This window comes from Sphaerodactylus townsendi, linkage group LG09, assembly GCF_021028975.2.
Source record: "Sphaerodactylus townsendi isolate TG3544 linkage group LG09, MPM_Stown_v2.3, whole genome shotgun sequence".
In the NCBI taxonomy this organism is placed as follows: domain Eukaryota; kingdom Metazoa; phylum Chordata; class Lepidosauria; order Squamata; family Sphaerodactylidae; genus Sphaerodactylus; species Sphaerodactylus townsendi.
The window spans coordinates 24,755,037-24,899,215 of NC_059433.1; the positions used below are offsets into that span (position 1 = coordinate 24,755,037).

The window sequence follows — 144,179 nt, forward strand, 5'->3', positions numbered from 1 at the left end:
TTAGAATAGAAGTAACTAAGGCTCATTCCGCACACGCAGAATAATGCACTTTCAAGCTGCTTTCAGGGCTCTTTGAAGCTGTGCGGAACGGTCCATTGGTACTCACCCTGAAGGGGCCTTCTCCTGGACGGCGATGAGGGCATCCTGGATGGGTGTTTTCCAACCTATACTCAGGGAGGCAGGTCTTAATTGATGTCAGTTCCTGCGTTGGGTTGGATCCTTCCCTCGATCCCCAGTCTCCGATTGACGTAGCAGTAAGCAGAATTTAGGATCTCAGAGAGGTTTAACAGGAAGAATGACAACACGGTAAGGTAACACATAGAATATAACACGTGTATATATATATATGAATATGTAATTAAGGAACTCCAGGGTAACCCCAAGACTTAACTGATATGTAACTGAACAACTATGTGACTAAGTGAACTGTAGCTTAATATATATATATGAACTAGAACATCAGGGAGGGCCAGGATGCCCTCATCGCCGTCCAGGAGAAGGCCCCTTCAGGGTGAGTACCAATGGACCGTTCTCCTGGAGGCGATCTCGGGCATCCTGGATGGGACCTCCCCGAGCAGTGTCCCGTTACCGGGTGGGCCTTTAATCTCCAAATATATGTTCTAGCACCCGAGTGCCGAAGGCAGTCTCATTGGCTGAGATGGTATGCAATTTATAGTGTCTAATGAAGGAAGTAACTGAAGACCACGTGGCCGCTCTGCAGATATCCTCTAGTGGGATGAGGCGTCTAAACGCTGCGTTAGCTGCGGCGGACCTCGTGGAATGAGCTGTGATACCAGGAGGGATCGGGATGTTGGAGGCTTTATATGCCTCCACAATGCAGGTCTTCAGCGTGTAACTGAGGGAGGCTTTGGACATTTGGGCACCTAAGTTAGGGGCTGTGACATTAATGAAGAGGGACTCTGTGTTCCTAATAGTTTCAGTACGGATAATGAAGGCTTTGAGAGCTCTTCTAACGTCCAGATGATACCAAAGCCTCTCTTTTGGGTGAGACGGTGAGGGGCAGAACGCCGGAATGATGACTTCTTGTTTGAGGTGGAACGTAGTAGCTACCTTCGGCTTAAAGGTAGGATCAGGGCGCATAACTACTCTGTCCCTATGAAAGACGCACAGTTGTGAGTTGACTGAGAGAGCTTGCAGCTCTGATATCCTCCTGGCAGTGGTGATGGCAATGAGGAATAAAAGCTTCATCCGGAGCCACTTGAGGCTTATTTCCTGGATTGGCTCAAAAGGAGGTTTGGTAAGCGCCGACAAAACTGTGTTGAGCCTCCAGGCGGGAAATCTATGAGTTACAGGGGGCTGCTTTTGGGAGACTCCTTTGAGGAATCTGAGAATGTCGGGATGTCTTGTGACTGGTAGTCCTTGTATTTTGTGCCATACGGTGGAGAGGCCGGCAAGCCTTCTCCGCAGGGTTGAGCTCCTGAGACCTTCGTCAAATCCGTTCTGTAGGTATTGCAGGACCTGCGGGATGGAGGGCCGTAGTGGATCTGTTTGGTTTTTCTCTGCCCAGGAGACAAAGTTCTTCCATGACGAATTGTATATGTGCACAGTGGAGGCCCTTCTGGAGGCAATGATGGTGGTGATGACTTGGCTAGAGTAGCCCTTCTTTGCTAGGGCCTGGCGTTCAAGCGCCAGGCGGTCAGACAGAACCACCCGGGATTGGGGTGGTGTACAGGCCCTTGTGACAACATGTCGCTGGGTGTGGGCAAGCGAAGAGGCGGAGAAATTGCCAGTTGTAGAATTGATGAAAACCATGGACGTCTGGGCCACCACGGTGCCACTAGGATGACCTCTGCTTCCTCCATCCAGATTTTCCTGAGGAGCTTTGGTAACACGGGGGTTGGGGGAAATGCGTAAAGTAGTTCCTTGGGCCATGGGCTGGTTAACGCATCTGTTCCCTGTGCTTGCGAGTGGAAGTACCTTGTGAAGAAGAGAGGTAGTTGCATATTGTGAGCTGAGGCAAACAGGTCCGTGGTGGGTTGGCCCAATGTCTGGGTTATCTGTAGAAAGATTCGTGGGTGGAGCCTCCATTCCGCCTCGATTACCACCTGTCGACTCAGCCAGTCTGCTTGGATGTTGAGATTTCCTTGTATGTGTTCTGCCATGAGGGACTGCAGATGTACCTCTGCCCAAGAGAGGATGGCTGTGGCTTCCTGATGAAGGCGCCGGGATCGGGAGCCTCCCTGATTGTTGATGGCAGAAATGTTGTCCATCCTGACTAGTAGATGGCAGTTCTGGAGGCGTGGCTGAAAGTGCTGAAGCGCTAGGAGAATGGCCCTCATTTTTAAGACATTGATCGGGAGGTGGATTTGGGAGGAAGGCCAAACCCCTTGTGCGATCTCTCCCAGCAGGGAGGCTCCCCATCCGCGGAGGCTGGCATCTGTGAACAGCTGTGGTCTGTGCGGGTAGAGGTAGATCTTGCCTCGCGAGAGGTTGGTGTGTTTGGACCACCAGCGCAGGCTGTCGCGTAGTTGTTTGGTGATCTGTAGAGATCTGTCTCTTTTTTGCATTATCTGAAACTGGTAAGGACGTAGAAACAGCTGCAGGGTTCAAGCGTGGAATCTGCCCCACTGCAACATATCTATGACTGAAATGAATAGTCCCATCAGCTTGGCCAGTTGAAGAAGAGAGGCTCTGTTGGCCGGTAGGAAGGTGTTTACCAGTTTCTGGATTTTGGTTATCTTGGCAGGGGGAATGAAGAGACGGTTGTGGAGAGTATCCACGATCGCCCCCAGATGCTCCATTCGGGTTGAAGGGTTCAAAGAGCTCTTCTGCAGATTGACCAGGAACCCGTGTTGGCGAAGAGTGTGCATGACTATCTGTAAGTCCTGGAGGGCCTGTTGTCTGGACCGAGACCTGATAAGGATGTCGTCTAAGTACGGGTGTATATGGATGCCCCGTTCCCGAAGGGCCATGATGGGGGCTAGGAGAACCTTCGAGAAAACTCGGGGGGCAGTGGCGAGCCCGAATGGGAGAGATTTGTACTGGAAGTGGTCTGGTCCCACTGCAAAGCAAAGAAACCGTCTGTGTAGAGGATTGATGGGAACGTGTAGATAGGCCTCCGTGAGGTCCAGGGAGGTCAGGTATTCCCCTGGACGGAGTGCCTCTACGATGGACCTGAGGGTTTCCATTTTGAACCTGCGCAACCGGATGAACCTGTTCACATAGCGAAAGTTTAGAATGGCACGCCAGTCGCCGTTCCTCTTGGGCACGGTGAAAAAATGAGAGTAGACACCACATGAGCGCTCTGAGATGGGCACAGGTTCGATCGCTTGAATTAGGAGCAGGTGACGGATTGCCTCTTGGGTTCTTTTTAGTTTGTCCGGATTGCTTTGGGGGGGGGGGTAGGTTTGAAATCTGGACCTGGGGAAGGTGGTGAATTCTAGGAGGTAACCGGAGGAGACGACCTCCTTGGTCCACTGGTCTACGTGGTCGCCTGTCCACCGGTGGTGAAAATGTTGCAGGCGGCCCCCCGACCGGGAGGTAGTCAGGATCTGGAGGTTGGGTCATTCTGGAATTGTCTGGCCCCTCTGCCCTGTTGACGGTTGTAGGGACGAAAGGAATTATTGAAGGTGTTACGTTTGCGAAATGGCTGTTGTTGTTGATGAGATTGTTGTTGTGGGAACCAACGTTTGCCATCTCTGGGTGCCCTTGTGAGGGTGCGTTGTGTTCGGAAGGTGGAGTATGATCTGAGGGACGAAGCCGTTTGATCGGATCTGACTAATCTAGGCATGGATTTTTTGTTGCCCTTGGTTTCTACTAGAACGGCATCTAGCTCTTTTCCAAAAAGGCGTGAGCCGAAGTAGTCATATGTTGAGACCACCTGTTTGGAGTGGAAGTCGGCAGACCATGCTTTTAACCAGGCTTGTCTTCTGACCACCGTGCCAAGTGCTAGGGCTCGTGAGGTTAGCATTAGGGCGTCGAAGGTGGAGTCTGCCCAGTAGGAGACAGCCTTCAGGACTCTTTCCACACCCTCTCTTAGGCCTTGGGCTTCTGGGGGAAGCATGAGAAGAAGGCGACGTAACCACACGATGGTGGCCCTGGCCATGGTGGAAGATGGGGCGAGAGCTCTGATGGATAGGGCTAGCCTATCATGGATCCGTTTGAGGAAGACGTCAGCTCTGCGGTCTGTGGCGTCCTTCAGGTTGCCTTCCCCATCCTTAGTGACGAGACCGCCAGACTGGAGAGCCACGACTGGGGCGTCGACAAGGGGAGTTTTGATGATATTGTGAATATGCTCGGGGAGCACGTAAAGGCTTTTGAGAAATGAAGGGCAACTCTTACTAGCCTCTAAGTTAAGCCACTCTCTCTTAATTCTTCTTTCGAAGAATTCTGGCAGGGGGAATGCAGGAGGAGCCTCCTCGGACTGAGGGAGGATTCCCTTCTTCCCCTTGGGGATGCTCTTAACTGTCTTTTTAGAGGTGGAGGGGCCCTCGGGGTCCTCTGCGTCTGCGGGGTCCTGTAACTCCAAGGCCGAGATAGCCTTGGCCATAAGGGGGGCAAGATCCTCTTTTTTGAAGAGCCTAACGCACTGTTCACTGGGTTCCTCACGTGTCTCTTCGGGTTCAGAAAAATGTTCTGATGAGTCTCCTATTTCCCCATCACTGGTACCCTCCTCCTCGGGTAGATTGAGGGGATCCCTGTAGGCTGGGGTAGTGAGGGGGGTGGGGTGAGAGAGGGAGGAAGAGCTAGAGTGGTGCCTAGGTCTGTGAGCCTTCTTGGGGTGAGAGTGCTTTTTACCCTTCCGTTTGGCTTTTTTGTTCTTATCATGCTGTCTGATCTCCTCTCTCATGGCTGTTCTAAATAATCCCATTAGTGCCTCTGGGGAGGTATTGGCCCAGGAGGAAGGATCAGCGAGATTGGGAACTACTGCAGAGCAGGAGGGCCCTCCCCTCCCCATTTCCCCTCGATCTTGCCTGGGAGGAGAAGAGGCGGGAGAATCCTCGGAGAAGCGGGTATCCGCGCCTTGCTCGTTGGCGTGCGATTCGGCCACGCCCCCCCTTCCGTTTCGCGGCGTTCCAAAGCGTCCGAGCTTGGAGGACAAAACGGCTCCGTTGACTCTCCTGGGGTGCCGGACCGAGCTTCGCCATCCACGTCCCTGAGTGGGACGCTGGTGCTCTGGTGTCTCGTCTGGGCTGCGGGAGGCTCCCGGCGCGCTTTCTTGTCGGCCGGGGCTTTCGCGCCCTTTTTCCCTCCCTTAGTAGTCGCGGCCGCGGACTTGGAGGGAGCTGCACGCACCTCTTCCGAGGCTTCTGGCTGGCTGGGCTCTTGCAATCCCCGACGGGTTGCTGCCCTTGTACTCTCGGCTGCTGACTTGCCGAATGAGTCTGGGGGGGGGGAGAAGGAGCGCGCGTAAGTGCGCTGCTCGGCCATTGCGCCCTAGCCGCCTGCTGGCAATTAAGAGCTATGCGGCTGAGAGGGAGAGGAATGGAGACAAAACAGGGGTAGACAAACTTACAGCAGACAAGGAAACACGTAGGTAAGAGAAAGAGGTAGCTTGGGCTGGAGCTCCAAACAAGCGCTGCACTCCCTGCTGTAGGCAGGAAGAAGACTGGGGATCGAGGGGAGGATCCAACCCAACGCAGGAAGTGACATCAATTAAGTCCTGCCTCCCTGAGTATAGGTTGGAAAACACCCATCCAGGATGCCCGAGATCGCCTCCAGGAGAATGGCAAAAACAGTTGTGAAAGCAGCTTGAAAGTGCATTATTTTGCATGTGCGGAATGAGCCTAAGAAACCCCTAGGTACTTGAACCTGATGCTTGGTGCAGTGGTTAAGAGAAGAAACACCTAGGTACTTGAACCTGATGCTCGGTGTAGTGGTTAAGGACTCTAATCATGAGAACCAGGTTGATTCCCCACTCTCCACATGAGCAGCAGACTCTTCTGGTGAAGTGGATTTGTTTTCCCCACTCTTCCACAAGAAGCCTGCTGGGGTACCTTGGGCTAGTCACAGCTCTCTCAGAATTTTCTCAGCCCCAACTACCTCACAAGGTGTCTTGTAAGGTGATTGTAAGCTGCTTTGAGACTCCTTACAGGAGAGAAAAGTGGCATATAAAGACCAACTCTTCTTCTTCTTCTTCTTCTTCTTCTTCTTCTTCTTCTTCTTCTTCTTCTTCTTCTTCTTCTTCTTCTTCTTCTTCTTCTTCTTCTTCTTCTTCTTCTTCTTCTTCTTCTTCTTCTTCTTCTTCTTCTTCTTCTGACAAGAACACACCATGGCAGTCCAAAGTGAAACATGCAGTAAGATATATTTGCTTTAAAGAAAGGTATTTAATTTGCAAACACCATCCCTTCTGTTTTTCCATATTTACGAGGTTTATTATTAACTTTGTGGAACTTCCTCCAGTATAACACAAAGTACATGTCATTTGCCTCTATTCTGCTCATGGACTGGAATTTTTAATACTGAAACAGCACACTCTGAGGTTAGGGTTGCCAGTTTGCAGGTAGGACCTGGAGATCTCCCAGATCAGTTCTTCTGGCAGATTTGGAGGGTGGACTCTGTGGCATTAATAGGTTGTTTTATAATTCAAAATGTATTTTTAATAGTTCAGATGTTTTAGTCATTTTTTGTTTACCGCCCTGGAGCTGATCATGTGGAAAGGTGGAATAAAAATGTTTAAAATGAGTATACAAATAATACACCCCTGAGGTGCCCCCCCCCAAAAAAAATCCTGCTTTCCCTAAGATCCATATGTAACCTCAGCTTGTGGGTTCTGTGGGGCAGAACTTAGAATAGTTTGCAACAACAATTTTTAAAAACAAAATGGTTTACTTTCTTAACACATAACATTAAACATCAACATTTAACATCACACTTCAAGGTCCTGTTCAGGTTGCATTTTCAAGTCCTTAATTTACAGTCTACTGACACTGCCATGTCCAATTCTTCTTTGCAAGTGGGTTGGCTCCTGAAGACTCCAAGGGCTTGATGAACAGGATTCAACATGATGAAGGTTTCCAGGAGAACTCTCACCCATTACAACCACAAAAAGAAGCCCTGAAACAATAAACTCCAACATTTACAACATAGCAAAAATAAACTACCACCTTCCCAGTAGTTCCCAACAACATTGCAGTTACCTTAACAAGGTGTTAAGGGCTTATAGAAATCAAGGTCCAAGTCTGGTAGCCTTGTCTCCTCCAAAGAGCTCTGCAGCCTTCTGCTGCTTTGAGTCTCCACCCCTTTCTGGGTCAACCCATTCTGAGCATGGGGGTTACACATACCCCAATCCCCAGCCCAGGGTTGACAACCTTCATTGAGGCAGAGTCTTATATTTGAACTGTCTCTGTTTCCAGAAGTCCATAAGAGCCTGGCACCCTACCACATGAGGAAATGACATGTGCCCCCCATGAATACCCCATGTCCCCATGGGCAGTACGCCCCTGTTCAGGCTGGTTAGGTCACACCTCCAACTGTTCAGGCAGGGCTACTCTCATGGATTATAAGAGCGCTGATTCTATCCAATCAGAGAAAAGCTCTGCTCCACATTCTTATTTCTACTTCCACACTACAACACTTTTCTGGGAAGTGGTATGTGGGAAGTGGATGACTTCATCCTACTGATGAGAAGACGCCTTCTCCGTGAGTCCAATGTGTCATTCTCCAACAGTGGGGCTTAGTCATCCAGGCTGATTATAAATCAGAGCAGTGACAGTAGGGTGGGATACAGCAAGAAACCTTTAACTACATTTACACTTTTCATACCTTATGAGTCCTGTTGTATGACTTGCTGCAGGACTTTCTGACTGAAGGGAGATTCAATCGATTCTTGTTGGTCAAATTGATAGTGCCTCACAAATAGCCACTCAACAGAGCTCCCTGATAGGGACCCTGGTGGCAAATGTGGCAGATGTAGCCACAAAGAGCCTTTGTCCTGTTGATGTAAATACAAAATGCCCTTCTCATGTCAAGCTTGTGCCATTCCTCTTCTTTTGGGTGTTTTGGTTCCAGGCAGAAGGACATTAATGTAATGACATACTCAGGTAGAATTGGGTCCTCACTTAAGACATGAAAAAGGGATCTAACCTGAGGGTCACTGAATCATCATGGAAGGTGCAGAGCTCCTGCTTAACTGACAAAGCAGCTATCTCTGATACCCTTCAGGTCGACATTATGGTAACCAGAAAGGTCACCTTCCATGTGAGGTATTTAAGGTCAACCATTTTCAAGGGCTCAAATGATGTCCCAGTAAGTGTCTTTAACACCTTATCCAGACTCGCCGTGGGATACCTGTACTGGGGGCACAAGTTGGGCAGCTCCTTTGAGAAACTTTCTAAAAAGTTCAGTAGGCACTAATGTCCGTATCCTCTTTGCCCCAGAATTGCTGCTATTGTAGCAACCTGACTCCTTAGTGAGCTTGGTTTGAACCCCACCACCCTTCAAACAGGAGTATGACTACATTCCCATGTGAAGGTTTCAGGGGATTGACTTTTCTTTGAGATTATTGCTTAAATGTTTCCCAGGTGTAATTATAGATGCACCTGATAGACTCCCTACAATTTTGAACCATGACATCAATAACCTCATTAGGAAGCCCAATTTCCCAAGTTTAATCTTTCAAGGGTCACATCTTTTAACAGAAACCCATTTGGATCTGGGTGGAACATCATGCCCTGACTCAAAAGATCTCAAAAATTAGTACTTCTTGGTTGGGCTGGGAGGGTATTACTTGGAGCAGTTTTTAAACTTATATGTTTATTGCTTTAATGTTTTTTTGCAGAATATTGTGTGTGTGTGTTTATTTTTTTTTAAAAGCTTTCCTTTTCCACGGGTTGGCCTTACTGGTAAATAGAAACAAGATTCAGAAGAAACAAGATTCAGAAGAAATCCATCTTATGACCTTCATTTAAACCAGAACTCAATGTGATGACCAGTACTATTTCTGACATTCTGAACTTTCCTCTCTTGCATTCAATTTCCTGGAACAAGTGATGATTTCCCTAGCATATCATGCAATTTCCTCCTTTTCTTCAGTTTGTTCATTCCTTTCTTGCGCTTAATGACAGTATAGCTAGAAGGGAGAGATACATATGGACGAATCTTGGATCTGCCTGCCTTTAGCACCCTGACACTCACTGATTTCTCATCACTTTCTTCTATGCCCAAGAGCCACACTTGATGGGCTCATAAGTTCTATGGAATTAATTAGCTAGTTTTGCTTCCTTGTTGAATACTCAATGAGAAATTATTGCAGTGTTATTCATCTCCTTTGACCTTCATTTAAACACAATCAAATTCAAAGGGCTGAGACTGTTATAATAAGATGAATGAGAAAAATTAGTTAATTAGCTACTTAAAATTTTTGCTTAGAATTTTTATTTGCCACTTTTCTCCCTGAAGGGATTGAAAGTTACTTACAACAATAAAAAAGCAATAAAAACACTACACAAAAATACAAAACATTCAAAGAAACAGAATATGCAACTCGAGTGTGAAGGAGATCTAGCAATGAAGCATCTTGACTCAGTGACAAAGTGTTGAGGACAACAGTAATGGAGCACCCCACAAACAACAACCCCACCTCTGGACTTACCACAAGGAGCAGGAACCTCCAGCAGCAAGAAGGATCAGCAGAAAAGTGGCAGGAGAGTCTGAGCAACAAGAGCGAGCTTCAGCAGTTCCATGGAACAGCATGGAAGCAGCACAGCCCTAACCAGACTGCAATCAAGGAGGAAAGCCAGCAAGGCTAAAGAGCCAATTTCAGGCTGGCAGGGCAAGACAGACAGCTCACCAGCCACCAGGAGGCCATAGCGTGTCCGATTTTTTCCAAAAGGGTAGCTGAGCTCCTGTGAGGCCAAGGTAGCCTAGGCTGGAAAAGGGGGCACTCAGTTGTTTTTCACCCTCCTTACTTAAACTAACCTATTCCCTTTTCCATTTTGCATAAAGGGTTTTTTAAAAAAATAAATAATAATTTTATACAGCTTATAAAAATTAAGATTTAGTGGATTTAAACTGTTCAATACAATCTTGACTTTTTGATCAGCCTTGAATAATTGGTAAGACTAAGAGATATAGATGATATTTAATTGAGAAGACCAAGAAATTTAATTAATAATTATGTGGTGGCTTATTTAAACTTATTAGAAATTATATGCTGCATACAGTTATTAATGGGCTACAATGTTTGAGTTCATTAACTGAAATCATTCAGTCAAGATGAAAAGTTATTTTTGTAGGTTGCTACAATACTACCGGTATTTAAAAATATGAGACTTTCCAGATATTCATAAAATATTCTCAATAAATTCAAGTTTTGCATTTAAGAATAAGCTTCCATGGTATATTCTGGTCAGATTTATGCACATGAGAATCCCTGCTTAAAGTGATAGGGAAAGAAGTGCAGATCTTCTAAGACTACCAAGCTGTTGGGAATCAGGAGGGATTTTTATTTCTTTAGATAAATTTTACAAAGGAGAGAAATAAGATACTTTTGGAGAATTCAATTGACGTTGGAAGTTGCATTACCTTAAAGAGCAATAGAGCAAATTAAATAGCTTGCAGACAATTACTAGCTGAGGACACACCTAAAAATCTGGGACAGAATTTGACAGAAAATCTCCACCTAATTCCAAAGAGAATTCACCAAAATCAAAAAGAAGAAAATTGAAGACCATCAAATAAAGAAGAAAAGTTAGACCAAGTTGCAGCACTCAAGTAAAATGGACAACATGAAAATTGTTTAGATTAACCCTAGCAAATTTCCCCCTCCAAGTGAACAAAAATATTTAATCCATTTAAAAAGCAAAGTACCAATATATTTTGTATCCAAGAAACTCATATGAAGGAAAAGTTGAATATATTTTAAATAATAGGAAAATGGGCAACAAATGTGTGGCGTCAGCAAATGAATAAAAAAAAGAGTTGAAGTTTATATAAATAGTTCACATATAAATGTTGCAGAAGAACAAACAAACAGTTCATCTGAGGTTTTGCAGTTGTTTTGGAAATATGCCTAATTACATACTTGTGTCATCCATAGAATAAGTGAATACCTGCGTAGTCAAATTGATGCAAAACTTTGAGAAAGAAATATCTTTCCAACAATGGAAAACTCTGTGAACAAAAATTCACAGCCAGCCAAACATTAAGAGAAAATTGGTACAAGATGTACAAGATGGTTTATCAGTGGTACATTACCCCAAAGGATATCAAGAAGATGGACAAGCATGTTAATGGGAAATGTTGGAAATGTAAAGAAATGGATGACTCCTTTTACCATATGTGATTGGCATGTAGAAAAGTTTTTTTAAAAAATTGAGAAGATATTCATGCAGAAATACAGAAAATTAAAAAAAACAAATTAATTGACATTATCATGGAGCTGATCTAGTTTGGATCATTCCCAATGATAGGCTTTCCCGGAGAGAAGAGGTTTTTCTCCTCCCCTGGTGGCCTCGCCACCAATTGACTCTTTGGGGGCAGCCCCAAACAATATTCTCGGCCACCACTCTACTACCCCCCCCCCCTCACTTTGGACTGGGCTGTTAGTCTTTAGAATTAACTGTAACTATGATTTGATTCTATTTTCTTTTTTTCTGTTCTGTTAATTTCTATCTATTAAAAACATTAACCAAAAAACAGGGGGGGGGGGGATGATGTGCCTTCTGTAAACTAGATGGGTTAACATCAATAGCATTATTTTGCTATCATTTTAAAATATGGATGTTTGTTGGGCATTATACATCACATCCTTGAGCTTATTATGCAGAACTTGCATCTAGCTGAAATCAGGCATCTGCTGTTGCTATATTAGCCAATAGCCAATTAAAATAAAATTGTACAAGTATGAAAAACTTGCATAAATCCCTGTGTATTTTGATTCACTGCTTGGCCTAACATGCTACTACGAGTTGCTGTTTGTGTTGGCCCTTCACTACTGCAGTAAAATTTGAGTATTTAAATATAGTAAAGATAGTATCCCACGTTACAGAATGATTGCAAGGATTATCAAAGCAATATATGTGACATACGTAGAGCTTAACAAAAATGTATGGGTGGAGCTTCATCTGTGACCTGAGCTGCAGAGAATAAATAGGAACCTCCATTTTATCTCTTTGCTAGAGTAAATGCAAACATACAAGATGAAGCACCTGGAAAATGAAATTAAGGCACAATGCCACAACAGATCACTAAACAAGGTAAGTGTGATTCAGAAAGATTAGCGCTTGAAAAAATCTTCTAATGAACAGCATTGTTAAAAAGAATCCCTCTATTTCTGAAATATTATCTCCTCAGAGGGAAGTGAAATTGGGGGGTGAGTTACTGAGTTCAGTTTACTTCGTCGTTGAAAGTTATTTGCACAGAAAGTAGATATTTTTCCCTATAGCTAAGAGTTTGGTGACTTGTGCTCTCTTTATGCATTTATGTACAAATGTACAATAAATGGTGAATGCACCCCCGCAGCACATGAATCAAAACTAAGGGGAAAAGTAAAGACCATGCAAGTATCCAGGTACTCATTGAAGAAATTAATACTTTTAATTATGTATGATAGATACCAAATTCACTCTAAAGAAACCCAGAGGGGCTGAGTAGAGTATTGAACAAACTGTCTGTTTTTAATGAAAATGAACATCTATTAATTAAACATCAAAAACCCAACGTGATGACTTTTGAGAATCATCCCAAGACTGGGATTTGGATACTGAAAAAGAATAAAACAAGTAAATAACTAAGTATCTAGGGGTTGTTTTGCAGGCTTCAGGATTAAAGTAGCTCATAGAAATTACCTGGCCTAGAGCGGTGAGTGGTCAGCACATACCATAATAAAGTTTCTTTGTTCATAGGGGAGAGCTTTACATACAAACCTCCCTTAAGAGCTACCAGGCTATAACCCTGGCATAACTTTTGTATGGTACTCACCAGGGTCCAACCTAAATTTGAAAGAGCTGCGCTTCAAGTATTGCCATGTATGTCCAACTACATAATTTACCTTGAAACAAGTATGTTGAGAGTAGAAGAAAGGGTCTATTTAACAACTCTCTATCAATGGCTTAAGATACATTTAAACGGATAAGGACTTCTTGCTTTGATTCTACAAGATAGCTTCCAATGAATCAAGTTGGCTCATTCCGCACATGCAGAATAATGCACTTTCAAACTGCTTTCAGTGCTCTTTGAAGCTGTGCGGAATGGCAAAAACCACTTGCAAACAGTGGTGAAAGTGGTTTGAAAACGCATTATTTTGCGTGTGCGGAAGGGGCCAAGGTGTCTTTAGAGGTGGGAAACTATCTGGAGAGAATAGGTTTCTTTCCCCAGACCTTCTTGGAGCTGGGTAGAACACAAGCAAAATAGATTACTAAATGGAGGGTGGTAGACATCAAGCATCAGACCAACTTTTCAAAGGTACTAACTTTAGTCCCCAACAATCACCAGATGTATTTTTGCCCCAGCTGCCTAACTCTCGAAATTAATAACCATGGAAGAGCATTTACTTTAGCCAGATGCTCTGCTCTGCTGTCAGCAGTTCTAGATGGCAGATATAAAAAGATTCCCCTGTCAGAGAGGAACTGTCCATGCATACTAGGGGAAGTGGAATCCCAGGAGCGTGTTTTCGTCCACTGCCCTTTCTAAAATGGGATGTGAGCTAAGATTATATATCCTTTGGCTTTGTGATGAAAATCCACAGATTTCAAGGCATGTTTCCAACTATTGGGCTTTTGTATATAAAGTTGTCAAATGGATAATGATAAAGACATTAATTGTACCTAAATTTTAATTTTAGACTGAAATGGTTATTTTAGCTTAAGAGTAATTTTAGTCAAATAAGGAAATTTTAAGAGTTTAATAGTTTTGTTTTAAAACCCTTTTAAAATTAAATTTGAAACTGGTTTGCTGAAATTTTGAGGATTTGAATGTATGTGTGTTTAAAAGAATCTGGTCAATGATTGCAATAAATTGATTGGTTGATTCACCAAGTGCAAGGTTTTCAAATTAAATATTAGGATTCCCTAAATTACTTACAGCCCTATCCAAAGGGAGGGGCTAATCCACTGCTGGAGGAGGCGTGGGGCCGTGCCAGCAAATTTGCCCTTCCTGGGTCCTTGCCCCAGGGGAAAGATGGATCTGTCAATAGGTGGCCGCAGAGGCCCTCTACGGTGGTTGAATGTGGCACTGATCACCACGTCAGCATTCTTGCACTCCTTCAGCTGATCCTGGCATAGCGGAGACAGTCCAGAGGCGTGGCTGGGGTAGGAGCCAACACTAGTCGGTTTACCTGGCCATTTCCGCAACAGTGCCAGCACCTGGGCCCTTGGACTTACACTTTTTTGTGTTTGGATGGGGCTACCCATGTTTTTCAAGGTGTTCACAATGCAGTTAGTCTATTTGTCAGAAATGTGGATTTTTATGCAAAAGTTGTAAATGGCCCCTTCCGCACACGCAAAATAATGCATTTTTTATTTTTTATTTATTTATTTATACTTTGGGCTTCTAGACCGCCCCATCCCCGAGGGGCTCTGGGCGGTGTACAGCAGATAATAAATACAATTTTAAAACATCATAAATAGGCTAAAACTTATAAAAGTAGCGAAAACTAGCTAAACATTAGCATTTAAATGTAAAATAAATATAGGCATAGGTGTAGGTGGCGCCCGGTGCCTAATATTAAATTCTTCCACCCCCAGGGAGAACGGTAGGTCTAGATAGATGTTATAGGCCCAGATTTTCAAACCAGTTTCATAATTGTTTGCAAGTGGATTTTGCTATTCCGCACAGCTTCAAAGAGCACTGAAAGCAGTTTGAAAGTGCATTATTCTTTTGGAAGGGGGAAAAGTGGGACATAATTACAGTGCAAAAATAAATAATGCTGTAAGGGCACTTTTAGCAATGCAGAATAATGCACTTTCAATCCACTTTCAATACACTTTGCAGCTGGATTTTACTGTGCAAAATAGCAAAATCCACTTGCAAACAATTGTTAAAGTGCATTGAAAGTGGACTGAAATTGCATTATTCTGCATGTGCAAAAGTGCCCTAAGACTTTGCGCTCTTGGCCTTTTCAGTAACTTTGTATTTTGCTGAATACAGAATGCAATCGGCCCTGCATCGGCAGACACCCACCCCACCCTGGCTTCTGTTGATTCTCCCATCAATGAAGTGGTCGGCAAATATAAGACCATTCTTGTTACCACAGAAGATAAGATCACAAAGATAATGCTGAATCGTTTGGACAAGAAAAATGCTATCAATCTTGTGGTGAGTAAAGCAAGCAAAAGCTGCTGGTTACAGAACCCAGCATCATTGCATTATGCTTCAAGTACCAACACAGCACAGCTAGACTTGAAATTAATAGCAGGCATGTGGCTCCAGTTAAATCAGCTAGAGCAGTGGTGGCGAACCTTTGGCACTCCAGATGTTACGGACTACAATTCCCATCAGCCCCTACAATTGGCCATGCTGGCAGGGGCTGATGGGAATTGTAGTCCTGCTTATCTGGAATTATGCTCAAGGTACCTCACCATGAAAACTAGAAGGGCCTGCCACACAGACATCCATTTTCTAGCAAAAAATGTTCTCCAAGATGCTACTGATTTCATTTAGTTTTCTCAGTAATTGCCTCTCACATTTTTTTAAAGTAAGAACCTTGTAATGATTTTGATCCCTGATTTAGGCATATTTTGAAAGACCCAGTTGCCCCCTTATGCTGGTGGAGCCGCCAGCGGAGATGCACCACGATTTTCGTGGAGGATCTCTACTCCTCACTATGGAGGATTTTCGCCTTAAAAAAACTTTTTAGGGCTGCACCACCACCACCACCCCCCCCCCCCCGATAGCTCTTGATTGGGCTGTTAATGTGTTTTAGCCAAATACATTTGATCACTGATAGGTTGATTGGCTTGAATTTTGAACTTTGCACCTATAAAAAGATTTTATCACAGATTTCGAGAAGAAGGTGTGTTTTTTTCCCACAAGCATTGGCATGCTTTCTCAAACTTTTGTACACAAAGGTGTCACTTGAACTCATAAAAACCCACCTCTCTCTTTTGGTTTAATCATTGACAGAGTTGTTACATTGATAATGTGGGTGGCCGGAATTGCATGGTGTTTTGGTTAAGAGCAGGTGGATTCTAATCTGGAGAATCGGGTTTGATTCTCCATTCCTCCACCTGAGTAGCAGAGGCTTATCTGGTGAACCAGATGTGTTTCCACACTCCTACATTCCTCCTGGGTGACCTTGGGCTAGTCACAGTTCTTCAGAACTCTCTCAGCCCCACCTACCTCACAGGGTGTCTGTTGTGGGGAGAAGAAGAGAAAAGGAGCTTGTAAGCCACCTTGAGTCTCCTTAAAAGAAAGAAAGGTGGGATATAAATCCAAACTCTTCTTCTTCTAAATGATTGTCGGCATGCCAGTGGATAGAGATTTGAGTGACCCATCTTCTTGACGTCAGTGTTGCATGGTGGCTTGATACCATGGGAATTATGTTTTTGGTGGCTATGAAGCTGCAGAAGTAAAATATAAATTAGGTCTATTTATACACAGAGAAGTAGACTCAAGTATCTTGGTAGAACCAAGGCATGTGAAAAAATACATGGGGATTTTGCTGCCTTTACAGGCAAGGATACGTTGATTCAGCTAACAGCCTCAGAATCAATGACATTTGAAACAAACTGGCCAGCAATTTGGATTCTGCCACTCCCTTGCTCTGAAGCCATAACATCTTGGAAAATCAATAGGCCCTTAATTAGAATATTTTAGCAGGTTTTTAAATAATCTGTCAACTGTACCTTTTTATTGAAACAATTGCAGCTCTTTCCTAGACAAGACTAGAAGTGAAAATAAAAAGATGCTTTTAAAATTTGGGTCACAATTTAGTATTTTTACATATATCAGTATGCATATATGTGCATATATACATTGTGAAACTGTCTACCACAATGAGAATCCCTCTGTAACCTCTTTTATTTCATTTCCAGTTCACGTACTGTAACCTCCCAAGAACAGACCAAATGGTCATTATTGATGTAATAGAATTAGCATTTCTGTAGTTAATTTGTTTAATGCTTTTTCATAAATGCCCCCAATAATGCAAAATGGAAAGCTACTATCATCAGAGGACAGTATAATGAGAGTTAGACAAGATGGGAGACAAAATTTATTCTAAATTGCTGTTTTTATCCCAATGGCCATGCTTTCCATCCGATTTCTCTTGGTTTTAGAGCACAGTTCTAATGTCCCCAAATCATGGCTGCTTTCACCTTCAGAAGTGCCTCAGAGACTGTAAGAAGATTTTATATCTTCCCTTTATGAGCATTACATACGCTGGCGGCCATCCATTTCTGACTGTATTTATAAACACATTAATTTCAGAGCTGATTGAATAGGGCTCGGACTAAGGGAAGTAAATGATCACCAGATAATTATAATCTAGGCAATCATTTTAGAGATTTCAGGGAGCCAAATTCTGCCATTAGTCTCCAATATGATGTCAAAGATGTGGTGTCACTTGTTATTTGTGTTGAGATCGAGGGCCGTTGTGATTTGTTGGAGAGTAAAATAGTTCAAACTAAATTCCATTGATCACTTTTGGTCCCTGGGAAGACACGATGCTCTTGCTAGTCTGCTGCTTCTATTAGAAAGTGATCTGTGTTCTGCTCCTTGCTAAAATAAATCTTATTATGTTAAAATACTGGTTGAAGTTACAATTCATGGACTATTCCAGGCTTCACAATTGGCTCATTCCGCACATGCAGAATAATGCACTTTCAAACTGCTTTCAGTGCTCTTTGAAGCTGTGTGGAATAGCAAAATCCACTTGCAAACAGTTGTGAAAGTGGTTTGAAAACACATTATTTTGCGTGTGCGGAAGGGGCCAATGTGTGTTTAAAGGAATGAGTCTTTTTACTACATAATAATTTTTGGCTGTCTCAGATCCACAAACTATGAAGGAGATGCAAATCAAGTATCCAGGATGCAAAACAAGGATCTTGTATTTTTTCTTTTGAAGCAGTTCCTAAAGTCCCCAAATTTGCTTATTAGAAAGGAAACTTCACAGTTAAAGCAAACATTTAATGTCAATGGAATGTAGGAATGTGTCAGAATAATTCAGTGAAAAGTCTTGCCCGGGTGGTCTCGAGGCAGTAGAAAACCTATGTGTAAAGTAAAGTGCTGTCAAGTTGCAGCTGACTGATGACAACTCCAGCAAGGGGCTTTCAAGGCAAGTGAGAAGCAGAGGTGGTTTACCATTGCATAAGCATAAGCATAAGCATTTTATTGTCATTGTGCACGCACAACGAAATTTACAGCAGCATTCCTCGATGCACACAATTTCAGACTCATACCCCATCCTCACTTTCCCCTTCCTCCACCCATCCCTACACAGCCCCAAACACATCAACACAAAGCCGCGGAGTTTAGCATAGCCACAGCTCTAGAGTAGAAGCTGTCTCTAAGCCTCTTTGTCCTAGTTTTGATAGACCTGTATCGTCTGCCGGATGGTAACAGTTCAAAAAGAGAGTGTTCTGGATGAGACGGGTCTCTCAGAATATTTTGGGCTTTTTTTAGGATTCGGGAAATATAGAGTTCTTCCAAGGAGGGGAGAGGGCAGCCGATAATCCTCTGTGCAGTAGTGATCACCCTTTGGAGCGCCTTCCTATCTGCCACTGTGCAACTGGAGAACCATACACAGATGCAGTAGGCTAAGACACTCTCTCTTCCTCTTTGATGGTCTCCCTTTTAAATATTGACCCTGCTTAGCATCTAAGATCTGATGAGGTTGGGCATGCCAGCTTACTCCGAGTTGAGAAGCTTCGACAAGCATAAACCTCTTGGAAGGTTTCTTCCTTGATGTGAGGCCGGGTTGGCAATTTCCCCAAATGTTGGGTGCATTTTTTTCTTGAATGACAGTTGTCGACATGGACTGCACAATATTCAGAACAAACTGCAAACACTATGAGAGACTCTGTTCAGTTCACTCTGTTAAGCTGTGACAAATTGGTTTGTCTTGACAAGGGCCAAACTACTGTTCTTCTGATATATGATTATGTTTGTAATGCTGTGACAGCTTTGGTTGTGTAATAAAATTTGACTGACTGACTGAAAGAGATCGCATGTGTCAGTTCTGAAAAGAAATGCCCCAGAGTGAAAGGATAACTTGAGTATTTGAAAGATATAAATGCTAAATATTATTACAATCACATCTCAATATTCTAGATATCAATGTTCCATAATATATTATGTGGGTGCTCAAATCCTTGCTGTTGCCTATTCACTAGCCTGATCATTCCTAAACTGCATTTGCTGTGGCACAGCGAAGCCCAATTCATACTTACCATCAGTGCCTCTTTCCACACAACACAAATGTTTTTAGTAGGAAAATAAAATGTTTCCTGCAGCAGTACTGCATGGTTTTTACCCCAAAAACGTTTTGGAAATGTTTTATTTCAGCCTCAAACTGTTTTATTTGGATATGGTAAACTAGCGATCTTTTTCCACAAAATGTTTTCAATATGTTTCCTGCTTGCCTGTGCAGAGAAACAGGAAACGTTTTATTTCTCCCGCCTGAATTTGAAGCTCCACTTTTGTTTCTCTGCCGCCCACCATTTTCTGCCGCTTCATAGATTCTCTGGCTGTCTGCCATTTGCTGACGTTTCCCATGGATGTTTTCTCCTCTGGCATCATGGCTGCCTGCCATTTCTGTTGCTGTACCCAAATAAATGCAGTCTTGGCTGCAGATTGTGCAAATAACAGAGGAATAAAGAAATTTCATTAGTGATTCCTCAGAATGTTTTTGTTCATGTTCTATGACATTTAGATAGTAATATATAACGGTTCTCTCCTCCCACCACTCTCCCATTTCTCCTTTTGTCTAGATGTATGAAGAAATTATGCAAGCTCTTGATAAGGCCTCCAAGGATGATTGTACTCTAACTGTTATAACAGGTATTTGGACTCTTGAGAGTTCTGTGCGGAGGTTTGTTTTCAGAGGCCAAAAGTGTATCGTGAATAGAAAGGCTGAGCATTTGCCCAGTATAATGGAATAGAATCTTTCACAGCCAAAAATCTGCCTAGATTTCCTGGAGAATTCAGACTTCTGTCATTAAAATAGGGCATGTGCTTCTAGCTTTTATGGTTGGGGAGAAATGCTTGAAACTGTAAATGCTAAAACCCCATGAACTAAATTGGCTTCTTGGTCGAACAAGGCAGGGCCTTCTAAGGCCTTTTCAAGGGTGCGTAATAGCAGCACACATTCTATGTTCTCCAATTTGTGCAAATGGGGCAATCTTCTATGAGCTTTGGTATGTGAGAACAGAACCCTGGATTTTTGAGGGAACATATTTGCACAAATCATAGCCAAATCTGTGTGGAAAATGCACACACTGCTCCATTTACACAAAATCACTCCCACAAATAACAAGAGGTTCATGTGTAAAATGCAGTCTTATTGGATGTGGAGGGAGTCCCAAAATCAAATGTCTAAAAAAGGGTGCTAGCCTTTCCTTGTAGCTCCTGCATCTAAGGAATCAGGAATGAGACATGGCAAACTCTTTTCATTGGTTCTTAAATAAAAAAGGACTGTGATCTACTCATGGTGAAGTATGAGGAGATATGAGTTTCACCTATTGGCTACAGATTGTCAGTTCTTTATTAAGATTATCATTATCTATAACAATGACTATAAAAATTATTAAGATTATCATTATCTATAAAAATGACTATAGAAATAAAAGAGAGATTATAAGTGGTGTAGTGGTTAAAAGCAGGTGGATTCTAATCTGGAGAACCAGGTTTGATTCCCCACTCCTCCACCTGAGTAGCAGAGGCTTATCTGGTGAACCAGATGTGTTTCTGCATGCCTATATTCCTGCTGAGTGACCCTGGGCTAGTCAAAGTTCTTTGGAACTCTCTCAGCCCCACCTACCTCACAAGGCATCTGTTGTGAAAAGAGGAAGGGAAGGAGTTTCTAAGCCACCTTGAGTCTCCTTACAGGAGAGAAAGGTGGAGTATAAATCCAAACTCATCCTCTTCTTCTTCGTTGTCTTAAGTCAAATTGTAACACTGGAATTAGCTCAATGAGTTTGCGTTAGCAAATTGATCTTTTGAAAAAAAAAACCTGTCTTTTTGTTGGGAATTATGGAAGATGACTTTCCTAAGCAATATAGAATTCTGTGTGTAGATATGATGACTGCAACAAGGACTTTATATGCACAAAAATGGAGAGACAATACGATACCAGAAAAAGAGTACTAGATGCTGAAAGCTACAGAATATTCCGAAATGGCAAAGCTGAATAGGCATAGCTGCCACGGGAACATCTGGGGACAAGCCACGGGAAGGAGGAGGGGCGTAGCTGGGCCTGGACGCAACGTGCGGCCCTGCCCCCAAAAGTTCCCCAGCCAGTCCCAGGGAGTCGGCCAGGGGCTTTCCCCCAGTTTGGAGCCGGCTGGGCTGCGGCCCCACCTCCAAAAGCTCCTTAGCCAGTCCCAGTTATTCAAATAGAGGAGTGACAGGATTTGAAATCTAAAGAAAACAATAGATGTAAACACTAGAATATTTTAAAATAACTATTGAACTAATGTTTTAACTATATGCACAACCTAGGCCCATGGTGGCGAACCTATGGCACTTCAGATGTCCAATTGGCCATGCTAGCAGGGGCTGATGGAAATTGTAGTCCATGAACATCTGGAGTGCCATAGGTTCGCCACCATGGACCTAGGCCCTTTCTGCACAGCAAATGTATAGCAGGTTGCAATTGGGATAAAGTAACCTTTTTCCTGTTTTCCCGTTCACGTGCATTCATGCAGGCTGCGATCGGAGCCCACAGAAACAATGCGGATTGTGGTCCTGCCATATCTATCTATCCAGAGATATTTGTACTATAATTCTCACTGTGAAAAATCAGTATGCTGAAATTAAATATTATTTTTGGATTCTTGTTAAGGTGGGATTGTGGTTGTTGTTGTAGGACGTGGTGATTACTTCAGTAGTGGGAATGATTTCAACAGTTTTGCTGAAAATGTAGATGAGATAATGAAAGATGGTGGAAAGTTGCTGGCGTAAGTAGGAATTTCTAATTATTTTCTCTTTATTAAATGCTTGATTTACAGAAAGACACAATCCAGATTGTAACTGAGCTCATATGTAAACAATCTACGGTTCCTTTAAGAATCACACGTTGGTGGTACAAAGTGATGTCAAGTTGTAGCAAACTTATGGCAACCCCATCAGATTCTCAAGGCAAGAGATGGAGAGAGGTGGTTTGCTATTGCTTAGCAGGCCTGGACTTTCTTGGTGGTCTCCAATTCAAGTACTAACCACAGCAGCCCATGCTTAGCTTTCAAGATCTGATGAGCTCAGGCTAGCTGGGGCCATTCAGGTCAGGGAACACACAATACCACACACTATTTTTTAAACTGAGTGACAGAACTTTCTGTTTCCTTTGCAGAACATTTATGGAGAAAGTGAGGTTGTATATGTAGTTTCAGGTGTCGATAACTGGAAGAAAGGCTCCAGTCCCACACTTCTTTAATTCTGCAAATGTAAAATAGTTGTTGGGAGGGCATTTTTATAACACTAATAGCGAACAGGACTGCAGTCTATGCCACAATACATGCTATTCCATCACGATCTTACAGCCGTGTTTTCATTTTTTCTGTGATTCCATGTTCTGCATTCCTTGACATAGCAGGTCTGATACTTTTTTTTGCACTTTTTGAGTTTTTGTAACTCTAGTCCTGATGCATTGCTTTAGAGATCACTCATGCTATTTGATTACATTGCTTTATACCATGTAATCCACCTTGAGTTTCGAGTAGAAAATAGGGCCATAAAATTAGTAAATAGTGATGGGTTGTCAAGAAGATTGTCTTCTGTTTCTTGATTTGAAATGTCATTGCTTCAGGCATGAGTGTGGGAAGGAAAGGAGAGCCAGCTGGAGACAGTTTCAGCTGGTAAAATGAGTTAATTGCTTGTAAAAGAATAGTCTTGTCATTCCATGGGGCAGGTGTAAAATCTGTCAGCCTGAAATCAGAGTTTACACTCTGTTCCACAGAAAGATAATAGCAGAGTTGTTTATTCTTCCACCATGGAACAAAGCATGTCAGACCTTCTTTGTTGTAGTATGCTCTGCCTGGATCCTATTGCCTACCTAGCCCTGCTCCCTACATTCACTATAAATGCCCTTGTATCAAAGTATCATGTTCAATAATGCACAAAATAATGGGTTTTGACAAAAATCTAATTCTCATATCCATTCAAGACTATATTCTAAGGCAGAAGCATACAATTTTCTCAACCATTGCATCTCAACTGACTACACTATTATCTTTCTGTGGAACAGAGTATAGTTGTTCACCTACCCCAGTGGGAGGGGGGAAGAGCGATCAACGTGGGCACCTCTTACGAGTTGCTGAGCCATGTGTAATAAAATCGGGTCATTAGTCATCGCACCTGGAAAAGAAGGTTGTGATTGGCCCTAGGTTCTCCTTTCTTTCACTAATGCATGCTTGGACTGTGACTCCATCTCCCGCTGGCTTCTCCCCCTGCCCCATATCTGGCTCCACTTTCTTCTCCCTTCCCCTAGTGCACAGCTGTCAAACTTGTGCTCCTCCAGATGTTATGGACTACAGTTCCCATCGTCCCCTGCCAGCATCATGCTGGCAGGGGATGATGGGAACTGTAGTCCATAACATCTGGAGGGCTGTGAGTTTTACACCTATGCCCTAGTGCCAGGGGATGATGGGAACTGTAGTCCATAACATCTGGAGGGCCGTGAGTTTGACACCTATGCCCTAGTGCTTCTCCTCTGGTTATGGTGGCTTCCACGACCATTTTGAGCACCATTTTGGATTAGTATGACAACCTAACATGTTGCCCAAATAACAGGTACCAGTTGTTCCCCAGTATCTGTGCTGTTATCATTTTAAAGTTTGTTACCAAGTCAGTTTTCCTCTTTTTAAAACAATTTCAGTTTTTGTAAAACGCAACCATGGCTGGACTTCTTTTGAGAAGTTTTGATCCAGACAGGGACCCAGCCCTGAGCTCTTAGATGTGAGAATATAAAAACACATTAAACAAGTCTGAACCTCAGACTTCGACAAACTTTGAGGGAAAGTCCCTGATATTTGCTATTATAGCACTAGGCTTTCCTCCTGAAAAGTGCCTCATGATAAGTCCAACCCACGGCATATAAAGCAAATGACCCCATGTCAGAAAGAGGAAAGTATATGCTACATTGGAAGGACACACATGGGAACATTCAAACTGGCAGAATGATACAACTGCTGTACTAATCAACGGGGCTGGCAACATTCCCCTCAGCATCTTTACCCTTGTACCTTCCTTATATAAGGAAGAATAGGCTTTAGAGTTGTACTGTGACATAATAATAAATGGATCTCTCCTTTTTCCTTCCATTTTTAGGAAATTTGTCCATTGTTTTGTAGACTTTCCTAAACCACTGGTAGCCCTGGTAAATGGTCCTGCTATTGGTATTGCAGCTACTCTTCTTGGACTATGTGATCTTGTGTATGCTACCAATAAGGTGAGTCTTAGTTTTTTAAATCAGTGGATCAGCTGTTGCAGGAGTTTAATGAACACAGAATTCAGAGTAGTTCCTTCAGCAATAAGTTACAGTACTGCCATGATCCTTTCTATAAGAGGTGTAATTCTGTTCTCATTAGTGAAATGTTGGAAGGAATTGCCAAAATATAATTCCTTTTGGTAGTTGCCAAAATGGAATTCCTTTTGATAGCTGAGTAATTGAATTCATACATGAGAAATATTTGCTAATATACTTCAGTTTCAACTTGCATGTGAGATATCCTGTTAGCAAAATAAATTCAGAAGTTTTTGCCAGTTGTATACATTTTACTTTTCTATACAATGAAGTACCTTTACCTGAGGGGTTTTTTTTTAAACTATGCTCAAATAATTGTAAAAATATTTTCTTATATACAGTGGTGAGTATAAGCAACAAAATTAAAAGTACTGCTTGCTGGGAGATGTACAGTGCCATTCTAAACAGAATAATGCCCTCTGGGTCGTTTTGTGCTAGTCAAATATTGCTGGCTCATCAGGACTGGCTCAAGGATTCAGGGTGCCCCAGGCTGGGGTTTATACCCCCAACTGTAGATGCTGAAGATGAAGAAATTGATTTCTTTTGTAAGCAACCTGGTAGAAGTAGAGATTCCAGGCCGTGTCTTTGGGCCTTTCCCCACTTACCTTAAGCCCCACGCTACTCTCCTCAAGTAGTGCGGGGTCCCCCTGCACTCCCCACAACAGGGGTGGCGACAGCGCAACCGCCCCAACGCTGCCGCTGTCGTGCCCCCTCAGCACACGGCATCCCTTGCGCTGGAGAAAACGGCGCCTTTTGATGTCCCCCGCAGAACGCGGGGTCGTGGGGATGCCCGGGCGCGCGGCATAGGGGGGATCCTTGTGAGTGGGGAAACGCCCTTTGTTAATTGATGCAGCAGTTGTTATACCTGTTATACAATAAACCTAGTTTTGAACTTGAACTGAGTTCTTAGTACAGTTATCCATTCCACATCGTGACTTTCCACATGGCGGTTTTGATATATTGCAGGTGGGCATAAGAAATTAAATGGGATTTTTGGGGGGAGTTTTGTGGAAGCCGCAGATAATACATGAAGGCCAGCAGACAACCCAGAAAAAGTTTAGAAACTCATAAATGCATAAAATATATGTACTGTATTGTATAATATCTGCATATTTTATCATTGAATATCATAAATACCCTCTGGTACGAAAGGGAGTGCCAAAACTTTTTATGGAGAGTTCCAGGTCTCGGGAGGCACCATACCCCCTAATGCTAGCAATGTGGACAGGGTAACTATATATGAACAGTGCAGTCTTAACCAGAATTACACTCTTCTATTGAAGTCAGTGGGCTTTGAACTGCACTGGAAAACAGTCAAAAGCAAGTCTCAGTTTAAACCAGCTAATGTTCATAATCTCCCCTATTATACATTATGAATGAATAAAGCAGTATCACAAGGGAAGGGGGAGAAATCTTTAAAAATCCATTTTAAAGACATTTACTTGAATTTGTGGATAGTGTGGAAGTCTCATTTCATACTGCACTGTTTTGTTCTTTTAAAAAAGCAGTCAATAATTATAGGCCTTGAAGGACCTATTCCTGAGTTGCACAAGCATGAATACTGAGTGATTACATTTTGGGGTCAGACAGTAGCGTAGTGTTTCTCTTCAGTCATGTGCACAGATTATTCTCCTTCAGAACTATGAGACTGTTATTTCCTTGGGGGAAAATATATTTTAAAAATGCAAAACTGGTGTGTGAGGTGGGGGAGCAGACAATTGGACAAATTGTCAAGCTGGTCTGGATTATTTGTAATCATTCTTAAATGATGCCTTTGCAGACTCCCTTCCCTCCCAGACTTGGACTTTATAGTTCCTTCTGGGGGAATCAGAGGGTGGAATAAAAAAGTAAGGATTTCTCTCTCTCTCTCTCTCTCTCTCTCTCTCTCTCTCTCTCTCTCTCTCTCTCTCTCACACACACACACACACACACACACACACACACACACACACATGAAATGGTTGAAAGCCGAGTCATCCTCAGCTCTCAATCTTTTTCTGACTGAAAGAACCTAGCAGACTTCTTCACAATGTTGGGATTTTTTAAAACCAGTCATTGGACAACATTATCGAACAGAATGATGCTTAAAAGAAGAGGCCGAAGGTGTTATTAATGGATCTGGCATTATGTGACATAAGGATCAAAGGAGGACCATTAGGAAACTCACTCAATAAAGACTGTATAGAAAGTGAGGAACTGGTAGGCCATTGTGTGAGATAATATGCTGGACTGGATGGATGGTTGGGTCCGATTCAGCCAGGCTCTTCTTATGTTCACATGCCCTTTTTCCTATTTTATTTATATCAACAAATTTTACAACTTTAACAAAAAAAAGGAAATATGTATTCATTCTTCAAGTTTAAACTGAATACAATTATTTATACTACCCAACTCAGACTGAATATCAACAATAATTTCATGTCTTTTAAGTGTTGTAAGCTTTATCATGAAATAAACCCCTTTTACTTCAGCATTCTATTCATTAATTTCCTCAGGCTCTTTTGATTTCCAATACTGTGCAAAAGTTAAACATGCAGCAATAAATTCAAGACAATTAGTTGTACTTTCTTTGGAGTTCCAGCAGTGGCGTCTGGCATTAGGGACATGGGGTACCCCATGTCCCCAGGCGCACACCTTTTGGTCATGTGGGGGGTGTTGGATGGCCCCCCACATGACCAAACGGGCAGCCCCTCTTCCCTGCCTACAAGCCAGGTGCGAGTTTCCCTTGTGCCCAGCTTGTAGGCAGTGCAGGGGAGCTGGGCAGTCTGTCCCTCTTCCCTGCCTACAAGCCGGGTGCAAGTTTCCCTCACGCCCAGCTATTAGGCAGAGCAGGGGAACTGTTCCAGGGACGTAATTTAATAACATTCATTCTGAAGTATTTTCTACTATTCTAAACCAGCATTGATCAAGACTTCTATGCTCTTCCAAAACCTAATTGCCCCTTCACCAAACCACTATATATGAACAAAATCAGAAAATGTATAGCAATAGGAATCAAAACATGTTATAGACTTTAGTTTTTGAGTTAAAGATGATTACCATCTTACATAAATTCTCTCTGAAATTTGAACAACCATGAGCCTTAGTTGGCTATACATCTAGAAAATAAACGCTTTGGAGGTTGTATCATATGTTTTTCAGGATCAGTTATTTGTCTTATATTAGTTCCATTATGAATTAAACTTGTTAAATAACTCGGCATTTGATGGTTGTCATACCATAGTACCTGACTGTTATTTTTCTTATAAAGTGTTTCATAGGAAATGAAACTAATTGAGTGCCCAATCCAAAGTGGGGGGCAAAGGGGCTTCTGGGAGCAAGGCACCCTTGTGCCAGCCCAGTTGCCCTCCCTGGTGCTCTTACCCCAGTGGAGTGAGAGATATGCTGGCGGCTGTCTGTCCTACAGCTTCACTGCTGCAGAACCCGGAAGTCTGGACTGTTTGGGGGCTGTGCTGGCATCCTGCTCAGATGCCAGTATGGGAGGGGGCGGGGAGGGGCCTTCCCAGGGGTGGAGCTCACTAAGATCAGCTCTCTTAGTGGTGTAGGAGGTTAAGAGCTCATGTATCTAATCTGGAGGAACCAGGTTTGATTCTCAGCTCTGCCACCTGAGCTGTAGAGGCTTAGCTGGGGAATTCAGATTAGCCTGTACACTCCCACACATGCCAGCTGGGTGACCTTGGGCTAGTCGCAGCTTCTCGGTGTTGTAGTCGGTGTTGTAGTCGGTGTTGTAGTCGGTGTTGTAGTCGGTGGCAGAGACTCCCCTCCATTTTCTAACTTGGACCCTGCCGAGCCAAGAACTTCACGATCAAAGGGAGCTGAGCGCAATACTCGCAGGCAGAGCAGCTCGGGGGCAACAGTATCGGGGGTCGGTGGTAGAGACCCCATCTTGCCTCCAAGTGAAGACCTCGTCAAATGGGCCAGCCGACTTAGCAGCCAATAGAGGCGGGGCATAACAACTGCGCAGAAGCCTGTTGGAAGGGGCCGCCTAGTGTCGTGGGTCTCTGGGATGACTTGATTGCTTTGGAGGTTATATTAATATATGCTTCGGCCTCTTGCTGTGGGCTCCGCCTGGTGCCGTCTCTGAGGTCGGCCTGGCGTGCTGCATCTGCCTGCGCATCCGCTGCAGGCTGTGAAGGGGATGTTGTAGGGGTGTGTGTTCAGACAGTGGGGGAGGTAAGTGGCAGACCCCCCCCGTGCCCCTGCGTTTTCCTGAGACCTCCCCCTTCTGGCCCGTCCAGGGGCCGATGGGCGGCTTACTACCTGACCACTGTGGCGTCACTGGAGGAGACTGGTGATAAGGGAGCTGCGATATTGGTGGCGAGGAGGACTTGCGATACTTTCAGAAGAGGTCGGTGGCAGGGACCTCCTGTAGTGTTAATGAAGTGTGGAGTGTGGTGTGAGATCACTATTGCTTGATCTATCAGAGAGGGAGACTGGTGGCACCAGCCTCCTGGCCTCCACTTGCCTGCGAATCACAGGGAGAGGCCGGGGACAGGGGATTAACTTTTTTGCCCTGTGGCCCACCATCTAACCACCCTGTGTCCAGTGATCCATCCACCTAGCCATTTTGTAGCCAACTGTGCATTGAGTGCAGATCTTGGGAACATCAAGAACCACCATACCTACCAGGATTTTTATGGACCTGGAAATGGACCTGGATATCTTTGTCCATTAAACCCTGTGGCCCTGGAGACATTTTGACAACTTTTGGACTTGAAGGTCATGCGCCAATCCTTAAGTGATCCGGCCTTCATCCATCTCTTCATTTTATTACCTGAAGCACCAGCACTTTCCTAGCTTTTTAGCTTTTAGTCACAGTTTTTAGTCCATTTTATTAGTTAACTTAGCTATAGTTGCTTAAACTGGTGGTTTGCCTAGAAGCAGAAACAAAGGTGTTGAATGCTGCAGGCAACCAATATATATCTGTGTATAGGCTAGACTATTAGAGTAGGTGTTATTGCAAGGCTATTGTCAGTATATACTAGGCTTAACTATGGGAGGTGGCAGCGAGGGGGCAGAATATGGGTACCAGGGGATCCCAGTCTGTGAGGGGCCGGGGAGTAGATATGTCAGTAGGAGGGGACCATATATATGAGAAGGGGGGGAAGATGTATTTATGCTCGACCCCCTTCTGGCCCCTCCGGCCTATCCCGAGGCATGTGGGCAGTGGGAGCTCCAGTATACCCTACGCCCGGGCACGGTGTTGATTAATGCCAGGTCCATTAATAATAAAACAAGCGACACTCCGGGATTTCCTCGGGGTGCAGTCAGCCAGTCAGCCTGAGCCTGCATCACTGGGGTCCTGGGTCGCGAGAAAGTGGCTTGTCGCCTTGAGCGGGGAGTCTCGCCCCCAGGTTTGGCTTGTAATCCCACCAGCCTCGAACACAGGGCGGGGGGGGAGAGGGTGTGGCGATGTTCATCCGAGAGTCTATGGCCTTCCAGGGCAGTCCCTGCCCCTCAAATTTCTGGATTTGAGTGTGCCGGACTGGAGTGGCTGTCAAAGGGAGAGGGTTGGCCGTTCTCCTGGTGTACTGCGGTCGCCCTAAGCACCCGGTGACGGCCTGCCACAGCTGCTGGAGGCTGATGGCTGAGTGGGCGTTGCGATTCCCCCGACTTATTGTCTTGGGGAGTTTCAAGCGTCCATGTGGACACTACCTCATGCTCAACGACAGCGGACCTGGTGTCATCCATAGCGACGCTGGGACTCTCCCTATTACACACTGGCGCTTCACTCGCGAGGCTTCGGTCACACTTTGGGCCTGAACAGGGCGAAATTGAATAGCGTCCATATCCTCTGTTAGCAGAGTGCCGTGGTCCGACCATTTTGCCCTGAGGGTCCGGGTGGGTTTGCAGCGCCAATCCCGTCTAGGCGTGGACTTATTTATGTCCCATACATGAGACTGCTATGGAACCAGATAGGTTCCTGAATTAACTCTCTTGGGACCCTGAGCCCCCTGGCGCCCTCGATGAGACAGGTGACAGACTGGAATTCCAGGCTCTCTGATGCCATCGAGGAGATTGCTCCAAAGCGCCCTCTGCGTCCCCGCTTACGGCAGGCCCCTTGAGTATACCGAGGAGCTGCGCCAAATGAAGCTGAAACTCAGGCGTCTAGAAGCGAGTGTGGAGGAAGCTCCGTGGCGAAGGGCCTTGGCCGAACAACTTATGGGGCGTTTATGAAGGCCACAGAGTTGGCGACACGCGGGCGAAGAATGCCCATTTCTCGTCCTCCCACGCATCTGCGAAACTCCCGTAGCACAACTTTTAGGATCGTTCGATCCCTCTCACCTCTTTAGTGGAGGGGTCTACAAATTCTCAATTGGCGAATTGGCTGTGAGGCATTTCAGAGCTTTTTTGTAGATAAAGTCGCATCCCTCCGCCGGGACCTTCCGGCCCGCGCTTGATACAGTAACAGAGCTTCAGGGCTCCCTCGCATGACTGGAGGTCCTAGTCTGGACCGGTTTTCCCTACTCTGTGAGTCCGATGTTATTGAGGCCCTGGCTGCATTAGACCTACCACCCTGTCCTCTCATCCGTTACCCCTCCTGGCTGATTAAAATTGCCGGTGAATTCTGACCCCACCTGTTGAATATAGTTAACTGCTCCCTTGAGCAAAAGGAGTATTTCCGGGTGGGTTGAAGGAGGCCAGTGGTCCGCCCACTCTTAAAAAGACCATCCGCTTAGATCCTGGAGATCTGGCCAATTACCGTCCCGTTTCGAACTTATGCGTTCCTCGGGAAGGTAATTGAGAAGAATGAATGTTAAGGAGCAGCTTCCAGGGCTTTCTGGAGGACCACATCGGCACTTTCGATCCCCCCCTTCCAGTCCGGCTTCTGTGCTGGGCATGGGGCCGAGACCGTTCTCATCATGGCTGCCTCTCTGGAGTGCGAGGACACAGTCCTTCAATGGATTACCTCTCTCGTTTCTCCAGGGAATTAGGGGCCAGCAGGTATGAATGGCGAGGGATGAGGCCTCCCACAGAGCCCCACTTAATTGTGGGGGGTTCCTCAAGAGGCCTTGCTTTCCCCGCTCTTATTTAACATCTACATGCGGCCCCTCGCTCAGCTTCAGATGCGGAGTTTTGGGCTGGTCTGTCACCAATATCGCGGATGACGCCCAGCTCATTCTGTTGTTGGATGGAGGAGCGACCTCTCCAGCCTGCAGCTCTACAGCACTGTCTGGAATTAGGTTGCTGGTCGAAGTTGAGACAGAGTAAGGTCAAAGCTTAACCCAACCTTGAAGGCGGAGGTCCTTTAGCTGGGCCGGGGGGAGACCCGAGGGAATTTCAGCCCGCCAAATCTGGAGGGGGTCATGTTGGCCCCAACATCTCTGGCTTCGCAGCCCGGGGGTCCGCCTGGATATACTTCATTATCTATAAGAACCAGGTGGCCCATGATACACCAGGTCGCGTTCTTCCACCGCCGCCGAGGCACGGCGGCTGGCTCCCTATCTCTCCCAGTCCGACCTGGCCACCAGCAGCGATCCATCGCGACCGGTCACCTCGAGGCTTGATTGGCCGCCAGCTTCGCTCTCTACGCGGCCCTTCCCTTGCGACTGATCCGGAAGCTGAAGCTGGTCCAGAATGCAGCGGCACGGCTTCTAACAGGTGGTAGTTATTCAGATCATATCACCCCTGTGCTGTGCCGTCTGCACTGGCTTCCGGTGGAGTTCCGGATCGTTTTCAAAGGTGCTGGTTTTAACAGCTGGAAGGCCTTACGCAGCATGACGCCAGGGCCCACATACCTCTTGGACCGCATCGCATATGTCCCACATGGAGTCGCATTTCTTTCGACAGCGGCAGATCTACTGTTGACCCCTGGTCCTGCAATGTCACGGCTGGCCTCAACCCGGGGCCAGGAGGCAGCTGCGGCTCTGGCCCCACGCTCAGTGGAATGCCTTGCACCTCCGGCTGTCGCGAGGCCCTGTGGGACCTTAATGGGTTCACTGAAGCCTGCAAGACCGGGCTTTTCCACCCGGGCTTTTCGGGAGAGCCCGACCGTGGATCTACTTCCCCCTATCGACACTGGAATTGAAATCAAAGCCAGACTGCAGTTCCATTCTATTAAAGCTGGAGCTGTCTTACTTATAAATTCCATCCCAGGCCCTACTTACTCCCTCCCCTTTTTCTTCTTTTAATGGCCTTCGGTGACCTGTCTTAATTGAATTTATGAACTGGGTTGCTTAACCTATAGTTCTGTAGTAGAAAACTGCTGCTTAGGTTTTTTTTTTTAATGATTTTAGTATTTTATGTTGTTGATTGCTGTCTATGTAACAGCCATGTTGGAAGCCGCCTTGAGCCCTTCGGGGATAGGCGGCCTATAAGTTTAATAAAATAAAATAAATAAAAAATAAATTCTCGGAGCTCTCTCAGCCCCACCTACCTCACAGGGTGTTTGTTGTAGGAGGGAAGGGCAAGGAGATTGTAAGCCCCTGCAGGAGAGAAAGGGGGGATATAAATACAAACTCTTCTTCTTCTCCTCCTCCTCCTCCTCCTCCTCCTCCTCCTCCCCTGGGATTGAGGGCCAGTATTATGCTACCTCGAATTTATGCTACCCTTTTAATGGTGTGTGTTCTTTTAGCCCTATAGAGCTTTTTGATGGCACGGAAGTTTTAGGGCTTTTCCCTGCTCCCCACACTGCCAGAAAGACCTTTTCGGAGGTGGCGGGGCAGTGCCACATCGGCACAGCAGCCCACTGCCTCCAGGTTTGGATGGGGCTGTGAGACTATTCAAGAATGATAAGAATCTAATTTACATATTTCCCATTTAGACAAATCTAATTTACATATTTCCCATTTAGACAATGATGATAATTTAGTTTTTTGAAGCAGAGCTAAGTCTCTTGATGCTGATGCTAACAATGAAAATGCCAGAGATAATCTCTTCTTATGTCTGTCCCAAATCACCAAAAGGTTATCAATTACTGGATTCTCTTTAATATATACCTTTTCCCCTCCTCATTTTCAGAGTAACCCATTAAACAGTTCTTAATGGCATTTTTACTTCAGTTTGTTCAACAGATAACATATTTAAACTTCTCTCAGAGTTTACCCATGTCAATAGTCTGGTTAAATTGCAGCATCATGATATGCCTTTATATTTAGAATAATGACCCTCCCTCATACCAGTTGAATTGGACTAGATGCCATTTAATCTTAAAGTGGTTAGCCCTCCAAACAAAATAATTAATTATCTGTTGCCAGCCTTGGAATTTCTTGCCCTCTATCACTACTGTTGGCATATTCAACAAAAGATATGTCAATTTGGGAATTATCATTTTAATAGCAATTATCCAGCCTAACACAGAAAAAGTATACATTTTCTAAATGGAAAGTTTAATGTCAGCAATCATGGAGTTAAAATTATCATTAATCATTTTTTGAGGTATCTTGTCCGAGCTTTACCAGCTAAACCTTTTTTAATCGGTTTGAAGAATCTATTTCTGATCATTCATCCTTATATAGCATTATCACAGTTTAATCAGCATTAATTTTATAATCTGAGATTTTAAAAAATAAATTAAATATCATACTTAAGTGATTACTAGATTCCTGTATTTCTGCTAAGAAAATTATAGTATCTTCTACAAATAACTTCATCTTATACTGAGAAGTTTCTGTTTTTAGACCAAGTACTAAATGCAAACCTTGATATACAAATTAAACAATAAGGCCGAAAGTGATCACCCCTGCTTTATCCCTCTATTTAATGAGAAAAGTCTTACAACTGCATCATGTGTGGACAAACATGCTGAGGAAGCTGCATATGTTATTTTGGTCAACTTAACAAACTGAACCCAGCGTCCACTAGCTTGAAGAAAGTTATATTCAACTTAATCTATTTGAAAATAAGAATGGAGCTTGGAGATTCTCTTGTTGCTAAATGTCCAGAGTTCAAATCTTCATTGATACATTCTGATTGCTCTTCAGTGAAATATATTTTGGCACCACACCCTTTAATCTATTTGCTAATATTAAAGGGATCATTTTATAATCACAGTTTAATAGGCTAATGGGCCTGTATGAGCCTACTAATGTTGGATCCTTCCCTGGTTTTAACATTTTTATCGTTTTAGATTTAGTCAATGATATCGGCAACAATTGTCTTGCAAAAATAAGCGGTTTGCTACCATTTCTATAAAACATTGTTGGAACCTGAGCACGAATCCATCAAACCCAAGGTTTTTATTCTTTGAGGTTTTGTTTACAACATCCTTAAGCTCACTTATGTTTATGAGCTGGTTTACTTATTTAACAATATTTATACCCCGTCTTTTAGGCACTTACACAGCTTAAAACAATAAAACATCACAATAAAACATCATAAATAAACTGTGAAAACTAAAACAGAACAATAAAAACTGCATAAAATTTACCCCAACCCCACTCCCCCCCAGACCAGCAGCTGCAGAGAGGATTTCCAGGGAGATTAGTCAAATGCCTCGGCAAAGAGAAAGGATTCACCATGTGGCGAAGCTCATAAAGGTTTAAGATAGTTTTATCTTCCTCTGACATTTTAGGCACCTTTATCTTTGATGAACAGTTCAATCCAGATGGGGGAGCAGTGCAAGGGGCATCCCCATTGTCGGGGAGGGCCAAAGGCGCCAACATCTGGCCATCCCTCAGCTCCACGGCAGTGAAACCCAGAAGTCCGAGCTGCCGAGGAGCAGCACTGGCATCCTCTTGGATGCCGATGTGGTGGTGGGGGGACTGGGTTGTTCCCGGGGGTGGAGCTGACATTAATCAGCTTCCACAAGTGTTCCAGCTGGAACACTGCCCCTATCCCCAAGACTTGCAGACTGACGCTGCACAAAAGTGTGGCATAAGCCTGTTCGACCTATGATACAATTTGGGCAGCAGGAGGGGGGTTTGTTTTCCTGTGCCACCCAATGATCCTCTGGATGCAACATGGCATTGCCTTCACCACGCCCCTCCGGCTGCACACCACCACCCCATCTATATTGCTGTCTTATGTTCTTATCTGAGCACTACCATATCTCCCTGTCTGTCTCCAGCTGCTAGAGCTCCTCCGACATAGTACATTTCATACTTAAACACAATGTTCCATTAGGCAAAACCTTTACACATTCTAAAAAGATCTAACAAACTAGCAACATAACCCCACAACCCAAAACAGCAGCAAAAACATAGTGTATCATGATATCCTGACCTCCCACATCAACAAATCTGCCACCACCTACTATTTAGACATCCCGTCTGTCATGCTGAAGTTCCACACTAAAGGCACACGCTTGAGGGACTATTTCCCTTGATACTGCCCTCCTGAGCTGCCCTGGTGATGACACCAAGTAAGAACAGCAAAGCCTTCCCAGAAAACACCAACTCCCAGCCAGTCAGGAGAACAGCAGATGCTGCTATTTCTGCGGGTGGGGCAAGGGCCTATATCCTTCTCTTTGACACTCATGAAGGAATCACAGTGTCAAAACTCTCTGACTGTAGCAGCACTCAGGAAAGAATCACAACTCTCTGACTATAGTAGAAAAGGCGGGAAAAGCTTTGACAGGGCTTGCTATTTGCTTAGAAAGTTTAGGAATGAATGGTTCAATATGTAATCAGGTGACTACCCATTCCTTTAAATCAGTGGTGGTGAACCTTTGGCACTCCAGATGTTGTGGGCTACAATTCCCATCAGCCCCTGCCAGCATGGCCAATTGGGAATAGTAGTTCAAAACAGCCAATTGGGCTGATGGGAATTGTAGTCCACAACATCTGGAGTGCCAAAGGTTCGCCACCACTTCCTTAGATGGCTGTATGCATAGACTAAACAAATTAATGAAGAATTTCAACACCAGTCAGCAGTGGTAATAAAATGGTATCTCTGTGTTCAGAGGTAGTATATCGCTGAAAACTCAGCTGCTCTCTGAAACTCTGGCCCCTTCTGCACGGACGAATGAACACAGGGGTAGGATGCTAAAAAAACCCATTTGGATGGGGACTTCAGATCCCACCTCCAAAATAAGTCTGCCCTGTGTTATTTCCCCCAAACTGGTTTTTTAATCACTAAACAAGCTTGCAAGTGAACGGCCTGGCAAAAGGCGCTTTATTCATCTCCATTTTCCTTTTTTTAAAAAAATCATTGCTTGCATCTACGTAGCTAGGCAGGTGCAGATGATCGTATCGTAGGACATCAGCATGGCTCTGGGGATTCATTTGTGCATGCCTGCATAGCTATCCATGTATGGGAAGGAATGTAAAAAAAAACAGACACATCTTCATGCAAAGTCGTGACAGCACCCCGGATTGCTTCCTTGGGCTCCAATCACTGCCTGCATGGATGCATGTGAATGCAAAAACAGAAAAACAGGTGACTTTATTCCAACTGCAACCTAGTTATACATTTGCTGTGCGGAAGGGACCTCTGAGAACCAAATTCTGAATTAGCTAGTTTGGGAAGCCTATCCATGGGCGTTTCCCCACTCAGCATGATCCCCCCATGCCACGCGCTGCTCTCAGCGCAAGGCATCCCTGGCACGCACCCGGGCATCCCCACGACCCCGCGCTCTCAGAGGTCCCTTCCGCACAGCAAATGTATAACTAGGTTGCAGTTGGAATAAAGTCATCAAAAGGCTCCCTTTGCAAGAGCGCCAGGGATGCCGCGTGCTGAGGGGGCGCGACAGCGGCAGCGTCGGGGCAGCTGCGCTATCGCCACCCCTCTCGTGGGGAGTACTGGGGGACCCCGCGCAAGTAGCTTAAGGTAAGTGGGGAAAGGCCCCATGTTTTACTTATGACCTTTCATAGATGACTGTCAGGTCACTTTTGGAAAAAGCACTCTACTAGATGAACCATGTTCTTCAAAAGAGTTCTAAAATCCAATCTGGAACGGTGTTTTAAAATTTAATTTTCGTCTCTTTACTTGTTACTGCGTGCAGCCTAATAAAGTGCAGCATCTTGCAGCTAGTCTCCAAATCATGGAGGAGTTTAACTTAACTTGGATAAAGTGGTTTATGTGATATGCTTGCAAGAAACCTAACAGATTGCCAATCAGGGAAAAGTCTTTTCTGCTTGGCACACAGAAGTTTCAGTAATGATCTGAAATCGCCTGAAGGAAATTTGTTTCCAGCCAAGCAGTGTTTGTTGGATGCATCACAGTCCCAGGGTCCCCTATAAAAACAGCCTCACAGGACATGAGAGAAGTCACCGAGGCAAAACACTTCAACTGTGTTTGCTGGAAATGTGCCGGCTTGAATGCTACAGTAGCCCCGTGCAAGGACCAGATGACCTACTTGCTCTTTTCGGCTTGTATTAATAACTGAAGGGTAATTTTTAGAAAATGAATATGGTGGGAGGAGACGGGCAATAACATGCAGTGCTTACTGATTATAGTGCTGGCATTCATTTTTATAGCATGATATATAATCACCGACATGAGATTTGCTCACAGATACTGCAGGGAAACTTGTTCTTGGAACTACAGGCCTGTCATCCATAATGGTTGCCATATCATAAATCAGACTTACGATTCTGTACATCTAAAGCTGCTTTTACACATCGCTGGCTATTGCATTATTGTTGTGCTACAGCAATCATTTATAAGTGAATTTACAGGTATGGACAAGACAATCCGGTTGTGAATTGCTGCTATTGTGAAACAATAATGCAATATCCAGTGATGGGTGGAGTGTATTGTTCTACATCATGGAGCTAACCAAACACCTTGGTTTCTTAGCTAACCTTGGGAAAAGAAAAAAAACCCAGTTGTGCAGGATATGGAGTGTATATGGATATAATAATTACTGAATGGTCCCAGATATTCCATTCTGGAGTAAGGTGACTGAGCGGGAGGTGGATGGACAGCTCCAAGCTTTCCTCAATGAGACAACTTGTTCAGATCCCTTGAAGCCTAGGTTTAAGCTTGGTTATGGGACTGGAACAACCTTGGTTGCCCCAGTGGATGACTTGTGCCAGGAGATGGACAGAGGGAATGCAACTCTGTTGCTTCTCCTGGATTTTTCAATGGCTTTCTCCTGAACCTTCCAGCTTAGGTCATCCAGAGGTTTGGGCTGGGCTGTTATCAATTTGCGGATAACACTCAACTCTATTTGATGCTGCTAGCTGATCCCAGAGAGGCTGTAGAAACCCTGGAGGCAGTTTTGGAGTGGATGTGGGCTGATAAACTGAATCTTAATCCTGATAAGATGGAAGTGCTATTTGTGGGTGGGAGGTCTAACCTGGGATTTAATGTATCACCTGTTCTGGATAGTTTTGCACTCGCCTTGAAGGAAGAGGTCTGCATTTTGAGGGTGCTCTTGGAAACAGGCCCACTGCTGGTTAAGCAGATGACAGCTGTAGTCAGAATGCCTTTTACCAGCTTCAGCTGGTTAGCCACCTGGCCTTTCCTGGGCAGAAAAGATCTGGCTACTGCAATGCACACCCTGGTTATATCTAGGATCGGTTGCTACACTGTGCTCCTTGTGGGGCTTCCCTTGAGAAATGTTTGGAAACTTCAATTGGTGCAAAATGCTGCAGCCAGCATGTTGACTGGAGTGGGTTGTGGAGACCATATCACTTCAGTCTGGACCTGTTTACACTGTACCATTGAATGGAGGAAGTATGGGGACCCTTTGGGACTCCATTGAGTTGACTGTCATTTGGCATCATTCCAAGGCACATAACAGAAATAAAACAGAGAATCTTTGCAGATATTTGCTGGATCACAGCCTAATCACTATGCTTATTTATTAGAAATAAATTCATGGGTTCAATAGTATTTGCAAGTAGCAAGTGTACACATGATTTTAGTCTTATTTTTTAAAAAATCTAATGATAATGTCTCTGTTTTCAGTCCCATCTGTATGTAAATTTCATTGCAGGCCACAATTCAAACTCCTTTTAGCCAGCTGGGAGTGAGTCCAGAAGGTTGCTCATCTTATACCTTCCCTAAGTTAATGGGACCTGCAAAGGTAAGTTGGTTAAAACAAAAGTTGCAAACCACATAGAGCTCTGCCCAAATTATGTGCCTTTGTTGTCACAGGAAGGGAGAGGCCCCTTCTGCTCGACACAGGGAGAGCAGGTTGCAGGCAGGATACAGTAATATGCTGTCCTGTTTTCCCGTTTGTACACCTCCGTGCAGGCAGCGACTGGAGCCCGCAGAAACTGTGTGGGTTGCTGTCACGCCTTCACACAGAGGTGTGGGGTGTTTTTCCCCCCTTACCTCCCTTGCTGCATAGCTATGTGGGCAGACTGGCATGGACCCTTACAGCTATACTACTGCCTGTGATCCCCACATGGCTATGCAGCCATGAACTGGGGACTGCTAAAAACTGGGAAGCATTGCTGAGAAAAGCGTTTTCCAGGGCAGCCATTCACTCGGCCACAGCTACAGTCCAGATTACAACTAAAGAATTGCTGATAGTGTGATTCTTGAAAAAACCGGGTTGGGGGGGAACACGGAGTGGACTCACGTTAGGAGCAGAATCCGTGTGAAGTTCCCCCCAACACAGGATTTACCCCATGGTTAGCCCGGGTTTATTGGCCCATGCGGAAAGGGCCAGAGAGCGCCAGTACAGCATAGTGGTCAGAATATTGGATTAGAATCTGGAAGACCCAAATTCAAATCCCTGCTGTGCCATAAACCTTGGGTCACTCTTTCGGCCTAATCCACCTCACAGGAATGTTGTGGGGATAAAATAGAATAGATGAGAACAAAGTAAGCTGCTTTGGGTTCCCACTGGGATAAAAAAGGGACATGAATATCTAAATAAATAAATATTGCCAACTTGACTGGGCATTGTATATCTTCCCCACTCCCTGCCCCTCGGCCCCAGTAACTGAAATGCAAGCCATCGTTAATCAGGAACACGTTTCGCAACTGTTTCCAAACAAAGGCGTTTATATTGTATGTGTTTTTTATAACGTTGTCCCTTAATAAAATGTAGTTACAACAGGAATTTGGTCTACACATGAGCCTGGTTCATGCATGCTTGTACCTCACTTGATTTTTGCTATTTTGCTATTTTGTCTATACTGAATGTTTAACGACTTGCAGTTGAATGTTTGAACATATTCAACTGAAAAGTGTTGCATTAGAAATTATATATATCTACCTGTCATTTTATATCTGTGAGGGCTCATTTACACCAACAAGCCATTGTTTGATACTGCAGTCATAGTACAATGAACAAGCATGAATGAAGAAGCCCTTAAAAGAGTTTTTAATTGGGAAAGATAGAAGAGGAAGTGGAGGAGGAGGAGTTTCAATGTATACCCTGCTTTTCTCAACCTTAAGGAATCTCAAAGCAGCTTATAAACACTTTCCCTTCCTCTCTCCATAACAAACACCTTGTGACGTAGGTGGGGCTGAGAGAGATCCGAGAGAGAACTGTGATTAGCCCAAGGTCACCCAGCAGGCTTCATGTGCAGGAGTGGGGAAAATTCAGTTTAGCAGATAGGAATCTGTCATGCACACGGAGGAGTGGGGAAGAGTAGCTTTGTAGAGTAGAGTAGGGGCTTTGTAGAGTAGCTGAACATGACCTGAGATTTATGTAAACTGAGGTTGATCAGAAACAGCACAATGCTTGCTTAACAGGAATAGATTACAGGATGTTGTTTGGGCTGTGTGATTTTCTCATACTCCTCAGCTGCAAAATATCACCACATACATCCCACAGACTAAAGTGGGTCAGTCATCCTTAGTCTATTTTCATGCACAGCCCATACCCTGTCCTCTCTCATCACTTCTTGACAGCTGAGCTCCAACACAGAAGTGAACGTGGCCAGAAGAAAAACACTTCATTAGAGAATTATGGAATGGGAAATGGTAGAAGAGAGTTTACACACACACACACACCCCCTCACCTGTACATCCCTTTTAAAATTAGACCCTTGCCACCAGTTTGTGTCTGTTTAGGGCTGCCCTATGTTGTAAAGGATATGTCAGCCACCATCTGATGTCTCTTGGACTGTAGTTTCTTCTTATCACAATGGAAACTATGAAATCTTAGGCATTAGTTTTTTTCTATACTTGTACAGACAGAACTCTAAATTGCAGTCTTCTCACTTTCCTGTAATTTCAATATTTGTCCGTAAATTGTACAAAGAACTGCTCTATTTTTTTTATCACAGATTTTAAGTATTTTTAAATGTCCTGTGCAATTTGCGGTAACAGCATGGACGAGGGAATTCTGTGTTAAAGATATCTAATTAGATGTGTGAGAAGTAATTGAAAGACTTGTCTCGGCTTGGCAATGCAAACTATTTGAACCCTAAAAATGAGTTTTCCCTTTGATCATCTTGATTATTCTCTTTCAAGCTTGCCAGATTGAATGTTCTGAGGCTCATATCACAATCCCCGCAGTTTTTGGTTTGGAAAGATCAAATTCATGAACTGATACTCATAAGCTTTCTTATATCTGCATGTTCTGACAAGAGGAGGAAAATTGATACATGGCCCAGACTTATTGTAGAAAGTTTTCTACAAAAAGCAATACAATAAGCAACAGGAATTGTTGGAAGCAAAAGAAGCCTACTAGATCAACCAAGACCAGCATCTAGCTTTTCTGACTCCAACTGTAACTACTCAAATGTCCCAGGATCCTCACAAAACAACCAGTAATCAATAGCGGTCAGACTAGGTGATGGATCTACCCCACCTTTCTGCTGGCTAACAAGGAAAGACAGGTTCCCTTGAATCACCAAAACAAGCTACACTGAGGATCATGGGACTTGCATGTATAAAAGCCATGTGGGCCAGCGGCTGGGGGGGGCGGGGGGGCAGGGCAGTTAGAAATTGGGTGAGATTGACCTGGATCCAGCCATAGGTTTGAGGACACCCAGATTTATGTAATCACTGGGTGGTTCTCGGCTAATCAAATGTTCTCAGTCTAACCTATTTCATAGAGTTGTTGTGCGGATAAAATAGAAAAGAGCTACGTAGTATGTTCTTGAGCTCTTTGAAGGAAGAACAGGATGGAAATGTAACAAATAGAAGTGGGATCACAAGGGAGATATTCTATGTCCAGTACTTTCTAGAAATCAGCTCCTAACTCTGGGGATTGGTATTTTAGTATTCCCATGGCTGTCCTCCATTCACTTGTCTAAACCTTTTAAAAAGCCATCAAACTTAATGCTGAGCATCACATTGTGGCTGTGAATTTTATATGTCAATTATGCCTTATGTGAAGAAGGGCTTCCTTGTATTTATCATGAAATTAATGGCTGTCCATTTCATTGCACGGCTTCCAGAATGCTGAGAGAATAACTTCTCGCTCGTCCCCATCGATGAACCTCATAAAATCTTACGACTTCCACTCCATACACAAAAGAACTCAAGTGCACTAAAGCACTTGTTCAAAGATACGATACTCCACCCTTCCCTCAGTCGCTTGAGTTGCTCTTTTGGATATCATTTTCCTCTCTATGCTTTTTAAAAATTGGTTGAATCAGAAAAATGTACAATCAGTTAGGAATCTTTCTCAAAATAAGAATGAATATATGTCAGCCCTGTCAGATTTTTTTAAAAATCAGCTAACAATTTCTAGCAAACAAGCCTCCTCATATTCCTATTAATAAGTCTCCTCAAAAAGAAGAACAACCAATTGATTTAGAAAGTCTGGATTCTTTAGGCCTTTTGTTTCTGTCCAGTTTTCCTTTAGTGGACCTTTCAACTCAAAACAACCCTATGAAATCTACTAAATACATACACCTTTTGTTCCATCAAATTCCTTTCAAGTCAAGATTTCCCTAATTGGTGCACCCAGTCGAGCTGCTAATTTTTAGTATCTCAGGTTTAAGACACAACCTTTGTCTACTTTCTTGGAACATAGCTGGATGAACTGGGAGACAATCTGATGCTTCTATGTACTCTTTCCCAGGGACGGAGGGAGAGGGAACTGTGCCCAAAGCACTACCTGCCCGTGTGTGCCCCATGCCTCCCACCCAGCCTGCCCATGCCCCACCCCACCCCAATCCACCCACCCCACGCCCCGCCCCATTGCAGCTTTGCCACTGCTCCTTCCTGAACAATTTTGATATTATTTTGGCTCAAGAAACCTGAGCGCTTAAACATTTCATTGAAAGGATATCCTTCTTATTCAATAAGTGCCAAAAAAAATAGATATTAAAGGCTGGCCCAGCAGAAACCTGATTAGTTTGTTAAAAATATGTAGTTGGAAGTTAGTCTGCTGATTTTGGAGGATGTGGTAGATCAAGCAAGTTTACTTTCGATATATTTGTTAAAATTGTTATAAATGTTTATGTCCTCAGCCCTATCATTTAGAAACAATTGCCCAATGGCAGAAATTGACTGAATTGTGTTTATGAATACAGTTGATCTGCCATTATATTTTCTGATTGTCTGTGGAGATATGAATGCCTGTATAGGCAACTCCACTGAATTTATTAAAATCTTCTTTTTGGCGATGATATCCCGCAATTCAAGAATCAAGATCATGTTTATTGCATTGGCCACTGGCTTACACAATCATTACACAAGACATTAGAACTATAACTCAATCGTTACCTATATAATAATAATAATAATAATAATAATAATAATAATAATAATAATAATAATAATAATAATAATAATAATAATAATAATAATAATAATAATAATAATAATAATAATAATAATAATTCAATTTATTAGACCGCCCTACCCCTGAAGGGCTCAGAGGGATAAAGTAAAATTAGAGGGATAAATCAGAGGGATAAAAAGAGGGATAAAGTAAAATTGGACCCTTACTGTGTTGTTTGGTCTCTGATCTTTCCAGTTGCCAAATAGTGCTAACTTTCAGAAACACAGTGATCAGTATCAGGCAAAAACAAAAAATCAACAACCTATTGATGTATTTACTCCTTGGACTCCTGTAAAGCAGGCAAACAAGCATATTGTGCAATAAATCTTCAACCATGCCAGCTCTGCAAACACAAAGGTGTTGCGAGGAAGGGATGTCCCTCAACTACTAAAGTGATTCTTGGTCAATGGAAAACTAAAGATGAACAAGCTCATTCATTATTGTCATTATCAACAACCACATTTATTTTGATACAAAATCAGCTCCAGAAAATTGACAAATTGATACAAGAAAAATATATGCATCTGATGTAACATACATGAGAGGGGAACAAGAATAAAAACCCTCCTCCCTCAAACAGGCAAAGTTATTAAGATTTAGCTAGCCTCTTTTGCATCCCACTTGCCTGCAGGCAAAATTTAGCAATTTTGTAAATTATCTCCTGCGATGAATCAGATCTTCCCAGTATGATAGATAAAATTGGAACAATATATTAATGTCAGATGTCATTAGGCCCTTTGTGAACTTACAGTTTGCAGTGCAACTGTGTGCTTCATAGTGGGGATTTTCCTGTTTACTTGTAGGAAGTACTCCACTGTTTCCCCTGAGCCTAGCCACAATTTTGCCTGCCCCCTGCTTCTGTGTAGGGAAGTTGTCTGCCACCTGTTTTTGTTTTTGTACAGGTATTTTAATGACCTATCACAGGAGCAATAGATCAAAAGTATCCATTTCTTTAAAAAAAAGATGCCCTGGAGAGGGTGGAACTCTTTTTGTGTGGATGGGGGAAGGGAAAGAGGAGCAGAAAACCCAAGCAAAGCAAAATGCAGATTGGTGTACTTCACTTTCCCTGCAGAGACAGGGAAAAATCCCACTTTTCCATTCTTAGAAACTGCAGGGATTCTCTCGTTTGCTTTTCATGAGTTTGGGAGCAAGGTAACAAAGCAGCTAGTAGTAGAGACCAAACATGCACAAAAGGCCATCATAGAACTGCAAAACATTTTCAGTGGTCTATACTTTCCCTGTATTACATGGGCAAAGTCATTGAGCAAGTGGTACACGAGTGTATCCTCCTACCAGAGGGCTGAGGGTAAAACATTAAAGCATGCCAGTATAAAAATTATCTAGTACAGTGGTGGCGAACCTTTGGCACTCCAGATGTTATGGACTACAATTCCCATCTGGATGCCCACTGTAGCATGGACAATTGGCCCATGCTAGCAGAACTATATGTAATCCATAACATCTAGATATAGTGCTCGCCAACACGATCTAGTACTTGGGGATATAAAATGATCTGCAGTAGCACTCTTATGAGGCCCACTATGAGTAGGATAGAATAACTGTGTAATCTGAATATAACAAGATAGGAATCATTTTATTGATAAGTTTTGGAGAATGGAAACTGAAGCTAATTTTGGTGGTCACTGTTTGATAAATTTTGCTGTTCAGTTGACCTTACAGTTATTAACAGGAACCAAAATTTTGATAGGAAAGGAGATTTTACTTACATCTCAGATATCTCAGATAGAGGAAGCAGTATCATTGATCATGTTTCAGTATCCTCTAATAGACCTCATTTCTACATTTTCTTTCTCTTGATTTTAGAATTAAGGTTAGGGAATGTCAATTCAGCCTCTGTAATCTGAGAACTCTGTGATCTGTGATCTGAGAACTCAAATTGGGAGATGTTGCAGCTTCCACAGAGCCAGGAAATGGTTCTTAGTTATGGTCCAGAAGATTGATTTCGTTTTCAAATGTCCAATTTTTAGAGACTTAGAAGAAACTATTATAAAGGATCATATTGAGAAGGGTTCCTTTGTGCACAATCATGCAATCAAAGAAAAATATCTAAATGTAGCCCTCCATGGTTTAATGCCATTTGCCACAGCCTAAAGCATGCCAAAGTATCATATTTAAGTTCCAAAGATCTAATGTTCAGCAATTTCTACTGCAATATTTAGCCTATTTAAAAAGTCGATATGTTCATAAAAGGAAAAAAAAATATTCCATTCTAACCTGGCAAGAACAGCTGAATGCTTCATGATATCATGATATTAGAACCCTTTGGCAAGTGGTAAATACAAGTAACAAACTTCCTACTAATGAAAAAAAATCTGCAAATTCCAATGGAACTCTGGGAAAACCATTTCACCACCCATTTAAATGAGGAAGAATCCATTACATTTTCATCTTTTACTTAATCTTTCCAAGTGGTCATCAATTAAGCATTATATAGAGCCACTATTTAATGATTTATTTAAATCTTGATATTATTGATTTTATTTGTGCTCTATCTATTTGTTTTGTTCACTGCCCTGAGCCCTCCGGGGGAGGGCGGTTTATAAATATAATCATAATCATAATCATAATAGTAGTAGTAGTAGTAATAATAGTAATAGTAGTAATAGTAATAGTAATAGTAATAGTAGTAATAGTAGTAGTAGTAGTAGTAGTAGTAGTAGTAATAATAATAATAATAATAATAATAATAATAATAATAATAATAATAATGATAATAATGATAATAATGATAATAATAATAAATTGAACTGGAGGTTTTTTTCCTTTATAAAATGATTAAAATCCAGTAAAGCCCATATTAGTTGCCTCTAGAACTTTGTAAAACATATCAAATGGTGCGCTTCAATTTTACTACATTAATTTACTGTGGTGGATTCAACTGGCAAAATTCCTGAAACATGTTGAGAAGCATTGTTGTTCTGACAGGTGAATGACAAGCCCCTGAGGTGTACCTCTGAAGTGCCTCCCGGATGGCTGGCAGTAAAGCTTTCCATCGCATGCCCTGCTGGCCAAGCCATACAACATCCACAGGAATGAACAATTCTTACTCTATTCACAGTAGCAGAGAGCTGAGTGACTTGTTTTGTTGTGATATTTGTTTTGGATCAGAGTCATGGGAGGGGGGCACAGCACAGAAAAGGAATTGCTAAACCTTTTGTCAAAGATTCATGGGAGGGGGGCACAGCACAGAAAAGGAATTGCTAAACCTTTTGTCAAAGATTCTTTCTTGTCTGGTTAGACATCACAGTTCAGTGTGTGCAAGACACCTCAAGCAGCTGCAATATTACTCCATGACATTCTACATCATTTTTAATAGAACAGCAGACAGCGGTTGCATCTTAGGATGTCCATGAATTTTGCCCCAGTTATGTGCACTGCAGCTTCTATGTTTTGGAAAAATTGCACTCACCTGTAACAAAAAGGAACATAAACCTGCATAAACTAGAATGCACTCCATCAAATTGCTGAAATGAGTGCTCAGTCACTACATAATCAGACCGAGATCTACTGACTGAGGATTCGCTTCAGGCCCTCGAAAGCCTTTTCCCACAATAAGCATCGAGATGCCATAAACTCTGCCTGCCTTCCTTTTCTTTTTCCAGCTGCAATAGTCCAATTTGGTAATGTTCTACTGGAATATGCATATCTATGGCTGTTTCCCCACTTCAGAAGTGAAAGTGGAGGCAGACCAGGCTCATAAGAACCAGGAGTAGTTGAGTGTGGGTTAATGCTCCCCACTGCAGTTTGCCCATTTGGGGAACTTACCTTTCTGCTGTGTTTTTTTAGACACAGCACTCCCCACAGCTCCACTTTCTGCAGTGATCGGCAGGGTGGGTCTCTGTTACGATTGGTTGGAGTCCCGTTTTGGAGGCTGGACCTTTTTTATTTTTTTTATTTTTCCTTCCTGGGATCAACGTTGAAACGTCCCCACATGCACATGTCATCACAAAGCTGCCCAATGCGATTTCCCTGCTTTTGGTGCTGGCTTTTGATTGGCCAGCACAATGCGGCGTGAAAATTTGCTGAACTTCCTGGTTGTTCGCTTGTGGCTTCATGATAACGCTGGGGACAGAAACTGTGGGGATTCATTGTGGTGTGTTTTGAGTAAACCTAAATAACAGTAAACCTAAATAAGTAAACCTAAATAAACCTAAATAATAGAAATAATAGAAGTAAACCTAAATAATAGAATCACACTGCTTTTTGCCCAAACACAAAAAACTTGTCCGGTCAAAAATCAGCCCCAATTCCTTCATAGATTATTTTTTTCTTTTTTAAAAAATTAGTCGTCCCTAGCGGGATTAGAACTGGTGACCTTTCACATTGCAGCACAAGCAGACAGAAGTCTGCATTACCTAGTCAAGCCACAGAAACTCTAATAGCAGATAGTGAGTGCTTCCTTGCATTTCAGTGAGTGCTCCCTTGCATTGCTATATAAATGACCCTACTTTGCAATGTAGGGTCAAATACACGTCAATCTCTGTTCCCCCACCCCAAAAAAGGCTGTGCGCACTGCTCCCCACTGCTTCCTTATTTGGAAAAAGGCTCCACATTGCTACCAGGGGCAGGAAACGCAAACCCGGAGTTACCCCCCCCTCCCGGACTTTCCCACTGCCCCGCACTCTGCGCGGGGTTTTCCAAAAGGTGCTGTTCCGAACAGGAACTGAAATGACGTGCGCTGAGGCGTCGCGAGAGAGGTGGAATCGGGGCAGCTGCGTTGTTGCCGCTCATGTAGTAGGGAGTGCCGCTGGACCCCATGTTACTTGGAGCAAGTAGCGCGCAACAAAAGGTGAGTGGGGAAACGGCCTATATGATAGAGGGGTGCGAGTGTATATATAATTGAAGCAAACCACACCTTTTTTGCTTCTGAATCTTGGTTCATTTAGGCAAATGAGATGCTTCTTTTCAACAAGAAAATTACTGCAGAGGAAGCGTGTACCAAGGGACTTGTGACTGAAGTTTTTGCTGACAGCACTTTTCAGAGCGACGTTTGGACAAGGCTGAAAGCATACGCAAATCTTCCTAAAAATGTATGTAATGACAATCCATGGTGGAATACTGCACACTCATCATTAATAATTAGGCATATATTAACAGAGCCATGTGCACTTCTTCAGCCACCCGTGCCTACTGAAAATACCCATTGCCATATATCTGCATACGAAAAGCCCTTACATACTTTCACAACTGAACAGCAGCAGTGCAAGAGCAAACCCAGAGTGCAGTGGTGGGATTCAGCAGGTTTGCACCACTTCGGCAGAACCGGCTGTTAAAATGTTGCTTATAAACAACCAGTTGTTAAATTATTTGAATCCTACCACTGGAACCGGTTGTTAAAATATTTGAATCGCACCACTGCCTAAGTCAGGGGTAGGGAACCTTTAACATTCAAAGAGCCATTTGGACCCGTTTTCCACGGGAAAAGAAAACACGGGAAAAGATTTGGAGCAGGGCGGGCATGGATGAAGCCGGGGGCTCGGCCTTGCTGGCCGCCGGGAAAGTGCCCGCCCTGCTCCAATGGGGCGGGCGAGAGGGGAAGCCCACAGTGCGGCCCAGCCGGCTGCGGGCAATTGGTGCGCCCGCCCTGCTGCCTGCAGGGCGGGCAAGGATGAAGCCAGCGGCTTGGCTCATGGAGCCGCAGTGCAAGGGCAGAATGTGGCTCTCGAGCCACAGGTTCCCTACCCCTGGCCTAAGTGAATCAATGCTTCACAGCCTTGTGCTGCATTCTGTACTCCTGGTATACTCGATGCTTCGAAGACTGGCCCTCCAAAATAAAAGAACCACAGAGAAATGCTGCAAGTTAATAGGCGAGGGGGAACTCAGTGAGCTCAGAAAATGGCACCAAGGAAGATGTTCTGGGAAGCAGAGAAATGTGGGAATCATAGCTGATAGATCGCACAAGCAACTGAAGACATTTTAAAAACATTTCAGCGAGAGAACAGTTTTAAAATGGGATTAATTTAAAATGTTTTGAGGCTGGAAATAAAATGTTGGGGAGGAAGGTGGGTGGTAAAACAGTGTGGAATTCCATGGAGGAAACATTTTATTTCCTGCCTCAAAACTTTTTTAAAGATTTGTGCGGAAAGGCCCCATGAAAAGTTTGAGCTGCCACTTCCTATCTTTAATCCTCTATTTAAAGGGGCGGGATTTTTTTTTTCTCTGACCAGTTGGCAACCCCAGCCCAAACAAAGGAAGGCCCAGGGTTCTGGAGCAAAACACAAGAAACAAGCTTGTGTGACCACCAGGAAACAAAGGTCACTGGTGATCCACAGTTTATAGAAGCATTTAGATCAGGGGTCAGCAACCTTTACCACCCAAAGAGCCATTTGGACCGGCCCCGAAGATCTACTGAGCCGGAGAGGTGGCTCTACACAGAGCCACCTCCAGTTTCGCCCCTCCACTCACCTTTCCTGGAGGGACACGCCCATGATACCCTCCAACCTCCAGGCCATGCGGAGCCGCAGTATAAGGCTGAAAGAGCCGCATGCGGCTCCAGAGCCACGGGTTGTAGACCCCTGATTTAGATTTATCAGATCTAACAGATCTTGGATCTGTTTGGGGAGAGCACATTTTAACTTTAGTTACATACAGTTGTATGTAACTAGTGCAGTTGTAAACATATTTGCTCAGCAGCTAATCCCACTGCGCTCCTACTTGTGAATAAGTGTGTTTAGGATTGCAGCCTCAGATGCATGTCGTCTATACCTGAACAATGCACTCTTGCTTGCAGATCACAATGAAACATAAGATGTATCAGACAATAAAGGTTGGGTCTAGCATTATGCCTTCTTCCGCTCAGGCAGCTGAGAGTTGATAGTCTATTGTTTTCTGTCAGATTACCCTTAAAAGGCAAACTGATATATTCTGCAGTCTTTAAAAGCAGTTTCACGGACACCTTAGGGCAGTATCTATTTCTTGAGGTTACCCAAGCATAAATTATGGTTGCCTATTGGTCACTTGCCTTAATAAGCAGCCTTCTGATTTTTAAGAGCTCTTTACAGCTCTGTAAAATTCACTTTGCTTATGCAGCAAATGGTATCTTAAACCTCTTTAAAAGCCTCGTCACTCACTCTGCTTTGCTCAAAAATCAAGGAGTATCACAGTCATCATTCCTGAAACATATTATAGCTGCTATCCAATGTTCTGATTTGGTATTTGTTATCTTTAAATTTTATAGCAAGAATCTGCACAGAGGATAGCATTGCAGTCACCCATGTAAAACATAATAACAAATCATCTGTATTACTCTCCACCAAATGTGTAACAACGACTTTTGCCAGGGGTGCTGAGCTACTGCAGACATCTGGAAAAATATTATTTTGCCTCCATCTACATGTTGAAGAAAAAGAAAGGGCGGTGGAATAATTTACCAGTGCTTAAAGGAATAGAAAGCTTCTCTAGGAATCTGTAATCATGTACTTTAACCCTTCACTTAACTGGATAATCTCGTAAGTGCACTCTTGATGCACAAGAGCACTTGATTTAATTTCACATTAAGCAAAACTTTCAAATTAGAGATGCCTAGAGAGGCTTCCTGCTCTTGCTGAAGGCCTGGGATTGCAGACATTGCACAGCTGAGAGAAAAATACAGATGGGTCTTCACAGCTCTCCCCTTCCAGCTCAAGCTTGGGGAATTTTGTACCGCTATTTTTTCTTCCCTTTGCGCTTAGCAGCCCTTCATGTTGCTCTATAGAGATGGTTGCCATCTGGAGAAACTCCTGGATAATTTGATCAGTCCTGAATGAATGGATCAATTCTTTTTTTTAAAGCGTATTAACTGCCATATAACTCCCATCCACCAACTGGGCTTCTACAGGCGACCTGCTGGTGACATTTGTTGTGGATCGTGGCCTTTTGAATTCAGAGATTAAAAATGTGTGGGTTTCTCTTCATTACTGGATAATTTCTCCATTTTCTTTTTAATCCAGTCTCTAGCCATCTCCAAACAGTTAATAAGAAGTATGGAAAAAGAACTCCTGCGTGCAGTCAGTTTGCAGGAGAGTAAGCTGCTTGTGGAAAGATGCATTTCAGATGAGGGGCTGAATGGCGTCCAAAGCTTTTTCCAGAAGAAGTCAAAGCTGTGATACTGACCAGAAATACATTCCTATTTTCATCACTGAATATACATTCGTATTTACACTCTGCATCCATTTTGAGCCCTTCTTACATGTGTCATGTATGTGACAGAATATCCTGATTACTAGAGGATACTTTTTTTGTTAAGGCATGTTTTGTATGAATTGGCTCAGAAATGCCAGTCAAGACCCTTCTGCCGCACTGAGCCCTTGCAACAGATGAGAGAATTTGGTTTATAAATCCAGCAGCTCATGCATAATAATAATGAGCGGCTTTCAGATTACCATTCTGTCTAAATACCAAGTGTGTGCTTGAGAGGATAGGGTAAGAATTTTTGTATACTTGAAGACTCTCCATGTACGCAGAAAAATATTACTTTGTAAATGTTTTAATAAAGAAAAAATTAAAAATGACTTGAGCACGCTCAGGCAAGCACAGGACCTTGAAGGCAGCTGAACATTAATGAAGGGTGAAAAAAAATAAAATATAGGGAGGGTAAAGAAATGGACCTGCTTAAAGTTTTTGTTTTGTAATTTTCTAATTGTTTTCTAATTGTTTCTCTTCCCTCCTGCCCTCTCTTCAATTTCTTGCTCCTCAATTCCCTCTACTAGCAGCAAACCTGAACTATAGCATAGCAGTGAAATAAGACTGCCCTAGCATTGTCAGAGTTCTGCCTCTTTAATGGAAGCTTAATAGGATATTATTTACCTCTATGCCACAGAAGCTTCAACTGCCCATTAAGGCTCCATTAAAGGTATAAGAGATTTGAAATAGTAATTTCAATGCTGGGGATCATTAGGCCTGGATGTACCAAAGCCGTGTGCAATGGGCACTATAGAAAGGAAGGGAATTGGGTGAGATTGAATGAAAAAGCTGGCGGGATCCAACCCATTACTTCTGCCTCGTGAGCTGTTTTAGCCAGTATAGGGATACAGAAATATGTCGCTTCTCATTTCTTTTTATTTTCTTACATTGTCATCAGGAACTTTATTTTGTCTGTTTCCAGTGATGGTGTTTCCAATGTGTTTCTTTCTTTTGACTCCATTTCAGTGACGTTTTTATGCTGTACACTTTTTCTGTTTAACATACAGAAATAACATCAAAGATTTGTTAACCTTAGCAAAAAAAATGCAGTTTGACAAAAATGGACAAGAGAGGAGTGAAATTCAAATAGTAATTTTCAAGTCAAGTTGAACGATAAACCTGAGAGCATCTCTAAGCTTGACCACAGTTTTTTTCCCCCAACTGTGGTGGAGGAAAACATTCAGAGGTCATGGATATTAGTGAGCCCTATGCCCCAGGGATACTCTGAATGCGGAGGCTGGAGGATGCTCAGAAGACTTACTTTGGGGCAAGAGCTCCCTCACAGTGAGTCTTTCCCTTGCAAACTCTGTCTATACATTCCTGAGGTGAACAGTCCTGTCCTTGGGGCCCCAGTTGCAGAAGTGGTGTTGAAGTTCCTGGTGGGTGTTTATTCAATGGATTTACATCATTTATAAACTGATATATATAATTTATTATATACATTTTATTATATGCCTTTATTGTATGTTTATCATATACATAAGAACCTAAAAGTGGCTTACATTTTAAGAATGTAATACAATTTATTCCCCTCCACTATATGACCAACAAATTAGCCTATTGCTGCTCTGGCTCACGTTGCCCCATTAGAGGCTTTGGAATGGCTGTCGGCAAGTGGTATGCTCTCTAGTCTCTGCTTCCCAGAACTAAAGATCTCAAGTAATAGCCAAGGTCTGCTATGTCTCACATGTTATTTGGGTGGTTGACTTCAGAATGGCTGGTGCTGGGTGGTACACTCAGGGGTCTGCAACCTGTGGCTCTCCAAATGTTCATGGACTACAATTGGCCATGCTGGCAGGGGCTGATGGGAATTGTAGTCCATGAACATTTGGAGAGCCACAGATTGCAGAGCCCTGCTAGCCCAATGGTTCCCAAACTGTTACTATTCTGTTCCACAAGTAAAACTGTTTCCGGTGCCCTGTGCTTGACCAGAACAGAGTGGGAGAGTCACAAGCAAGGTTTAACAGTTCAAACAAAAGGTTTGTTGCTTAGAAGAATTATGGAGACCCTAACTCCTCCCAGGGTCTGTCTAAAATAAAGTACTTGCTTGACTGGAACAAACTTGAAACTGTAGACTTTGTTCTATTTTGGCTCCTTTCAAGAAAATCCACTTTGTCTTTGCTTTCTTTAGGTTCCTTGAGTCTTTTATCTGGATACTAATCTGTGTTAACAACTTTATGTTCTCTATACACCTTGGACATGACAAATACTACTGCCTTCCTACTCCCTAGGCACCTTGAACTGACTGCCTGACTGAACAGGGGGATTACTGGGTAATAAAGGAAGACTGCCTCTTGGGAAACATCTTAAAGGGACAGGAGCTAACTAAAATTCCCTCCCTTTGAAGATTATACAAAGAACTAAAACAATGCTAGCTATAGGGGTGACTGATACTTAATAGGGAAAATAATAAAAGCTTCTGTGGGGGCATGACAGTTACAACCCAAAGACTTTCATTTTTCAGGAACCCCCAAGACTTTCTTCTTTTCCGCCCATGCACCTGTGTCAAAGATGCGGATTTCCAACCATGGATGATTTGATTCCCCTGTCTCCAAACACAAGACCCTGGAATAAATTGTTTTCTGACAGTTTGACCGAAACAGGGTTTGAACTTTCACCCATGCAGTAGAACATGTCACCAAAAAGTGAAAGATTTACATAATTTATACTTTCAACTAGTTTTAAAATTTAAAAAGGACATTCTTACAGCAAGAGGTGCAATAAGGGGTTGACAGAATTCAAAAATGCTATAACGCAGCTAAAAGAACATTTATTAGGATGGATTTATGAGCTATTGCTCTAATTTGACCCAGAAACAGAACAAGTAAAACATATATAATTAGATGGATGCAAAGTTTTGGGGAAGAGATATCTCTCCAACAATAGGAAAGATTAAAGATATAAAGTTCACAGCAAGTCAAATACTAAGGGAAAATTAGTACAATTGAGAATATTGAGGATATTGAGAAAATGGATAAGAATTATAAAGGGAAATATTAGGAGTGCAGAGAGGTGGATGGCACCTTTTCCCATATGTGGTAAACTTGCAAAAAGAGAAAAACCTATTGGATAGAAATACATAATAAATTCCAGAAAATTTTAAAAATTAAATTTACAGTGGATGCTAAGAGTATGCTACTGAGCATCTTGCCCCAAAATATTCCAAAAATTCTAGAAGAATTATTTAGATATATGATAACAGTGGCCAGAATTATATTTGCAACGAAATGGAAAGCAGAAGATTGTCCACGGTGGAAAGACTGGGAAAGAAAGCTAGCAGAGTATGCAGTGATGATGGAACTGACAAGTTATGTAAATAACAGGCCAGCCACAGAATTTCTAGATAAATGGAAAAAATGTTATTCATACTATTCTTATAAAATGGGGAGCACAGGAGGGAGAAATTGAATTGCTAATATATGTCATGTGCTGTTCTTAGTTTCTTTTTTTGTTTTGCATTAAGTGAAAAAATGAATGAATAATAGGTTGATCTTACTGGTCCTGTTGGTGTTATTGGCCATTCTTGGAAAAACTTGTCCTTGATAGCTACAAGCTAACTTTACAGGAAACTGTACAACTGACCCCCTGACCAGTATAAGTCAATCAAGAACGTGATCCAAAGGATGATTCTTGAAGAGGAGCAAGATTCCCCTTTCCCATCTGACATGACTACTAGCAATTAACTCAGATCACTTTGATATGCAAAAGTTCAATTTCAAGCTTCGCATCTTATTTTGGGAACAGTGGAAGTGTTTGTAAGCATTTGGTATGGAACTCTCCCCACACGATCCTTCACTTGAATAACACATTGGCAGGGCCATCCAAAGGCGGAGGCAGCAGGACACAGTGCCAATGTGGCAGTGCCATACCACCTCCAAGAGGCTTTCTGGTAGCACAGGGCACAAGAAAAAGCTCTGCAACTCCCCCTCTACCAGAAATCCCCTTAAGGCTTACAAGACCTATGCCATCCAAAGGGTGGTGTGAGTCCAAGGATGGGGGACCAGTGATCCTGGCTCCCAGCCCCCCTACACACACACTTTTTATCAGCCCTTCCACATCCCAGACTTCCAGGTGTCGTGGTCTGGGGCTGGCTGAGTCATGGCATGGGACTGAGGGCCATTGGAACATCTGCCACACTTCCACCGGGGTAAGTGCCACAGGGACGGTAAACGTACCGGCGAACAGTCATGCCGCTCCCTAAAGCACTTTAGTCCCCCTCCCTTTGGATGGGGCTGTGGGAAACAGACTATCACTTTAAATTTATGACATGGCCAAACACTGATGTTTAAATTGTCATGCTGATCAACACAAATGTGACCATCCCTCTTGACAACCTGGCAGTTTTCTATCAAAAGTGCTCAGCGCACTTTGAGGTCTGGCCTCAAAACAATATAGTGAAAAGCACATCAAGGCTGATTACCCACTGCCGGCATCCCCCAGCCTCACACCACTCTGGCGCAAAAAAGTTGTGCCAGAAGCGCTCTCACTTTCCTTGGGGAAAGTGAGACACATACTTGAGGCAAGAAAAAGCGCATCAGGACAAGAAATCTTTTTTTAAATTTTTTTATTGTATCATTTGAATATTCCATTTTATATTAATACTTTTCTTCATTCGTTTTCAAACAATACATTTCCCTCTTTCCCCCCTCCCCCCTGTATTTTCTTCATAGTTTTATCAAACAAACAGCAGTAAGTTCATTCTTTGTAATCTCTTCTCCCATATCTCCTCATTGACTCCAGCTTCTTTCATCCAGTCCACATATATTGTCCATATCTTCAGAATTTCACTCTGTTTATCTTGCCACAGTTTATTTTTTGTTATTATATCGAAAATGTCCAGTGTCACTTGTTCCCAGATGTATTCCAACCATTTCTGGATTGTCCTTTTTTCTTTCTTTCCAGCCTAAAGCTATTGTTACATGTGCTGCTTTGATCATTATTTTATACATATAGCTATATTTTTTATCTACCCTTCTATCCTCCATTACACCCATGAACATTAAATCATTATTTATCCCAATATTAATCTTCACCAGTTTCTCGATATATAACAATACGGTTGTCCAAAATCTTTTCACTTCTATACATTCCGTCCACATGTGGCTATAATATGCCTCCTGTTCTCCGCAGTGCCAGCATTTAGGACTAAGTCCTTTAATCATGTATGCTAGTTGTTTTGGTGTTCTATACCATTTCAATATCACTTTTCTTTCCAACTCCATATATTTCTCAATCTTTATGTTTTTCCAACTGTCTATTAAATTTTCAGTTTTCCCAGTGTCTAGAAAACCTTCCTTCTCCCATTTTTGATTCAATGTTCTTATCATAAAGTCTTTGTCATCAACCATTTACTTAAGGACAAGAAATCTTGCCCCGACATGCCTCCCATCCTTCCCTGAAGACAGGACACAACCAAATAAGCAGGTCTTCATACCTACCAAGTCCCCATCTCCACCCGTTTATCTCCTTTTCACTATCATAGGTGTGACCAGGTAAAGCATATGCAAAAGTGAACTTCTGATAGTCCTGTGTTGCTATGCTGGTGCAACTTTACTATATCGGGGTGGCAGTAGCATAGGCCGTTTCTGCTTGGCCAGAGGCAGCAGCTTCCCACCGGCTTAAATGACCATTCGTCGGGACCATTCGCACAGTCTCATGCGGGCAGTCCCAACTGTGGTCCAAAGGGTGTGAGGAAGAATTGTACAAAACAAATCATTAGCAAATATGTGTTAATGAAAAATTAAATAAATATATGGAAAATTAAATATATAGAGACATACTTAGAGTTACATTGGAAACATTTTTAGAGGAAATTGAATATATGTTTAAGATTTATAATTTGTTTGACATATAATTGTGGATTTTTTCTTTAATTCTTCAGATACAGTCAACCCTAAGGGGAAGTTTGTATTCGATTATGTTACCGGTATACTATTTGGAAAGGGAAAGATAAGTAGAAGAACTAAGTATACCAAATGTCAGCATGACTAATTAGATTAGTTTATTTTATAATGTTAGTGAATTTGTGTGCATTATGTATTGATAACTTACTTCACTGACACTTCTTACTATTTCTAACTATGTAAATATACAATGTATTAAAATTAATAAAATTAATTTTTAAAAAGAGAATATAAAGTAAAAGTATCTTTGTCCAATGAGTGCTGTTTGAGAATATGTTGCATGACTGTCTGGTTAAAGAATTATTGGCACAGTATATAAATACAGTGCCAAAAATGCCCTATATTGTTAATGATGTACCTAAATCTGCAAGTGCCATAGTTAAGTAAGTGTTAGCATTCAGGGAGTGACATAATCTCATAGCCTCAGCTGTCACCTTACTTTTTCTAGTCCTATTCTATACCCCAAAATGCCCTGAATGGCCTTTGAAAATTAGAGTCTAAGAAACAGCAAAGCAATGTTTAATTCTCTTCATGATTAAATTATACCACTGTAAGCACAAATATATTTTTCTATTTTAGAAATGTGAAAACCTGCCACAAAGGGTATGGGCCTGCATGTCATCAACGTTGTGGTACAGGCTGAAACTTGGATTGTAGTTAAACCATTTTCAGCATAATTATCAAACAGTATACCATTTCTTTATAAATGCACCATTAAAGATTGAAATTCTGGAGAAAATGTCAGTATTTTTTATTTATTGATCATATGCAGTTTCCAGATGTAAAGACATTTCAAACAGTGTTAATTTTTTAATCTGTGTGGAGTGCTGTTCTTCCTTCAGTCATATAGCTGTAAGGGTTTGTTTGGGAGTGGGGTTGTTTTCATTGTTAACAAGACAAGAGAGTAAATTCACTGTTGGAACTCTTCCATTTGGAGGTGAACCTGCTATTACATTTTTGAACAGCACAAAAGCACCTGTACTGTTTACTCAGCTCGATCAAATATTTGTCATTATTCTGCAGAGAGGAATTCAGATATGAATAAGGCAATACTCTTTTTATAAACCTATTGGCTATCTGGGAAGAGAAATGGGGCACATAACCCCAAAATAACACTGAGCACAGTAAATTATGACAGGAGCTCAAATGAGGAAAAAGAATAACTGCAGACAGGGGATGAGTTGTAAACCAGACCAAGGAAAACAATGTGATAATTACCCAACTAGTTATGGTGTAGAAAAGTCGTGAAATGACCATCAGGTGTGTGTGGATTAGGGATCCGGTTAACTAGCTTGTTTAGTATGCAAGTAAGTGGCAAGATCTCTGCCACATAATGGTGTTTGTCTTGCTCCATTCATAAATCGCAAATTGCAGGTTCAGATAGGGAAGAAACAGAAGGGTTAACCCAGGAGTGTCCAATGTGGCATCCTGACAAAAAAAAGCAGTGGTGCCTTCAGTCCACTTCCGGGGGGCTGGGGGTTGGCCAGTAAGAAAAACAATTCTATCACAACTCGCAGACCCTTCCATTACCTATAACCACAATTAGAACTTAAAAATGAAGTAGGGTTTAATTCAAAAAAGAGAGATGGGGAATCAAAGCAGGAAACACGGATACTAAACTCAGGCTTAGACAAGATGACTAAGTTGGAACTAAAGAAGCGGTTAGAGCACAAGTGTCAAACTTGCGCCTGTCCAGATATTATGGACTACAGTTCCCATCATCCCCTGCTGAGTTTGACACCTATGGGTTAAGAGTTTTCTAGGTTTCCCAGGGGCCTTCTGCAAGCCTCTCATATTCCGCTGCAACTTGGACAGCTCTCCATGGTGCTGTTTTAGATCTCTGAAAGTAGATCTCATATAACTTTGTTCTCTGTAGATCTCTTTGATCTCAGATAACTTTGTTCTCTGGCTTCTGACCAGATGGTTTCCGTCTCCCTTTCTCTCCTTAGAACTCTCCTAGGGCCAGAGCCACATTTAGATGAAGAGAGGCCCTACGTTACTCTACTTGTGAGGCCTCTCCCAATTCCCCACCCTCACACCAAGAGGAAGATGGGGGCCACAAAATGGCATCAAAAAATGGGGTCTATGTCCACCTCAACAAAGTCCTGGAAGGACAAAAACAATACAGAAACCAATGCTAGTGTCGAGTTCTCAGCTCAATACAACATTATTTTGAAATGGAGTGCAAGGAAAATTGCTGTTTAGAGACTAGTGCGTTATGACAGCACATGTAAGAAAGGCCTGTGACAGTGTCAAAAATGTATTGTCAAAGGCTTTCACAGCCGGAATCACCAGGGTATTGTGGGTTTTCTGGGTTATATGGCCGTGTTTCAGTAGTATTTTCTCCTGACACAGTTGAAACGTCAGGAGAAAATCCTACTGGAACATGTCCATACAATCTGGAAAACCCAAAACACCCTAGTGTCAAAAATATTATGCACCCTGGCCGCAGGGCTCCTAAAGACCTTAGGCTTCAGCCAGCGAAGCCTACAGGCAGCGGTGGGATTCAGCAGGTTTGCACCACTTCGACAGAACCGGCTGTTAAAATGGTGCTTGTAAACAACCAGTTAATGTGTATTATTATTATTATTATTATTATTATTATTATTATTATTATTATTATTATTATTATTATTATTATTATTATTATTATTATTTAATTAATTTTGTAGACTGCCTCATCTCCAAAGGGCTCTAGGCAGTGCACAATATAATAAAAACCAATAAGTTACTCAAAACATCTAAAAACATTTAAATTCAATATGCAGCATTTTAAATTATTTGAATCACACCACCGGAACCGGTTGTTAAAGTATTTGAATCCCAACACTGCCCAGGTAACCTGGCACTGCCTAGGCTCCCTCTCAGTGAAAAAATACTTCTTCGCCGACGCCGCAACTGCCATAGAGAGTTAATCCCACAGATGTGACATGTGCATGGCGTTTACAACATGCGTGCACGTCATTCATACTTCACAGGCTTCCTGTGCAAAACACCCATTCAATTCTTGCAAGCGCGCGGCAATCGCAGCCGGGAGCTTGCAGGGCCACGCTCGCAGGTTCCCCAAACTTGCAGGGTTCCAAAACGTGAGAACTCGCCAGACGTGGTTCCGAGTCGACGAAATGTTGGCAGTTCAGACCAACTTTCTTCCCCAGCCGCGCTTCCTCTCCCAGCCTCATCATGACCGTCTCATCTCCCGGCAGCAACTCATTTCTCCCGATTCTGGTTTCTTCGGCACGGCTCGCTTTTTGCACAGCCTCCCGCCACGGCACTCAGCCACAAACGCCGCCGCCTCCACTTTTCCCAGGCGCGGGGGCCCGCCTTTGCCTCCTCCTCCTCTGCCAGGGTGGCTCCTCCCTCGGGCCTGTCGTCGCGGTGGAGCCAGGCTTCCGCGGAAGGGCTCCTTCTCGTCCTCTCATTGGCCAGGTAGGGGCCGACAGATCCCCCTTTTGCCGGCTGCTCCACAGCCATGTCCTCTGCAGCAGCCGCCGACGCCGTCCAGTTCCTGGCCCGGAGCCTTTGGCGCCCTCGCCGCCCGCTCTGCGGGGTTAGGTGAGAGCGCCTGGTTGGGGGGCGAAGCGCCTTCAGTGGGGAGAAAAGGGGCAAGGGGGCGTGCTGGTGGCCAAGAAGCAACTATGATCGATGATAATCTGCTTCATCCCACACTGGGAAACTGTGTGGGGTTTAACTGGGGGGGATTCGGAGGAAGGCAGAGGGGGGCTGTCCGGCTCTTCGCTTTCTCCCGCCTCCCTCCCGTTAAACCCCACACAGTTTCCCAGTTTGGGATGAAGCAGATGATTATCGATAATATGTGTAATACTGTTTAAGATGATTTACCGGGGATGAAGCTGCCTTGTAGGGAGACACAGCACAATATTGTCTTCTCACATAATTTCTGGATCAAAACTGCTTCCTTCCGCTGTTTAATGTGTAGACCAGTGGGTCCCAACCTTTATTTCGCTTGCATACCCCTTGGCAACCCATTTTCCTAAAATTGTACCCCCATATAAGCAAACCCATTACATGTTTTTTTTCAAACAGTTTGGCGAGTACCCCAGGAGGAATTGGCACCCCAGAGTGGGAGCAACTGTTGTAGATGATCCCTTGGAAGTGGAAAGTTAGATGTTCAGGAGGCAGTTTGTAGCCTAGCAATGCCTGACATGCTAGTTTTCGATGTCTAGGGATTATGGACATGATGTTTAAAGATTTATATCATCCATACTTTATAGCCTTGTTGTGGGAAACCCAGATGAAACACTTGTGTACCTTGCAGCAAGCAAAAGGGGGTGCAGCTACCCACATTTGATTTCATTTATTTTGCTTTAAAACATAAGTTGTCAAACATGGATCTGGGAAACCCCAGCTCTGAAAACAGTTTTATATAAATGAAACTATTAATAATATTAATATCTGGCTAAACAAACACATAACTTCCAATATCATAAAAGTCATGAAATGTCCAAAGCTAAACATAATATGAGTCTACCCACCCCTGCCTCTTGTGGTCTGAGCATGCCAGAGAGAGACCTGGACCCATTAAGCACTGTCATGTTGCTTTGGGCTGTAGAACCAGAGCTGTTTAATAACTCAGCACTACATGAAGATCTCCCCAGCCCTCCTTCAAGTTGCAGCAACAGAAGAATGGAGACAGGGGCCTTCGCTTCGCATAAAATATTTTCAAACCACTACAGCTTTGTTTACCAGTGGATTTTGCTGATACCACCTTCAGAGCACTGAAAGCAGTTTGAAAGTGCATTATTCTGCATGTGCGGAATGAGCCAGAGGTGGGAGGGATGTCTCAGAGTATCCAAGCTCAATATAACATGAGAGACCTCACCTGAGTTCCCTGCAATTTATGGAAAACACTGGAGGGGATCTTCATGCTACTGCATCAGGCCAGGGTGGGTTGGAGTGGTGGTCACTAGAACCAAAAGGGCACTTGTCACTGGCAATCAGTTGAATTGATTTTTGAAAGGATGCAGCTCAGTGGTTGAGCATCTGCTTTGCATTCAGAAGGTCCCGGGTTCAATCCCTGGCATCTCTAGGTAAAAGGTCAGGTGGTGGGTAATGTGAAAGAGCACTACCTGGAACCCTGAAGAGCCACTGTTGATCATGGTACAATGTGTTGTATCAGTGCAATGCATTGATCTGCTAGTAGCCTGACATGGTATAAGGTACCTTTGTATGTTCATGTGGCAATAATTTGGTAAATCACTTAGCAGTTTAACACTGGCATCCTCATCAGAAGAGTACCCTTCAGTGGACTTAGAAAGGTGTAACTCTGCTTAGAGTGCCACCAAAACAGCATTATTAATGCCTGCTAGCTTGCCCAATGAGAGGCATCAGCAAGTGCAGCTTATCCTCTCAAAATCATATAACAGTTTGTAGTATCTGAGTAAGAATGTTATAAAGCTTGAACATTTTTCTGAATGGTGTATTCAGTGTTATGTGTCCCAGATACCTATTGAATTATTATTTGCAATGTAATTCATCACAAACAATACAATTCCCTGTCCCCCATGTCTCTGCCATTCTGTGCATGTTTTGATTTATTTTTCTGAGTTTTGGAGTATTCTTTGGAGAACATATATTGCTGCCTCTGCTGGAGTGTGCTCATTTAGCCGGATAGGATTGAATAGCTGATCGCTATCTCCCTATTGAACCCAGTTCATTTATTATGTGTGGCTGGGACTTTCACTGTCACAAATACTTGCTAGAGCATCCCAAAATCCTTGAGAAGTCATGCATCATTGATGTGTATACAGGAGCTCAAGTGTGTGGAAGACTGCCTTCAAGGAGAGGCAGGGAAGAACCTAGCATTTCCTACAGTTGCTGGAGGGAAGAAGGGGCGGGGGGATCAAATATTAATTCCTCCAGAAAATCTGCATGCTGAAGAACATAAAAAGGAATGGGGGACAGAGGATAGTGTTTTGTGAAATATTGGTGGGGGGGGTGTTAGACAGAGGAATCTTCATAATGTGCAGCGTGTCACTAAAATTGCCCTCTCAGCTAAAGGAGGAAAAAGAAGCAAATTTAATGCTGATTTTTAGAATGAGATTGGGAGGAGGTGTTCAGGAAATTACAGATCAGTTAGCTTAGTCCAGGGGTCCTGAATGTTTTTGAGCTTGTGGACACATTTGGAATTCTGACATATGGTGGGTGCAAACACAAAATGGCTGCCACAAACTGCCTGCTGGTGGAGGTGGCCAGCACAAAATGGCTGCCCTAGCTTACCTTTAGTCACACAGTAAAGATCCTTGTACTTTAGTGGCAACTGCTGCCAAAGCTTCATTTTTAGAAATCTCCACAGCTGATCAAATCTCCAATGGAATCAGAACCCTTGCTGGGCAAAAGCCCCACTGGGGACCGTTTTCTAAAAAGTGGGTGCCAGGAAAAGTGTCAGTGGGTGCTGTGGCACCCATGAGTTCTGCAATGGCCGAATGCCTCTTCTGGGTAAATAGTTTAAAGCTTATTGACCCTTTCCGCACAAACCTCCTAAAACATTCGGAAAATGTTTTCACTACAATAAGACCCTTGGTCAGGCATGTCAATGTAGAGACATTACATTTCAAATACTGGAATATTAGAATATCCAATAAAACTAAATATATATTTATTTCGACTTACAGTCAGAGACCAGCATAAATAAAACTAAGCAGAATTTTTTAAAATACAGAGCTTATAAAAATATACTACTACATTCTTTAAATAATTAAATCAAACTAGTTAAAATCAGATCAATTAGAAAGCTGTCCTCTTTCATTTACCACTTCAGCTAAAAAAGTGGCAACTTTGTTAGTTACCTCAGGAGAATGATCATTCAGTAGATAGCACGCCACATGGAGGAAAATGTTTTCAATTCCCCCCCACCCTTTACCATGTTATATGTCCTCACTAACCCCCTTGGTTTTTCCCCTTTGTTTAAAGCTAGTTGATGAATTGATGCTCCTGTGCTCCACAGCTTTGTCTGCAATTCCCCAAACTTTGTATAATTGATGTCTTGAAGATTGCCCCCCTCCCAATAAAGAAACTCACAGATATGTTCAAAAAACAGGCGAGGGGGAATGGAGAGTGAGCTCAGAAAATGGCGCTGAGGAGGAAGTTCAGGGCGGGCAGAGAGGAAAATGACTTAAAGTGACTGCACAGCCGTGAAGCCGTTTTAAAAACGTTTCAGCCTAAAGAATCATTTTTAAAAGGGATTCACTGAAGACATTTTGAGGCTGGAAAGAAAACGTTTTCAGAACCAAAAACGTTTTAAAATGTTTGTGCAGAAAGGGCCATTGAATACACAATGATTAAGTGTATATAGGACTTCTCTCTCTTTTTGGTCACATTAATCACCAGCACTGAGTATCAGCATCTTTTCAGCCAGATCTCCCAAATCCTGAAGGAGAAATTGGTAGAAATGTTCACAACCATATATATCAATACTGATACCTTTCTTCATATCAAAGTTTCATAAAAAGAAGTTTTCATAATGGAAGAAAGTAAATGCTGGGTTCAATCAGAGTTCTATAGAAGGAGCATTTCCATTTAAATTACGTGAGCAGTGAAATGGCAAAATTTGTGGATGAAATCAAATTATCCAGGATGGTGAACACCTAAGCAGGTTGTAAGGAATTCAAAGAGGATCTCTGCTAGTTCCATGAATGGGCAACAATATGGAAAATATTACGTGTAAAGAGATACAGAGTGGGGGAGAACATTCACTTGACATATTGCTGGTCTATGACCATAATTAAACAAGGAAGGTTCAGTATGTTGAGTTCTGTGACGGAGGAATATACAATCTACTAGCATCTTTTAATGAGACAGAATATAGATGGCTTTAAAAGGGAATTAGGCAAACTTATGGAGGGTAGACCTATCAATGGTTATTACCCATGGTGATTCAGTGAGGCTTCCATGTTCAAAGACAGTGACATCCCTCTGGAAGAGAGTTGCTAGGGGTCAACATCGGGGGGAATCTTCGGCCTCTGTGTCCCTGTTGTAGACCTGCAAGGAGGGCATTTGGTTGGCTGTTATTCCTTTGATCCAACAGGACTCTTCTTATGTTTTTAATCCAGTGGAGTTGAATTAGGCGTCACCAATGTTATTTTCTGACATATCTGGCTCAACAATTTGTTGGGTTAAAATCAGTGGTGGGATTCAGCAGGTTTGCACCACTTCGGCAGAACCGGTTGTTAAAATGGTGCTTGTAAACAATCAGTTGTTAAATTATTTGAATCCCACCACTGGAATCGGTTGTTAAATTATTTGAATCCCACCACTGGTTAAAATCCCAAACTTGTTTATAATCCCAGTCTACAAATTTAAGTACTGGGGTATTTTAACCACATCCTCATGTTGATTGTCTTGAATCTTTCACTATGTTGCTTTGTGAAATTGTGAACTTTGTCTGTTGCAGAGAACCCTGCTATTGATTACATGGTTAGTTACTCTGACATGAAAGTCAGAGGAGTCATATGACCATGATCTTGCCAGAGTTTTCTTATAATTTTTCTAATTTTTTCATTTCCCCAAATTTCTAAATCGCCCTTTTATCAAGTGAGTAAATTAGCCATTCAAGTAACTTCAGGAGTTATCCCAGGTTAACATGACAATGGCCGAATCCCCACTGAAAATTAAATACAGATGCAACCAGGTTTCAAAATAAACTGCACCTTTTTATTGAGTTTTCAACCTCCCCGCTGCAGCATGTTTCTAGTGAAGGCATCTATGCCTACCTCAGTTTCAAAGAACTGTCCTGATTGGCTGTCGTCCCTTGTAGGGGCGGGAACTTTTTTTGTCACGATAGTATGTGGTAACGTGAGCACGTAAACGCGTACATGCGATATGCAGCTTTTTTCCTGATTGACCCCTTGTGCCCATGTTTGACCAGTTCCCGTTCTCTTGTGCCCACATTAGAGTGGTTCTCGTTCCCTTGTGCACACATTTGATCAGCCGAGCAAAACAAAAAAATCCAAGCAAAACAAAATAAAAGTTGTGCGCACATTGCACACAGTCCGCCGCACTCTAATTGGCTGGAAGGCATTTGCGTCACTCTTTACGGCGGGAAATTTGAAACATTAGACCCCTGAACCTCCCCACTGATCTGGATTGGAGACGTGTTTTTTTTTAAAGGTTCACATTCATGCAGGTTCGGGAAAAACACGGAATAAGGGGGGGGGAGCACCAGAACCGTTGATATGAATCACTGTGTTTGTGGTGGTTCCACCGGCTGTAGGGGAGTTCTTAAGTGAAACTTCCCTGGATATTTGAATTGTGAAATTATCCCGGGATTAATCGGCAGTCGAGAGATCACCAGTGGAGTAGAGATCTAATGGGGGGGGGGGGGGTTGCCAGTCCTCTGGTATAGAGGAGGTCTCCCATTTCCTGTTTTCCATTGCTGCTCAGAGTGGCAGCAGGATAAAAATAATTAAAAAAAACCTGGCCAAATGAGTTACATGATTTCTGAGGGGGGACGCAGAAGTGAACTCAGTCCTGTCTAGGAAGTGCCAGAGTCTCTATAATAATCTCTATAACCCTGAGAAGTGTGACATCAATTCTGGGCAAGAGTCACTGACAGGCACCCGCTATGTTCTAGCTAGCCACACACACACCCTGCCGCCGCCGATCTCCCTCTGGTAACCCTAAGCCGAAACAATGGTGCAAGAATATATTTAGCACAAGTTACATGTGCATTGAACATAGTACATCCACTGGAATATATTTAACAGTACTTGAAAGACTACTTCGAAAGCCGCCAAACCCTCTGACCTACGGTCCTCTGGTTCTTCATTATCTTCTAAAACTTGAATCACCGTTGCAAGATTGTAATGTTCTGCATTTTCAGCAACTGTGATCTTTTGACTGTCAAAGTTATTTTAAGCTAACCATTCAAGGCTTAATTATGGTGAGGAGACCCACAGATGTTTTAGAAAAATAAGTAATTGTAGGGTTCTCTGTACCAAATCACAATGAAAAAGCTTGTAATTTATTTTTAAATTTTAAGAAGGGGGGAGGAGGAGGAACAATCACAGGCTTTAGGTCACAGAGTGCACAGACTTGGAATTACCACTATACCCTTGCCCCCCCAAATTGAGGTTGTCTTTTATAACAAGAGTCCGTGTGTGCTATCTTGCTGCAGAATCTATGTAACCACGATAATATTCTTTATAGTCACTGTTTAATGTTTTTTATAAACATTAACCAGTTGCAAATATTAAAGGGAATGTCATGCCCCCACAGAGGTTTTTGTTATTTCCCCATTAAGCTTTAGTTTCCCCATAGTTAGCATGGTTTTAGTTCATTGTTAAGTCTTCTAAGGGAGGATATTTTAGTTATCCCCTGTCCCTTTAAGACATTTCCCAATAGGCAGTTTCCTTTCTTTACTCAGCAATCCCATATTTTAGTTCTAGCCAGTCAGAGTGAGGTGCTAAGGGTAGTTGGAGACTGGAATATTCGTGACGTACATATTATTATATGGTGGTCATAGAGCACAAGTTAAGTTAGAACTAGACAAAGACTGAAAGAACTAAAAGGAAGCAAGACATATTGGACTTTCTTGAAAGCAGGCAAGAGAAGACACAGTCTGCAGCTTCAAACCTGCTCAAATAAATATTTCCCTGGGAGAGAAAATGTATAATGGCAGCAGGCTATAAAAGATAATATTTTAATGAAGTTCCTGTACCTATGACCTGTTTGCAAAATGCATGTGTGCTTGCAAAATGAAACACTGCAGCAAAGAAATGCAAACACTGAAAAAAAGTAATGCAAGGCCTCATAGCCCAAATGAAACTGGCAATAGTTCACCTAGCAATAATTTCATAATCATCTATCTATGTTTTTCTAATAGTATAACCAAAAGCCCCATTTACAGGCCAGTTGGCCAGCTGCAGCATTGCAGCTGCACTGCCCCACCACTCCCAAAGGGACTTTCCGGTGGTACTGCTGCCAAGAAGCCCCGTTGCCCCACACCTGTCTTGCGCCACTGACTGAGGTCCCATATGTTGGGACTCCCAGCTGTTGGCATAACACAGCAACTAATGTTGACTCCTCCCCCAACCATGTCCCCTGCCTTCCCTTGATACACCAGCTGCAGCAACGGCTGGTGTGGTGTAAAGTGTCGTGTGTCAGTGCCAGGGGAGGGTGATGGTGCTCACACAATGGTAGAATTGCCCTCCCACCAGCTTCAATACCCCAGCTCTGGCCGTACTGCTTCCACCGGTGGTTTTAGACCCCCACTTTGAATGGGACTCCAAATTTGTAATTTTTTGATACAACTGCAAAGCTCATTCAAAAAGTTATTATTCTAAAAATGAAACCTTAATCTGGTTGTAAATATTAACATTATACCAGCAAGAATGTACATAAAAAACTTTGATTTAAATCAAGTCTAAATGATTTAAATTGTGATTAAAATAGTAATCCTCCCAAATCCAGTGGATATACTTGCTTGAAAAATGTACTTTTTTCACACGAAGCAGTCAACAGTTTTTTAAAGTTGTGTGTGTGTGTGTGTGTGTGTGTGTGTGTGTGTGTGTGTGTGTGTGTGTGTGTGTGTGTGTGTGTAAAGTGTCCTCAGGTTGCAGCCGATTTATGATGACAGTTGATGGGGTTTTAAAGGCGAGACACTAACAGAGGTGAGGAATATGTATTCCACACTGAATTTAGCTGATAATAGGATCTGGAGAATGGTTGTATGCTTATTTCCACTGAACTTCTGCTGCTACTGAGAATCACTAGTCTTAAACGTATTATAAAACTACTGTCTTTTCAGCGTTACTTTCAGCTGGTAACACTTTGAGGAGCAGCTGAATGTCAATTAAACATCTTATCCTTTATCTGCATTTAAGTCACATATGTTTGGATTTTTTTTTTTTGTAACTGCTTCCTTGCCTTAGGTAACCATTATGATTTTTGGCATGCACAAAGACCTCTGATTAATTTGGAATAATGACACAATGCATAGCAAACGCTCTCATAAAGCACAGGCATTTTATTTTATGTTTATTTCACTTTCCAACCTCTAGGAATCCAGCTGAAATAGCACTGAGTTAATCCAAGATACGTTAATGCTCATTAGAATATATTCCTTTTATGATGAACTAGAGTACCTCAGAACTCGGGAAGTACAAGCCATCCAAAGCAAGAATACCATCTGGAGCTTGTGGGAAAAGCTCAGGCTGTAGTTCTGATGAGGTTTTTATCGGAATACAGTTCCACAGTTGCAGAGCATCAGTCAAGAACTGCTCTTTCTGTTTCCTTGCTGTTTGATCTTGGCATATGATTGATAAGTGCGAGAGGACTTTGGTTTAATATCAAGATTGTGAAGGAACACAACAGAGGAATAGGCCCATAAAGTGAACTCTGACTTAGAAAGTGATGCTGGTATAAGTGTGATTAGTCTTTCAGATGCCACCGGTCTCCAGTTTCATTTTGCCACAATAGACTAACATGGCTATCTCTCTGAGCCCCTTTTTGACCTAAGACTGCAGATCGTAATTCTTCAGGAGGTGATGTAAAGCAATTCCTCTAGCTTTGAGTTTCAGTTCACGCAGAACTCTTTGTTTGCAAAGCTTGACTCGCTACTCGCTACGTCGTACAGTATAATATGACAGAAGGAAGAAACGTTTATTTGGATTGTTGAGTCATTCAAAACAAATGTTATCTTTTAAAGCTGGAATTAATTCTGAGTGAGTCAGACAAATACGTTTCTGTCAGAGCTCAATTTTCAGTGGCAGCACAACATAAAAGCGGGGGATGGAGGAGCATTTGATAAGAGTCTTCAACAAATATCGCTATCACATTTTATCCCACCCTTCCTCTGAGAAGATCTGGATGATATATATGGTTATCTCCTCCCTATCTTATTCTCACGGCAACCCTGTGAGGTAGGTTAAACTGGGAGAGAATATGATTGGCCCAGGGTCATCCAGAATTATTTATTTATTTATTTATTTATTAAATTTAGTATACCGCCCTATCCCCGAAGGGCTCAGGGCAGTGTACAGATAAAACATCAGCTAAAAACATACATATAATTAAAACAACAGTAGTATCTTAAAACATCGCCCGTGCCCTTACGAAACCCTCCTAATGCGAAATAATGGGTCCTGATGGTATTAGGGCCCATGGGGGTAAAGAGGTTTAAATCCTTGTCCTCCAGGGCCCAGTTTGAGATTTTAGCAACTTTATCCAACTGGCTTCAAAGTTTGCACCAGCAGAATATCATATGATAGTTGGACTATAGTAAATGAAGTGATGTAGAATATAATGTAGCCATTAGGTGTATCCTTATGGAGAATATTTCAGTGCAAGTGTGAAGCAACGCTCGACACTTCGACGTATATATTCTATATGTAATCACTCCTCTGCGTAGCCCCTCGCACATTAATTATCAGTTGTTCATAAATCAAGTTGAAGCTTGTTTGCGTTGCAGCTTTTGATTCTATCCTAAGCCTGTCCAGTTTGAAGACTTGGCTTAAGAGGCTTGGAGCGCTAATAATTTGTTTTCTCCTGATACAGCTGAGATGCAAGATGATATGAATATATACAAAAGCATGTAATCAGATTAGTTGCTTTTTAACACATTTTAATAACTTTTTTCAAATTCGCATCCGTGATAATTACAGCGATACAGGAATGGATTTATTCCTGCTCTCTGTGGGCATGCTTATTATGGGTGAACTGAGAATTCTATTATATATTCCAGATAAATAAACAAATACTCAAGATCCTGCCTATGGAATCAGGGAATCAGTCTAATTCCAGATTGAATACCAAGTATATTGTTGAGTAACCAAGGCTTGGTAACCAGAAATACCAGTATAGTGTATGCTTCCTCTAAGCCACTCTAGGCCTGTATTTTGTGTATTTGCTTTATCTTTGCATGCCTATGCAGTCTAATTATTTTAATGCAGGATCTGAAAGGCAGTGGCGTTCCTGCCTAGGGACAGGGGGTACCCTCTGTCCCCGGGCGCCCCCCATTTGGTCACGTGGGGGGGCGCCAACATTTCAGGGTCGTTTGTGTGTTTTTAAAATTTTAAGTATTTCTTTCACGTTCTGGCCTGCAGGGGGCGCATTTTTAAGGCTAGCGGCACCAAAATTTCAGGGTATCATCTAGAGTCCTGTCCCTGATTAATTACCACCCAAATTGGTGATGTTTGAGAAGTTCCGGGGGTCCAAAGTTATGGACCCCCAAAGGGGGTGTCCCATCCCCATTGTTTTCAATGGGAGCTAACTGAGATGGGGGCTACCCATTTGAGGGACCATAACTTTGGTCCCCCTAAACATAACTTCACCAAACTTGGGTGGAATCATAAGAATAGTTATCAGATGATACCACTCGCAATTTTGGTGTCACTAACTTTAAAAATACACCCCTTCCAGGCACCCCAAGAAATTCTAGCGCCAAAGAATTCCTTTGTTTTGCAGTGACTCTTGCTCCATTGTAGCCAATGGGGAATTTCTACGGAGATGTGTAGGCAGGCTGCGGTACATTTTTTGAAGATAGAGGCACCAGACTTTCAGGGTGGCTCCAGGAGGGACCTCCTGGTAATAGCATCCAGGTTTGGAGACCTTTGCTTCTGGGGGAGTTCAATTCTTATGGGCCTCCAAAAGGCTTATTTTGTTTCCCGGCTCCCTGCACACATGAAAGCCTGTGGGCTGAGTTCTCCTTCAGAACTCTCTCAACTCCCCCACTCCAGAAGCAAAGCTCACCAAGCTTGGATGCTTTATTGCTCAGGAAGGCCTCTTGGAGCCACCTTGAGAAAGTCTGGCCTCTATCTTCAAAATGTGCAGGCAGCACTTTCTACTACACTCCTCTCAGACATTCTCCCAGAATCTGCCAGGCTCTTCAGCAGAAGTTCTGTGGTGGGAAAAATGACTTTTTTCCCACCATAGACTTCTAGAATGGGGCTTTCTGTTATGCCCAGAATGGCTCTGTGGTAGAGGTTTCAACAGGAGGCACTGTGAGGTAGGGGATCTTGCTCTGGGTGAGGCATTTCCTGTAGCTGCTGGTGTGAGTCTCCCTGAAAGGAACCAGCCAAATTTGCTAAAATGTTATTGTGTGGAAGAGGAAAATGCTGTGGGCAATTCGAGTTGAAGGTGAACCTGATGCCCCACAGTGCATTACGGCCATCACTGAAAGCAAACTTTAGCAAAGGGATTGGCTGGTTCCTTTCAGGAAAGACTCACACCAGTACAGCTCCTGCAGGAAATAAGTGCCCCCGGCTAGAGAAAGACCACCACCACAGTGCCTCCTGTTGAAACCTTCTACCACAGAGCTGGGCATAACAGAAAAGCTCCCATTGAAGTCTCATGGAGGGAAAAATAATTTTTCCCACCACAGAACTCTGCTGAAAAGCCTCCAGAGATTCTGGGGAATTTCTGAGTGTCTAATAGCTTGGTGACCACAACTATTTTTGAAGACAGAGGTGCCAGACTTTCAGGGTGAAGGCTCCAAGAGACCTTGATAATAGCATCCAAGCTTGAGTGAGCTTTGCTTTTGGGGGTGGAAATGGGAGAGCTGAGAAGTTCTGGGGAAGAGAACTCAGCCAGCTTGAGGCTTCATGGTGCAGGAGCAGGGAAACAAAATAAAGCCTTTTGAGGGGCCCATAAAAGTGGGAGTGGACCCTCAGAAGCAAAGGTCTCCTAAACACCCGGGATGCTATTACCAGGAGGGGCTTCCTGGAGCCAATTCCTTGAATGTCTAGTGCCTCTATCTTCAAAAGTATGTGCAGCCTGCCTCAGAAATTCCTCATTAGCTACAATGGAGCAAAGTCACTGCAAAACAAAGAATCTTGGGCAAATTTCTTGGGGTGCCTGGAAGGATGTATTTTTAAAGCTAGTGACACCAAAATGGTTCAGGGGTATCATCTGGTAACTATTTCTTATGATTCCCACCCAGGTTTTGAGGTGAAGTTACATTTAGAGAGGGACCAAAGGATTTATGGTCTCCTCAAATGGGTAGCCCCCATCTCAGTTAAGCTCCCATTGAAAACAATGGGGATGGGGGGTATTCCATTTGGGAGATCCATTAACCCTTTGCTGTCTCCTGAACCAAGAACATCACAAACTCGGGTGGTATCCATCAGGGCAATCTCTAGATGATGCCCTTGAAGAAATCATGGTGCTGCTAGCTTTAAAATGCACTCCCTGCGGGCCAAAAAACCACCAAAAAATTACCCCCCCCCCCAAACCCAAAATACATTGCATTCGCATTTTGTTCATATTTGGGCAGGGACATAATCAGGACAATTTTGGTCCGAATGTGCTAAATTCTGCCCAGATTCCCAGTCCCGAGATCTGCTATTTTGTTTCCCCATCTGAATCTCCACCACACCCTCAAAAGTGATGCTGTTTCAGGGTGGGGGAGAATCCACCCCCAAACAGCATCACTTTCCATTTTGTTTTAACCGGGGACCCCAGATTCTCCCTTTAAGGTAGATTTAAAAGAAGAATCTGAGCTCCCTAGTTTAAACACCATTGAAAGTGATGCTGTTTGGGGGTGGATTCCACTGGAGATGATGCTGACATTTGTTTGGTAAATGTCATTTTGCTGGGGGTGATTTGTGAGAGATTTTACATGCTTAATACCCACTTGCACTGGCTTGGAGTTGTTTCTCAGGCTAACAACCTACCTCATAGGGTTGTTGTGATTAGGAAATTAGGAAAACAGTTGGTGGGGAGAGAGCCATGTATGTTTTGATGGGAGTGGGAGGTGTTTTGTGAGCTGGTACAAAAAATCATTGTTTGGTCATGGTGGGGGAGGGTGGCCGCCCATACGCCGGACGGGGGGGCGCCAAACTCAGGTTTTGTCCCCGGGCGCCAGTTTGCCTAGGTACGCCCCTGCTGAAAGGATAAAGCTACCTTATGCCAGATCAGAACATTGATCCGTCTCACTCAGCATGGTCGACTCTGACTTGTTCCTGCTCTCTAGAGTCTGAGAAAGAAAAGTATTTCCCACCCCCTCCTCCTGAGATCTTTTAAACAGAGAAATCAGAGCTTGAACTATGGACTGTGCACAACCAAATGTTAACCAAGAGTAGCTGCACTAAGTTACTTGTTTTGTCCTTTAAAGCCCATTATGGTCTGTCCTGATTGCTTGAAGGACCACCTCTCCTCAGATCAGGGGGAGCAACTCGTTACTTGGTTTGTTGGAGAAACTCACAGGTATACACGCTGGGATTCCCCAGTGGGCCAAGTAATGCACTAGCAGGACCATTGCAGGTTGGGAAAGTATTGTGGATGGGGGGCAACTGGAACCCCTTCATACTTACTACAGTCATGATCTGGATTGAACACTACACAAGTGAGAGTTGAGGAGAAATTGTGACTCCTGTTTGATTGTTTTATACTGTGGATACCCCAAACTCAACCTGTGTTTTCCATAACATGAGAAGATATTAATTTTCCTGTGTTAATTTCCCAAGCAACATTCAGTCCTTCTATAGTGCCATAAGTGTGCTATAAGTGTGCTATATCAGGATATTATAAATAAATGATAAAAGCTGGATCTTTAGATTTATTAAAAATTGTGTTATAACAGTGCTTTCTTGAGCAGAGCTGCATCCTGTTAAGCTAACTGGCCAATGGACTTGGAAGGTTGCAACTCTGCACCTCTGCTTACGATGGCACAATCTTGCAAAGTGGAGTGCATGCTATAAGATAAAATACTTGGCATAGAAGCAAACTGCTCTCCTGATGTTAGTTGGTCACAATCAAGTAACTCTCATCCTCTGTGTCGTAGTACTGAAACTGGCAGTTTTATCTGCATCATAAAATGGAGAGTGGTCTGACACAGGGGCTCACTGAGAGACTAGAAATGAAAGTTTTTGTGCCTGTGATTTCCAAACAATTGAAATTTCTTAATGTTATGAGCAGTCTGGGAGGCAGCAGGTGAAAAGGGTAATGCTGTAAAGAATGGGTACTGCATTAAAGGTGTTTCCACAGAGACCCAGACTGAGAACCTTTGGTTTGTTGTAGTAGTAGTACTATTGGTTTATGTGTATAAAATTTTAAAAAGTATATCTACATTGTAAAATCAATTAACTAAAACAGTAAAATTATCTATTACAATTATTCAGGAGGGATATTACACTCATTAATTGCAAATCTGACCTGCATTTTTTTAGCAGTTAAAGCAAAGAGTGAAACAGATCAGAATCAGATTTTTAAAAAATTATCTAAAACTGAAGAATCATTAACATCTGTTAATAGCTTACCAAGAAATTTGGCCCTTGGTTCAGAGTTGCAGGAGAGTTTGGTATCAGTAGTTGCAGGAGAGTTTGGTATCAGTAGTACTTTGACCCTTTCTAAAACCAGTTTGTTGGGGATAGGTGACATGATTGGAAATCTCCCAGTCCTTCAGTTTAAGTTAAAAAAAATGTGTTGTATAATTTTACAGCTATATTCAACAAACTGATTGGGCATAATTCTTGGGATCTGCTTTGTCCGCCTTTTTTAAAACAGGGACCACAATGGTCAACTTCCAACTCAAGGAATTGTAGGGATGAGCTGCTGACCCAGCAGCGCCGTAAGTAGAGCGCTGGCACACCGGCGCTCCTACGGTCTTCTGGTCGCACCGCTCCCCCACTCCTCACCCCCCGATGAGTCACGGGTCATGAACCACCTGGCTCACAACCACCGGGCGTCCCAGACAAAGGGACAATGGTCTTGCCCCCAGGTGAGGATTAGGCCCAGACGCTGATGCTCTTCTCCGCACGTAGCAGCCAGGTGAGATCATGCATCACATGATGATCTCTCAGTCTCCACGCTCAGGATTTCCCCGTTCATGTCTACATCTGCGCCCCGCTTCAAGAATCATAATAAAGGTGCCAGGAACCAGCAGCTGGCGGCAGCAGAGTCGCTTCAGAACAGGAGACACCAGCGCTCCTGCTGCCTGGCACTCTCCACCAGATGAAACCTCCCGGGCGTCTGCCGCCTCTTCGCCTTAGCGGCGACCCTGCGGGGATGACTACAAGCTGTAGTGCGAAACCGGGGAATCCCTCGAACCTCCACCCTGCTTACCGTCGCCTACCATGGAAAAGGCAGCGCGGTACCCGGCGTCCGCTGGATCGAGCGGCATCCCAGGAGGGGACTTTCCACCTGTCGGTATCGCCCGTCCGGCTGGATCCGCAGGCATCCAGGGACCCGAGTTCGGACTTACTCTTTTCGTCGGACGAAACACCGGCGGTAAGTATGGGGAGCTTGCAAAACTGCAGGAGCTTATGACAAGCACGTTAGCGAATTGAAAGCGCTGGCGAAATCGCGGCAGGAGGTGCTCCATAAAGAGAGGGCTGCGCCAAATTGGTTGAGGGAGATTGAAGCTCAATGTCCATGAGTACCCCAGAAGAGGACATTGAATCTTAAGGATTGGGAAAACATCGGGCGCACTCTTCACACGCGAGCCTCAGCGTGCCCGATAAATGTCCACTGCTACTGGCGATGGAGGCAATGTTATGCTTCTTAAGCCATCAGCCTGCAGGTCTATGGCTTCCCTTGCTGTGGAAATCGCCCTCGCTTTTCGACCGCTTCAGCTTCAGTTTCACCCCGAATTTTCTCTATCCTCTAAATTGGGCCGTACCTGTCCTCCTTCTGCCCCCCTTGCTCCCCTGCCTCCTTCAAATTCTCCACGGCGGACTTCGGCCGCCCCTCCACTTGCTCCGCGCTTCATTTTCTGAAGCCATAGCACCTCACGTCAGCGCCATGCGCGTAATGAGCGCAGAGTTTCAAACTTTCCCTCCCAGAGCGTATTAGCCACGACCTGCGAAAAAAGGAAACCCTGGCGGAAGAGCGATGCGATATCCTCGCCCTATGCCCGTTCACTTCAACACGGATGATACCGAGGGAGGGTGGCGTTATTCGGCCGAGGTTGTCAGTGATTACCGCCCTTTAGGCTATAACATCCTCACCGAGCTCCGCAAAGCGATGCGGGGCGTGGGGAGTCACCAGCTATGCCCGAGAGGCATGCTGGAAGCAGTGGCAAGGGAATCACCTAATGGTTCGGGATGACTACGGAAGACCACCTTTCGCATGCTTTTTTGAGCCCTGCACAATATGTGATCTGGGAAGCGAGTTCCGCCAGCAATGTTTAGCTAGGGGAGCAGCCTCAGGCGGCGCCTACACCCGCCAGCGCAACTACGGCCGATGCCTTACCGCCAACTAGCGATCCAAATTGCCCTGCCAGAATACCACCCTTACGGTCGCCTCTGAGATGCGCCTACCGAAAGGCGTTTATCAAGGTTCCCAATGCCGGCCAGCCAACCCAAAGTTTCTCGCCATCCGGCAAAAACCCCAAGAGCCCCTACAGCTGAATTTGTGAACAGGCTCCAGGAGGCTCTCAAAGAGAGCAGGTAGATAGCGAGGAGGCCCAAAGCGGGCTCCTCATGCGCCTCGCATCAAGGAGAGCGCATACTCCACTGAGGTGTCGCCATGAGGCAATCCTGCGGGCCTAGGCAAGGATCCTGAACTGGCCGACATGACCTTAAGGCTTGCCGCCGGGACGCTCCGGATCCTCCGCCCACCAAGCTAGCCTCACCGCCGCCAGCACTCTCCACCGCGAGGGGACAGCCCCAGGATGATTGCGTTAATTGCGGCAGGGCAGGACACTTCCGGAGGGAGTGTAGGCAGCCAGGCGGGGGGGCCTACAATCCCGATGGAGGAGATCCTCCCCAAAGAGACGAAGGCCCCGGGCCACCAAAAACCCGAATACCCCCGGTTGCCAGAAAGGCTTCCACTGGAGAAGCGACTGCCGTCGAGGAAACTGGCGCCCGGGCATCTCCCCAGCCCAGGACCAAGGAGGAGAGTACTAGGAACAGAGCCCAAACACCAAGACCCACACCCAGAAGCCACCCCTCTGCGGCGGCATCTGGCTCACGTGCGCCCAGCCCATCTCCTTCAAGTTCCCCGCGAGGTCACCATTAAGCCCCAACCCAGTATGGCGACCCCATCCCTACGGAAGGACTATTATTGGGCTGGTGCTGCCAAAGGCCTCCGCCGCTGAACGAGGGATTGTTCATAGTCCCCGGTGTTAATTGACTCCGCAGCACCAGGGGCCCATCCATCTCCAGATCTGGGCGAACATCCCGCAGGAGTTGCCCAGCGGAACCAGCTGCGCACAGCTGATCCTCACCTTACATCTTTGCTGCCGCCGCCATCGGCATAATAAAGGCCACGAGCCCCGGCAGCCAACAGGGGCGCCAGCCAGTACCACCATCGCAGCGGTGGAAACACCCATCGGAAGCTCCCGCCATTATCTGGAGCTCACCATGGAGGGGTGTCTGTTCAAAGAACCTGGTGGACACCGGCGCTGATGTGACCGTCATCAGAGCAGCCGAGTGGCCTGACCAGTGGCCAACCGAGGCCTAATCGCACATCTGGGGGGTGGGGGGAAAACAAACCGTAGCGAGGCAGAGCATCCGCCAGCTCACGGTCCATAGCCCAGGGCTCGAGCTGACGCTCACCAGTCATATCATTCTGGACATCCATGTCAATCTCTGGGGAAGGGACCTCTCATGAGCCGGGTCAGCGACCCTAGTCTGGGATGGATAAACCCATCACACAGATTATTGATCCTAATTGTGCCTTCTGAACTCATTTTCGAACTTCCGCAAGGAAATTATTCCCCCTTTTCTTTTCCTTTTCTCTTCCCTCTATTTTTTCAACCAGCAAGAAGGCGGAGGGGCCAATTGGCTGACCCCAGCTCCCTGGATTAAAAATCTGGGCCCGTCCTGGTACCGCAGCACTGCCAGGACAGGCCCCAGTTTAAAAAGGAAGCTGCATACTATGCCCCTAACAAACCTGTTTGGCTTGTGGCTACCATCGCCATCGCGCTTAGCGGAAGCCGCCCCTTAAGGAGTGGTTTAAAGTGACCCGGAGGCAGGAAACCTCTAGTCAAGGGGATGCTGCCGCTGCAAATTCACACATAACCTGTGTGGGTTGTGGTTGCCCAGCGCCTGGCGACTGTATAGTTACAGTGTGCAAGGCCAGAAGCTTGGCCGAAGCATACCCTTAAGGAGAAGTTTCGGCGATTGCGGCAGTTCCCAAAAGATAATTCGATTACAGAATTCAGCACCATTTCCAGCCTCTGCGGCGACCACCAAGGTCACGGTAAGTACATTTTTTCCTGCAAAGAAAGGCCCCCTCCTTTTATTGTGTATTGAGTTGCCCTAATAAACCTGATTGCTTTGTCTCCTGGATGCATCCACCTTAAAAGCGCATCAAAGCCTTCTTTTATGTTGCAAATTGGCATGCATACCCACAATTACCCCAGGGTCAGCTTGCCCCCTCACTCCCTCGAGGCTCCCGGACCACTCTGACAACACCCTGATGGCAGCTCTGAAGCCAACTTCCATCAGGATCGCCTACCCTCTGCCCTTCCTGTCAAACAATCTAAAGAAGAGGGGAGTGGGCGATGGCCCCAATGAACTGCATTAAAAGCAACCCTTACGCCAGGCTGCAAGATAAGCCTTACCGTATATGAGTGGTCTTGTATCAAACACTAAATCCAACAAAACTTGATTTTGACCTCCATGCATCGGCTCTCAAAGCCTGGCGGGACCCGGCCCCCTCACATAACCTGGGTAAGGGGGTGTGTTTCAGTCCTTCCTACAGATCTCCTGTGGATCCCGACTCGCCATGACAGGCCAGCCCATGGAATGGCGCCAGGAGGAAAACAACCCCATCCCGGAGATGGAACGCATCTCTCTGGAGGATCCCGTCCAGCGGCCTCAACGGGAACGCCACCACCGACGCCCAGACGGTCCAAGGACCCGGATGACCTGGGGGAATGTCAAAGCGACCGCCAGCCAAGCTCAAGAGCTGCTGCGCCAGCAAGGCCACCCCGAGACGTCCGAGAATCTCTGTGCCGCCCTCTTTGCAATCATCACTGCCAACTCGGCAGCCACCATCGTTTGCCTGCTCTGCTGCCTCCTGCCAGTGGCAGTCGGCCACCCCCTGACGAGCTTTGACCAAACCAACATCTGGGAGCAATTTGCTGCCGCTGCCAACGTTTCGTCCTTCTGCCTGGGCCAGTACCTAGGAGTCGGGAGCCTGCTAAGCTCCTGCCTGCTCCCCGTTTGCAAAGCCCCTGGAGACTTCCTAGCGGAGTCTGGTTTAAGCCCCTTTATGAATGCTTCATCCATCAAGTACTCTATGAGCGCTGACTGGGGACCCGTCGTCCAAACCCTCCCGGCCGGCGCTCTCTCCCTTGTCACCAAGACTGTCGCCAATCACAAGTCCAATACTTGCGCCCGCATTGCCGGCGCGGCAAGACGAGAGACCGACCCGGGCCCATTCACCGGCTCGGCCAACTGGAACTGCACGCGCACGGAGGACATTCCCCCCGTGTACGGAAATGTCTTGCTCCCCAAGGGTTGGTTCTGGACTTGCGGGGAGAGAACTTTCAACTACATCCCTGCTCGGCTTTCTGCCGGGACTCTCTGTTGCCTTAGCCGCCTCACCATCGTCCTGCCTCAGGCTCCACCCCGGGAGCCCGGACGCCGTCGACGCCGCTCCACTCTGCCCCTCGACCCCTCTTGCTGGAGCGACGCGGTCGCCCTCTCCGAAGCGGAGTTCGTCTCCCTCGCAACTTCCCTAGTGGGAGTCCCCGGACTCGCTTCTTACAACGCTAAGACCATTGGCCGGCTGGCCTGTGCCCTTGCGAAGTCCATCAACTCCACCTCCATTGCTCTGGATGCTCTGGCCTCCGAGCAGCAGGAGCTTCGTCAAGCGACTTTAGATAATCGTGCCGCTATTGATTATTTGTTGTTATTGCATCACCAAGGTTGTGAGAATGTACATGATATGTGTTGTTTTAATCTTTCTGATAATTCCCATTTGATTCATATGAAAGTGCGTGAACTGCAAGATGTTGTATCTAATCTGAAGTATGACGTTTTGCCCCACTGGTGGTCAGCCCTCTGGAGCTGGCTACCGGGGGGATGGTTAAGTGCTATTGTACAGCTCTGCATTGGCTTGATTGTGTGCCTCATTGTCGGATCTTGTTTCATTCAATGTATATCTAATATTGCCTGTAACATGTGTAAGAAACCCCTCGACTTTCCCTTACATCGCAACCAAGTTCTAATGTTGCACAAGCAGCTCGGCCAGCTTGGCCAAACGACGGAGGAGGCGAGCGTCCCCTTAAATCGCCCCCTAACGATTCGGCCTCCCTTCTAAATGTAAAAAAGGAGGAGATGTAGGGATGAGCTGCTGACCCAGCAGCGCCGTAAGTAGAGCGCTGGCACACCGGCGCTCCTACGGTCTTCTGGTCGCACAGCTCCCCCACTCCTCACCCCCCGATGAGTCACGGGTCATGAACCACCTGGCTCACAACCACCGGGCGTCCCAGACAAAGGGACAATGGTCTTGCCCCCAGGTGAGGATTAGGCCCAGACGCTGATGCTCTTCTCCGCACGTAGCAGCCAGGTGAGATCATGCATCACATGATGATCTCTCAGTCTCCCGCTCTCCCGCTCTCCCGGATTTCCCCCCGTTCCGCCCTTCTACACGCCCCCGCTAGAATCATAATAAAAGGTGCCAGGAACCAGCACGCGGCAGAGTCGCTAGGAACACGGACACCCGCGCTCCCGCTGCTGGCACTCTCCACCAGATGAAACCTCCGCGTCTCGCCTCTTCCTTAGCGACGACCCTGCGGGGATGACTACAAGCAATGACATCTGTTTTGTTTATCTGAGTAAATAATTTAGCTAGAATGTCCACCAATTGGGGAAAATCTTGTACATTTCTTATGGAATCTGATCCAGAGGTTTTACCAGAGGCTAGCAAAGACCTCTTATTTCAGATTCAGAAAGTGGGGTTTTTTGTGGGACTGTAAAAAAATGGCGGGAGAGAAAAAAGAATAGAAGGAGAAGCAGCCCCAAAAATTTGGCTAAAGATGGCTGTGAATCACCATGGGCTGCGGTTGCTGCTCGGGATGGACAGGGCAAGAGCTGATTCCGGCTTCAGCAAGGGCGGAAGCAGGCAAGTGGCCATGCCAAGTGAGGGCAAGCAACAGCGCAGCGGCTGGCCACATCAGAGAGGGGAGGGTTAGACATAGCCTTTAAAGGAACAAGCTATCCTTTGTGCCGGCCATGTCCTTCCAGCAGGAAAGGAAGCATGAAATAAGTTCCCAGAATCATATCTACCTCTTCTCTAATACAGCCAGACCTAGTTCCTGCCATAAAGATTTGGCATAATCAAGCTTCTTTTATTTAAGCAACTCCTTATACAAGGATCCAAGTTAAATGAGATATCGATGTTCTTTATTTATGGTTTGGGGACTGTCAAGAATAGTTAATCAGAGTTTTTCTGGCAGTTTTACATTCTTGGTCGACCCACGCCTTGCAAGGATAAGATGTATACTTTAAAAGTCTCCTGTTAGACAGCAGGGATTTGAGAATATGTACAATGTCTTCAAAATGATAGATGATATTCGAATTAGCTTGCAATAGTGTTTGACAACAAGACAACAAATCATTCTAGAGAATGAGTTAAATTGAGTACCTACCTTAAGGCAATGCTAACCCACTGCCCTGGCTTTAACCCTAACCCTAACTTATTATTTTTCTTTAATTTATTCCCAAAATTGTTCCCAAAATTGTAACAAAAACCCAAAACACAAAACTGACCATAGCACTATGCTCGGACTGCGCCCTTGAACTCAACGTAACACTAAGGCAAGCCTGAGCCCCTAATCCTAATTTATTGTTTTTATTTAATTTATTCAGTCAAAAATTGTTCCCCAAAAAAGGAAAGAACCCGAAACCTAAAACTGACCGTCGCGCTAATATTGGACTCTGCCCTAGAACTCAATGTAACACTAAGGCAAGCCTGAGCCGCACCCCTTGCCTTAACCCTAACCCTTATAACGGCATTATAACGACGTTACAACGGCGTTACAAAAACCCGAAACGTAAAACTGACTATCGCGCTAATATTGGACTCTGTCCTAGAACCCAATGTAACAATAAGGCAAGTCTGAGCTGCTCCCCTTGCCTTAACCCTAACCCTTATAATGGCGTTACCACAGCGTTATAATGGCGTTACTACAGCATTACAACGGCATTATAATGGCGTTACCAAACCCCGAAACGTGAAACTGACGATAGCCCTGTTCTCAGACTGCGCCCTAGAACTCAAAGTAACACTAAGGCAAGCCTGAGCCGCTCCCCTTCCTTTAACCTTAACCCTTATAATGGCGTTATAACGGCGTTACAAAGGCGTTATAATGGCGTTACAACGGCATTATAACGGCTTTACAACGGCGTTATAATGGTGTTACCAAACCCAGAAAGGTGAAACTGACCAAGGCACTATTCTCGGACTGCGCCCTTGAACTCAATGTATCGCTAAGGCAAGCCTGAGCCGCTTCCCTTGCCTTAACCCTTATAGTGGCGTTACAACGGCGTTACGATGGCATTATAACGGCGTTACACCAGCATTAAAACGGCATTACCAAAGCCTGAAACGTGAAACTGACCATAGCCCTGTTCTCGGACTGCGCCCTAGAACTCAAAGTAACACTAAGGCAAACCCGGGGCCCTGCCCTTGCCTTAACCCTAACCCTAACTTATTATTTTCATTTAATTTATTCAGTCATAAATTGTTCCCAAAATTGTAACAAAAACCCGAAACCTAAAACTGACCTTAGCCCTATTCATGGACTGCACCCTTGATCTCAACGTGACACTAAGGCAAGCCTGAGCCCCTGCCCTTGCCTTAACCCTAATCCTAATTTATTGTTTTTATTTAATTTATTCAGTCAAAAATTGTTCCCAAAAAAGGAAAGAACCCGAAACCTAAAACTGACCATTGTGCTAATATTGGAACCCCCCCAGAACTCAACGTAACACTAAGGCAAGCCTGATCCACTCCCCTTGCCATAACCCTAACCCTTGTAACGGCATTACAATGGCGTTACAACGGCGTTACAACGGCGTTACAAAAACCTGAAACCTAAAACTGACCATAGCCCTATTCTCGGACTATGCCCTTGAACTCAACGTATCACTAAGGCAAGCCTGAGCCCCTGCCCTTGCCTTAACCCTAATCCTAATTTATTACTTTTATTTAATTTATTCAGTCAAAAATTGTTCCCCCCAAAAAGAAAAGAACCCGAAACCTAAAATTGTTCTCCCCAAAAAGGAAAGAACCCGAAACCTATAACTGACCATCGCTCTACTATTGGACTCCACCCTAGAACTCAACGTAACACTAAGACAGGCCTGAGTCCCTGCCCTTGCCTTAACCCTCCAAGTCTCCAAGGGCTCCAAGGCTGCAAGTGCACGCACGCTTGCTCGAGAGGAAGCCCCCGAAAGGAAGGTGGATGCACATGGCAAAAAAACCCGGCGGGCCGGATAAATGTTTTCGGGGGACCACATCTGGCCCCTGGGCCGTAGTTTGAGGACCCCTGCTTTAACCCAATAGAAACAAATGCCACTAACCCCAACTTCCTCAATCTTTGGTATAAGTTTTGACTGCTGGTATAACAAAAGCTTAGTAGCCTTGAAGAGTGAAAAAGCCAATCTCCTAAATCCACGTTTCCTAGAAGTATATAGAATCAGATCTTTGCAAAAATGTGAGAAAACTTCCCGATATTTCATGACAATATTAGTGAATTTAATTGTCATTCAGAATTAACAATGATGTCTGATTCCACATCTACATCCATTAAAATTCAACCATTTTTGGAAACCAGCATTTGAGCAGTGTCACAGAACTTACCAGATGCCTCCTGGGGACATTGCCCACACATTTCTAATTCAGAATCGTTTGAGTGTTGTTATATTCTCGATTCTCTTGTATCTAGTGAGTGATTTTTGAAGGGAGATAATGTTGATGCAAGTATATATGAAGACTTCCTAACATTGCCTACATCACTCTCCATGATAAGAACAGGAGATTGGGAAGGCACCCTTCCTTTATGTTAATCTATGCCTCAGATATTCCAATCTATCAGTAATTGCCCGTTGGTCCGATAGTAATGCAGAGAAAAAAGAATTAATTGGATCCTTCTCAATAGCATCTTTTTAAAAAAAAGATACAGAGATCAGCTCAGTTAATGAGATCATGATGAGAGATGCTAGCTGGAATTACTGTTGAGAATCCAGTTTCCTTTGCAGAGCTAATGAAAATATGGGTTGTTTTTTTTAAAAAAACACACAATGGAAGTTGAACTGTATTAGCGAATACTTGCACTGGAAAAATCCCTTCAGACCTCAAAAAACTTTGCTGCTGTAGGAGTCAAGGATGTATAATTGCACAATCAAAAGTTATTGGCACTCTGCAAACCTGATGAAGGTTATTGAGGAACTCTACTGAAGTCAAGACTATATGTCTATTGCGCTCTCTGAAGGGACTTGTAAAATGTTGCTTTACTTGGAACTTTATGTTCCAGAGCGGGATGCAGCCATTAAATTGACATATACTTAGACAGATCTTGTGAGGTCTAGCTTAGAAGAGTTCCCTACTGTATTGGGTTACATTAACTTTAGAGGTCATGCCATTCCAGGTGATGTCTTCCTTAGATGCATGGGAGATCTGCTTAGATGGTAAATTTCTAGCATGCCTTGTTTTTGCATAATTTCTGTTCCAGCTGAAGTTACCAGCTGGATTAACTGGTTAAGCTTTAAAAGTACTAATTTTAAATTTTCAAAAATCAAATCAAATATTTGTTATGGTCAAAGACCAGCATAAGATAAATGGAATAAAGGACAGTACATATTAAAAGAGTAAGCATAAGTACTAAAAGGGACAAAACACTTAAAGGAAGATACGTCTAAGAAGACGCTAAACTTGTTAAATTGAGAGTTATAACTATCAGGTCACTGGGAGCACTGTCCAGAGCCCTCCGGGGATGGGGCGGTATAAAAATCTAATAAAATAATAATAATAAAAATAATAAACCAACTGTGTTGCACAGGCCATCCTGCAACGTGTTTCCAGTGCTGTAACACAGAACTTGATCACACTAAATTATTTCAGGATTGGAGTCTGTAAGCAACAGGGAGATATAAAATTGTTCTGTATGACCTGTGTATGCAATCCTCGGGTGTTGTGGCTAGGACAGCAAAATGATTTGCGGTAGAAACATTACACTATGGAATATTATCACAAACAAAGTAATCATCAATCTTAGTCTGTTTATATGCTGGGGGAGGGATCAAATCCCCTGGATCACGAAGATGCTTACTAGCTCCCATCGCTGAACTAGCCTGTTTTTTTAAAATTGGGGAGAACCAGGACAATAGCTATGCTAGCAAAATACCGCAGCAGCAGCAGTGATATAACTTTCAAAAGAATTCTGCTAAATGCACTCACTCACATCTTCAAAGTTTGTATTCAAACAACTTTCTTAAAGTGTGTCCCACGTATACCGCTGAAAAACACTGACTCACAGTTGGTGAGACATCAACACTCCCTTGGCTTGCCAGGTCAAAGTAATTGTCTTTCTTCCAAGGTCAAATTGTCAATGCAACCAGATAAAACTTTTGAGCATCACAAAAATTGTCATTTCTCCCCCGTCCCCCGCCCACAAAAAAAGATTGAAAAGCTCCATTCAGGGCAAGGGCTTATGCCACCCTTTTTGTGGTATAAGTCTGTACCCATTCCCGGGCCAAAATTCAAAACATTATTAGGAAGTATTGCTATCCCTTATTGTCTGTTTTCATAGTTGCCACTTATAAAGTTTTATCCAAATTTCCCACTTGTAAATAGAACTGTCATATTTCATGATGTGCCTATTTTGTTAATTTTATTAATCTTGCCTTAGGGTTATTGCAACAATACTTTGCTGAGAGCTCCAGAATTTTCTGCTTTTATCTTCTTCTAGGTTCATGTCTTTTATAGCTTTGAAGAATTGTGAACATTTTCACCTGTCTGTGAAATGCTGAGCGCTGTTCAGCAAGGTGTTATTTGCATTTTCTAATTATTTCAAGCCTCCAAGAATTCAAAGCCCCAAGCAAGAGGGCTAAAATTTAGGATTACTGACTCTATGTACCCAAAGGGAAGGCTATGTTTTATTCCCAGTTGTGCTGCCAAGAAAGTATGCATAGTTGTAAAAATTTAACAAGCTTGCTTTGTCGGACTTGAACTTTGTTTTTTTTTTTCTTCTGGAAAATTTGTAATTTTTTGCTTGAGTATATATATATATATATCTAGGGATTGAAAAGGGTTTATGAAATATATTGGGTATTATCTGTGCAAGTGCATACGGTAGTAACTGGAGCCCCTTCCGCACACGCAAAATAATGCATTTTCAAACCACTTTCACAACTGTTTGCTAGTGGATTTTGCTATTCCACACAGCCTCAAAGAGCACTGAAAGCAGTTTGAAAGTGCATTATTCTGCATGAGCGGAATGAGCCTGAGTTGATGGGGGAATGGGAGAAACAGGAATGAAGTTGATATTGTTACTCTAAATGCATTTCTCCAAATAGTTTTAAATCCGTAAACTGAAAGTCAGTGGAAGAGCTTGAAAATACAGTTGATAAATCCATGCCTTAATTTCCTGCGCCTTCTATGGTGATTTACACATGGCTTGTTTGTCCTGGGTCTGATGCTATAAGGAAGTGGGTTAGAAAATTAGCATAGTCTTGTTTTTAAAAAAACTGTTGTTTTTGCTTTCTAATGTAAACCAGTACTTCTTACAACCCAATCCAGAGGGGAGCCGAATTCCCCTCTGGAGCTGGCGCATCATTGCACCGGCATGAGTGCGCGTTCTGCCAGCACAAGGGGCAAATGCGCCAGCATGGGCAACTTACCTAGATGGTCGTGTGCCGTGTGGCACCCAAGCTGAAAGCTGCTTCTGTTACCCAGGTTTGCTGGTGCGAAATACTGTTCTGGCATGGCCGGAGGCAGGCCGAGGAACAAGGCAGTGGTGGGATTCAGCAGGTTTGCACCACTTCGGCAGAACTGGTTGTTAAAATGGTGCTTGTAAACAACCAGTTGTTAAATTATTTGAATCACACCACTGGAACAGGGCCAATCTTAGTTGGCCTCCAGTGCCAGTTGGTTCCATTGCACTGACGGAGATACCTCATTATTTTTATGGTGTATTACTCGTCTCTGTTATGGAAGAGTTCAAGGTGGTTGTGTGTGTGTGTGTGTGTGTGTGTGTGTGTGTGTGTGTGTGTGTGTGTGTGTGTGTGTGTGTGTGTGTGTGTGTGTGTGTGTGTGTGTGTGTTAACCTTTCTGGGGTTCCCGTGCTGTGGGAAAGCCCTTTGGAGGAGTTGGGACAATGCTGGAGAGGCACCGTCCCTGCCCGCCCATCTGCTCAATTAATGTCCTTCAAGAAGTTGAAAGTCATTCCATCCATGTTTGATGGCAGTCTTCAGGTAATTCACTCCAGAATTGTTCTATTGAATTGAGTGAGTTTTGGCATTTGTTTTCCCCTTGTCTCTTCAGTTGCATTTATTCCACATGCTACTGCTGAAAATGAATTATTCCTGAGGGTGGTAGGATGTCATCTGTGATGCAGAACAACCCTCCCCTTTGACTTTAGCACTGGCGCTCTGGCATTACAGTTACATTTTGAAGCGGGTAATTTAAAAATGTCTTCAGCCTCCATTTCTGCTACTGAGAACTACCTACCCAAAATGGAAGCCCAAACCAATCCTGGAGCAGGCGCCATTACCTGAAGGAATGGAAACATGTAGGAGGGCATGTCAGAGCTTGTCGTTTTTATGCTTTCTAATTGCATCCCGAGAAAGAGAGAAAATAGCTAAAACACGACTATGGACCAACTAATTGATTATTAAAGTATTATCATTTTAATATAAAAGGCTTTTCCAACAAAAGCTTGATACTGTAGCTCTTGGGCCTGGGGCAGGATCATTAAAAGGATGAAAGAAATGCGGCTTTTCTGCTTTAGAATCTATTGACAAGATTGTCTTGCAGGCAAGCTGTTCATTTGACAGGATTATGTGTAATAAGATTATGCACCATGAGATATAGCTGTGAATTTACACTCCTCCTGGAAAGAAAGATAAAAGAACAAAGTGGCTCCTTTTCCAAAATGTGACAGGGAAAAAAATGGATGTTATGCAGAAATTGGCTTTAACTAGCAAATACCTCAGCAACATTCATACATCTGTTTTGAGTTCAGCATATACTTACGTGTGTGCGGTTGTATACATCAGCAGCAGCAGATGAAAATCCATCACTGTCAAATGGTGGTTGAAGAGATGGATCACCCTTGGAGAAACTCAGGTTCAGACACTCCCTTTGAAGCTCACTATGAAACCTTGGGGCAGCTAATCCTTCTGCCTAACCTACCTCACAGGGTTATTATGCCACCCTCAGATCCTTGAAGATTAGGTGAGATAAAAATGACTTGTCACTGCCACTCAAAATATCTTCCAAATAAATAAATGACAGCTCTCCTTAGAATTAAAGAGGGCCCAAAACTCCTTGTATAGGTATTTGCGTTGATCAAACCTTTTTATGCAGTTTTAACTCTCCAACATCTCATCAAGTATTTTAGATGGATGAATTTTCTATCCCCCTCCCATAAAGGCTGATAATAACAAACATTCTGGAACTAGGGATGGTCATGCCTTGATGTCAAGTAACAAACGGGGGTTGATTCCCCCCCACCCGCCCCAGATTCTGTCCATTTTTACCTCAGAAATTTGTAAGTATTCCCTATTATTCTATTTGCTGCATTCCATGTAGACACATAGGTGCCAACACTTTATCATGTTGGAGTTGGAGGAGAATGGGATACTCCCACAGGGAAGTGATATTTGATGCTTTCCGTTGGTCCACAGTCATAAGAACAGAAGATGTACTGATGGGTGATATTCAGTAATATGGCCCATGGTGTATCAACCAGCTTTCTCATGAAAGTAAGAGAGTAGGCCCTCAGAAGTGCAAAGAGGTCCTTGTCTACTAGATAGTTATTCTATTAGAAGGTCTTGAAGTAAGAAGAAGAAGAGTTTGGATTTATACCCCACCTTTCTCTCCTGTAAGGAGACTCAAGGTGGCCTACAAGCTCCTTTCCCCTCCTCTCCCCACAACAGACACCTTGTGAGGTAGGTGGGCTGAGAAAGTTCCAAAGAACTGGGACTAGCCCAAGCTCACCCAACAGGAATGTAGGAGTACAGAAACACATCTGGTTCACCTCATAAGCCTCTGCCACTCAGGTGGAGGACTGGGGAATCAAACCCGGCTCTCCAGATTAGAATCCACCTGCTCTTAACCACTACACCATGCTGGCTTTCAGAAGGAATCTATCTCCTCTATCTGCTTCTTCACTGGACCAAGTTAGAGCACGTGTGGGAGAGGGTGTAAGGAAACCACCAGTCCAGTAGTGTACTCTACAGTTCACTTTATATAGAAAATATTAAGATGATACTCAAGGCTGCCAAGTATAGCTGTTTTCTTGGATTCTGTCAACTAGGATTAAAGTTTGACTTTCAAACAGTTGTCCAATGTTTAAATTACCTCACACTAATACATGCCAACATTGTATTGCCAAGGGGCAATTATTCTTTTCCTCTAAGAGTTGCAGAGGCAATGAACACACGAACAGTGAAGGAAAACAGATTTTATTAAGTAGCTTAAGTAAAAGAAAAAACACATCTACAGAGAAATCGATGCAAGAAAGTAAGATGCACACATCTGTTAACCCTCTGTGTCCTGTACAGTTCTCTCTGCCCAGAACGTAAGTCTGAATTTCTGGATAAGGTATTAGTTGATTACAAAGCCTCAGAGAAAACAGGATTGCTTCTGTCCGATACTGACCCTTACATTGTGCACAAAGTATCACTTTTTGCTCCAGACGCAAAAAGATTAGGGCTAGATTTGCAAATCAGGATGGTGCTGCTTCCTTTAACAGATTTAGAAGGCAATTTTACCAGTACATTTTTGCTGTTTTAAGATTGTCTACAAATATTTTTTATTTCACTAAGATTTTTGCAGCTATATATATATGGAAATGTTTGCTTTCATGCACTTTTTCCTTCCTCTCTCTGTGTGTTCTGTTTTCATACTGTAATGTCTATGGCTGTATGCATGAAACAATGACCAACTGACTGACTGACTGACATACATCCCTTCAGTTGTCAGGAACCCATGGAGATTGACAGTGGGTGGAATCCCTGGAATTGGCCTGTTGCACAGCACTGTTCTTCCATAATTCCAGACTGGGCTGAGTTTCAGATTTAAGGAGACGTCCATAGTCATTCTCCAGGGGTTCTCGACAGCCGAAGGGACGAAAACCTGCCCTTTTCTTGAACTGATTCTTTGGTAGATGTGGTTTTCCGCTGTGGAGTACTTCAGATATTTAATAACATCTATTTTCTTTCACCATTTGTGTGTTCGGCACCTTCACATCCCTTACAGCAAAAAGAACCACTGTCCCTTGGCAATGCACACACACACACCATTCAGTCTAGGGATGCCAGCTTTCCGGTGGGACCTGGGGATTCTCTGGAGTTACTGCTCATCTTTGAACTACGGAAATCAGTTCCCCTGGAGAAAACAGATATTTCGGAGGGTGGACTCTGAGGTCCCTGTACCTCCCCAGGCTCCACTCCAAAATCTCTAGTACTTGCCCAACCTGAAGTTGGGAACCCTCTCCCTCCCCTACCTTGAGCTCAAGGTAATAGAACTGTTCTCAGGACTTGTACCTCTGAGAATAACAGGAGGCATCTCATTAGAGTATTAGAAATTACTGCTTCGGAGTGTGGACTCTGTGGCATTGTACCCTACAGAGGTCCCAGACTTCAAAACCAAATCCAGGAGTTTCTCAGCTTGGATTTGGCAATCCTACCCCGCCCACCCCCTCCTGTGGCCAGGGGGTACCTGGCAACCCTAAAACAGCTAGTCACAAATACTCTCATGTTTGGAGGACTATGATTGGAAAAGCTTGGAGATAAGCTTTATTTGCCTTCCCAAGATTTCTGGCTTGGTTTCACCCTGTGATTTCCTGGAAAGAGCTTGCCATCTCTACACACTCGGCAACCTTTGTAATACTGATGAGCTCTTTTTTCACCGTTGACACCCCAGAGAGCCGCACGCCCGAAGAACCGGCTGTTTAGTTCATGTCAGAGATCAATTCTACAAGCAGCGAGTTGCCATCGTGCAAGTAATTATTCTTACAATTTACCGGCAGTTTTCTAGCTAAGCAGTCATTCATGCTGTGCAGACATTTGAGAACGCTTTGTATTGAATTAAGACTTTTTAGTAGCCTTTGAGAAAAATCGCTCTGATTCCGGCTGGCTTCGCAGAAGGTCAATCGTTGCTTGATAAGAGAGTTAATCTTGTGGAAAGGGTCGTGATGTCTTAGTGTCTTCCTGCCAGAGAGGTCATGCTCGTGCTGTTGAATGTGACTTCTAAAAGTCAAGGAGGACTTTATTTATTAATTAGGGATTAACCGCAGAATGGAAGCTCCTAGCGGTATATGGAGATGAGGCAAATTATTTTAAAGCTGTTACTGCAGTGCCTAATGAGGTAAATAAAGTTAACAGCTCAGAATTATAATGAAGGCATGTAAGAATGTGAAGAAAGATGTCCAAGAAGGATTTTAGAAAGAAGCAGGGGGGGAAATTCAAACGCAACTGTGTTACCGGTAATACTAATTTATGAAATGTTATAATGCTGAGTTCCATATGAAGACACTTATATGTAATGATTTCTAACCAGAGGCTTTTTTCAAGCAGTAGAAATGTACGTTTCGTAATGAGTGGGTACGCAGAGGGGAGGTGGTTGTTGAATGATTCAGAGCCCAACTGCACCTTATGATTTCTTCATTTATTTTAATCAATTCTTATTAAGCGGCTTGGATTGCTTTATGAAGGAAGACAACTGGCATGGGCAGAGAGGGGAACTTTCACTCTTTCCTCCCCTGCCAGTTTGTTGTTGTTGTTGTAACACAGGGACAAGTGTGTGCAGTTTCCCTGTTATTTCTGCAGCAGTCAGTACAGTACGTGGCAACATGACTTCCACATGGCAGGCTTCCTTGTGGCTTTTATTGATTGATTGATTTGATTTAATAGGCCGCCCCTCCTCCCTCGGGCTTGGGGCAACTCACAAGACAATTCGGTACAATAAATAAATATCGATAGGCATTAAAATCAACATTAAAACCATATCATCATATCTTCCTTAATTTCAGCAATTCCGTCAGACTTAAGCAGCAATGTTTATAACTTTGGATGAGATACCTCAGCATTCCATCTAGTGAGGGCAGGACCAAGGAATAACAATAAGAAGGAACAAAGGATGGAAAAGGAGAAAGGGGAAGGGAACAAAGGGAAAAGGGGGGAAAGAGGGAGGAAAGGGAAGGGAAAAGAGGGAGGGGAAACCAGATGGTACAACAGTAGCCTCAATCATAAGGCTGATGGAATAGCTCCATCTTACAGGTTCTGTGAAACTGCATGAGATCCCGCAGGGCCCTGGTCTTATTAGACAGAGTGTTCCATCAGGCTGGGGCCAAGGCCGAAAAAGCCTTGACCCTTGTCGAGGCCAGCTGCCCTTCTCTGGGACCAGTGACCACCAGTAAGTTGTTGTTTCCTGATCTGAATGCTCTCTGGGGAACATACCAGGAGAAACAGTCCCTTAGGCCCCTTCTGCACATGCAGAACAATGCACTTTCAGTGCACTTTTAGTGCACTTTGCAGCTGTGCAGAATAGCAAAATCCACTTGCAAACAATTGTGAAAGTGGATTGAAAGTGGATTATTCTGTGTATGCGGAAGGGGGCTTGGATACTGAGGCCCCAGGCGGTTTAGGATTTCCTGCCCCAGTTCCCTGGCAGTGGCCATGCATACCCTCTCCACCAGGACTTTTTCTGGGGGTTTTTTGTATGTAAAATATTATAATATTGATATAACATTAGAACCGTGTGTGGAATAATTTTTTCTGAATTCCCAGATTTCATTTTATAAAAATTAAGTCTTCAGCCCCTCTCAGTGAAGAGATATGCCTTCCCCTTATATCTCCACAATGAATGGAGCTAGAGACTTCTTTTTAAAACTGGAAAGTCAGAGAACTGTTACATATATTGTGATAACATATCAATATATAACAATAGTTAGTTGTAAATTTAAAAAGAGTGGAATAGAGAGGAAGTGGCTACTGTTGTGCAAATGGCTATCATGTGAATAAGACTGACAAAATCTGAGCTTTCCCACTCACATGGCACACATCCAAGCTTTGCTGTAATCGTTCCCAAAACTCTGGAGCAAAGCAGGTTTGGGAGAGATTAGGGGAGAGCCAGGGACACACTGGAAGATACGCAAATGTACCATGATGCTGTAGGGAAGAAAGAAAGAAACTTGCTTCCCAAGATCATCAAATCCAGGGCAAATAACTTGCGTGGAAACCAGCGGAACTAGAAGGGGCAGATGACCCAGGTGCCATTCACCTGGGTAACATGGGGGGCGCATTTGGGTCTCCCACCCCCTGTGCACAGCCCCCGGCCGAACTCCCTTCACTGCTGAACTCCCACCACCGCACCACCGCACCACCATGCCTGCAACCCCCTCAAACCTTTCCATCTTCGGAACAGCACCAACTGGCAATACACTGGGGGCAGGTTAAGGACAGGGAAGGAGCACGCCCTCCCTGGCCTTAACCCGTGCCCCCTGTGTGTTGCTGGCCAGCACTGTTCAGAAGAGGAAAAGGTTTGTTGGGGAGGTTTCTTGCAGGGGTGGCAGCACAATGGAGGGGGTGGGGAGAGTTTGGCCATGGGGGGGGCAAAGGGAGTTTGGCGGCAGGAGGGGTGGGTGGAGTTTGCTGGTGGTGGGGGATATGGCACATATGCCGCTGTGCGTGGAACTGGCTTTTCTAGTTGGAAAAAGTCTAGTTGGATTCTCGAGCTGAAACTCATCATTTGCCTGCTTTGGGCAGGCAATCTGTCCACAATCTGGCCCTCCCACCCAGTTTTATGTCTAGCCTGCAGAGGAATCTTTAATTTGTTCCGAATGCAACAGCTGGAGTGCAAACTGGGACTAATAATTTAGATCTGATACTGTATTATCTCTGGGACTCCAGATCCAGAGTCTTGCTGGCTCTTTCTTCCAGCTTTTCGATCACTTGTTAAAATGCTGCTATTCCAATCTACATTTTGTGTGGGGGTGGGGTGGGTGGGGGGAGGTGGGGGGAAATAGATTTGTTTCTGTTGCTCAGTGCCGTTTGCCTCTTGTAACTGCTGATATTCTGTCTTGGTTTAGACACCACTGGACTGGACTCATGGATTGTGTTAGTTTGCTTTTTCAAATTACTTATACTAATTCTTGTTTGCTATCTTAGATATTTTATTAATGTTGAAGAGGTAGGATCAGAAACATTCTAATAAGCAAACCAGCACCTGTCCTTTTGCTTGACAAAATCCAGAGCTCAATGTTTACCTAAAGCATTATGTTAAATAATCTTGCCCAAAGGTTAATGGTACCAAAGCTAAACTTTAACCGTGTTATTCATGCAACTGATCTTTGCTCCAAAGATGATTTGCAACCTTTTGAACAAGAAATTCTAGCAGTCATTCTGTCATTATCTACTGACTATATTAATTGGATAAATAGTAATTTAGTGTTTTTTGTTTACCTTCCAGAAGTACAGTGTGTGCCGTTCATTTTCCTATAGGACAATTACACACAACTAGACCTGGCATGCAAGCCAGCCAAGAAGACTTCGAAAAGGCCCAGGAACAGCTGAAAAAACTGAAGACCGATCCTGGAAATGAAGTAAAGCTGAAGCTTTATGCATTGTTTAAACAGGTAGCTCTAGCCATTTTCATTTAGTAGATAAAATTGTCTTTGTTTAAAAGATTATTGGGATATTTTGGTTACGCAGCCTGAATGAGTGTTCTCCTTACAATGTGCAGATGGTTGAACAAATTGCAGCTTCTTTTTATTTTTAAAATATAAGCGTAATTCGTTCAGTGAACTTTTCTAGTTCTTCTCTCTTTTTCGTAATCTGTGTTTCCTCAGATTGGCCGTCCAGAATATGTAAGGGAGGAAATGAGGGCTCATTCATATGTTTTGAAGCCTGTATGACAGATTGGGGGGGGGGGGGGGAGGGGATGAGCTGCCGGAAGGACTTTGGTCCTAGAGTTGCCCACCTCTAGGTGGCGGCGGCTGGAGATCATGTTGTTATATCTACTGTTATTTTTGTTGTTTGATGTTATATTATTCTGTTTATGATTTCATAATCTGTTACTGTGCTGTTATGCTGCTATGCTGTTATTATGCTGTTACGTTACGATGTTATTACGCTGCTATGTTACGAAATGTCATTATGTTGATTATGTCATGATTACTGATATTTTGATATTTGAGATATTATTTTTATTGATGTTGTTATTGATATTATAATTATTGTTGTTATTATGCTGATCAATGTTGTTATAATGTTGTTGTACACCGCCCTGAAGCTTTCGAGGGAGAGCAGTATATAAATTAAATTTCCATTCCATTCCATTAGATGTCCACCACCAAAATGTCAAAGTATTTCCCAACTCAGAGCTGGCTGCCCTCCTTTGGATCTGATGTCCCCCTGGAGTTCCCCTGGAGTTCTGTGCTCAGATCTCAGTACCTAGGGCCATTCAGTGCCTAGGGGCTGATTTGAATTTGGACCATAGTGTTCAGAGAGAAAGGGCTAAAACTTTCCCCCATGCACCATTTTCCTAACATGAAACAGCCTTTGGAGCTGATAATTGGGCTATCAAGGTAATTTAAATGTGTATTATTTATTTGGGGTATTTCTGTGCTGGTTTTTCTTTTCCCCAGAGAGGCTTACTGGAAACTCCAAAATACAATTATAGCGACCAATTTAAATAATACAATTCAAATAAAACAAAGAAAACGTAAATATCCCGGCCTGCCAGTGCAGGACTTTGAAGAGCTGCATACAAATATTCTAAATAGATAAATAAATCTGAATAAACAGGCTCCAGGGTACTTGCCACGGGCTAAGTACTTGCAAGCAGAGGAGAAACAAACAGCTTCCTCAGTAGAATTACGCCGTTTTAAGCACTGAAATCAGTTGGTGTAACTCTCTTGAGGACAGTACCGTGAACTGCTGACCTCTTTCCCAAACTCCTAGACATGGACCCATTTTAACCAAAGCAGCAGTAGCATGTTACTGCCCAGCCTGGAGGGGTGTGAGGAACTTTGGGCTGGTGAATAGCTCAAGGTGGAGGTGAGGCATTGCAGATGTTGAACATGGTGCCACACAATAGGGATGTGTGAGCTCTCCCAGGATGGCTTTTCATGCTGCTTCAGAAGTGTGCATAGACCACTATTATACCTGAAGGTGTATGCATTATCTTTGTTATCCTGAGGTACTAGCATGTAAAAATGTCAATGTGTGTGTAAAGTGCCATCAAATTGCAGCATATAGGCCCCTTCTACACATGCAGAATAATGCACTTTCAATTCACTTTCACAATTGCTTACAAGTGGATTTTACTATTCCACACAGTAAAATGTGCAGAAAGGGTCATAGTGACCCAGTGGCATAGTGTCAACGATGGGGGCAGGATGCCCTGGGTGCGTGCCGGTGCATGGGCGTGTCATGGGCGTTCCAGGGCCTGGCGAAGGTGCAGGGCGCATGTGTGCCCCAGTCGCCGTTCTCCCTCGCTCTGCCCCTGTAGTGACCCCTGGTGAGGTTTTCAAAGTCAGTGATTAAGCGTGGGTGGTTTGCCATTGCCTTCCTAGCAGAATCTTCCTTTCAGATCTCCTTTCCAGGTACTGACCCAGGTTAACTTCTGATGTCAGGCTATATCATACTGTTCCATACCCCCAAAATGTTAATAGAAATGTCTATAAACTATTGGCAATTTATGAGAACATAAACTAGCTCTAATTTATCCAAAGGCGTATGTACAAGCCTTATAGCTGATTCTGTGGTTTTGATTTTTTGGCTAAGCAATTTAAACTAATTTGAAAGGTTGTAGAAATATGTATATATTACCTTCCTTCAGGCAACAAAAGGTTCCTGCAATACCCCAAAACCAGGCATGTTAGATTTTGTCAACAAGGCCAAATGGGATGCGTGGAATTCACTTGGAACTTTGCCACAGGTCAGTATGCCATTACTTGGAACTTAATTTTTATTTGGGCAGAGGCGTTCCTCCCATTGGGCAAAGTGGGCAGTTGCCCAGGGCGCCCCCTTGTGGTGGGCACCAAAAATGAAGGTTCGTTTGTGGGATTTTTTTGTATTTTCAGTGTTTTTCCGTTTTTGGCCTGCAGAGGGTGCAGTTTTTAGGGTAGCAGCACCAAAATTTCACCAAAATAGCATCACTTTCAACGTTGTTTAAACTGGGGACCCCAGATTCCCCCTTTAAGGTGGATTTAAAAGGAGAATTTGGCCTCCCTAGTTTAAACACCATTGAAAATGATGCTGTTTGGGGGTGGATTCCAGCATCACTTGTTTAAACTAGGGAGCCCAGATTCTCCTTTTAAATCCTGAGTTCCTTTTTGAAGTCATTTTGGATTTGGAATCCAGTTTGTCCTTTACTATTACTCACTTGCATAGCCATCTTGGAATGTCAAAAGATCCCTGCCTGTTTCATAACAGAGGTGCCATGCACCTGAACCAAACCCTTGCATGTATTTTATATCACTTTAACTATGGGTTTCCCAAAAAAAATTCTGGGAATTGTGGTTCCATTAGGGTACCTGCAGATTTTTTATTATTATTTTTGAAGACTGGTATTTGACATAGAGGATAACTTGGGCTCTGGCCCTGGTTGCAGCATTCTAATTGATTTTCAAAGATGGAAGTTGCAATGAGACTTGAAAACTAGTGTTAAGAAAGTAATAGCTACATCCCATGCGTAATGGAAAATGATCACTCCATATCTGAAAATCAATATAAAAGGACAATACCTGGTTGAAATAAGATTGGGAGACTGCCCAAAAATCCACTACACTGTGACCAAGAGGGGAAGAGTAAGTAAACTCCGCAGTTTGCTCAAACTGGGTTAATCCATTAAAAGGGATTAGGTTAAAATACAAACAAAATTTTGGAGGCTATTTTCATCCAATCCTAATCTTGCTTTGAGGTCTCCCAGGAGAATTGGGAATTTAGGGTTCCATGTTTGATTTAAGTTTGCAAGAAAGTTGGTAAGTTTGGACCAGAGATAGTCACGCTCTTATCACTTACATTGGTAATAAGGGGGCTCAATACCTGCATCAGATAACCGTGTCCAGTCTCCGTAGAGCAATGATGTTGGCCCGTTGCAATGCCCTTCCATCAGCCATATCAACAGGGAGATTCACTAAAACCCCTTACCACCAAAGGCTATGCATATGCAATAGGAACTGTGTAGACTCTATAGATCATATTTTACTTTATTGTCCACTTTACGCTGTACCCAGAGTCAAATACTTGTCATCCCTGCTACTCAAAAAAGAGTATGCATCTGACTTGCAAAAGATTATCTTTCTGTTGGACAGCCCCAGTAGTGACGCAAACTATGCAGTCGCCAAATATTTGGATTTGTATATGAAACAGCGCTCTAGGAGCAAATCCTGAACATCAGCCTCTTTTCCTGTACATTTATTTTAGTTTCATATACAAATCCAAACATTTGCCGACTGATGTCTGATTTCTGACCCTGACAATGACCTTGTTCTAATTTCAACCACATTATTGAAGGCAATGATCTCTCCATCCCCGATAGCATGGAAAGGTGCCTGCTTATTCCCTCTGGAGCTCAGCCAAGTAAGGTGGTGAGCAGGGTAAGGAGGTGGAGCCAACACAAGATTCCAGAGACATCGAGGGCTGGGATCCTGCTGCTGTGGCCAGTTAAATGCTATCAATTGGGTAGGTGGCGGTGGCTTCCAAAGAAAGGGGAGAAGATGGAAGTAGGCTGTTTGCTAAGCAGTGACTTGGTGTAGCCTGGAAACTGCCAAACTCCCAGTGAAGAACGAGCCCCATGCCTTGCTAAGGCAGGGCCAAACTTCTCCAACCACTATACAGGAACAAAGAATTTCCAGAAGATACATTTCTCCAGGAGCAGCAGTGGCGTAGTGGCTAAGAGCAGTGGCTAAGAGCAGGTGCACTCTGATCTGGAGGAACTGGGTTTGATTCCCAGCTCTGCCGCTTGAGTTGTGGAGGCTTATCTGGGGAATTCAGATTAGCTTGTGCACTCCCACACATGCCAGCTGGGTGACCTTGGGCTAGTCACAGTTCTTCTGAGCTCTCTCAGCCCCACCCACCTCACAGGGTGTTTGTTATGGGGGGGGAAGGGCAAGGAGATTGTAAGCCCCTTTGGGTCTCCTACAGGAGAGAAAGGGGGGATATAAATCCAAACTCTTCTTCTTCTTCCAAACCATATCAGATATATTTATATTTTCCACCCCTGAAGAGATTTGGAAAAACTTGCTGAAGCTCATAGGTTGATTCCCCACTGCAGAGTCGACTAGATTCGACCCTGTTCCCTGAAAAGGAACTGACCTAGGTCGACTCCACTGTTACTCCCCACAGCAGCTGAGTTCGTCCCACCAGAGCTGAGTGCCTCTTCTGCTCTTTGTTCCCGATTGGCTGTCGTGTTACCATGGGAACATGAACATGCGCCCATTTTTTTTTTACATAACAGCAACATAGCCACAAATCAGTGCTCTATGTAGCTAAAAGCAGCGTGTAAACGTGTGCTGTTTATATGTATGGCCATCACTTCATATACAAGAAGGATTTTTCTTTAAAGGGTGCGCTTTTTCCCGCTGCAAGTCTTTCGTTCTGAGCATGCCCAAAACACTGAACTGTGATTGGCTGACCGGAGGGAACAGTTCCTCGATGATTCCCCACTTTACCGGCTTCGACCTGAGTTCGATCTAGGTTCGCTGAAAAAGTTGCACCTCCCTGATGGAGTCGGAATTTGACAGTTTGAGGGGGTGAAGCTGGGATGGAACCGTGTTGAACTCAGCGGCTGTGGGGAATACCTAAGTCAAACCTAGGTTGAACCTAGGTCAAACCTGCCAATGGGGAGTCGACCATAGTGATGCTGAATTCCTCATTTTGTATCTTCATTCTTCGTTCTATCTGGCCTGTCTAGCCGTAATTTGGCATTTGTTTCACATTAATTAAAGGAATTTCTCATTACAGGAAAGTGCCAGAGAGCAGTATGTTGATCTCGTGTCAAACTTGACGTCTTCAGAAACTTCGAGTCCTGTTAAAGAGAGCCCTTCTGACAGCGAGTCTGGCTATGAAACACTGGAGGTTTCTACCAAGAACAACATCACAAAGATAGTATTAAACCGGCCCAAAATGAAAAATGCAATCAACGTGAAGGTGATGTAGTTAACTTTTGGGTCTCTATATTTTAACCTTCAGTTTGGGCTCTCCATGTGATGGGTATATTCAGTACAAATCCAACACTAAGTCTAATTCAGTGGGGAAAAGGATGTCTGAAGCTTTACCTCTTCCACTCAAACAAAACAAAACCAAAACTCCTCTCAACCTTTAGCAACTAGCCAATTTAACAGAAACCAGCTTTGTCTAATATACTGAGTGAGCATTACAAGCTGTTGCAGAAAATGGACATCGGGTTCTCACACCCATTGCGTCCGGGGCCCTCACACTGTTCAGTTGCTCACCTCCACTTCAAATCATTGGCTGTGGTTGGCCGGACAGGAAAAGCACAGCGTGAGCTGGGTGCTGTGTAAAACAATCACCTGGCTCCTTTAGCTTTGCTTCGAAATCATCCCCCAAACCCAGCAAATCTCATCCTGACACAGTTAAAAGGATTATATGAATTCTTTTTGTAAAGCTCCCATCCTTTTAAAGTGCCTCCTTTCTCCCTGGATAACAATTGCAGAAGAGTCAAAGCGTGCATGCAGAGCCACAGCAAGCCTAGCGTAGTGGTCTGTGTGCCTGAGGACTTCCTGTTGCATCAGTTGGAAATGTCTCTGCATGCCTGGATTTATTCTTTGGCTACATATAGATGTACGATTGGAATTTGCAAGTGTCTCTCACAATCAGTCATAAAAGTGTTAACTGTTTGTATGTAGCTGACCTATTGATTAGGCATTGGCCAGTTACCTACCCTGTTTCCCCGAATATAAGACACCCCCTGAAAATAAGACGTAGTCGAGGTTTTGCTGAAGTGCGAAATATAAGGCATCCCCCGGAAGTAAGACGTAGCAAAGTTTTTGTTTGGAAGCATGCCCGACGAACAGAACACAGAAAAATAAGACATCCCCTGAAAATAAGACATAGCGCACCTTTGGGAGCAAAAATTATTATAAGACACTGTCTTATATTCGGGGAAACACGGTATTGATAGTGACAAAGGGAGGGGGAACTGTGCTGGAGGCATGAACTGGCCACACACGCCCTCCCCACCCCAACATGCCCCGCCCCACCCCTGCCTCTCCACGTGACTGCAATGGTGGCGCCCAGGACAAGCTGCCCCGGATGTCCCCATTGCAGCTACGCACCTGCCTATTGATTAGCACCATTACTAGTATCTGCTAAACTCTGCTATGAATGTAAATCAGCCAACATGTATCTGAAAAGGGGAGTAGGATGCAGGTATCTCTGCTGCAGGATAGCTCTGCTTCCATTTGACTTTGCTGTAGTGATGTGGGAATGCTGTCCTTCTTGCCCTTCCGTGTTTCAAGCAGGCTGCCTGCCATGTTTCTGTTTCAAGCACCTTAGTATTGTGTCTGTTCATAGCTTTTGTCTGCTTTTGGGGGGGAGAAAAACTGTTTAAAATACTTACATTATTTTACACTTTAAAAACTGCTCCAAGAAACAGGATGCTGCAGCTTCATGGAGCAGCAGTGGCGTAGGAGGTTAAGAGCTCGTGTATCTAATCTGGAGGAACCGGGTTTGATTCCCAGCTCTGCCGCCTGAGCTGTGGAGGCTTATCTGGGGAATTCAGATTAGCCTGTACACTCCCACACACGCCAGCTGGGTGACCTTGGTTATTCCCTTCAGGTGGCGGTTCTTTGGCACTTCCAGCAGATATGGAGGACATATCACCATCGCCCTTCGCAAGCAGAATGGCCAATTGGCCATGCTGGCAGGGGCTGATGGGAATTGTAGTCCATAACATCTGGAGTGCCAAAGGTTCGCCACCACCGGCTAGTCACAGCTTCTCGGAGCTCTCTCAGCCCCACCTACCTCATAGGGTGTTTGTTGTGAGGGGAAAAGGGCAAGGAGATTGTAAGCCCCTTTGAGTCTCCTGCAGGAGAGAAAGGGGGGATATAAATCCAAACTCCTCTTCTTCTTCTTCTTCTTCTTCTTCTTCTTCTTCTTCTTCTTCTTCTTCTTCTTCTTCTTCTTCTTCTTCTTCTTCTTCTTCATTATTAACACAGCATCCAGCCTATCGGTATTTTGAAAATCTAGCTTTTGCTACTGGCTGAGGGGGGAATGGTTTTAGTTGAGCTTAGGCCAAGGAAGCAGAGGGTTCATGTGTCCAAAATACGGTCAGGGTGCTTTCATAGTGGCACCCTTTCATTGTTGTTAAACCAATTTATTACTAAACGTAGCCTTCCTGTAGAGGAGAAGAGGAAGCACCTATCCTCTGGATCTTGCTCCAAATCCGTGATGCACCAGAGACTTGAACTTTGGCGGCTTGCTAGTTACAACTATTTTTTTTCATACTGTCATAATAATCCTTGGTTTTCACTTTTTTATCCTCCTGCACAGATGTATGAAGAAATTATGGAAGCACTCGAGAAAGCCGCAAAGGATGACTCTGTTATAACAGTCCTGACAGGTACTTTCATTATCTGTTCCACCAAGTTTATTTTTCTTGGGGGAATATTTTCACCATATACATATGCATGCCTCATTTCTTATGAAAAACAAGGCAAGTGAAGTAGGTGTTATTCTTGCATGTGATCTGCAGAACGGGGTGTCAGCGACTATAGTGATTTTTGTACTAGGCCCTCTGCAACTTCAGGCAGAATACAAGGTTTGAGTACAACACATACAACTTAGTGTAAGCCTTTTAAAATAAATTAAAATGCTCTTTCATTTTACAAGAATGCTTACATGGGTGGAAAATGACTACAGGAGATAGGCCATTTTTCTTTAAAAATTAGATTTTGTAAACTTTAAGCAAATGCCTGTTAAATATGTTTAGAGCTGATACTTTTTTTGCTTATTATTATTATTTTAACACTATAAAAATGTTATGTATATTAGCACAGAGAGGTGATTTAGTATATTTATGACTAAAATTATGTTTTTGTTCAAACAGGAAATATATCCAGGGCTGGGATTAAAACTGTTTGGGGTGGGAACTTCGCATGCCTCCCACCCCTAAATCGGCCCTGCCCCAGGTTAAATCGCAGAACCCAGGTTATTTGAGATTTGCACTATGCATGATTTGTTTTGAATATCCCGGGTTGCCGCCACACCCATGTGAAGGGCCCTGGGCAGCAGCCGCCACTTTTGCCCACAGGTTTTTTTAAACTTACCTTCTCTCCTGCGCAGCTCTGCAGGAGAGGGTGATCGGCCCCCCAGCCCCTGAGGTGTCAGCCATGGCTGCAGGGACCTGCCCCCTCATTCCTGCAACACTGCACGGGGAAGAAGATACGTTTTTTAAAAAGGACGTGCCTCTGTGCGGAGGCATGTACGTAAGCCACAACAGCCGCGGGTTCACTCGCACGGGAGCGTGTGAACAGCCCCTGGGCTGCACCAGGATCAGTTATCCCAGCTGCACACCATTTCTCCTGGCACGTGCGGAAAGGGCCTGAGCCAATTCAGACTCTATTAGGATTCTACCGTTAGTTGTTGCTAGGGTTTTTTTTTTAACATTCCTTGAGTCAAAAAGAACGCATGTGTATAAATATCTCTCGGCCAACATCAAAAGTGCATAACTTTGCGTTTTGTCTGTAATAAACTGCCCGGAGCCCAAAATAAATAAATGGATGGATGGATGGATGGATGGATGGATGGATGGATGGATGGATGGATGGATGGATGGATGGATGGATGGATGGATGGATGGATGGATGGATGGATGGATGGATGGATGGATGGATGGATGGATGGATGGATGGATGGATGGATGGATGGATGGATGGATGGATGGATGGATGGATGGATGGATGTTCAGTTTAGAAATTTCCTGCAAACATGTTTTGGGGGTTATTTTCCATTTGATTTTTTCACATGATCAGAATTCTTGATATGTGTTTGTCTGCAGGAAATGGAGATTACTACTGTAGTGGAAATGACCTGAACAATTTTGCCAATATCTCGGGGGGTGAAATAAAGGAGATGGCAGATAAGGCTGGAGAGCTGCTCAAGTAAGTCTTATTGATATGCTGGGTAGACATCACAAAGAGTGTGGCAGGAGAGAAAGAAAGCAGTACCAAGATTTTAAGAAATGAGAAATGAAACGTATAGCTTAGTTTTTGGTCAGAGTTCATTCTCACTGGGTCCAGAGATCTAATTCCAAAAAAGCATGCATATGATTGCAGGTTAAAAAAAAGACTTTTCAGTATCAGAATCCAGTGTCTTAATCATAGGAAACAAAATCAACACATGTATTTTGGATAAATACATTTTTAAAAAAAAATATGGCCCAGAATAATAGAATTTATATTATAGCTTTTTCCTGGAGATGAAAGAGGTTTTCATTTCCTTGTTCAAGAGGAAGAATGAGAGGCCTCTACTTTCATCATTACTAATAAAAATATTACTAAATCGTTAATTATTACTAATAAAAAGTCCTGACCTGGATAGCCTCAGTCCAACCTGATCTCATCAGAAGCTAAGCAGGGTCAGTTCTGGTTAGTATTTGGATGGGCAGCCTTAAAGGAACGCTAGGGTCATGATTTGGAGGCCAGCAGTGGGAAGCCACTTCCAAACATCTCTTGCCTTGAAGATCCTATGGGTCACCATAAGTAAGGTCTCACACACATACGCACACTCGCTCGCTCGCTCACTCACTCACTCACTCACTCACTCACTCACTCACTCACTCACACAAAAGACCTATATCTTTGTGAAAAAAGGCTCACAGACAAGGTAAGACCTATGTTTCCTGTCTTAACTACCATGAAAATATCAATTCTATCTCCAACTATAAATACAAACTTAATAACAAAGGCAAATCTTTGAACTTGTGTAAATTGTGTGATTTTTTTTACACTGTGAGCAACCCCCGGTTGGCCATCCCTGCAGGGTGGGCCACTTTGTCCTCATAGGAGCTCAACCACCCTTTTTGAACAAACATGACATGACTCTGGCTTCAGTTCATAAGCTCTTTAATTGCATCAGGTAGTTAATAGCATTCCTGTAAGCTTGAGCCCCTGCACCACATCAATCAACTCTCCCTTGCCCTGCCTCCCTTTTATCCCCTCACAGGAGGTTCCCTCCTAGTTGCTGGAGAGCTGCCTGTCTTGCCCGGCCAGCCTCAGACTGGCTCTTCAGCCTTCCTGGCCCTCCTCCTTCATTGCAGCCTGGCTAGAGCTGTGCTGGCCCCATCCTACTCTTTAAAACTCCTGAAGGCTGCTGATTGCAGCTTGGCCAAGTCTGTGTTGCACCCTGTTCCCTGGAACTGCTGAGGCCTGCTCTTGCTGCTCAGGCTCTCCTTCCATTTCTCTGCAGTTTCTCCCAACTTTTGGCTTCCTGGAGGTCCCTGCTCCTTGCGGTAAGTCCAGGGGCAGAGCTGTCAGTCGTGGGGTGCTCCAGGGTCCCTGGGTGCGCATTTGTGACAAGGAGCGGGGTGGAACAGGCTGCTAGGTGCTGGGAGGCAGCCCTGTCCCTGGACACATACCTTCCCTTTTTTAATTGATCTGCTAAAAACACAGGGACAACGAATGACGATGACATAATAACGTTGAATGAAAACAATTTCTGTAGAAATTAAAGCCTCTTTACTAAGATCTTTAGAGATGACCCAGAGGAGTAAAAGCATCAATGGTATGATTCAGTCTGAGGCCTCACGGCATGAGAGAATCAACGGAAAAGAATGATCTGTACCTTCAGGCGACAAATAAAACACAAAAGGATTGCAAATTATAAGTTGTATTATTGAAAAGTGTGATGGGAAACATTCAGTACTTTGAGAAAAATGGCTTCTTTCCTGCCACAAGTTTCAGCTATGAAGGTGATTCCTGTCATTCTGTCACTTTCACCCTCCCACAGTTCCCCCCCCCCACTTTGCTCCTGTGTGATGTTCATGAGGGTTCTCTGATTCCTCCCCACAAGCAAATCGAGGAGATTAAGAGACAAAACTACACATTCCGTTTTTTAATGGCCATTTGTGCATGCACTACTTTTTCTTTAAAGAAATAACACAGTGAGCATTTCTGATGCTCAGCAAACTTATTTGGAGGAGCATTTGATCGTGTTTAAGAGACTATACTTGCACTGCTTTTCAATGGATGGTAGACCTGTCCTCTGCTGTCCCAGTGCTTTTCAATGGAAGTCCTCTGAGCAGTTAAGATTGTCTTATGCCTGTCTGCGTATTTTTGAAGATGGCGCCTCCAAATGTTTTTTTTTTTAAAGAGGAAAACTATATATTGCCGGAATCAGCAGGAAGAGCTGAATGCAACTATGTACTTTTCTGGCTGAAAAGGCACTCAGGATCAGAGCCTGCAGAGCAAACGTCCTCAGGCAACCTTCAGCAAATGGCAGCAAGGAGAATCCCTTCAACCACTCAAAATGTCGGGCGCAAGCAGAGGGTGAAACTGACCAGAGAGCAAAATGGTCAGGCGGGAAGAAGCATCTTTTCCCCTCTGACACCTTTGCTGTCTAGAACCGAACCAGCAGCTGCCTCTCTTGAAGACATCTCCCCGGCGTCTTATTTTGGGTGTGCAGAGTAAAAAGATGCAGTCGCCTCTTTTTAAGATGTTCTTTTTTGTGCTGTGGGGAATGGACCATTGTTACGTTATGTGACATTACTTAAGTTTGTTGTGGTGTGGGAGAAATTATTGGCAGTGAGGAAGATGGTTTTGTTGCCACACGAACAAATTGTTTTCTTCTCGTTCCAGAAACTTTGTCAACCATTTTATTGATTTTCCTAAGCCGTTAATTGCTGTAGTGAATGGGCCAGCTGTTGGAATCTCTGTAACTGTCCTTGGTCTTTTTGACGTAGTGTATGCTACTGACAGGGTAAGTCTTTTGCAATATTGACTCCTAATACGAAGCCTTCGTAGCAAGCGGAGTTACTTTATGGCTTATGTGTTTGTTTAATTTGTAAATCACCTTTCATTTCTGGGGGAACTTCAAGGCAGCTGTCAGCATCAAACGGTAATAAAATGGCAGTGGGGTCATTAAAAAAAATTAGGATGGGTCCATAGCTCTCCTGCCTGCTGGTCCAAAATGCCACCATTACGCATTCTCAGAGGTGGGATCCAGCAGGTTCTCACAGGTTCCCGAGAGTAGGTTACTAATTATTTGTGTGTGCTGAGAGGGGGTTACTAATTGGTGATTTTGCCACGTGATTTTTGCCTTAGTTACGCCCCTCCTCTCAGCAGTAGCGCACAGAACTTGAAGCAGTCTAGCAGGAGGTGCACCGGCGCGTGTGGCAGCCTGCGCCTGCGTGCATTCGTTTCCCGCCCAAGGACGTTTCCCGCCCAAGGACTGGCGCAGCCCCGCCCAGAAATGCCCCGGCCCGGAATGCCTGGCCACGCCCCCATCGTGTCCCACCCAGCCCCATTGGCGCTACGCCACAGTTTGAATCCCACCACCATGGGAACCTGTTACTAAAATTTTTGGATCCCACCACTGTACATTCTGCCTGGAAAAGGCTCTTCCAGGAACTGATCAATATGTCAGTGGCCAAGACTGCCCTGACCTAGTGTATCTTCCATCACTGTCTTCTTTGCACTCTCTTCTTTAACCCTACGGGCAGTGGAGAAAGGATTTCTATGAGACTTGGAAGGGGGGCTGCAGGACTGGAACTAGGGGGAACTGTGCCTGGGGCACACGTGTGCTCCCGCCACACCCCAGAACGCCCCCACACTGGCACATGCCTGGTGCATCACGAGCATCCCGTCCCCTTGGTGCTGTGCCACTGGGGGGCGGGGTTTCTCAGCTTGCTTCCTCTATTGTGCCTCCAGGACTGCAGCTGGACCTGGGAAGAAAGGGACTGTGTTCAGAGATCCAATATAACCATGGTTACATCAAAATGGGCATGAACCTACATTCTGCTAATGTAAGGAATTCCAAAGAGCAGAAATAAAAGGCTTTTGAATATAAGTCCGTTTATTCAGACATCTTAGAAAGCACACACACACGATATGACAGGAATGAGACCTCCCCTTGAACTACATGGATTATAACGCATCCCGAAGTCCTCCCCCCTCCCTGGGCCATCCGGGCCCATCTCATGAGAACGGAATGCTCATCCTGGACAGCAAGATAAGCCGTCCACCAAGGTTGTTGCTGCCGAATCTGGCCCGGCTGGAGGCATTCCGTCAAGGCCAGCTGGCTGGGAGAGAACTACAGGGCAGAATTGCCATCCTTACACTCTTGCCTTCCCTAAGAAAGCCCCGGTTTATTTAGGGAAAGGCTTTGTGGAAAAGCAGAAATGAGAGGAGTGGGGCATCAATATTTTCTGTATACACCCATTGATTATATGGCCAGAGGGATAGCCAAACCCATGAAACTAGGATATTGTAGGACGATTGCGAGAAAACGGGGAGTCCAGAAGCCAGCATCCTATTTCATAGCAGTGCTTGTGGCCATCAATTATAACTGGCCGGGGGGGGTGGCTCCGGAGGGTCGTGCCAGGCATCTGAAATGTGGAGCCTCCTTGAGTAAGCTGGAATGGAAGACAGGGTGAATGTTACTTAACGAAAGTTAGGTAGTTCTTAAAACGAGGCAGTAACATCATTGATCACCCTTTGCTTAATCCGAAAAGGGCCCACAAAATGTCCTTGCTGTACAAGTTTCTGGAATATTTGTTACTTGCACGCGTTCTAAGGTTTTTAGTGGACAAGTAGACCTACGCCCGCAACCCGCCAAGAAAGGGAAGTCTGTTGACGCGTTTGTTCGCCTTCGAACCTTTTGGTTGATTCTTTGGGCCTGCTGTAAGGTAGACTGCACTGCCGTTTTCCAACCCTCGGCTAGCCGCAAGAAATCCATTGAAATTCAATTCCGGCGGCTGCAGTACCTCTGCAGGCAGCTGGGGCAACGGTGGGAAGCGACCGTACCAGAAAACAATCTCGAACGGGGTCTTTATGCGTGCTGCTGTTAGCGAATGGCATTGTTATACGCATACTCTGCAAAAGCGGGAGTAAATTCGCACTAATTGTCCTGGATGATGATAGTTAGTGTAACAAGCGTAGAAATACTGTTCCTAACGTTCTGTTCTCGTCCGCTCTGATTGGCCGTCACCTTTGAACGGTGGTAGGGGGCGGCCGACCGCCGGGGTGGTTCCCAACAGCTCCAGGAACGCCTTTCCAAAACTTCAGGACACTTAATTGGGGACCGCTGATCGGACACCACCTTATCGGGGGAGGAGTGTAGGGCTGATAGACATGTTGGATAAACAACCGGGCCAATTTAGGGTGCCGACGGGATGGTGGTGCAAGGAATAAAAATGCGCGGCTTGTTTAGAAAGAAAAGATCCACTACCACCCAGTAAAACCGTTGTTCCCGTGGCTTTCCGGCAAATCATCAGTTATAAAATCCATGGAAATGACCTGCCAGGGTCGTAGATGCAACGGGAGGGGCTTTAATAACCCATGCGGCTTTCCCGGTATCGACTCTGGCTTCCGCACAGACGGGACACCCTTTGATACTCACGTTTCAATGTCTTTGCGCATGGAGCGCCACCAGAACTGTCGGGCGGGCCAGATGCAACGTTTTCAAAAATCCGAAATGCCCAGCCTGACGGGCATCATGACATACTTCGAGAACCTGCCTCCGGAGAGGAGGAGGGACGTACCAACGCCCTCCCCGGTTCCAAACACCCCCCTCCAAACGGAGTTGTGAAGCGCCGTCCTCCGCTGAGAGCTCGTGGAGCCCCACCTCCTTGAATCCCTGGAGGAAGGAGGAGACGATGTTAGGGATGGCCGGAGGGGGAGGAGCCGCTGTTGTTTGTGATCGGGTGACAGCTAATCCCAGCTGGGAGGGAGTAAGAACGGGTAAAAGCGTGGGATGTCTTCAGAGCAAAGTGTTCCTCCCCGGGGAGGCGAGACAGCCGCATCAGCCAGTTTGTTGCTCTTACCAGGAAAGAAATGGACTGTGAAAGAGAACTCTGGAGAAGAAATCGCCCAACGTAATTGTTTGGCAGACATTTTGAGCGGTGTAGACAGGGCAGCTAGATTCTTGTGATCCGACCAAACTTGGAAAGGGTGCTTGGCTCCTTCTAGCCAATGGCGCCAAACACTCAAAGCAGCTTTGATAGCCGCAGTCTCCTTTATCCGCCACAGTCCAGTTCAGTTCAGCCCCAGAAAACTTTTTGGACAAGTAAGCACACGGCACCAATTTGTTATCTTTATTTTTCTGCAAGAGGGCAGCGCCTAGCGCTTTATCCGAAGCATCCACATGCACGATGAAGGGAAGATCTGGGTTTGGGTGACTTAAAATTGGTTCTGTGGTAAAAGCTGTTTTAGCTGCTGGAATGCTGACTGGCATTCCTGAGACCAGAGGAGGAGCTCCGGGTTTAGAAGCCTGCAAGTCTTTGCCTTTGGCACGCAGGGAGATCTGTGAGCTGTAAGGTGATCTCAGCAAATCGGGGAATAAAGTCACGATAGAAATTGGCAAAGCCTAGGAAGGATTGTAGTTCCTTCCTGTTGGTGGGCAGGCCATTCAATTACGGGCTGCTATTTTCGCTGGGTCCATTTCCAAACCCTCATGAGAGATCCGATACCCCAGATAATCTATTGAGGAGCCGATGGAAACAACATTTTGACAACTTAACAAAGAGGGAGTTATCTAGTAGGCGTTGTAAGACTTCTCATACTAGTTTCTCATGCTCCTCAATGTTTTGTGAATAAATTAAAACATCATCTAAATATACGACCACCCCTTTGTATAACAGATCTTGTAAAACTTCGTTGATAAGAGCCATGAAAGCCCCTGGGGCTCCAGCTAATCCGAATGGCATTATTAAATATTCGTATTGTCCAAACTTTGTATTAAAAGCTGTCAAGTGTTCATAGCCTTCCGCAATACGGACTCTGTAATAAGCCTCTCTTAAGTCCAATTTAGTAAAGATCCGCCCTTTGCCCAAAGCATCCAAGAGGTCTTTAATTAAGGGCAAAGGATATTTGTTGGATACAGACACAGCATTCAATCCGCGATAATCAGTACAAAGTCTTAACGAACCGTCCTTCTTTTTAACAAATAGAACAGGGGCGGCATGGGTATGTTTTGTGGCTCTTCGTATAAATCCACGAGCCAGGTTTTTATCTAAGAAAGCGCGGAGCTCCTTCTCTTCGGTGGGACTCATGCGATAGATTCTACCTTTGGGTAACTGAGCTCCGGGTTGCAGTAAAATTTTACAGTCAGTATCCCTATGGGGGGGCAATTGGTCGCACTCCTGTTCTTGAAACACTCTGGACAAGTCTCGATACGCCTGCGGGATTTCCGCAGGACCAGAGGCAGACAATACATTTAAAGCTTTGGGACTCATGAGCTCGTTCTCAGTGGGAGTTGGGTTTTCCCCCCCGTTCATGTGATCCCCACAGGGAGGATCCGTGAATTGGAGGATCCGTTCTTTCCATATAATGGTTGGTTTGTGTAGGAGCAACCAAGGCATGCCTAACACAATAGAGTGTTTAGCAACAGGAGCAAGAATGAAACTTATTTTTTCCCAATGGTCGGCACAACGAAGAAATACTGGCTGGGTTTTAAAACGTGCCGGACCTTCGCCACCTAGAGGGCTACCATCCATTTGGGTGAAGGGAATGGGTTTCACCAAGGGGACTCGGTCTAAACCGAGTTCGTCAGCCACTTGTGGTCTCATGAGACAGTGGGAGCAGCCCGAGTCCACAAGTGCGGAGGCCAGAATGCGCGTATGTTTACTTGGGTTGGCTAGCGCAGTCAAAATGGTAATAGGAGCACTGCCTTCACTCACCGCATCCGGAGTAGGGTTAATGTATTCCCCCTTACAGCTAACCTTAGATAAGCACTCAACACATTCTTCTTCCTCCTCCTCATCCCACACAAGAGTACAATGAAGGAATTTGGACTATAACCAGTGGTGGGATTCAAGTAATTTAACAGCCGGTTCCGGTGGTGGGATTCAAATAATTTAACAACTGGTTGTTTACAAGCACCGTTTTAACAACCGTGGTGCGAACCTGCTGAATCCCACCACTGACTATAGCACTAACTCTTGTTAACCTCAGCACACAAACACAGGTCTGGCATAACTGAAATTAGTTTTATCCATGCAAACTGAGATTTCTAGCCAAGGTTTAGTTCTGGTTTAAGTTTCCAATTAGCAGAAGGAAAACTAACCCTGGTTAAGCCATTCTGTGCATTGATATATCAGAAATAACCAGTATTCTTCATAACTCAGGCAAAGCATGTGTGAGTCTGGTAATCCCGGTTCATGCACATGTTCATATAACTATGGTTAACTGAATGCTGCCAGGACATATCCCAAGACTGTCTGTTTTGCATTGGTTTTTCTCCCAGCTGCTGAAGCTCATTTAAGCAGAGGATTCAGTTGAGGTGTGCATATAAAACATGTTGTATAAGGGTGCTATTAGAAATGTTGTAGTAATATAGTTACACTGATATACAAGAATCTATCTTCTATTATTTTCAAACTCAGCAGATTTGGAGATATAAAATACTTCCTGATCAAGTAAGTTGTTTGATCTAAAATGGCTTCAGAAATAAAACAGACATACTGCAAAGACTTGCAAGAGGCATTGGCACTGATTTCACATGAGTTTTGTCATGCATGCGAAGAACTTGAGGCTTTGGTATGTTAATTATATATCCAAATCTACCTTTGCCCGTGTTCTGGATGACTTGGGAACCATTAATTGTGTCTAAGAAGTCAAGATGGGCCTCAGTGTTCCTTTTTATTCTGGTGAAGACACAAAAAAGTTGGCTTTTATAGAGCCACGTGTGCTGCCTAACTGCATTTAAGGCAATTGGCATTATTACCTGTGGCTTATAACACATTTCCACTAACCTTTTCCCCAGAGAGATTCACGGTACCTTCACAGCAAAAGTGTACCTGTGAATACTGTCAAACCTCTGAGGAGTCATTGGAGCACATTTTATTAGTTTGTCCAAAATTTAACGATTTTAGACCAAACCTGTTTTTAGGGGATCCCTTACTGGTCCATCCAAGCCTTTTTAATCTTAAATTGAACTATCTTCTGAATACAGAGAATCCCAAGCAACTGGACATAGTGGCCAAATTCTTGCTCACTATTACGAAATGATTTCCTGGTCTCCTCTTTCGCTCTGATGTATGCATTTTTGAAACAGGAGTACCTGTTTTATCTTGTAAAACTGTATTTGGATTACTTAGTTCTGCTATGTTTTAATTTTTATTTATTTTTTATTTATTGTTATATTTCTAAACCGCCCTCCCCCGAAGTTCAAGTTGAACTTGAACCTGTGGCTTATAAATCCTCCATCTGAGAGTGACACATGACTGTTTGGGGTCTTAATTTTAAAATGAAAAGTCTTTTTTTTTCTTTTTGCACAGGCTACATTTCACACCCCCTTCAGCAATCTGGGGCAGAGTCCAGAAGGATGTTCCTCATATATGTTTCCAAAAATTATGGGCTTAGCAAAGGCAAGATCTTGTTACAAACCCAGATTCTATGTGATATGTTTCCGTTATGTAACTGTCTGTCCAGGCTTATTTTAGGAAAAAGAAAAACTAGTGGATGGTTTATTTATTTTTTAAAAAGTCCTTTCCTGAATTTGCTCAGGCTTTTTTGTTAAATGCAATCCCCTGCCTGCTGGCCAGGTTCCCAAATGTTCCATGTAGCAACACTTCGACAGAAGAAGAAGAAGAAGAAGAGGAAGAGGAAGAGGAAGAGGAAGAGGAAGAAGAGGAGGAGGAGGAGGAGGAGGAGGAGGAGGAGGAGGAGGAGTTTGGATTTATATCCCCCCTTTCTGTCCTGTAATGAGACTCAAAGGGGCTTACAATCTCCTTTCCCTTCCCCCCCATAACAAACATCCTGTGAGATGGGTGGGGCTGAGAGAGCTCCGAAAAGCTGTGACTAGCCCAAGGTCACCCAGCTGGCATGTGTGGGAGTGTACAGGCTAACCTGAATTCCCCAGATAAGCCTCTACAGCTCAGGCAGCAGAGCTGGGAATCAAACCCGGTTCTCCAGATTAGAGTGCACCTGCTCTTAACTACTACACCACTGCAGGGTTGCCAACCTCTAGATGGTGACTGGAGATCTCACTATTACAACAGATCTCCAGGCAAAAGAGATTAGTTCCCTTGTAGAAAACGGCCACTTTGGAAAGTGGACTCTATGGCATTGTAACACAAGGAAGTCTAACACCTCCCAAACCCTGCCCTTCTCAGGCTCCACCCCCAAAATCTCCAGGTATTTCCTAATCCAGAGGTAGCAACCCTCTTGTTCATGTATAGTCTCTACAATATGTTCCTAGAAACCCTGTTAAGTTGGGGGAAGAGCTTACCACTGCAGTGCCATCTACCCTCCCCCATTCACATTCGCTCTGCTCACTTAGAACATCTGAATGTTGATCCTAATTAAAAGATAAAGCTTGGAATCCCGGACGGTAAGGAAAATGTATGTTGTTCTTTGCCAGGTCAGACAGAGCAGTGAACTATTATGTGCCATGAAAGCAGAAATAATTCATTAGCTGATAGCATGCGAGGACAGGCAGAGAGGGAATGCATGACCCCTCACATCTCTAGGTTTAGTTACATTAACAGAAACTGATAGTTTGGCCTAAGCTCAGTGTCATCTGCATCCAAGTTGAAACTATTCTACAAAGCAAGCATCTTAACAAGATTGGGCATGCAACAGAACAAATATTGAACACAATACAAAAATCGGCAGAAGGAGGATGACGTCATGCATTAGACTGGGAAGGAGAAAGTCGGAAGAAGCTCCAACAGTAGAAGATTGGAGAAGAATGTTTAATTTGATGGACGTGGATAAACTGACCTGCAAACTCAGAGGAAGACCCGATAATTTTTTTTTTTTTGCAAAATGGGATTTTTATATACAATGTTTGGATAAACACAGATTGTCAAAAGAATACTATTTAGCCGTTTTCGCTCTTTAGCAGTACTTTACCCAAAGCAAGTAGCAATGCCAGCTGGTAGTATGTTAGTAGTTAATAGTTAGATAATATATTACTTGTTTTACTGTTTGAATTGTTCATTTAAGTGATTTAACATAGTGTCGGCTGTTTGACAACTCGATTACCATTTTTGTCACGGTGTGCTCTACAGCCGAGGTTTCTTATTTCTATATTCTATTTTTATTTTTGATCTCTTATCTGTATTTGATCTTTTATCTGCAGAGTTAAGAAATCAGAGAAACTATTTGATCTGTGTACAATTTTATGATATATCTATTTCATTACTTGGTGAACATGATTTTTTTTCTATTTCTAATAAAGTTTTACAACTTAAAAAAATAGATGGGGAAGGGGTTTTTTTTCTGCTTGCCTATCATAGGGCCTTTTCCCACTTCCCTTAAGCCCCGCGCTACTCGAGGAGAGTAGCGCGGGGTCCCTCGGCACTCCCCACTGAGAGGGGCGGCGACAGCGCAGCCGCCCCGAAGCTGCTGCTGTCGCGCCCCTCAGCGCGCAGCATCCCAGGCGCTCTTCTCAACGGCCGGGCGCGCGCCTGGGATGCTGCGCGCTGAGAGCAGCACGCGGCATAGAGGGGAAGGACGAAAGTGGGGAAAGGCCCATACTTTTTTTGCAAGCGAGCACGTCACGTTTTCCTTTCTTTCAGGCAACGGAGATGCTGCTTTTCAACAAGAAATTGACTGCGGCAGAAGCCTGTTCACTGGGGCTTGTTACCGAAGTCTTCCCTGACAACACCTTCCAAAAAGAAGTGTGGGCAAGGCTAAAAGCTTACGCAAGTCTCCCAAGAAATGTCAGTAATAAAAATACATACGTTGCATATATCCAAAGTTTTGAAGCCTGTGGTATGACCTCCTAGTACACAGACGCAATGGGGTTGCCGTGCAGCCAACCATTTTGCTCCATCATGGCTGGCACTGTGCCTTGTAAGGATTTCATAACTTGATGGTTTTGCCCACGCACATGAAAATTAGAATGTTTCTGAGGTTTTTTTAAACTTAATTTCCCCCCCTACAGTTCTTGTATAATTTATATATAATTTAGCTTTTAAAAGGGCTTGGACAGATTTATGGAGGAGAAGTCGATCTATGGCTACTATCATGAAAGCAAGCCTGGGAGAGCCACGCTTGTTTCATTAAAACCTGGGTTCTTTTCTCCAATAACTCCAACCAGCTGAGGTATCAACGATTTTTATTGAAAAACAGAAATCAAAGAAATAAAACATGATTGCGGTTTTAAGGGATTGCTTAGCTGGTTATGTCCCTTTTGGTTCTTTGTCCCCGTTCTGGGAACCCATGGCCCAGAGATGCTTCTCTGACCAGGTCTCAAGATGGAATTCCAAAACCTTTGTTTTCCCCTTCCCAGGAAAACTCTGTTCAGGCCATGAGGTAACTTAGGCCTTTGAAGTTTCATCCTAGCACCTCTGCATAGTTTCCTGTCCTCCCTCCAGGAGATCAAAAGGCAAATATGCTTTTCACAGTCATATGTGACTTTGCTAGTTTTACAGTACTATTCCATCACAGCTACCAATCTTGATCCTCCTCAATCTCAGATTTAAAATGCCTTAGCAGACTAGGTGCTCAGGAGCAGCAGCAGCAGAAGGCCATTGCTTTCACCTCCTGCATGTGAGCTCCCAAAGGCACCTGGTGGGCCACTGCGAGTAGCAGAGTGCTGGACTAGGTGGACTCTGGTCTGATCCAGCAGGCTAGTTCTTATGTTCTTATGTTCAACAAAATATTGTTGTTTCTTTTGTTCTCATAGTTACTCTTTGAGATAGGTAACCCATATTTCACACACATAAAAGCTGCTTTATACCAAGTCAGACCACTTCTCTCTCAAGGATCTCTGGTGAGGTCAATACAGCCTCACAGTTTGGCTGGATGAAACATTTCAGGGAGGGAAAGCATCAGGGCAAGGGAAAGAGGTCCAGCACCCCTTTTCTACCTGCCAGTTTTCCCCTGCAAACCCCCTTCCCCTACATCAGCCTTATCAGGCAAACTTGTTTTCTGGAACCTTGCATATACCTCGTAATGTGTAACTCCAGTTCCAGAATAGTGCAGCTTGGAGCCGTGTGTTCCACACTAACTGTGGGCTTTTGATTTCATTCTCTCTGTAGTCCCTGGCAATTTCCAAGCGGTTGCTGCGAAGCATGGAAAAGGAGAAGCTGCATGAAGTTAATTCTCAAGAGTGCAAGATTCTCAAAGAAAGATGGGTCTCCGATGAGTGCATGAGTGCTGTGATGAGTTTTTTGCAGAAGAAATCAAAGCTCTGATCTCTTGCCCAACTGTGCAAAATAGATTTCTGCAAAACTAATCTGTACCCCTTTTCCTACAAGAACAAATGTCACTAATACTCCAAGATGGTGCCTTAATTTTGACAGGGCTGTTCTGTTTATTATATTAATTGACAGAGTTGTTTAAGACATTTATGGTAGCCCTCTCTTTACCTTTTTGTATTTAGACATGAATTTATGATACCAATCACATCGCATATTCTGACTTGAACCAACAGGTGGGAAAGCCCTTATTGCTTTACATGCTGAGCTAATCTCTTTGAATACAACAACAGCAGCTTGTTTTCCAAAAGGGGTCACTGATACAATTTCACCAAATTTTGCAAGCTCTTGTACATCTGATTGCTGGTCATGCTGGACTGAAAAGCTGTTTGGGGTCAACCTATTGTAAAAGGAGACAAAAGAAGACTGACATTATTTGTATTAGCAGAAAGTCTGAATTAAAGTGTTCATTTACAAAGACTTGTTTATGGACCAAGAGTTTATGAACGTATGCCAGTTCTAGGTGTTTTGTAATGTGATATGACACGCGGTGGGTCACAAGTGAATACAGTCCTTTGAAAATGGTTTACTGAACACAGACCTGTGACATCTCCCCTAAGGCAGAGGAGTTATAAAGGCTGAAGGTACATGTAGAGAGACGTTTTTACAGATTTTTTTAAAAAAATAAACTACTAGAGGCTAAAAGGATATATATGTGAAAATATTTTAATAAGTCATCTGATTCGTCAAACCTTCCCGGTATATACTTATCTGTATTTTGGGATTCGCTGCCTGCTTATAAAATCTTGGCATATGATTATAAGTAGAATTTATGACACAGTTTGCTCAAACAGCCCCATCGAAACCTAAAGGCAGCGGGCTGCAGTGCCAATAAAGTGCTGCCCTGCCGACTCCAAAAGAGTTTTTTAACGGTGCAAGGAGCAGTGAAAAACCCTGGACCTCCCCTCCACCAAAAAGCCCCATGGGGATGAATGGACATACAACACTGTAAATCCGAGGGCCACTGTGAATCCGAGGGTCACTGTGCCGCGCTGCCGGCCCTCAATCCTGGTAGGGAGCTGACTAAGTCTGGCTCTGCCCGTGGGAATGCCCTGCCTCCTCCCACACTAAGCATCCAAGTGATACGCCAGCACAGCTTTACTGCAGCCCGAACTTCTGAGTTCTGCAGCAGCAGTAGAGCTGTGAGGGAGCTGGCCACCAGGAAATCTGGCCCTCCACTAGGGTAGGTGCCCCAGGGAGGGGCAAACGTGTTGGTGCAAGGGTGCGCTGCTCCCACTAGCCCTCTCTCCCTTTGGGGCTGTCAATCTTTAACTGGGCCATTAATTGCATTTTCCACGTATGTCTCTTAGCAGGCTAAGTGCCTACACATCTGAGAAAGAAGTGAAGTTTTGCTCATCCTTGTGTGCTAGTATTTCACCATGCCTCACAGTGAAGAATAAAAATTTTCTGCTTCATGAACAAGGCATGATTTCCAACTATACAGCTGCTACACAGCTATTACTCAGAAGAGTGCTATCAGTTGGTTTTCCTTAACCTGTGGATTTGTCATAATAATTTTATCCAAGCTGTCATTCAGCTTGCAGTAGAAAAGATACGAGTGGGAGTAGGAAAATGTTCACACAAGACATGACCCTGTGCAATCTGAGCCACTGATGCCAAGAAAAAGAACGCGTTGTGCTGAATTCAGTGCACCCAGAAACCTCAATTAGTTGGAGTCTTGCATGATCAGGCAGTGGGAGACGACATATCAGAGAAACAAACAGGGATAGGCAGCATTCCATTGCCACAGTATTCGTGCACACACCGAGAATATTTTTTACATGGAAAAACTATTGGCCCTTACATTGCTGTTCCTCTCTATTTCCTCAGCAGAATTAAACTGATTCTCTTCTCGTCTTCTCAAGGGCATGGAACAGCTTCCAGTTTCATATTCCATTGTCTGTTTGTGTATGTAGCAAAAGTACCCTAGAGTACGATATTGGAGATTCTATTTTGTTTCCTCTTTCCAGTCCTTTGACAAGTATAAATTGCACTGAATGTTCTGTTCCAGAGAGAACAATGCATAAAGAAGTGTGACCTGATTATTTCCTGGCCATTCATTTAGCTTTTCATATTTTGAGACCTCAAATTTTCACAGGTAGATTTTCCCCCCTCCACAGTTTAACTGTTGGCTTTTTAAATTAGTTGCCAGGAGAGCAGAGTTAGTAGTTGAATGCAAATGCTTTAATAGTATCCCTATGACTGAGCCAAATCCTAAATTTATAACAGGTGAAGCAAATGTGTTCCCAGAAGAAATAGGATCATGAACCAAATAAATACCAAGTACTAAAAAAGAACCAAAATATGAGGAGTTCCTTTCTTACTTCTTGGTTGGAATGTTAGCATGCCTTTGGGATTCATCTCTGATTCTTTGGAAGATCGTAAGAAGTCAAGGGAAAGCATACAAAAAATGTCCGTAATTAAGAACGGTTTTGTCCTACTTAGGATTGCTTTTTAAAAGGTTTTTCTTCCTGTTCTTTTAACAGCAATTTGGCTTGAAGAAATGTAGCAGACGAAGTTTTCCAGGCAGGGAGATCAGGTGAAGTTTCTGTTAAATAGCCCCATGCCAGCAGTACGTTTCACCTGCTAAATTTCCATTAGGCAAGCGATGCTGTTAGAAGTAAAAGCACAACTAGTAATAAAAATTGGAAACATGTCTAGAGAGTCAGAATTGTATAAAAATTTGGATATGTAGCAGGTGAGAAGTCAAAGAATTGTATTGTGAAGAGGAAGAGGAAGAAGAAGAAGAAGAAGAAGGAGAAGGAGAAGGAGAAGGAGAAGGAGAAGAAGCAGCAGCAGCAGCAGCAGCAGCAGCAGCAAAATGAACTATTGCATTTGTGTCTCTTTTTTGAATGAACAAATAGGCACATTAATTGTCTATGGTCCAGATTCTAAAAATACTTTGTATCCTGCCACTTCATCACCCAGATTCAGCTAAGAGTGCTATTGTTAGATCTCGGACCTTAAGCCAACAAACAGACTCTGGATTCTTCAATCAGTAGTATTTATTGAAAGGCAGCAAGTACCTAGCTTGGGAACGCCAGTTCTGTTCGATCTGGCTTTCCTGGGCTCCTTTATCCTTGCCCAAATCCCCCTTCCCGATTTCCCAGAGAAAGTGTGAAAAGTAGTTGACTGTGGCGGAGGCCGTGATAGGGATAGATACAGCCACCTGCCTTGCCTCCCCCCTCAAGCCCACAGGCACATCCTGTCTCCCTCAGCTGGGGAGGCTTCTCAGAGTCTTTCCGCCTAGTTAGGTACAATCCAAGCAATAAGCATGAGAATGGAAAGGAAAGGAAAGGAAAAGAGAAAGGCCCTTTACATATCAAACAGAGCTAACATCAAACAGGCTACATGGAAGTTGCAATAGATCACATAGACCAGGCTCTGTGCCCGACAGCTATGCATACCAAAGTAGATTTCCATGCACATATTTCCAGAGGAATTTATGCATAGGTAGCCTACACATCTGGTTACCAACTACAATTCAAAAGCTGCACTTTCTAGAACAGGGGTAGGGAACCTGCGGCTCTCCAGATGTTCAGGAACTACAATTCCCATCAGCCCCTACCAGCATGGCCAATTGGCCATGCTGACAGAGGCTGATGGGAATTGTAGTTCCTGAACATCTGGAGAGCCGCAGGTTCCCTACCCCTGTTCTAGAAGAACTACCGTTGTAGAGATGGGCTGCTGAGGAGGAAGGATGAGTGGATTTAGCTCTGCTGATTTCCTTTCCCCACCAAATAGCTAGTCAGTGGGATTTAGTGTTTTAAAAAGATCTCTACTCACACAGTCGCAGCTGTTCTGAATGTCTCCATTGGATTGGGCTGGAAGTATTTATTTCCAAATGGCACCATGTGCATGTAGCAGATGTTTATTTTTTTCCCCCCAGTTCAGGAATTATGTATGTATATACCACAACTCTAAAAACCTGAGCTCTTGGTTTAATCACCTTGTTTACATTTTTTAAATAGCTAAGGCCATAAACACTACTGGATGTCTAATTAGATTTTAAGTGTGCTTTTAATCCTTATACCTATAAACCTTCAAAGCCTTTGACTGCTATACAAGAAACAAAATGGAGAGAAGCTGCTAAGCAATCTTAGAATGGGGCGCTGTGTGGTTTCCGGGCTGTATGGCTGTGTTCTAGCAGAATTCTCTCCAGAATTCTCTCTTCTAGCAGAATTCTCTTCAGAGGAAGATCCTCTGAAGATGCCAGCCACAGATGCAGACAAAACGTCAGGAGAGAATGCTGCTAGAACACGGCCATACAGCTCGGAAACCACACAGCACCCCAGTGATTCCGGCTGTGAAAGCCTTTGACAATACAATCTTAGAATGATTTCAGTTTTCCTCCAAGCAGGGCTCTACCTGGCCTGGAGAAACTGCCCTGTCCTTTAATAGAAGCTTTTAAAATATGCTATTTACTAGGTGGTGTTATGTATCTCCATTCCATGGGAAACTGGAGCTGTTCATACATTTAGCCTCTACTAAAGGGACAGGAAATTCTTCTCCTGGCCAGTAAGCAACCCTATCTCCAAGTGACTAGGAAGATGATCTAGATCAGGGCCTGAGTATTTCAGCTGAACTGGGGAAAGGAAAGGAACCTTCATTCCCAAATAGGATTCTCTGGTTTCCATCTGCAAGCTGATTTCCACAATACACAGGCCAGGTCTGGGATTTTGCACTGTAATCTGTGTAACAGTCCTACATGTGTTCCAGGGTCTCCTTAGCTCCAATTCAGATCGCAACTATGGCATACATAGAGAAGGGGATTCAACCATTGTGGTTTTCCCAGTGGCATAGCTAGGGAAAATGGAGCCTGGGGTGGACTCCCAGTTTTCCGCCCCCCCCCCCCATGGGCCCCCATCCCTGCGCCGCACTTACCTTGGCCAGCGGTGGGGAGAAAAAAGTGGAGATCCCCTCTGGCTCACCTCAGCCCGCCCCTCGGGCAGCAGCCAAGCCAGCCAAGACCTGCCCAGGTGGCGCCTGTGCCATGTCTGCTGGCAGAAGTGTGGGGGATGATTTTCCACATCCCATGTGACTCAACAGGGGCCACCCGGGGCAATTGTCCCCAGATGTCCCCATTATAGCTACGCCTATGTCCTGTCCTGCCCTGAAATGGTCTGGGAGTGTACTATTGGGCCGAGGAAACTCAAAAAATTTTATTTGAGCTACCCCAACTCTATCCATCTTTTTAGAGTGGTGGTTTCTTACCTTCTGAATGCATTAAAGCAGACTCACAAGCGACTGAGAAAGTAAGCATGGGATGTGAGAACAGACAACACAAATGGTGGACTTGCAAGGACTTGCAGAGAGGCGTCTCATTTTCCTCTCCTCTACTGTTTCCTCCATAGCCTCCTACAATCCAACCTACCTCTCGTCTGCCCATCTTTAGCTATATTTATTATTGAAGTAGTAGTAGTTGTTGTTAATAATAGTAACAACAACAAAATTTATAACACCTTCTGCCCCTTCTAGGGCAGCCAAGGTGACTAACAATTTAAAACATATGTGATAAAATTTCAGTAAAAGACCATTACAATCATCGCCCCGACCCCAGTATACATAATTTTAAAAAATTTTAAAGACCTAAAAACAGTTTAAAAACATACAAAACAGTTAAAGTACATACTGAACCTTACAACATTGCTTAGGAAGGTGGATCATTGATGGCATGCCAAAGGAAGCAAAACAAAAAAGTCTTCACCTGTTGGTGGAAGACAGCAACAGAAGGAGACAGATGAATCTCCCTGTGGAGAGAGTTTCAGTGCCATGACTGAGAAGACCCTCTTCTGGGTTGTCCCCCTCCCCACCTGATCTCAGCTGCAAGGAGCATCTAAAGCAGGGCCAACAGTCAGGCAAGTTCATATGGGTTTAGGCAGTCCTTCAGGCATGTTGATTTATTATTTACTTCATTTATATCTCACCTTTGTCCTCAGTGGGACCCAGGCAGCTTACATATGTCCTCTGTCCTCCATTTTATCCTTACAACACCACTGTGAGGTACATCAGGCTGGTACCATCTGTCTGGGTTGAGGACACAGAGGGTGCTTTCATGGGAGAGTAGGGATTAAAATCGGTATCCCCGGTCCTAATTTGAAACTCTACTAACTGAACCACACTGGCTTTTGTGTGTTGGCAACTGCTGAACCTTCGCAAGCGGCCAGGTCTGCCAGTGCTGGGCCTGGCTCATGAGTCCTCCCTCAAAGGCTAAATCGGGCCTGGAAAGGGGCCTTTTCCTTCTCCTTGCCTTTTATGCACAGAAACCAAGGTTGGAAGGCCAGCAATACTGTTACAACTGCCTATCAACCCCCACAGTGACCACTATAGAGGGCATTTGTTTCTTAAAGGTAGAGGTGTTGCTTCTATGATGCGGGATTAACTTGTCTGTTTTTTAAGATTTCAGATTTTTTTTTTCTGTAAAGAAGGGGCTTTTCAAGGTTTGTAGAAAGATCTATCTTGTCTCATCCTGGCTCCAATCTGCAGATATAAGTATCTACAGTAGGGGCAGTGCTGAAAATAAGATATCTTGATGATATACCCTCACAAAAATAGTGGCTTGCATTCTGCAATATCTTACCTTGCAATTATAGTTGTCATAGGAATATCCTGTCTGTATATCCCTAAGTCTTTATATGTGTCGGCAATCTTGTTGCAATATGTTCTGCGTTTTAGGGGCACATGGTCTGGCTTTGGTGAACTGTAAACCCTCTGTGGTAGCTCCCTGTTAGCAGCAAACGTGGAAACCTCATCATCTGCAGAGGGAACAGAAAAGTAAGATGTATTGTTGAAGCCTTTCACAGCCGGATTCAACTGGTTGTGGTGGGTTTTCTGGGCTGCGTGGCCGTGGTTTGGTGGATCTTGTTCCTAACGTTTCGCCTGCATCTGTGGCTGGCATCTTCAGAGGTGTATCACAGAGGGAAGTCTGTTTTTGCCTGCATCTGTGGCTGGCAACTTCAGAGGTATGTGTAACAGACTTCCCTCTGTGATCCACCAAACCACGGCCACACAGCCCGGAAAACCCACCACCACCAGAAAAGTAAGAATTTGAGGATATTATTGGGTCTTTAGTCTGCCCCCTTAATTACTGGTCCCACTGCAGTGCCATTAAAGCAGTCTGTAAGTGAAAGCAGATACCACTCACTGCCCACACTCCACAGGGGACAAGCTGAAGTTCATGCCTATGAAGCTTAGAAAAAGTCTCTTTTAACTGTATACACTGATTTTCACTGTAATGTGTTACCTGAATCAAAGGCCCCTTCCGCACACGCAAAATAATGCGTTTTCAAACCACTTTCACAACTGTTTGCAAGTGGCTTTTGCTATTCTGCACAGCTTCAAAAAGCACTGAAAGCAGTTTGAAAGTGCATTATTCTGCATGTGCAGAATGAGCCAAAGAGAGATCAGTAGGTACCCTATTTATAGGTTGTATCCAATGGTCATTTTCCTCTACCAGATGGATACTTCTACTGGACAGCAAAGTGATTTTTCTAGTTCCTTCCTACACATACCTCATTTTACCACCACTGTTCTTGAGGGTCCCCTGGATTCTAAGAGTAAAGTTTTGGCACTGGAATGGGTTCTCGTGGGGTTACTGCAAAATATTGTTCTTACAAAAGTAACCTGAGAATAAAGCATATGTAAGATTCTTCAGCAAAGGGTATGGATAAAAAAGGAAAATGTAAAGTACGTCCATGTATTTTTCTACTTTTGTCTTTGAACAAGGCAGGCAGGTTATAAACGATTAAGATAAATGTCTTCCTAGCATTGATAAACCTTACACTAATGGTTTTGAGAGTACCCGCACACTTTAATGGTGAGTTCCGCAGGGCCTGTAAGACGGAGCTGTTCCGCCGGGCCTTTGGAGGTACCGGCCACTGATGTGGTGCCCCCCCCCCCCCCGTTTGGCTCCTAGTTTGGTCCTCGTTTGACCCTGACATCTAGGTCACTGGTCATCTACCGAGGCCCCCATGCCTCCCTCTGGAGGGGGAGGGAATTTTGAAATTAGGATGTTGGACCCACTCTTATTTTCATTTTCCTGATAATTATTAATTACTGCTGCTTTTAATGTTTTAACTATTTTGTACTGTTGCTTTTGTTTGCTGTACACCGCCCAGAGCCCTTCGAGGATGGAGCGGTATAAAAGCCTCAGAAATAAATAAATAAATAAATAAATAAAATAATCACTGGTAATGGTCAGTTACTGGCAGTGGTGGGATCCAAAAATTTTAGTAACAGGTTCCCATGACGGTGGGATTCAAACAGTGGCGTAGCGCCAATGAGGCTGGGCGGGGCACAACGGGGGCGTGGCCAGGCATTCTGGGGGCGGGACATTAATAATGTCTGTTACTGTAAAAAACTCTTACTGTAAAAAAAAAGTTCCTAATTTCCAGCTGGTATCTTTCTGTCCATAATTTAAACTCATTATAGCAAGTCCTATCATCTACTGCCAACAGAAACAACTACTTCTCCTCTAATTGACTGCCTGTCAAATACTTAATACTTTCAAATACTTAATTTTGTTTCTAGAAATCAAAAGAAAGATACTTTCCTTAAACAAGGAACTTTACCATATTTCTAAAACATGTTTTTAAAACAGCCCAACAGGGAGAATTATCCCGTTTTCTACCTTCGCTAACTAGCCACATAGGAAACAACAGGACTTTGTGCCAACAGTGAAATCATGAATGGTCACTACAGTTTAGTGAAGATTCACCATCACCACTGTTTGTTAACTATATTCTGAAGGGCTAATACATTCAATACTCAAAATAATGTGCACTTTAAAGACACAAATTCATTAAAACATGGATCCAATGGACCATTCCTACTGCATAGGCATATTCAAGAGCTAGATATCAAGGCTACTGCCAGGATACACAGGTCATGACTCTTTAAAAAAACTGAACAAACATTAGTAGTTAGTACCTTTAACCTTTCACTTATACAGAATGCTGTGTAATCCTTTAGCCCAGGGGTCCCCAACGTGGCCCCCTGAAGGCATTTATCCGGCCCGCCAGGCATGGCAGTGATGGCTCCATTCATGTGCAGTGGGGGCTCGAGGGAGAGGAGGAACGGGCCCCAACGGCTGTTGATTGCAGTTACATGATGGCACCCCCAAATCTCCATGAATTTTCTGACCCAGAGTTGGAAACCTTACATGTGGCAACGCCTTCTCTGCCCTTCCCTCTCAGCTACTCCATGTGTTGCTCTCAGGCTTTCTGTTCCGCCTCACTCCCATTGGCATCAGCCAGGCTGGCGAATCGCTCGCTGGCTGCTAGGGAGGAAATGTAGTGATGCACTGCTGACCCAGCAGCACCGTGGTAGAACGTTGGAACACCAACGGACCCTCTGACGTGGACCTTCTGGTCAGCGACCGCGACTCCCCACTCCTCAACCCCGTGATGAGTCAATAATGGGTCATGAACTATCTGGCTCTCTCCAGTCACCGGGCGTCCCAGACAAAGGGACAATGATCTGCCCCCAGGTGGAGGATTAGGCCCAAGAGCAGCTGGATGCTCCTCTCCGCGATCGTAGCAGCTACTTAGGTGAGATCATGCATCACATGATGATCTCCAGGTCTCCCTGGTCTCCCCGCTCATCTCCCTACCGCACCTCCTTTACACGCCCACAAAGGGGAAACCTCTAATAAAAGGTGCGCAGGAGGACCAGCGACAGGAGTAGAGTTGTCAGGATCACGAAACTCCAGCGCTTCCTGTTGCTGGCAGCTCTCCGGGCCAGATGAAACCTCCTCCGCGTCTGCGCCCTAGTTCCTTAAGCAGCGACCCTGCGGGGGTTGACTACAAGCTGGTGCGAAACCCGGGGAATCCTCGAACCTCCACCCTGCTCACCGTGCAAAGCCTGGGAAAGGGTCAGCGATAATCGAAGTCCGGCTGGATGCGCCGATCCAAGGACCACCGTTTCGGTATCGCCTGTCCTCTGGATCGGCGCATCCAGAGACACACGTCCTAGGACACTCTCTCGTCCGACGGAACACCGGTGAGTATGGGAGCTTGCAAAAGCAGGGCTTATGACAAGCACGTTGACGAACTGAAAGCGTTAGCGAAATGCGGCAGGGTCCCCGTAAAGAGAAGGGAGCTGCGCAAATTGGTTGAGGAGATTGAAGCTCAATGTCCATGGTACCCAGAGGGAGGGACATTGAATCTTAAGGACTGGGAAAACATCGGGCGCCTCTTCGCACAGAGCCTCGCGCGCCGATGTCACTGCTACTGACGTGGAGACAATGTTATGTCGCCATCAGCCTGCAGACCTATGGCTCCCTTGCCGTAGGCCGCCCTCCTTTCGATCTTTCACCTTCAATTTCAACCCCGGAATTTTCTCTATCCGCTAAATTGGACGCCTGTCCTCCTTCTGCCCCCCTTGCTCCTCCGCCCATTTCAAATTCTCCCGCGGCTCAGCCGCCCCCTCCCCTTGTTCCGCCTTCATTTTCCGAAGCCACTGCACCTCCCGTCAGCGCCATCGTAATGGCGCGGGTTTCAAAACTCTCGCAGAGCGTATTAGCCACGATCTGCAAAAGAAAGAAACCCTGACGGAAGACGATGCCGATATTCTCGCATTGTGCCCCGTCCATTTCACAGATACCGAGGGGGAGGGTGGCATTGTTCGGCGGGTTGTCGAGTACCGCCCTTTAAGCTATAACATCCTCACTGAGCTCGCGAAAGCGATGCGCAGACGTAGGGAATCACTTCAGCCCCTACGCGGAGAGGCATGCTAGAGGCAATCATGAGGAATCACTTAATGGTTCCGGACGACTGGAAGACCACCTTCCGCCTGCTCCTGAGCCCTGCACAATTTGTGATCTGGGAGAGCGAGTTCCGCCAGCAATGCTTTAGCAGGGCAGCCGCCTCTGGCGGCGCCTACACCACCGCGCAGCTTTATGGCTGCGAAGCTTTCGCTAGCCCCAATGCACCAAGTCGCCTGCCGGTGGCCACCCTTACGGTCCCCTCTGAATCCGCCTACAAGGCTTTTTTGACCGTCCCCCATACCCGACAGCCAACCCAAAGTTTTTCTAGCACCCGGCAGAAGCCTCAAGAGCCCTATGCTGAGTTTGTGAACAGGCTCCAGGAGGCCCTCAAGAGGCAGGTTGACAACGAGGAGGCCCAGGGCGAACTCCTTAAGCGCCTTGCCAAGGAGAACGCCTCGCTGAGTGCCGCAAAGCGATCACAGGCCTAGGAAGGAACCCCGAGCTGGCCGACATGCTCAAAGCTTGCCAGGATAGCGGGTCTTTGGCCCATCAAGCCAGCCTTCTAGCCGCCGCCCTCTCGGCTGCCCTGAGACAGCCCCGGGACAGTGTCTCAATTGCGGCAAGCCAGGACATTTCCGGAGGAATTGTAGGCTGCCCGGCGGGGGGGCCACAACCCTGACGGAGGAGGGTCTCTCCCCAGAGGGCGAAGACCCCCAGGAAAGTCTAAGACCGGCGCCTCCCAATGCCCGGCTGGGAGGCCAGCGCCCGGGCATCTCCCCAGCCCGGAACCAAGATCCGCACCTCAAACCCTTCCCCGAGCTCCCCGCCCATGAGATCTTCGCTGCCCCAGCTCAGTATAGTGATCCCATCCCCACGGAGACCATTGGGCTGGTCTTGCCAGCTTGCTCCCCCCTACGTCTATACTTCCTGCTCTGCTAACCCCTTCTACTTCCAAAGTCACCATGCCTCCACCAGTGCCCCAGAATGGCACGCATTTCAAAATCTCTGCAGAGTCCACAGTCACTGAATTGCAACAGAAAGAAATGCTGACGGAAGAGGACTGCCGTTTTGAACCCTCCTCAGAATGCCCCATAGCCAATCTACAGGACAATGAGGCATGGAAAGGGGAAGATGCTCGCACAATGGCCTTAAGCCAAAAGTCCTTCGTGAAGAAGAAACCCCCTTGGCCCTCTCCAGCTGTAAGGTTCAAACCAGATCTCATAGCCTCTGAGCCTGTGCAAAGCCCTAAGCTCAAAGCTCCCAGTGGCAGCAAAATCGTCAGTACCTCAGAGAGAGCAAGATCTCAAATCAGAGTCGCAATCCTCCTCGTTACTTTATATGTGCTCTGTATGCCTATGTATGTTCTGTATGTCTTGCCCCTTTCAAGAGACCCCTAAAGTTTTCCCCTCATAAGAGGGATTTTTCCATTAGCTTCTAAGCTATGCTCTTGTGCTTCAATTAAAGTTTTTCTCCTTCTGATTATGTGTGCCAATGCCTTGAAAGGCTTCGCCCATTACAGCATCCGCCTTAAACGGGACACAGCCCGTGCGTGCTCCCTAGGATCCCGATGGGCCCTGCTTCAAGCCGCCTCCCTCTTAGTTCAACCCTCCCAAACTCTTCTTCAAACCCCTCCTTGAGAACCTTTTCCTTCGTCCATCTGAGCCTACACTGCCACATTGGCGTGGCATGCCAGAATTATTTTCATGCTCCCACATTTCCTGCTGAGCCCCTGGCTAGTCACGGTGCCGGGGGGGTCTCCCAGCCACACCTATCTTACACAGCCTCCGCTGTGAAAGGTAGGAAGCGAGCTCAAACCGGCCAAAGTCTCCTTACAGGAGGGGAAGGTAGAGCTGACTTCCAAACCCTTCCCAGCCTTCTTTTCTGCACACCCTCCTTCTCTCTCATGGGCTGACGCACCCCACCTCTAGATCTGGGATCTGACAAAAGGTTTTTCTTGCAAACCCCTCTCAAATTGCTCGTGTGATCAAACCTCAAGCCCAGGAACTGTTTTCTTTGCATCTTTCTCTAAATCTTTCCTATGAATGCTATATTACGATATGACTATAATTGTGAATTGTTTAAGTTGCCGACCTGGTTGTGACCTCTCCCTTCTCCTAAGCCTTCGGGCAATTCGCTGCCTTGTGTAAAGCCTTGCGTGTTGCAAGTGATCGTTGTCGGAATGGGCCAACTGCACCTAAGAAAAGCTTGGCCAAAACAAACGAAAAGAAAGGGGAGTAGTTCCCCTATTGACCCAATCAGGGTCTCATCCAGCAGACCATATCCAAAGTACTCTTCTCTATTCTCTAGCAAAAAATTGCCTGCCCCCCCCACTCCAGGGCTCGGGCTTTCCATTGTCATCTATAAGAACTAACTCAGCCAGCACGCAAAACCCCTGGGGAAAAAGCGTCGCTTGTTTTTTCTCTTCTATACAGGAGTCCAGCTGCGCCATGCCAGGCCAGCCCCATCCCGGAGATGGAGCGGGGCCTCCCTGGAGGATCCGACCCCGCCGCCCTGTTGAGAGAGCCCGATCACCCCTCAGCCTGGGCCAAGATGGGAGGGACCTCTCTGGAACCAGTACACCCATTCTTCCACGGAGATCGCAGCCCTCGCTGCCTCCCAGGGGAATGGCAGCCTGGGCCAGCTATGGCTCAAAGGTTGGCGCTGTGTCAGCTGCTCCTCATCTACAGCCGCCATTCTCTCTCCCTCTCTGCCGCCCCTGGCTGAACCTTGGAATTGCAGCCAGGAACATTCCGGGTAGATTAACCCTTGGAACTCTCCGGCTGTTTTCAGCAGCTTTGAATAATTGTTGGAACACGCCTTCTCTCACAACCTTGCTCGTGAGAGTCACTGAACCTGCAATGCTAAAGACTATCAGTAGCTCTCCCTACGCTCTTGAGAAACCCATGGACTCTAACGCCATCGCTCTGTAGCTTTGGTAGTCAAACAGCAAGAGCCATGCATTGGACAATTATGCAACCACGGGTTGCCTTCCTTCCTTACATCTAGCCTATGTACTGTTTAGCTATGTTTATTGTTTTCATTTATATGATGTCGCCTATCTACAAACATGCATGTCTTGCATATATTGTTGCCAACGCAATGTCTGATGCCTTGCCCCTTTATGCCCATTGGAGCCGACCTCCAAGGGAATTGTTGAGTACTATGACCCGACTGATTATTGAAGTTACTGCATGCCTTAATTTTAAAAGTTATCATTATTTTGCTGTTGTTGCATTCCCGCCTATCTGCCTGCCGGGACTCTCTACTGCCATCTCACCATTGTTTTGCATCAGGCTTCACCTCGGGAGCCCAAGCACCGGTGCCGCTCCGCCCCTCCCCTCGACCCCCCTTTGCGGAGCGACGCGAGCTTGGCTCTAGCCAAGGCGGAGTATGTTTCCCTTGCGACTCCCCTTGTGGGAGTCCCGGACTTGTTTCATGTAACACTAAGACTATCGGCCGTTCTGGCCTGTGCCTCATGCATGAAGTCTATCAACTTCTACTCTCCACCGTTCTGGATGCACTGACCTCCGAGCAGCAGGAACTTCGTAGCGTTTAACCTTAGATAATCGTGCCGCTATTGATTACTTATTGTTGTTGCATCACCAAGGTTGTGAAAATGTACGTAATATGTGTTGCTTTAATCTCTCTGATAATTCCCAATTGATTCATATGAAAGTGCGCGAATTGCAGGAAGTTGTATCTAATCTGAAGTATGATGTTTTGCCCCATTGGTGGTCAGCCCTCTGGAGCTGGCTGCCGGGAGGATGGTTGAGTGCTATTGTACAGCTCTGCATTGGTTTAATTGTATGCCTCATTATCGGATCTTGTTTCGTTCAATGTATGTCTAATATTGCCTGTAACCTATGTAAGAAGCCCCTCGAATTTCCCTTACCCCATAACCAAGTTCTAATGTTACACAAGCAGCTCGGTCAGCTTGACCAGACGGCGGAGGAGACGAGCGTCCCTTTAAATCACCCCCTAGCATTTCGTCCCTCTTCTAAAATGTAAAAAAGGAGGAGATGTAGTGATGCACTGCTGACCCAGCAGCACCGTGGTAGAACGTTGGAACACCAACGGACCTACGGCCTTCTGGTCGCACCGCACCCCCACTCCTCAACCCCGTATGAGTCACGGGTCATGAACTATCTGGCTCAGTCACCGGGCGTCCCAGACAAAGGGACAATGATCTGCCCCCAGGTGAGGATTAGGCCCAGACGCTGATGCTCCTCTCCTCAAGACGAAAGGCAGCCAGGGTGAGATCATGCATCACATGATGATCTCCAGGTCTCCCGGTCTCCCGCTCATCTCCCTACCCACCTCCTTTACACGCCCACAAGGAAACCCTAATAAAAGGTGCGAGAGACCAGCACAGGAGAGAGTTGTCAGGATCACGAAATCCCGCGCTTCCTGTTGCTGACGCTCTCCGCCAGATGAAACCTCCTCCGCGTCTCGCCTATTCCTTAGCGACGACCCTGCGGGGTTGACTACAGGAAAGAACCCAGAAAGATACCTGATTCTGGGTTAGATGGAATGCTTCATTGGGAAAGTTTTGCTTTTTTTTTTTACAGGGGAAGGTATTCCACAGCCTCCCCAACAATATTTGAAGCCCACCCTGTACTTGACATACTTTGGTCACTGTACTAAAAATAGACCATGACAGAAAGGCTGAAAGGTGAAATCAAACATTTTACAACCATTTGTGCATAGGAATTTGTTCATAGTTTTTTTTAGTCCGGCCCTCCAACAGTCTGAGGGACAGTGAACTGGCCCCCTGTTTAAAAAGTTTGGGGACCCCTGCTTTAGCCCCATAAATATCTAAAACCAGTCATTAACACTCCCTTTTTATTCCTGGGTGACCTTGGTCTAGTCACAGCTTTCAGCCCCACCCACCTCACAGGGTGTTTGTTGTGAGGGGGGAAGGGCAAGGAGATTGTAAACCTGTTTGAGTCTCCTGCAGGAGAGAAAGGGGGGATATAAATCCAAACTCTTCTTCTTCTGTTTAAAGTAAAAAATAAACCAGAACATCATCCATTGTGAACTAGAATTTGCAAACCATACTGTATATTCTGCAAATATTTCACATTAATTAATCCAGGATTAGAGACACAGATTAGTATAACATTCTCACATACAGGAATACAGAGCTTTTAAGTGGCCAAGCATCATGGTAAATCACAATTTATCATAAAATGAACAAAGTGCCAAAATAAATAGCCTACCAAGCAAGTAAAGAGTCCCCTGGACCCAACAGTAGTTAAAGGGTCCCTCCTCTTACTAGCCAGCAAGCTCCGGGCTATGAGAAAGAAGAAGAGAGGGGGAGGCGAGGGTGTGGAGATGGAAAAGCGGACCCAATTAGTAACCTCCTCTCGGCACACACAAATAATTAGTAACCCACTCTCGGGAACTGCTGAAAACCTGCTGGATCCCACCTTTGCTCACTGGTACAAATTCTAGATCTAACTAATACTATTAATTTTTTGTCTAGAAGGAACTTGATGATGATGTCAAGGCAGAGCCATACTTGGCAAAAAAAAATTAAGTTATTTAACCTTGACTATTTTCATCTTAGTAGTCTATTGTTACTAAACAGCTAACAAAAATTACATCCTCAAAAATAAGTCTACATAGCATTACTTCCAGCACTGGGAGATTCTCAAAAAATGCTGCCGTTTTACTACGAGATTTGCATGTAAGTGGTTGTATGATGAGACAAGATTATAGACCTTAAAATAAAATGTGCCAAACTTCTGTTAGGTTGTAAACACTAATCCCGTAACCAATTTCAGGTGAGGAGAATACACTCTTTGAGAAAATTATATCAAATTGAAACTCGTGTGTGTGTCATAAACTGTTGATTCCAAACTATTCCAGTGTTCAAAGCCCGGCTTCTAGGATAAATGACCAGTTTCACTTGTATACTTTATATGAGGCATCATCCACAATGGGGGTGTGTGTGGGAAAGATAAGGGACAGGAATACATCTTTTAGCTTTGCAAAAACCATATCATAATGGAACATAAACGATTACCGCAATCCACTATCAAGATTCATTAAATCATAAATGAACAGCTTAATTGCTTCTAACTATTTGTGTTCTATTCAGGCTCATGTGAGAATCCCCTCCCCCAAATCCGCTTTTCAACAGATTTTTACTTGTTTTAGTCTTGCACTTCTTGGACAAAGTCTTGAAAAAATTAAATGCCCTTTTCTCACAAAATATTGACTTGGAGTTTTCCAGATGGGCAGTGTTAAAGCTTTCCTTATCTAGGGAGGATTAATTTTATTGAAATATAATCCTTCCTTTATCCCACTCCAGACATTCCTTTAATCTTCTGCAAAGTAGCATTAATGCATTTTCTGGCCTTCATTGTCATCTATATTATTAAGGAACAGGCCTGACTTCTCGGGCTGCAGCTGCTAAGGGTTGCGACTCAGAGCATTCCTTTTCTCAGATGCTGACTCAGTAACAAAAATGCCATCTTATTTATATTGCAATGTGGTGTAACAATAACACTTTACAATGCAGATGTATTGGAGACCTTAAGATGTCCTTCTAAATAGTAAATAGTTATAAAGAAGGATAAAAATTAGCCTTTTGTTTGCGGCTATATCTGCCCTACCCTAGACTCTCTTTTATTGGGTGTCTAGAGTTTATTCCTGCCAAAAATATCCCCCATTTCTTCCAGTCTAGGTTTGACTAAACTGCCCCCTTGTCCTCTTCTCTAGGTTGTTATTAAAGGCAAGTAATGTTTTCCTCATAATTGTTGTATGGTAGGCTGCTGTTACAAGCACTGGAGCATAAAAATGCAGGCAACCCATTCCCACCTACGTACAGTATGCACATACGTTTTCCTTCATCTTCATAAGCACAGCAGAGGAGCTGCTCCTTCAAGGGATCGTGCAGTTTGCAATGATGCGCAGAGAGCTTTATGAATACTCTGTTTATGTCTGTGACGCTATTGCAGCAGTTCAATTTCTGGTAAGTGACTAATGGTGGCAGATTCAGAGAAGATCTTGTGGCAAATGAAAGGACACTTCCCTTCCTTCTCATTTCCTGACATAGTGAAGGTACCTTGTTCAATGGCATCCTTTTGGAAGTTATTGTTCTTTTCTTTTTTCACCTGAGCATAATTGCTTGATTTTTAAGGAAAGTAAGTCAGATAACTTGACCTAATGGGTGAATAACTGTCCATCCTACTCCCTACTGCTGTGCAATCTAAGTGTCACAAGAGCAATATGACATCATAAGAAGACATGGGGAAGGCAGAAGGAACACTGTAGACAGTACAGGCCAATGCTGGTGGCCAATGACTTACTTCTTAAACCAACTGTAGCCATATTACACTTTCATCTAACTAAGGCTGGCTACTTTGCTACTTTCATTTATTTAATGTATTGTCGAAGGCCTTCATGGCCGGAATCACTGGGGTCTTATGTGGTTTCCGGGCTGTATGGCCGTGTTCTAGTAGCATTTTCTCCTGATGTTTCACCTGCATCTGTGGCTGGCATCTTCAGATGATCTGATGGTAGTAAAGCAAGTGGAGTGAGTGTTTGTGTGTGTGTGTGTGTAATGTCCAGGGTGGGAGAAAGAACCATTTGCCTGTTAACAAGTGTAAAGGGTGCAATTAGCAAGCTTGATTTTCATCTGTTGGGTGGGATCCTGCTGCATGAAGATAGCATAATCAATAGTGAGGGTTTCTGCATTGTAATAACCTAGCCTTTTGATCCCTTTGAATGCTTGCTGCCTAGAGTGGTGGGTTGTGTTCTGGGTGGTTTTCACTAGCCCTTTGACTATTTACTGCCTGGAGACATCCTTTGTCTGGGTGGTGTTCATTAGTCACTGTCTTGATTCTAGTGTTTTTCAGTACTGGCAGCCAAATTTTGTTTTCATGGTTTCTTCCTTTCTGTTGAAATTGACAATGTACTTGTGGATTTCAATGGTTTCTCTGTGTAGTCTCACACAGTGGTTGTCAGAGTGGTCCGGAATTTCTATGTTTTCAAATAATATTCCGTGCCCAGCTTGGTTTATCACATGTTCTACTATTGCTGATTTTTCCAGCTGAATTAGTCTGCAGTGCCTTTCATGTTCTTTGATTTATATCTGGGCACTGCGTTTGGTGGTTTTATGTAGACTTGTCCACAGCTGCACGGTACACAGTAGATTCCTGCAGAAGTTAAAGGATCTCTCTTAACGTAGCATTTGTTGAATTTTCTTAGTGGGTCTGTAGATCATATAGGGAAACTGATGAAGAAACATAACCTCAAAACAAGCCTGGAAACCACACAACACCCTTCATTTATTTATTTATATGCTGCTTTCCCCACTATAACCCAACAGCATTTAAAATTGGATTTTAAACAAAACTAGCTTCATGAAACAGACCAGTGCTTCACAAAACTGTAAGATGGGTCAATAACAAGATTTGGGATATAGATAAAACAATTGTATATTTGAATATACCTTCACTCTGATTCTGTTAGGGATGTTTTGGCCATGTAGTTACTAAATCAGAATATATGGGGATTCGTTTTGTACGAAGAGCAGAACAATATGTAGAAATGTTTTTCCAGGTATCAGTCACACTCTCACAGGCAAATGCCACCCCCTTTAAAAATCTTTAATTACTTATTCCTATATAGAAAGACCTAACATCATAGCCTTTTAAAGGAAGCATGGGGCTCTTATTGCCTGTCGTTGCCCATTTCCATATGAGTGATTTGCCCAGGTCCAATGCAATTGAGTAGTCAGCCGCCCCCCCCCCCCCGTTTTCCCACAGTACTGTGGAGTTTCTGTGCACTACCTGGTTTTTCCTCCTCTTCAGCAATGTTTCTCACATCTCTTTTGCTACAGAGTTTTGGGAAAGATTGCAGCAAAGTCAGAGTGCCTGCTGTGTGGCTGGGAAAATCTATATTTTTCTGGTCCTGCCCATTCAGCCCCCACTTCTTAAAAATGACAATTGGTATATCACTATAACAATACATCAATATTCCACTAACAGTTTTTTAAAGTGAAAAATTCCCCCTTTGTAGGGTGTAGGGAAAGGTGGCCCCAAAGGTGCTGCCCGGGCAAGGAAAATGCAGGGAAACCCACTGATCCACCCTTTGGAAACTCCGCTGTCAGGCAGCACTGGATTCCACAGGGAAGTGATGCCACATGAAAAAGGCATTGCCTGATTGCATCCAATGAGTCTCTCATTCCATCCTTAGTTTCATTTCACATTAGTCCTTCAATGTCCAAGTATTTTTTTTCTTCCTGTGTTTTTCTTCCTTCCTCTTCCTGAAGCTGAAGAGCTAAGCATAACTGGCAGCTACCCTGACATCTAGAAAGTATCTGAGATAATGAAATGTCCAGATTTTAACTTCATCTGGAAATGAAATTTGCAGAAGAAATTAAGATGCTCGGATGAATATATGTTTGCAGTAGCACATGTGCAGCAAATAACAAAAAACACAGCTAATGAAAGAGATGGTAGGACAATAGTTATCAAGAGGGAAGTCATAGGAAGGTGTGTATCTGAAGCCAGTGATTAATGCTTTCTTCGATTAAGTATAAGATTCCCTGTGTGAAAACTGGGCTGCAAAATGCTTACCAGGAATGGTGATTCTAAGGCTAAGAGGTCATGTAGAATGTACCATGTTGTGGGATTTTCAGCAGCAGTTCTAGCTTGTGTGGAAAAGTGCTACTCTGGAGTCATCCCTTATCTTTGAGAAGTAGCTTTTCTTCACACATGAACAGGATGAGTTACCAACGTTTATTTACTCTGAAGAAAATTACAGTTATACATTAATCAAGAAAAGGTGCATTAAACAGTCCATTTTAAAAAACAGGAAAACATCATTCTTTTATAACTTGGTATGTGAAAGTACTTTTCTATGAGGGGAAGAATCATGAACCTCAGGCTAATGATCAATCCTAAAGGACAGTTTCTAAAAGAAATATAATGTGGAACAGAGTATTAAATATGTGAAAATTGAACTATAATGGAAAAATCGTATGTAACCTTCTTAACACAGTCAATATTAGGGCTGATCACTTTAATAATAACAGGAGGTAGAATGTCTGAAGTCAAGTCCATTAACTGTTCATTAAATATTGTGACTTTTAAAATCATTACCTTTATTACTTGGACCAATACCAAGTTCTCCAGTCAGCTTTTATATGGAAGTTGCTCTAAATTCACATGCAATATTTCCATTCTAGGGATTATGACAAATTTGAAACATGTATTAATGCTATTTTATATTCAAGGCTTCAGTTATGACTGACTTACTTGGCATCAAGTGGGACTTTACTTCTGAATAAACATGCATAAGATCATGTTCTATACATATTTATATAAATCAGAGAAACAGTTAGGCTTGATATTACAAGCTCTTCCTGAGATGTTCAAATTTAAATCAGTGGAAAGATAGATCAAAGTCTATGGATTATGGTTTTGCATAAATAGAAGGAGGCTAAGAAGTTGAGGGGCCCTAGGTTGCAGTATGGAATTATTACTGGCTAGAGGCCTGTAAGACTCTTGGAGAAATTTGTTTTTCCGATCTTATTTCTCTGGTCCAGTTCCCTGGCCCTTCACAGAAGTCTGACACACGCAGATCTAGCAGGTGATAATGAAGTTCATTTCTGCATGCCAGGTTATTACTAATGTCCTTCCGTGCAGACTATTCCATCCATACACCCAGGACAGAATAATGCTTCACATATATAATCATTTAGGACCGGTTTATACTTAATAATGTATACCACTTGATTGCCCATTACTTAATTGCTACATGTCTGGCAGCTCAATATGTGAGCCAATTCCATTGAAAAACATTGTGATGGAGCTGAAAGTGGTTGGTAGCCTAAGACGACACACATACCAATTTAAGACATTACATGTTATTTATTTAAAATACCCACAATTCTACTGAGCATCTCAGGACCCAAAGGTAGGCAACAACCACGTACAAACAATGATATAAAACAAACACCAACCAGTCCAAAACCACGATGCTTCCCACCTACGGCATTTCCCCTCTCGGCCCAGGCTCAGACTTCCCCAAAACTAATTCTTGGGAACACCTCCGTTTTGTAACCTTGCTGGAGAGCCATGAGCTAGAAGCCTCCCTGGTCTGTTCTAGGAAGCTCTTACAGAGGCAGTGGGTGGCCACTGAAGAGTGTTGAGCCTGTCCTTTTGCCAAATATGCCTTGGATAAGGGGGTTACTCAAAGCTGACCCTTCAGGGAAGAAAGAAGTTGCCTATGGGATTATGAAGGGAGAGGCAGCCTTCAAGTATGTGGCCCCAGGTCATGGGCTTTAAAGAGAAGCATCAGCACACGGAATTGAACCCAAAAATTAAACGGCAGCTAGTAAATGGATCACAGAATAGGAGTAACATCGTCTCACAGGCTAGCCCCAGATAACCAATGGACAGCTGCACTTTGCCCCAGCTGCCCTTTTGGAGAGTCTTCGAGGGCAGTCTCGTGAGTACTCTCTTACCTCACAGTCTTACTCTTACCTCACAGGATTTGTTGTGAGATAAAACAGAGGAGAGGAGAACAATGTAAGCCTCTTTGAGTCTTAACTGGGAATAAAGTTGGGGTATAAATGAAGTCAATGAAAGGACAAACACAGTGGGGAAAAGAACCAGTTTCATGACATCAACCTTGGACAAATCCAAATAGCTGTATGGTGACAGCTATTGTGGTCTCAGTATGGCATCATGCTAGCTACACAATCCCCAATTGGATAGGTTTATTTGCACTATGGTTTTGCTGGTTTTATGTTATGGTTCCTGGATTTTTAAAAAATATATATCTTATTTAGTTATTGCTGATTTAATCACAATGATTTTGTGTTCATTGCGCCACTAAGACTCCTTGAATGAATGTTAGTCTGAAATGGGGCGTACAGATTTTTAAAATGGTTTGAAAATAATTATTTATTTATTTATTTATTCAAATTTCTAGACCGCCCCATCCCCTAGGGGCTCTGGGCGGTGTGACAATTAGCTCTTTGTATAAGAATATGAAATGACACAGAGCTAAATAAAGCATCTCGAAGCAAACAATTCTTCCTTAGATTGTTTTTGGCCAGAATTCAATCTGCATATAATATGGATTTTGGTGATTCTTTCCTTTTTTCATTTTGAAAACCTCAAACAGCTCTAAGCAGGAAGTTAGGTGTCAAAAGGTTGCTTTCACTAGTAATTTTGTTGTCTGAAATTATGCTGTCATTCATGTTGTGATTAGGTTTAGGTTTGTCAGCTCCAGGTTGGGAAATACCTGGAGATTTTGGACATGGAGCTTCAGAAGGGATGGACTTCAATAGGATATAATGCCATGATGTTTCCCTTCCAAAGTGGTCATTTGCTCTAGATAACAGATCTCTGTCGCCTGGAGATCAGTTGTAATCCAAGGAGGTTAATAACCCTAGGTTACCTCCAGGATAGACTACTGTAATGCTCACTACATATAGATGCCTTTGAACACAGTTCAAAAAGTTGTTGTGAGTTTTCCGGGCTGTGTGGCCGTGGTCTGGTAGATCTTGTTCCTAATGTTTCGCCTGCATCTGTGGCTGACATCTTCAGAGGTGTGTGTAACAGACTCCCCTCTGTGATACACCTCTGAAGATGCAAGCCACAGATGCAGGCGAAACGTTAGGAACAAGATCTACCAGACCACGGCCACACAGCCCAGAAAACCCGCAACAACCAAGCTGATTCCGGCCATGAAAGCCTTCAACAATACAGGTCAAAAACTTCCATAAGACTTGAATGCAGTAGTAGGATTGCTAGCTGAGTGGACTACAAGCAGCATATGACACTAGTGCCATGGTGGCGAACCTTTGGCACTCCAGATGTTATGGACTACAATTCCCATCAGCCCCTGCCAGTTGGCCATGCTGGGAGGGGCTGATGGGAATTGTAGTCCATAACATCTGGAGTGCCAAAGGTTCGCCACCACTGCACTAGTGCTTACAGAACTGCATTGAATGCCTGCTTGTTTCTGGTCCCAGTTCAAAGTGCTGGTTTTAAAGCTTTATAAATCTTGGGACCAGTATTGCTTACTCTCATACAATCCTGTCCAGGCACAGCCGAGTGTCACCCCATCCCCTGGCACAAAGCAGACAGCCATGAAAAAGAGGTCTGTTTCAATTATTGGAATGCCCTCCTCTTTGCCTGGCACATTCTCTTGACATTTTTAGGGTGCCAGGTAAACTTTTTTTTTATTTCCAATAGATTTTAACCCCTCTTTTTAAAATTGCTTCTTGATGGTAAATTTGGTTCTATCTGCTGTGTTAATTTATCAGTGCTGGTTGACTTTTTAAATGTTTCATATTGTGTTGTATTTTATATTTTGAAGAACTGAACTCATGCCAGGACGTTATTAGGGATGGGGCAGTCTAGACATATTTAAAACAAATAAAATTGCCTTTCTGAGGGAATGTTTTTAAAAAGTAATTTGAGGATATTATCCCTCTGTTCGCGTCGAATTTTGCAGTTTACCCAGGCTGGTTTGGGTTTAAAAAATTGTAATAGAATATAGAAAGAATCATGGAACTCTGCAGAACATGTTGTATGGGCCCGAGTCACAATGTCCTGATGACACATTAAGATTCTGGAAAGCCAAACCCTAGCAAATAGAAGCATCTAAAGAAGCACCGAGTTTACTGAAGTGAGAGTATGCAGAGGTATTTGCTAACTATGGTCATTTTTACTGTATTTCTTATTACTTCTAGGCTATGAAAAAGCACTGTTTTAAAGTGAGTATGTACAATTAATTGCAAACTCAATTGTGACATATCACAATGGTTTGCCTCTACTGTTGATA

At 44.1% G+C, this 144,179-nt stretch overlaps 2 protein-coding genes across 4 annotated transcripts; both read left to right on the plus strand.

Annotated features, from left to right (window-relative positions):
• Positions 1–12,101: 12,101 nt before the first annotated feature.
• ECI2 (enoyl-CoA delta isomerase 2) lies at positions 12,102–52,210 on the plus strand. Its single transcript, XM_048508523.1, has 8 exons — positions 12,102–12,158; positions 15,049–15,216; positions 19,830–19,899; positions 21,926–22,016; positions 24,382–24,502; positions 39,402–39,491; positions 49,013–49,156; positions 52,055–52,210. Exons 1-8 carry the CDS (start codon positions 12,102–12,104, stop codon positions 52,208–52,210), a joined length of 897 nt encoding a protein of 298 aa, XP_048364480.1.
• A 9,330-nt stretch (positions 52,211–61,540) lies between these two features.
• Positions 61,541–120,079, plus strand: LOC125439329 (enoyl-CoA delta isomerase 2-like). 3 transcript variants are annotated; one of them, XM_048508376.1, is made up of 10 exons: positions 61,541–61,615; positions 96,734–96,899; positions 99,107–99,205; positions 102,235–102,420; positions 104,785–104,854; positions 106,292–106,394; positions 109,089–109,209; positions 115,727–115,816; positions 117,974–118,117; positions 119,441–120,079. In XM_048508376.1, the coding sequence occupies exons 2-10, from the start codon at positions 96,792–96,794 to the stop codon at positions 119,594–119,596; spliced, it is 1,077 nt and encodes a 358-aa protein (XP_048364333.1). In that variant the 5' UTR covers positions 61,541–61,615; positions 96,734–96,791; the 3' UTR covers positions 119,597–120,079. The 3 variants fall into 3 exon arrangements, with proteins under 3 accessions (XP_048364333.1, XP_048364331.1, XP_048364332.1); XM_048508374.1 differs by lacking the exon at positions 61,541–61,615 and adding an exon at positions 61,622–61,741; XM_048508375.1 differs by lacking the exon at positions 61,541–61,615 and adding an exon at positions 93,182–93,266.
• The last annotated feature ends 24,100 nt before the right edge of the window (positions 120,080–144,179 follow it).

What these genes read in the sequence shown, in the direction of transcription:
- ECI2 (XM_048508523.1), top strand. Translation starts at nt 12,102, where the DNA reads ATGAAGCACCTGGAAAATGAAATTAAGGCACAATGCCACAACAGATCA. An exon ending in GATGGTGGAAAGTTGCTGGC is followed by an intron (nt 22,017 to 24,381) that starts GTAAGTAGGAAT and finishes TTCCATTTTTAG; the next exon opens with GAAATTTGTCCATTGTTTTG. An exon ending in TTGTGTATGCTACCAATAAG is followed by an intron (nt 24,503 to 39,401) that starts GTGAGTCTTAGT and finishes ATTTCATTGCAG; the next exon opens with GCCACAATTCAAACTCCTTT.
- LOC125439329 (XM_048508374.1), top strand. Translation starts at nt 61,659, where the DNA reads ATGTCCTCTGCAGCAGCCGCCGACGCCGTCCAGTTCCTGGCCCGGAGC. An exon ending in TGTTATAACAGTCCTGACAG is followed by an intron (nt 104,855 to 106,291) that starts GTACTTTCATTA and finishes GTTTGTCTGCAG; the next exon opens with GAAATGGAGATTACTACTGT. An exon ending in AAGGCTGGAGAGCTGCTCAA is followed by an intron (nt 106,395 to 109,088) that starts GTAAGTCTTATT and finishes TTCTCGTTCCAG; the next exon opens with AAACTTTGTCAACCATTTTA.